Source organism: Phoca vitulina, unplaced genomic scaffold, assembly GCF_004348235.1.
Source record: "Phoca vitulina isolate PV1807 unplaced genomic scaffold, GSC_HSeal_1.0 scaffold88, whole genome shotgun sequence".
Lineage (NCBI taxonomy): Eukaryota > Metazoa > Chordata > Mammalia > Carnivora > Phocidae > Phoca > Phoca vitulina.
The window spans coordinates 136,617-280,795 of record NW_022589791.1 but is presented as its reverse complement, the minus strand read 5'-3'; the positions used below and the strand labels follow the sequence as shown (position 1 = coordinate 280,795).

At 40.0% G+C, this 144,179-nt stretch overlaps 1 protein-coding gene across 6 annotated transcripts; it reads left to right on the top strand.

Annotated features, from left to right (window-relative positions):
• The first annotated feature begins 34,583 nt into the window (after positions 1-34,583).
• On the top strand, positions 34,584-98,922 carry MKX (mohawk homeobox). 6 transcript variants are annotated; one of them, XR_004298291.1, is made up of 8 exons: positions 35,878-35,996; positions 36,967-37,233; positions 38,983-39,142; positions 46,833-46,986; positions 47,409-47,747; positions 94,164-94,197; positions 94,320-95,840; positions 98,476-98,922. XR_004298291.1 is itself a non-coding variant. In XM_032395866.1 (8 exons), exons 2-8 carry the CDS (start codon positions 37,046-37,048, stop codon positions 94,350-94,352), a joined length of 987 nt encoding a protein of 328 aa, XP_032251757.1. In that variant the 5' UTR covers positions 35,878-35,996; positions 36,967-37,045; the 3' UTR covers positions 94,353-94,446. The 6 variants fall into 6 exon arrangements, 5 of the variants coding, with proteins under 5 accessions (XP_032251754.1, XP_032251755.1, XP_032251757.1 ...); XM_032395866.1 differs by lacking the exon at positions 98,476-98,922 and adding an exon at positions 80,861-80,939 and having other exon boundaries at positions 94,320-94,446; XM_032395863.1 differs by lacking the exons at positions 35,878-35,996; positions 98,476-98,922 and adding an exon at positions 34,584-34,760 and having other exon boundaries at positions 94,320-96,047.
• Positions 98,923-144,179: the final 45,257 nt, after the last annotated feature.

Below are 144,179 nucleotides of genomic sequence, written 5' to 3'. Positions count from 1 at the left end.
GTTTTGTCTCTTAAATTCCACATATGAGTGAAATCATATGGTATTTGTCTTTCTCTGACTTATTTCACTTAGCACAATACCCTCTAGGTCCATCCATGTTGTTGCAAATGGCAAGATTCATTCTTTTTTTGTGGCTGAGTAATATTCCATTGTGTATATATACATGTGTGTATATATATATACACATACATATATACATATATATACACACACACACTATATCATCTTTATCCATTCATCTATGGATGGACATGTAGGTTGTATCCATATCTTGGCTATGATAAATAATGCTGCAATAAACATAGGGGTGCATATATCTTTTCAAATGAGTGTTTTCATTTTCTTTGGGTAATACCCAGTAGTGGAATTGCTGGATCATACAGTACTTCCCTTCCTAATTTTTTCAGAAGCCTCCATACTGTTTTCCACAGTGGCTGTGGAAGCAAGAGGGTTGCTTTGTCACCATATCCTTGCCAACACTTATTGTTTGCACTTATTGTGTGTCTTTTTGATTCTAGCCATTCTGACAGGTATAAGGTGACATCTCATTGTAGTTTTGATTTGCATTTCCCTGATGATTAGTGATTTAGAGCATCTTGTCATGTGTCTGTTGGCCATTTGTATGTCTTCCTTGGAAAAATGTCTATTCAGGTCCTTTGCCCATTTTAATGAGATTATTTGTGGGTTTTTTGGTGATAAATTATATAACTTCTTTACATATTTTGGATATTAACCCTTTATTGGATATATCATTTGCAAATATCTTCTCCTATTCAGTAGGTTGCCTTGTTTTGCTGATGGTTTCCTTCAATGTGCAAAAGCTTTTTATTTTGATGTAGTCCCAATAGTTTATTTTTGCTTTTGTTTCATCTAGAAAATTGTATCTGTGGCCAATGTCAAATAAATTACTGCCTATGTTTTATTTAGAAAGTTTTATTTTTTTTGATACAAAATAAATTTGCTAAAATAGATTCATTTTCCTGGTTTTAAAAGAATTTTAAAATAAAAAGAATCTATCTATCCAAAATTAATTGCTAAAGACTAAGGATATGTAAAGTGGTCTACATAAGACATAACTATATCTAATTTCAGATTTATGTATTAGTAATATGTCACATCTTGTCAGGTATCTAACAGTTACTATAATCAATTCACGTCTAACTTTAGGATTAGAGAGAACAAAAAGTCTAATTCAATTTAAAAAATTAGACATGTCACTTCAGGCTTTTGAGAGTATTTTGATATTTCATTTAATTAATAAATTCAAATACTTTTTAAAATTGGCAAAATCATTGTTTATATCCACCTTGCTCATATCAGTTTGTTTTGAACATCTTAACTCAATGTGGTTTTTAAAGAAAGTCTACTGCAAAAACTGCAGAATAAGATCCATACCCCCACTCCTTCCAAAATTGCAGCCATTCTCCTTTTCCACATCCACCCGCACAACACCAAGAATTGGATTAGCAACCCCCCAAAAAGGAGCTGGGGGGAATGTAGAAAAGGAAAAGATGGAAATAAAGTGGTCTCACCCATGATCATGGAAAGAGCAGTCAATCAACCAAGAATAAAGATAATCATGCAAGTCAACATTTGGCCAAAAATCTGTGAATTTTTTTGATGTGAATTTGATTTGTCTGAAGTATTATTTTCCTCACAGTGTTGCAGAACAGAGTTTGACCTTGCTAAACAGCTGCTCTCTTTGTCCCCAAGGCCATCAATGACAAAGAAGCCTGGACACAGGCACCTGCTGAGAACCTCCAAACCAGAGTGACCTTCGTAGGACCATGAGTCTGCAAGAATGACCTTTCTAAGAGGAGTCACCTCCTGAACCTGAACCCGAACCACCCTGGGTTATTTCCTGAAAGAGACCCTGCATTTATGGGGTAGCCATCCTTTTCTGATTCCAAACTGCTTCCAGAGCAACTGTGTCCCAGTGTGTCATATGAAGGAGGTGAGTTCTTCTACCCAAGAGATGGCCAGGGAATTCAGAAGTGGGCAAATATTAAGAGCTTTCAGAAATGAAGTTTTCTAAAGTGAGAAAATGGGCTACAGGTGGCTGGAGGTAGAGGATTTAACCTCCTTTCCTTATTAGTTTTCCCTTTTCTTCTTTTTACCACTTTAGTATCCCCACAACACTCCTTAAGGAAGTAATGCTCATAAACAACACATTTTTGTGATCTGCTTGCCTGTGTGAGAGCAATGCATGTAGTCCCCATAGCTCCTTCTAGACAGACAGAGAGGGCTGGAGCTGCTCCAGTGGCTGTTGCCTTTTGGTCTCTGCTCACCCAAAGGAGGCAATCACTTAAGGAAAGCAAGGGCTTTCATGGCGTAACTGACCACGGGGTTCCAAATGGCCCATCTTAGGGACAGTTTGTGCAAACCCCCGAGGAGCTTTCACGTTTCTTCTATGTATAAAAAGACTCGTTAACAATGAACCACGTAAAAACATAAATCTCTGGGGGCGGGGGTGGGGGGGGTTCACCCCTCCATCATGTGATTAATTTCTAAAGCTACTCAAATTATGGTCTAGTGGGGAAAACTTCAACAAGAAAATCTCTTTTGAACATTACAGGGTTCTACTTGTTTTGTAATCTGCATTTTTATTCCCCAAGGGCCTCTCATCCCTAGTCTAATTCTGCAGGATTCTCTTTTTTTCAGGCTGCACACTTTAATGTTAGTATCAGCCTTACTGGTGGGTGAATAAGGCTTGAAAAGGGGAAGATTGGGAGGTATGAAGGGGTCAACTGGTCCATAGACACTCTGAAACAGGAAGGTATTAGCCAGTTTCCCCACAAGGGTAGGAAACAGTCCTTTATTAGGCCCTGGCACGGCTCCCTGGGAATAATGCCCCAGTCCATTGTTCTCCATGGCCCTGCTCTGCCCCAGGCATGACCTTCCTTTTCCACCCTTCTGGGCCACATCTAAAATAGTATTGCAGAATATGAGCAGCTCTCTCACCTACTTGCTACCTGTAGAAAGTTGGGAGCCCAGAGCTCTTTAATGCATCTCAAAGTCAGTCTCTTAATCTAGCATGGCGGTGTTTTTGCAAACACGGCTCTCAAAAACCTTTGGATTTTTGATGCAGTTAATTACAGCCAATCCATGTGCCAAAATCCACACTGTAATTTTTGTGAGGCTTGTCTCTCTCTAGACTTAATTACAAGTACTCTGGGTTCATAACCACTTTTCTCAAAGTCATTTTGTCCAGGTGAAAGTATCTACTGCCAGACATGGTCTTAAGGTTTGTCTTAACGAGGTTGTGCCTGGATTTTGTCATTTCCAGGAGGCTATTTTAGTAGGTCTTTCAAATACAAGGTATTTTTCAATATTATCTTTTACTGAATGGAAATGAGAAACAATTTTATTTATCAACCCTACAACTTCTGGAATTTCTAGGCTCTCTACATTCCCTCTCAATTTTGCCTACAAACTGGCCAATTTTCCATCACTTTCTTGTTGTACCTTTTCAAATGCAGCAAATTGCAGCCTGTTCACATTATCAACATTCTGATTGAGAACCTCCCTGTCCAATGCCACAGGTTCACTAGGTACAATTTTTTTTTTTTTGGCCTTTGTGCCATTGAAAGCAACAGTTTTACCAATGTTTTGCTGCCACATAAACAAGTTGCCTTTTTTCCAGCCTCCTATTAACATTCTGCCTTCTCTAGTGAGAGGTGCTGCAAAGTCACAGGACACAAGTTAGCTATAAGAATAGAGAAAGAGTGAAAAATTGGGAAGAATAATCCAATTTACCACACTGATATAAATCAAAACACATTTGTAAAATTTGTTCAAATACTCATAAAAACAACAAAACTCAAGGAAACAGCATTAACAAATGTGATGACATTTTCCTGTTTATGCCAAATCACAGCTCAAATGTTAATACTGCTATGATGCATGTTCTTTAGAATATGACTTTACTACCATACGCCAGATGATGACTCAAATCTCTTAGCCCAATTCTGAATTTGAACTCCTGCAAAGTCATCATTCATTTCATACAGTACGAGGTCTTTTGGCCTCTACTTGGCAGACACGTGTCATTTACATATCAAGTCTGACTTTGTGCTTTCTCATTAGTCTACCTCAATTAAGGTAGCAATGAGATACTGTGTGACTCTTTGGTTATAATTATTTGATTATAAGGTAATCCTTCTGATGATCTACAACATGCCCCTGTGTTCCTGTCAGTGTCAGCCAATCGTTAGTAATGCATTGGGCCAGGAATAGCCAAAGCCAATTACCTGGACCCATATTACTTATGGCAAGCTCCCGTAGACATTTTCTCTGACCAGAGCCAATGGTTGTGGCTGTACCAGCCTTTTGTGTTCTTACGATTGGAAGACGCACCTCAGTAACAACCATAAGGGAACTCTGGGGGTCCTGGAGGATACAGAGCATATCCAAGGGCCACATAGTGAGGTCACAGGTAGAGAGGGAGGGAAGGTAGACCTGGAGCTTTGACTTTATTGGCGTCCAAGTGCGGGTCCCTAGGGTTTCTTGGGTTCACTCTTTATTGGCGAATTTGAACATAAGGGCAGGAATTGGCGTGCAGGAAGGAAAAAGCAGGGTGCCTCAAGCAGTCAGTTATCTAGATGATGCAGGACTTTCTGAAAAGGGACCTTCACAGGTGGGGGCAGCCTAACTCCTTAGCTTAGTTGTTTAGCTAATAGCTGTGTCATACAGCTGGCAGTGTGTTTATTCGAGATGGACGTCGTTGAAATGGATCCCTCAGCAATCAAAGGCTTAATGTCAGGCACTTACATTACAATCAAAAAAGCTTAATGTCAGGCACTCACACTATATCGTGTTAAACATTTTCATGTTATTTTTGGTAGGAAAACACAAGCATTTTTCAATCTCAGCACTCACGTACTACTGAGAATATGGTCTGCAGATCCCCAAGCCGAGAACACTGATCTGAAGGGTTATGGGGGGTTTTAAATGACATGACATTGTTTAAAGAGCTTAACACAATATTGAGTAAGTGCTCAGTAATTTTCAGTTTCCTTCCCTTCCCTTTTCACTTTATAGATTAGACTTTCACAGTCCACTGTGAGCATTAATTTGTTCAGCTCTGCCTTCAGGTGGAACATCTGCATAAATCCAGCTTTGTGAATATTTTTAAACTGAGAGATTTTCCATCTGTTTTGGAGTTATAGCAGTCCACATTATCCTCACTTGAGCTCTTAATGATATATGTGTGATGGAAACAAGACGTTTTAACGTGTAAGTATTCATTGCCTCCCCATTCCTGTCTGTGCAGATTCTACCCTTCTCCCACCACCTTAAGCAGGTCTTTCTTTGCCAGTCTAGTTCTTGGTATTTTTGTAATGCAAAATTTGAAGACAGGGAGAGCAATTGGGCCAGAGCTGCGTGAAGAAAAGGGAAAGGATATTTGCTTTCTGGGTCAGCCCTGAGTTCTTTCTTGTGGAGAATCCAGGTAATGAGCAAAGCAGAAATGAAACCATATAAAAAGAAGTTCCATTCTAAATTGATCTAAATAATAAAGAGCTTGAGGAGGAGGCAGGAGGAAGAAGACAGAAAAGCCATAAAAGGTGGGTGTCAGGGGAATTGGGGGATTGTAAGAAGACTCTGGAACAAATACAGAGTATGAAAGAAGCGTGGAGGAGAGATGATATTTTTTAAAGTATTGTTGTGGGTTATGGCACAGATCTCCCTAACAGTTCTTGAGAAATGCACATAAAATATTAAAATGTCTTTTAACTTGTTGGGCTGCTGGAGTATATATTTCTTCAAATGGAATGCTATGCTTAAATTGATTCCTCTGAATCCCATATACACACACATATATACACTGAACCCCATATACACACACATATACACACTTAATATTTGGATCATGTGCAGTCCTTCCTAACTAAATAGCCAGCATCTGGATTACATATTCTCTTTAAACTCAGCCCGGGTCTCTACCTGATCTTTTGCCCACCCAACCCGGGCCACCACTTCCCCCCAGACTGCGTGAGAGAGAAATACATTCCTGTTATATTTGAACCAATGATTTATGGAAGTATCTGTTATTGCAGCTTGGCCTATACCATAATCAATACATTTAGAATATGTTGCTTTCAGTTTAAGGAATTAATGATTCATGGGTAATGTAACTTTTATATACCACTCTCTGCATTATGCAAACAATCCGATGTAGTAAAAAAGTTCAATCATCAGAGGAATGCCATTCACTGGTATGCAAATTCATCTCTTCCCATACAATTATGTTGTGATTGATTAAAATAAAGTTCAGATTTACAAAACTAGAACAAACAATTGTAGGAGCCAGCTGATAGCTGTACATTCTTACAGCATTTATTCACTCAGCATTTATTTAAAATGTTGAATGGTTTCCAGTGTCCAGTCCAGCACATAAGGAACTTGGAAGTCATCTCTCCTATCCACAAAAAAAAAGCTGAATGAACTGAAATCAACAACAATTTTGGAATCCATTAGAGAACTGAGGTCACAGGGCAAACTTCTGCCTCCAAAATTATAGAGACAGGTGAATCCCACAAGGAAAAACCTCCTAGAGACTCAGCAATGGGGTAGGAAACCTAAATTGTAATTGACAAATTGCTGGAGGCTCTGTGCGGACAATTTTGAGAATTAAAAACTCCAGAGTGGGATCTGACCTTGGAAAGGTGGGTGGCACTTTTATGAGCTTTACCTCTAAGAGCCCTAACAGGTTCTCATAGCAAATATCAGAGAAAATTCCCCTCTTGTGTCTGGCAGAGAAACCTAAAAAATATTGAATGCTTACTATGTAATGTGCCAGGCAATTTATTTGTTAGAATTACAGTGGTGTTAAACAAAAGCTCTCCCTTTGTGGAGCCTTTTTTTTTACATGTATTTATTTGAGAGAGAGAGAGAGTACTCAAGCAAGGGGAGGGGCTGATGGCAAGGGAGAAGAAGAGAATCTCAAGCAAATTCTGTGCTGAGCATGGAGCCTGATGCAGGGCTCAATCTCACGACCCTGAGATCATGACCTGAGCTGAAACCAAGAGTTGGAAGCTCAGACGAGTGAGAAACCCAGGCACCCCTCCCCTCATGGAGCTTATATGCTAGTGAAGAAATAGGACAATAAACAACATAATTTCAATTAGTGATAAGTGGTATGAGGAAAATAAGGTAAAGCAAGGCCTGGAAAGTGATGGGGGAGGAAGGTATAGCTATTTCAGATAAGGTGATCAGGGAAGATCTCCCGGAAGAGGTGGCATCTGAACTGATGCCTGAATGGATTAGAAGCTCGCTTTGTAAAAGCAGAGAGATCCATATACAGTCCACTCACATTTTTCTTCCTGACCTTCCAGATATGCATGGACACCAAAGATCTCAGAGAGAAGCTGACAGAAACAGTCAGACCTCCAATAGATCAGTCTGACCTCCAAGGTCAGCTGCTTGATCTCTGATGCCTAAGATTATTAAAGGGAAATGTTTGATGAGAAAAAGAAAGTCATCAAATTCCTGGATGAGGCATGCCATAGGTCTGTTCCCCCAAAAACCTGTCAATCTTTCAGAGAAGCCCTTCTGAATTTTGTGAACAATTTGTTGAGATTGCTTTTCATGGGCTGATTAATTAGTTGCAGTGTACTATGATAATGCTCTTTATTAAATAAAATGTTCTGTGATTGGTTAATACAGCTCCCATTTATTTGAACAATATAACTTTATTTCTATTGCCAATCAAATACACTATTTCCAGCTGGTTAAATATAGTGTCTGTAGTAATTTTTATTTCAGGGCGGGGGGAAAGATGGCGGAGGAGTAAGAGACCCTATTTCAACTGGTCTCCGGAATTGAGCTGGATATCTACCAGACTACTCTGAGTACCCACTAAACCAGCCTGAGATGTAAGAAGATCTGGATCTCTACAAACAGAATATCGCAGGCGGTTGGTTTTGAGGTACGAAGCTGGGAGCCGTGATTCCACGGGCAGATATCGGAGGATAAACGGCAGCGGGAGGGTGCCTGACCGCAGGTGAGTGACAGCCTCGCGCGCTGTGGACGGGGCACAGACTCGCAGAGCAGTAGCGGTGGGGAAAGGACTTTAGGGCAGCCCCTGGGTGGAAACCCGGAGCGGCAGGGGTCGCACCTGCGAACTGCAGCCCCTGGGACGGAAACCCTGAGTGGTGGGTCGCGCGCGCACGCGAACTGGGAGTGGCTGGTGGTTTTAGAAGCACAAAGGGCAGAGACGTGCCCCGACCTGGACGCAGGACTGGGAGCCCTGCGGAGGGGCACACAACCCAGGAGGCTGCAGTTTATAGCAGCACGGACAGAAACGGAGACAGTGTGGCCTGGAGAGCTCACTGAAGAACAGACTGCAGTCTCTCTGCTCTGAGGCAGAGGGTTGGAAATGATCTCTTCTGCCCTGACTGGCGGAAGAGACGTGGAAAGCCGCCAGGGAAAGCCGCCAGAGAACAAAAGCCCCCAAAACTGATTCCCACTGAGCCCATCCCCCGCCACAGGGGCGCAGGGCAACTCCGCCGATCAGGGTTGCCTGAGTAACAGCGCGGCAGGCCCCTCCCACAGAAGACAGGCTGGGAAAACAAGAGGCCAGCAACCCTAAGGTCCCAAGATAACAGGTGCATCTTGCTGGGGTTCTGGTCAATAATTTGGACTCTATACATTCCCTCAAACACCCATCAACAGAATGACTAGGAGGAGGAGCCCCCAAAATAGAAAAGACTCAGAGATTATGACTTATGCTGCAGATTTACAAATGGATGCAGATATAACCAAGATGTCGGAGATGGAATTCAGGCTAGCAATTGTGAAGACAATGGCTAGAATGGAGAAATCAATTAATGGCAACAAAGAGTCTCTAAGGGCAGAAATAAAAGGTGAATTGGCAGAACTTAAAAATGCTATCAAGGAGATCCAATCCAATCTAGATAATCTAACAGCTAAGGTAACTGAGGCAGAAGAGAGAATAAGCGACCTGGAACACAATATAATAGATAAAAAGGGAAAAGAGGAGGCCAGGGAAAAACAACTCAGAATCCATGAAAAGAGAATCAGAGAAATAAGTGACACCATGAAGCATTCCAATGTCAGAATAATTGGAATCCCAGAGGGAGTGGAGAGAGAGAGAGGACTAGAAGATGTATTTGAGCAAATCGTAGCTGAGAACTTCCCTAATCTGGGGAATGAAACAAACATTCGAGTCCTAGAGGCAGAGAGGACCTCTCCTAAGATCAAGGAAAACAGGCCAACACCTCGGCATGTAATAGTAAAACCTGCAAATCTTAGAACCAAGGAAACCTTCTTAAGGGCAGTTAGGGGGAAGAGATTCCTTAGTACAGAGGGAGGAACATCAGAATAACGTCAGACCTATCCACAGAGACCTGGCAAGCCAGAAGGGCCTGGCAAGACATATTCAGGGTACTAAATGAGAAGAACATGCAGCCAAGAATACTTTATCCGGCAAGGCTTTCATTTAGAATGGATGGAGAGATGCAGAGCTTCCACGACCGGCAGAAACTGAAAGAATATGTGACCACTAAGCCGGCCCTGCAAGAAATATTAAGGGGGGTTCTATAAAAGGAGAAAGACCCCAAGAGTGATATACAACAGAAATTTACAGGGACAATCTATAAAAACAACGTCTTCACAGGCAACATGATGACAATTAATTCATATCTTTCAATAATCACTCTCAACGTGAATGGCCTAAATGCTCCCATAAAACGGCACAGGGTTGCAGATTGGATAAAAAGACAGGACCCATCCATATGCTGTCTACAAGAGACTCATTTTCAACCTAAAGATACATCCAGACTGAAAGTGAAGGGATGGAGATCCATCTTCCATGCCAGCGGACCTCAAAAGAAAGCTGGGGTAGCAATTCTTATATCAGACAAATTAGATTTTAAACTAAAGTCTGTAATAAGAGACACAGAAGGACACTATATCATTCTTAAAGGGTCTATCCAACAAGAATATCTAACAATTGTAAATATCTATGCCCCCAACATGGGAGCAGCCATCTACATAAGCCAACTGTTAACCAAAATAAAGAGTCATATTGATAACAATACGTTAATTGTAGGAGACCTCAATACTCCACTCTCAGCAATGGACAGATCATCTAAGCAGAAAATCAACAAGGAAACAAGAGCTTTGAATGATACATTGGACCAGATGGACCTCATAGATATTTACAGAACATTCCACCCTAAAACAACAGAATACTCATTCTTCTCGAGCGCACATGGAACTTTCTCCAGAAAAGACCACATACTGGGTCACAAATTAGGTCTCAACCGATGCCAAAAGACTGAGATTATTCCCTGCAAAATCTCAGACCACAATGCTCTAAAACTGGAACTGAATCACAAGAAAAAATTTGGCAGAAATTCAAACACTTGGATGCTAAAGACCACTCTGCTCAAGAATGTTTGGGTTAACCAGGAAATCAAAGAAGAACTTAAACAATTCATGGAAATCAATGAAAACAAAAACACATAGGTCCAAAACCTATGGGATACTGCAAAGGTGGTCCTAAGGGGGAAATACATAGCCATCCAAGCCTCACTCAAAAAAATAGAAAAATCCCGAATTCACCAACTAACTCTACACCTTAAAGAACTAGAGAAAAAGCAACAAACGACGCCTAAGCCACGCATTAGAAGAGAAATAATTAAAATTAGAGCAGAAATCAATGAATTAGAAACCAGAAACACAGTAGATCAGATCAACGAAACTAGAAGTTGGTTCTTTGAAAGAATTAATAAGATCGATAAACCACTGGCCAGACTTATCCAAAAGAAAAGAGAAAGGACCCAAATTAATAAAATTATGAATGAAAGGGGAGAGATCACGACTAACACCAAGGAAATAGAAACAATTATTAGAAATTATTATCAACAACTATATGCCAATAAACTGAGCAATCTGGATGAAATGGAGGCCTTCCTGGAAACCTATAAGCTGCCAAGACTGAAACAGGAAGAAATTGACAACCTGAATAGGCCAATAACCAGTAACAAGATTGAAGCAGTGATCAAAAACCTCCCAAGAAACAAAGAGTCCAGGGCCTGGTGGATTCCATGGGGAATTCTACCAAATATTCAAAGAAGAAATAATACCTATTCTACTGAAGCTGTTTCAAAAAATAGAAACAGAAGGAACACTTCCAAACTCATTCTATGAGGCCAGCATTACCTTAATCCCCAAACCAGGCAAAGACCCCATCAAAAAGGAGAATTTCAGACCGATATCCCTGATGAATATGGATTCCAAAATCCTCAACAAAATCCTAGCTAATAGGATCCAACAATACATTAAAAGGATCATCCACCACGACCAAGTGGGATTTATCCCCGGGATGCAAGGGTGGTTCAACATTTGCAAATCAATCAATGTGATAGAACACATTAATAAGAGGAGGGAGAAAAACCATATGGTCCTCTCAATTGATGCAGAAAAAGCATTTGACAAAATACAACATCCTTTCCTGATTAAAACTCTCCAGAGTATAGGGATAGAGGGAACATTCCTCAAGTTCATAAAATCCATCTATGAAAAACCCACAGCAAATATCATCCTCAATGGGGAAAAGCTGAGAGCCTTTCCCTTAAGATCAGGAACACGTCAAGGATGCCCACTCTCGCCACTGTTGTTCAACATAGTACTCGAAGTCCTAGCAACAGCAATCAGACAACAAATAGAAATAAAAGGTATTCAAATTGGCAAAGAAGAAGTCAAACTCTCTCTTTTCGCAGACGACATGATACTTTCTGTGGAAAACCCAAAAGACTCCACCCCCAAATTACTAGAACTCATCCAGCAATTCAGTAATGTGGCAGGATACAAAATCAATGCATAGAAATCAGTTGCTTTCTTATACACTAACAATGCAACTGTAGAAAGAGAAATTAGAGAAACGATTCCATTTACAATAGCACCAAAAACCATAAGATACCTCGGAATAAACCTAACCAAAGGGGTAAAGGATCTATACTCTAGGAACTACAAAACACTCATGAAAGAAATTGAAGAAGACACAAAAAGATGGAAAAATATTCCATGCTCATGGATCGGAAGAATAAACATTGTTAAAATGTCTATGCTACTCAGAGCAATCTATACCTTCAATGCCATCCCGATCAAAATTCCAATGACATTTTTCAAAGTGCTGGAACAAACAATCCTAAAATTTGTATGGAATCAGAAAAGACCCCGAATCGCCAAGGAAATATTGAAAAAGAAAAACAAAGTTGGGGGATCACGTTGCCCAATTTCAAGCTCTATTACAAAGCTGTGATCACCAAGACAGCATGGTACTGGCACAAAAACAGACATATAGACCAATGGAACAGAATAGAGAACCCAGATATGGACCCTCAACTCTATGGTCAAATGATCTTTGACAAAGCAGGAAAAAACATGCAATGGAAGAAAGACAGTCTCTTCAATAAATGGTCCTGAGAAAATTGGACAGCCACATGCAGAAGAATGAAACTCAACCCTTCTCTAACACCATACACAAAGATAAACTCAAAGTGGATGAAAGACCTCAATGTGAGACAGGAATCCATCAAAATCTTAGAGGAGAACATAGGCAGTAACCTCTTTGACATCGCCCACAGCAACTTCTTTCGAGATACATCTCCAAAAGCTAGTGAAACAAAAGCAAAAATGAACTTTTGGGACTTCATCAAGATAAAAACCTTCTGCACAGCAAAGGAAACAGTCAACAAAACAAAGAGGCAACCCACAGAATGGGAGAAGATATTTGCAAATGACACTACAGATAAAGGGCTGGTATCTAAGATCTATAAAGAACTTCTCAAACTCAACACCCAAAAAACAAATAATCAAGTCAAAAAGTGGGCAGAAGAGATGAAAAGACACTTCTCTGAAGAAGACATGCAAATGGCTAACAGACACATGAAAAAGTGCTCATCATCATTAGCCATCAGGGAAATCCAAATCAAAACCACATTGAGATACCACCTTACACCAGTCAGAATGGCAAAAATGGACAGGGAAAGAAACAACAAATGTTGGAGAGGTTGTGGAGAAAGGGGAACCCTCTTACACTGTTGGTGGGAATGCAAGTTGGTATAGCCACTTTGGAAAACAGTGTGGAGGTTCCTCAAAAATTTAAAAATAGAGCTACCCTATAACCCAGCAATTGCACTCCTGGATATTTACCCCAAAGACACAGATGTAGTGAAAAGAAGGGCCATATGCACCCCAAAGTTCATGGCAGCAATATCCACAATAGCCACACTGTGGAAAGAGCAGAGATGCCATTCAACAGATGAATGGATAAAGATGTGGTCCATATATACAATGGAATATTACTCTGCCATCAGAAAAGATGAATACCCAACTTTTACATCAACATGGATGGGCCTGGAGGAGATTATGCTAAGTGAAATAAGTCAAGCAGAGAAAGTCAATTATCATATGGTTTCACTTATTTGTGGAACATAAGGAATAACATGGAGGACATTAGGAGAAAGAAGGGAAAATGGGGGGGTGGGAATTGGAGGGAGAGAAGAACCATGAAAGACTACGGACTCTGAGAAACAAACAGGGTTTTAGAGGGGAGGGGGGAGTGGGGATTGGTTAGCCCAGTGATGGGTATTAAGGAGGGCACGTACTGCATGGAGCACTGGGTGTTATACAAAAACAATGGATCGTGGATCACCACATCAGAAACCAATGATGTATTGTATGGGGACTAACATAACATAATAAAATTAAAAAAAAAAAAAGAAATTGGAATTTCAATCAGGACCCTTTGTGCTTATTTTAACTACGTTTCTACTGAAAAGTCAGATTGAAATGACATCATTTCAAAAATGATATCAAGTATCACTTGGACAAACAATGCTGTTTCCAGAAAAGCTGGATTCCATATATAATAATTTCTAAACCTGAAAACAATGGTCTCCACACTCTTTCTGAGCAGTGCAAGTTCTATGTGTAAAACATAAATTCAGGGCTGTTCTCAATGAAGCTCAATGAGAGATCAGCACCTTCCTTCCCATTTATCTGTAAAGTAATACTAATTTTTTGTACAGTTGTTTATATTCCAAAACCAGAGGAGAGGGTACTTGGAAAGCCCAGAGTAATGGTTTCCAAACTGTGTCCCCAGAAGTAGCTATGTGGAGTTGCCCTGGGAGGTGGGAAGAAAGCAGAGAAAAAAGGGGAGGTATAGAGGTTGGCACTGGAGGAATGAGAGGTGGTGACTATAGGACATCAGGCCCATATTTGTCAAGAGAGACAGGCTAGGTTGTGACGGCCTGTGATCTCAATGGCATCATACCACAAATGTTTATTTCTCTCCCCACAAACACCAGTGTAGGGTGAAAGGCCTTCTCTTCCATCTGGGAAGCCCAGGGTCCGGCCGTTATCATGGTGTGATGCTACTATATCAATACATGGACTCCACTGTTGCTGTAATAGGAAGAAAGAAAAGGAGGGCCCACAGGGGCTTTAGGGCCAGCGAAGTGACACGTTTCATCGGCAGGAATGACGTCACATGGTCTCAACCTAACTTCAAGGGAATCTGGAAGACATAAGCAAGCACCTGGAATATACAGGGAGCACAAAATATTTCTGCCACAGGCCCTACCGCTGCTTTGATGAGAGCAGCTATTTATTTATTTACTTATGTATAATGTTTCCAAGGGATATTTTACCTGAAGAATGCATTTTCTGGCTAAAAAAAAAAAATACATGAAGGCACTGATCCAAAAATAAAAATGATTATTTCAAATCTAAGATGGTCTCATTCTAGTATGCTTCTGAGAATATAAAACTTTTATGGTTTGACCAAGTTCAGGAAGACTGTTGATAGACTGATGTGCTGACTTGTCAGAAGCAACAAAAAAAGGACATCATCCCCTATAGATGTTGAGCTTCCACTCTAGAACAATAGTTCTAGAACAGGGCATCAACTATTGGTGGCCACCCTTCATTCCATCCTTTTTCTAGTTGGCCTTCTTGGGCTACCGAGACTAGAAACTTAAGGCCTACGTTTTCCAGATTACCTTGCAGCTTGGATTCTGAACGCGATCTAGATTTGACAAATCAGACGTGTTTTGCATGAGATCTGGCATTTGGAAGTAAGGTAGAAGCCTCGCCTCTGCAGTTTTGCCATTTCTTCTGGTAGGCCTCCTCCCAGAGACATTCGAAGTTTCTCATGCTACCCTCAGCAGATGTTCCAAGTGTCCACACATAAGTTCCATGGGTCCACTGTGTCCAGAGGCACAGCGGAGGACACTGATGCTGTTTGAATGAATCATAGCTCTGGAGCCAGCAACAGTGGTGGCTTCTTAATTACTGCAATTGCTGACTATGACACAGGGCTGGTGGTGTTCTGGCGCTAGTAGCTCCCTGATCAGGGACGAAATGGAAGCTCTTTTGGTGGTCCTGCTCTGTAGTGAACTTGGAGAGTCATTTCTTAAAAATCTACCCAGAATTTACTTATTGAGCACCTCTCCTGCCCACTCTTAAGCTCTTAATGATTTTCTATGTCATTTAATTCCTTCCTGATGAAACTAGCTAGAGTAGATTCTGTTTACATCAACTAAGTCCTGCCTGATACAAGACCCAAATGTGGAACAACTGTAAACCTTATCTTGATGAAATAAAGAAAAAGATAGCCTTGTGGGAACATTTTAGTTACTTACTCAAGTGGTCTCCCTAACGTCCTGTACCAGGATAAGTGCAATTCTCACTCAAACCCTATTTTCTTAGCATTTTGTATGCACTACTGGTTTTTATAAATGAGCTAAAAATTGGGGTGCCTGGGTGGTTCAGATGGTTAAGCGTCTGCCTTCGGCTCAGGTCATGATCTTCAGGTCCTGCGATCCAGCCCCATATAGGGCTCCCAGCTCAGTGGGGAGTCTGCCTCTCCCCCTCTGCCTCTCTCCTTCTGCTTGTGCTCTCTTTCTCTCTCTCTCTTAAATAAAATCTTAACAAAATAAATAAATAAATGAGCTAAAAATTGGCTAAGGATGAGAGTAGAGGGGAAAATAGCCTAAAAAAAGTAACAGAAGCTGCAGGTTATCCTTCCTTTTCTTTCATAGCAGGGATCAGCAAACATTTTCTGTAAAGGGCCAGACAGAAAATATCTTAGGTTTTGTGGCCCATATGCTCTCTTTCACAAGTACTCAGCTCTGCCATTGTAGTGTGAAAGCAACAGAAATTATGTAAATGAATGGGCGTGGTTATGGCCTAATAAATCTTTATTTACAAAAGTAGGCAGCGGCCAGATTTGGCTTGCAGGTCATAGTTTGCCAATCCTTCTTCCATAGTAATAGTATCCTAAATTTTATAGATGGGCACCATGGCCACTTGGAATAAAGACTGCATTTCTCAGCCTTGCTTGCAGCTAAGTGTGGTCATGCAATTAAATGTGATGTGTGGGATACAAAAAGTAGTGTGGGGGTGGAAGAAGCATGCATTTCTGTCTCCTGTTCTCCCTTTCTGCTGACTGGAATGTGGTCACAATGGCTGAAAACTCCAGCAGCCATCTTGGACCAGATAATCATCTCAGGACAGAAAGGCATGCCTTAGAGAAATAACAAGACAGAAGGTGACTAGATGCTTGACATCTTGGAATGTCAGGTAGACTCTTGAATATATAAGAAAGAGGTAAACTATTATCTAGTTTAAACCACTTTGATTTGTTTTTTTTTTTTCTGTTAATCACAAACAATCCTAACAGATCAAGCAAGAATTCAAAAAGCACAGTAAATAAATAAGGAGCTGCTCAGTAAATAATTTTTACTGAATTAAATGACCATGAATTCAAGTTGGCACTACATGAAATGAGGCTGTCAGGGTTGGCTCAAATGATCTAAATGTCCTGGGGCGCCTGGGTGGCTCAGTCATTAAGCATCTGCCTTCAGCTCAGGTCATGATCCCAGGGTCCTGGGATCGAGCCCCGCATCGGGCTTCCTGCTCAGCGGGAAGCCTGCTTCTCCCTCTCCCACTCCCCCTGCTTGTGTTCCCTCTCTTGCTGTCTCTCTCTCTGTGTCAAATAAATAAATAAAATCTTAAAAAAAAAAAAATCTAAATGTCAACCTTTTTTTTTTTTGAGCAAGAGAGAGTGAGCACAGGCACAAGGGGTGGGAGTGGTGGGGGGGGGAGGGGCACTGGGCAGAGGGAGAGAATCTAAGCAGACTCCATGCTCAGGGTGGAGCCCAACACGGGGCTCAATCACAACCCCAAGATCATGACCTGAGCCAAAATCAAGAGTCAGGCGCTCATCCAACTGAGCTACCCAGGCGCCCCGATCTAAATGTTAACTTTAACTACAAAATGTAAAAATGTACTTGGTTTACGGTATTTGCAATACCACATTCCTGTATATGAACTTTCTTTGTAGAAAGTAATTTCATATATTCATGATATGAAATAGAGAAAAATTAATTTCATCAAAAGGGAGTAAAACAAGTCTAAATCTAGTTATAAAGTGTGAATTAAAAATTTATAACTAAAACACTCACTAATTACAGGATAAGCCGCCATTATATATAGTAGTCGTATTTATATCACAGTTTAGTCACTGTGCTACAGAAATAGCTTTCTTAATTAGTTTTTACAAATATTTCTCTATACCAATAATACCATTAAAATAATTTTTCCATCTCTATCCATCTCCCCACCACTCCCTATAAAGAGAGTATCTCATTGGGTACTATTTGTCTTTCTAGGTTAAAAAAAATTCTGAAGTAAGCTCTAACTAAACTCTTACAACCTTGTTATTCAATGTGTGGTCCTTAAAAAACAAAACAAAAGCAAACAAACAAAAAAGCAAAAATAGACCCATAAATACGGAAAACAAATTGGTGGTTGCCAGAGGGGAAGGCAGTGGGGGATGGGCAAAATGGGTAAAGGGGAGCAGGAGGTATAGGCTTTCAGTTGCAGAATGAATAAATTACAGGGATGAAAGTTACGGCATAGGGAATATAGTCAGTGGTATTGTCATAGTGTTATATGGTGACAGAGGGTAGTTACTCTTGTGGTGAGCAGGCATAACATATAGAGTTGCCGAATCACTATGTTGTACACCTGACACTAATGTAACATTGTGTGTCAACTATACTTCAATTAAGCAAGCAAGCAAGCAAGAGTATGGTCCTTGGACCATTAGCACCACCTAGGAGCTAGTTAGGAATGCAGAATCTTGGGCCACACTGTATCATAAGCTGATTTTTAATAAGATCCCCCCAGGTGACTTTGTATGCATGTTCAATTTTAAAAGACTGCTTTTTAATTCTTTTGCACTGACATCCAGTAGCAAATATCCTTTAACTCCTGTTAGCTCTTTCAATCTCAAAAAAACCCAACAACCTAAGTAAAATACTTCTGTATTCCTAAACTACCTACCAAACACAATAACCCAGGTCAAATATCAGGAAACCAGAAAAAGAACTAAAATTAAAATATATGTCTCATAGGATCACATTCTTTCCCTTTTGTGATCTTAAAGCACTTCTTTTTACTAGGAAAGCACCTAGGATTAGGCTTATCTCAGGTCTTGAGGATGAAGAATGAGATTATAGTCATAAATCCTTAACAATAAGATGCCATATCTGTAAAGCTATCTGTAAAGCTATTTGGAGATCCTACAGAGTCTATTAAACTTTGATAAATAAAACCAGTGGCTTTATTTCTTGAAACATCAATTCATTAAGGTCCTGATACATAGGCTATTACATAATACTCTTTTCACTACAAATATGTCACTTTCATGAGTGCTATAAATGAAAGAATATAAAAACTTGTATCTTTTTTATGCTGGTTAACATACCCAAATGTATGCTTTAGGGATTTGGAGGAGAGCACAGATGTAACCAAAGGTTTAAAAGTACAAACTTGGAAGAAAAGTTAAAAGCTTCTAGAATTAGAATACTTAAAGGAAATTGAAAAATAATCTTCTAACCTTTGTCAAAGAATGGCTTCTGGCTGTTCACAATCTCTAACATCAACCAGAAAAAAAATTAGTTCCATATAAAGGATGAGAGTTTCAGGTAAGGCATAAAATTAATAATGGAATATCTCTTTCTTTGAGGGTATTTAAAAATATATTGGGTAGAATCCCATCATTATCTAATTGTGGCCTCGACTAGATGTGGAAAGATAGATTGTATAACTCCTCAACGTCTTTTTCAACTTAACATTTATTGAATAGTCTCTGTATAAATAAAATTCCATAGTGAAAATCAACTCAAGCACCTTATACCTTCCACCATTCTGTTTTCTAAGCTTTGGCTGAAATATTCAGAAATACTGGCAGCTATATTACCTCTTCTGAAGAAGAAATAAGTAGTAAGATTCTTGATCCCTTTCATACTGGCAGTTTTAAAGACTTTTAGTGTATTCCTGATACTTCTTTGAATTCATATTCTTATGTACGTAATTCTTTTCCTGCCAGTTTGATATATCAACTCATGTCTGAATTAAAGGCCTTATTAAATGTCTGAGTCAAGAACAGCAAGATTCATTAGAGATCTGTTGTTGAATGCCATGCGTTTTCTATATGGCAACTTTAGGGTGACCAACTATCCCATTTTGCCCGGGACTGAAGTATTTACTGTGACAAGAGACTTTCAGTGCTGAAGTCAAGAGAGTTGGTAACTCTATAATTTAATAATACATCTTTGTGTATGTGTGTGTGTGTGTGCGTGTGCGCACATGGGTGCATCCTCATATGTACCTGCTCATACACATTTATAATTTTCATGTTCTTCTGGATTTAACTTCACTTTAGAAGACAAAATAACAAGCAAATAAATATATGCCTCTTTTCAATGTATGGGCTATGGAATGAACTGTGCCACTAAGCCAGTAGTTAGCTGTTTATCAACTCGTTTTTTAAAAGGGTAAGAAAAAAATCTGAAGCTCAATATCTGTACTGCGAAAAAAAAAAAAGAAAAGAAAAATTTCCCAAATAGAGACATCTTATCTTGACTATGGTACAATGAACAGTTCCTGAAATGGTGCTTTCCTTTCAGCGTTGGTAAATCCATTTTTCCAAGAGTAAATTCATTTTCGTCTTGCGAAGCTGACAGACAGAACTTCACACACTGCAACGGGTGGAGGGCATACTCTGAGCCAGGTGGCTTGTCATGTGTAATGAAAGGGATTTTCACCATCTTGTCAATCTTATTTTTTCAAAATATTCATAAAATGGTAGAACTGGCTGTATCTGTTTCTTTTAAATAGCACTGCAGTGTAAAACAACTGATGCTGAATTACTCAACTTAAAACTTTTAGTTCCAAAAACTGTTTTGAGGATATAGGAACATTGATTGAATCAAAGCAAATCCATGAATCGAGAATGATACTTAAAAAAAAAAAAGCCTTCTCCCCCCTCCCCCAGATGTCATCATTTGAGGGAGTTATTAAGTAAGCTTTTTCCTTTGAACACATGTATCTAATACGGAATATTAAACATTTATTCTGCAGTTCCAGTTAGACTATATTACAGAGTAACCAAAACAAAACAACCCCACTTGATGAGGAAAAACTTTATCTCATAGAAGAATGTCACCGACTAAGAGAAAAGGAAGGATTGAATTAGATTTTAATCACTGTTGATCCCTAATGAAATTATTGACCCAGGCAAGGATTGTCAAGTAGTGTTAAAAGCATTAAGTGCATAATTTATGGGGAATCTGACTTTCACCGAGAGCCAAAGTAATACCACAAAGATTTCTTTCTAGTCACAGGAGAAAAACATAAGTGTACACTTGTAGGGGGATCAGATTTTCATCACCCGAACCCGGTGCGCAAATTTAGCCCCATGAATGGTGGAGCCATTAAATATTATGTCTCCTGATGTGGCACAATAAACTACAAACCGTCACCTATGGCATATCCTAGCCAAAATGTTTAACACGAACCCAGCAAAAAGCTTAGACCTAACTTTCAGCATAAGAAAATATAGGGTAGATGGGGGAAGTTCAATGAGCACCAGAAGGCACCCAGACAAAATTAAGATGAGTCATTCTGTTAGGATCCTTGGTCTGGTCTATTCAACAAGTCAGTGTACAATGGGAAAAAAGTTAAGGATGATGCTAGAGTAAAAGAAAACTGAGAGCCATAAAAACTAGATTCAATATGTAGGACTAACTAGCTCTAAAGGGTATTATGAGGATAATTGAGAAAATCTGATTAGAGATAGACTGTTAGATAAGATTAAAATTTTGACTCATAAAGGGAAAGATCATTAGAAAACCAGGGTACAGGGGCACCTGGGTGGCTCAGTCGGTTAAGCGGCTGCCTTCGGCTCGGGTCATGATCCCAGGGTCCTGGGATCGAGCCCCACATCGGGCTCCCTGCTCGGTGGAGAGTCTGCTTCTCCCTCTCCCTCTGCCTGCCTCTCTGCCTACTTGTGCTCTCTCTCTATCTCTCTGTCAAATAAATAAATAAAATCTTTAAAAAAAAAAAAAAGAAAACCAGGGTACAGAAGAACTTGCAAAGTATTATCTCATTTAAATAAAAATACATCCATAAATATAAAGTATCTGAAAGCAAATCAAAATGATATTAAAGATAATCCCCAGTAGCAGGAATATAGTGCTTTTCTTAATTTTTGCTTATCTAATTTTCTAGCTTTCTCAAGGTACTTATACAGTGTTTGTAACAATAAAACGTTTCTTTATTAAAAAACTGTAAGAATTATGCACTGAGGGTGGGAGTGCCATGATTCAATGCCCTTAGAGTTTTAGACCGTTCTGGTACCTAGCACTGATTACTGCAATAATTTTCGATGACTTTAAACAGAGAACTTCTAATCCTAGGTAAGGACTATTGGTAAAGATTTGCTCATCCTCCTTTTGTTTATTGCCAATAATATGTCTTCTGAACGTAAGAAAGTGATTGTTTTAAAGGAAGGAAGGAATTAAAAAAAAAAAAACAAGCAATGAAAGGAAGTTTGTGAAGAGGGGAACGGCGAAGGACAGAGGTGAGACATGAAAGAGGAAGCACATGGTATCTATTTTCAAGTACTATGATACACATATGAATGGAACCTCCTCTGCCGCCCCTACCATTCCACCTAGCTAACTTCCTATCATTCCTTTGGGAAGCCTTCTGTCTCCCCAAGTCTGTGCACAGCCGTTTTAGCCATATAAACAATCTCAACACGCTATATTAACTACCTACCCACTCACCTCTTTCTCTCTAGACTGAGAGTAAGGGACTGATTTTTGAAACCACTGAATCTCAAGAATCTAGCACAATGCCTGGAATAGAATGGATGCTTATATATAGACTCATTCAGAAGAAGCGCTCCAAGAAAACACAAACTAATATTTATAATATTAGAAAGTGCCCTAGCCACTAATACAAAATCTCTATATGTCACAGAAATTAAAGAAACACATTCTGAAGTTAATGATATCCAAAACAACCAGACAGAGAATTCCTGCCAAGAAGGCTGTAGACTTCCGGAAATCAATGCTCCACAAGATCAGCTGATGATTTCAGATACTCTAGCCTCTACTCTGTTTGCAGATTTAAGATTGCAGAGGGCACCTTCCGCGGGAGGGAGGTCTGCTTCCCGAGTATGTAGCATGCAGCCCCCAAGCACCCTCCAGTACCTCTTCCATCTTACTGGGAAGCCAGAGTTGTCACAATCATAGGTCCAGGGCCAGACCTGCATTTCAACTCCTCAGGTACACAAATGAAGTCCCCAAACTTGCCAGATTCCTGGCTCCATTATTTAGTAACTATATGACCTCGAATGCAGATTCCTCATCCATAAAAGCCTGATACTAGAACTGTGCCCAGGACATTGTGTGAATAAGAAATGAAGTGATTCACATAAAGCCCTGGACAGTGCCTTTCCTAATTGTCAGCTCTTGTTACTGTTGCTATTCTCTCTCACAGTGAAGGATTCCACTACACACCCAGTTACTCAGGGCTGAGAGTCATCCCAGAGGCCTCCCTGCCCCTCCCACAGTGAATCAGCGATGTCCACAATTAGCATTTATGACTGCTCCATTTTTAAATGAAAATGAAAGCAGTGGGCATAAAATACAGTCCTCCCAATATCTAGCCTTTGCCCATTTCTTGGCAGGCTCATGATTTTCACCATTTCCTTTACACGTCGGAAACCTTAGCTTTAAGTCACGGTCATTTGTTTATCGTCTTAAAGATGTGACTTTCAATGGGAATCTACCTTACTGTTATTTAAAAACAAAAAACATAGAACACTGTTCATCTGCCCCCTTCAGGTAAAGATGACATTTAACAATAATTGAGAAAGTAACTGCTTTCCAAAAGACACTCATGATTTAGAAATGTACCCATCATTGTGTGATTTTGTTCCTGAAAATGGCTTGTATTGCTTATTGAAACTCCTATCATACTTTAAAAACTTGAAAACAGAATTTTAAAATCTCTCAAAGAGTTTCAGTGAATTATTAAAGTCAGTTTTTTAAAATAAAAGTGTAACATGTTGTGATTAATTTACAAAAACTGGTTAATATCAAGGAAGACTTGTAAGCATAATTTTAAGCAAACTCTTTCTATAATTTGTGGATGGGCTGAAAACAAATGGTAAATACAGTCAGAAATCGACCTGTTCTGTGTGAACCTGTCTTGTCTTGAAGTACCTTTTTTAGAGATGACACGAAAAACAAGTCTCTGATTAACCTGAACTTGAGTCCCAACCTTTAAATTATTAAGCCAAGATTTTTTTAAAGTCTGAGGCAATTCATATTATATTGCTTTCACTAAAAATAGCCTGTTAATCATATTAATAAATATTTCTTTATTAACAATTATATTTTGCTGGAGCAAAAAGTATTTTTGTATCATTGAAAGATAAAACAGTTATTTTAAAATATTGTTTACCTTTGCCTTTTAGACAAATTTATGGTTTTTTGTATTTTACAATTTACATGATATAATAGCATAATAATGCACATACACTATTTACAAATAAATGATTACATATTAGAGATACCTGCCCAAAATATTTTTACTCATCAGGGTGTATAGTTAAAAGAGATTAAGCACCATTGCCCTAGATCAATTTTTTTCTCAAGCATGGTTTGAGAAACACCTGTGTCACCTTGTCAGCATCACCATGGCCTAAGCCCATGTATAGTTGGAATCTGGAATGTGCATTTTTAACCAGTACCCCTGCTTAAGGCAGTTCATAGGCCACATGTTGAAAAACATGGTGTTGAAGGAAATTTAAAAGCATTTTGTGGAGCTCATGATTGCCTGTGAATAAGGCAAGTAAGTGGTAGCCAGATGCAGTGCCCATAATCAGCTGTCTCCTCGTACATTTTAAGGGAAATACTTGGCAAAGCTGACTTCGCTCAAGTGTATAATCCTCCGACCCTCAGGGATGACATTATTTCCCAAAGGATGGCTCTGTAATAATTGCCCCTGCTAAAAAATGTCGGTTAAGTGTCTGCCTTTGGCTTGGGTCATGATCCCTGGGTCCTGGGATCGAGGACCTGGGACCGAGGCCTGCTTCTCCCTCTCCCTTTGCCTGCCGCTCTGCCTGCTTGGCTCTTTCTCTATCTTTCTGTCAAATAAATAGATAAAATCTGTTTAAAAAAATGTATGTTTCCCTGGCACGGCTTTAAAAATGACCGTGCTTTCTGTCACTTTAGGTGTTGTCCTGCGTGTTAATCATTGTAGGATCATCAGAGGATACACTGATGGAAAAGCTTCGGTAAGTGTGATTTCATTTTGATTCATCAGAGGGCCCAAGTTTAATAAAGTAAAAAAAGAGAAGTAAGTATGTAAATAAATAAATATGTAAAAACTGAAAAGCACTCAAAACAACCAATATCACCCTTAGACCCAGGCAAAAGGCCACTGCCCCGAACCTTTCTTTTAAAGGACCTCCATCACACACACGCATGCAGGTAACTGTATTAAAGAACACAGGGTGCTTCTGTTGTGTAGGATTTAGCACTCACTGGAACACAGTGCAACTTAAAACCCAAAAATCTGCTGTCGTGACTACACTATTCAGGGCCCATAGAAATGCTTCTATACATCGTTTGCTGTACATCCTCAAAGTAAAAGGTGATCACATCCAAAAACTGTGAAGGTTTGGGTTATCCTGCTAAGAGCATTGGAGGTGACCATTGCTTCCAAGAGCAGGGAGAAAAGACAAATTAATCACCTCAGCAAATTCCACGAATGCTATCTAGCCTTACCTCATGCAGTATTTGTTTTCCAGGAGTGCCTGCCATCATTTTCTTGCTTCTCCAATACATGGTTCTGCAGGTATTCAATGTTTAGCAAATCTCTGCAATGGTGGCACCTGGCAGCAAAAGAACATTTTGCAATATTAAACAATTCATGTCACTCAAAGATTGGTAAGTGTGCAGATACAGACAAATCATTCACAAAACTGGTTACCAATGTTTTACATTGACAACCAGCTGTGCCTTGAACACTAGCATTAACAAATAATTTTATTTATATAAAATATTCTAAATTAATTTTTCAAAATATTAAATAAAATTTCAGCTTTAAAATATAGTATTCATTAATTATTAATTTTTCTTTTCTATTTGAATATTATATATAATGAATTTTAGAATAAAAATAGCACTTTGTAATAATATATATTAAAACAAATTTAAAGTTTTCTGTATTTGTTTTAATGTATATTCTTGATGAAAATATATTCATATGTTTCAGATATTCAATATATTTTGGACACTTTTAGTAGAATTACATTTTATTTGAATTCTTTCAGAACACAAATTGTGAGAGAATATTGATTATAATAATATAGTGATTTTTACTGAAATGAAGACCAGAAAAATAAATTTCATTAAATAAATACATAATAAATTATGAATTTAATTAAACCAACAATTAAACCAACTAGTCTTTGATATTTTCCCAACAAAAATCATAACTTTACATAGTTTTCGATTTTTCCTTATGATAGTAAGTTGTCAAGGTAGAGGGATGTGACATATTTTATTAAACAGTGGTTTAGCTTGATTTGTAACTTTTAAATATTTAGACATATGGTGTGTAGGCGTTCATTTGTACTCTTGCCTTGGACTACACAAATGTTAGAGGCAGGCCTACAAACTATCACAAATGAAAACAAGACAAAACAAAACAAAATAGAGACAAAACAGCAAGAAGAAGCTCATGACGTTGTATGAACCTCTATCATCTCTGTAGGCTTCTCAGTCAAAGCTACTGGTTTTCACCCCACTTGAGATACGCCACTTACAATCATGCTGTGTCTACTCCTCTTATAAAGCAACATTTCCAAATTGCTGGGGCTATTCCAAAGCATGTTTGTTTGTTTTTTTTCCATTGCTGAATCACTTCACTGCCTGGTAGGAAGGATGTTCTCCAGATTTAGAGAAGCCACAGAAGAGTCAGCACTTATTGGCTTTTGAGTGTGAACCCACACACGAAGATGAACAGGAAATAGAGCTTTTTACCATGATGTCGGAGCTGTGGGAAGTCGTCACATTCTAGGTGACACTGAGATCCCACTGGCTCCCCACCTAGGAAAAAGGTCACATACAGAAAGAAAAGCAAACACATTGGCATTGAATTTCCTGCTGTTATGTGAGGAGCCAAAAGTGTGCAACCACATATTTAGCTGTGCCTACAATTACACAGTCAAGTATTTAAAGTTCTTTCTCTCTACCCTTCCTAGGTACCTTCAAAGAGGCAGTGAGTTATAGTCAGGCACTCGCCTGACTGCATTCAAATCCTGGCTCCACCAGGGATCAACCCGTGACTTAGGGCAATTCTATGCCTACGTGTCCTCTTCTACAAAATGGGCGCTAATGGGTGCTTACCGCAAAGGGTGGCTGTGAGATTTACATGAGTTAAGTACCTAGAATAGTACATGGGCGTGTAGTAAGTGCTGTGTGCATATCATGTAAATTTTTACAAAATCCGTAATTATGTCCCGATTTATAAGAGTCCAGAAGAGCCGTATTAGGACATCTTGAGCTGACTGCTACTGCAGGTCCAAGGAAAAAATTGTGACATCTGGGTATTGTAAAGCTTCTCTTATCCTAGACTCTGGGCTATTTAGATTGCACAATTCACTGGCATACACACCTTTTTTCCTTTTCCCTTTCTTGTATAGCCCACTCTCCCTTCTAAACAGGATTTGTGGTAGCCGACAGCATCAAATTAGCAAAGATAATGAATATCAAAACAAACGGATGGCTAATCAATTACTTAGGATCACTGCACAGTTCTAGGTGCAGACCTGACTCTGCCCCCACAAACATGCCTGTGGGAACTGGGGGGGTCTGGGGCCCAGGCACTTGGGCAAGAGTTAGTCTCCTCAAGCTGAGGAGCGGTGGGGGCTTCTCTCTCCAAGCCTTAAGAATTACCTCACTGGGGGCACCTGGGTGGCTCAGTCGTTAAGCGTCTGCCTTCGGCTCCGGTCATGGTCCCAGGGTCCTGGGATCGAGCCCCACATCGGGCTCCCTGCTCGGCGGGAAGCCTGCTTCTCCCTCTCCCACTCCCCTTGCTTGTGTTCCCTCTCTCACTCTGTCTCTCTCTGTCAAATAAATAAAATCTTAAAAAAAAAAAAAAAAGAATTATCTCACAGCCACATATGACAAGTTTATTCACAAAACTCCTCTCCTCCAATCCCCCTCTCCCTTCAACAGTTTTCCAAAGGCGTTTAAGGTGGAAGGACAGAGGCAGGTTGCAGGAAGGCCTGGACAAGGGAAGGAAGAAGGAAAGATCATGAGCTAACCCGTGTGTTTACTCTTTCCGCATTTTTTTTTTCCAATGGAAGCCCTAAAAATCTCTCTTGAAACCCAGAGGTTTGGGGCATAAAACTTGAAAAGTCTGATGTAAGAGGTGAAAATGCTGTTTTTCAATCAGGCTCAAATTTCTGAAATAATGATCTTTTTGCATGTTTTCGGGAAGGATGTTGGTAATATGGTTACAAAATTTTTAGCAGACACATAAAATGGCCCTTCTATCGTCTTCAAGCTCCCTCATGCATTTCTACAGATGATTTACAGATTTACTGGATTCAAGCAATCTTTATATCAGACACCTTAGAACATTTTAGATGAGGTATGTTTGTTTTCCCAGGCTTTCTTAAGTTTATAAGCTGGGCAAAGATCATGTCTTCTAAATCAAATTCTATGCAGTTCTTGGCACAGGATTTTGCATGCAGGTGTCCCATAAATATTTACTGTTGATGATTTAAAAAGAAAACAATGAAAAAAATAGTTTGAATTTTGTGGGGTTTTGGGGAGAGGCAGGAGGAGGTGAGCCAGAAAACAGTAATCCTTATAAATTAATCACCTTTTTCCATGACTTAAAAAAAATAAGCATCAAAACCCAAACACCAATACTGTGTTTAAAGGTATGTCAATACCTTTTTTAAAAGGGGTAAAAATATAAAAAGAACAGCATCAAAAATATTGTAAAAATAATTAGGCTAATTCTCTAAACACATGTAACACATTCTCAGGAGGAGTGGGGAGAAAGCATGCTTTCTTTACATCCCCTTTCCAGTTCTCTTTGTTTGTGAAAGCCTCTAGTCATCTAAAAAGCCCTTTGCTTAAGCCCACTGGTGGTAACTTTGTACAGGTGTGCATTCTGGAGGGTACAGGCTAAGTTCCCTTGGCCAGGAAACCCCAAAATACAGTGACTTCAAGAAGGGGAGGTCTTTTTGTCTCTCATAAGAGTCCAGAGCTGAGTAGCCCAGGTCCAGGGGACCAGCAAACACAACCTCCAGTCAAATCTAGCCTGCTGTCTGTTTCTGTCTCTGAGGCAAGAATAGTTTGTACATATTTAAATGGCTGGAAAAAAAGTCAGATCAAGTATATTGTGTGGCACATGAAAATTACATAAAATTCAATCTTCAGTGTCCATTAAATAATTTGACTGAAACACAGCAACACTCATTCATTGACTCATTCATAGTCAAGCATTATCTATGCCTGCTTTCATACTGCAATGGCAGAGTTGAACAGAGACCTTATGACCCACAAAAGCTAAAACATTTACTGTCCGGCCCTTTCCAGAAAGAGTTAGCTGAGCCCAGGCCCGGAAGCTCTCACCCATGTGGTCCATTCGAGGCCCCAGGTTCCTTTCATCTTGTGGCTCTGCTGTTCTTTGAGTTGTTATCTGATCAATAGATGTGGGTCACTGCCACATCCGTGTTCCAGTCTTTGGTAACAGGGAAGAGTTAAAGAGGAGGACAAGCATTTTCTTTTTAAGCAGGTTAAGCAAAAGTTGAACACATCACTTTTGCTCACATGCATTCCTTTGATGAACTTATTCGAATATCCTACACATAGATGAAAACGGGATAAAAATGAAAGTGGGGAGGATGGATGGGGTGGGGGGTCAGCCGAAAGCTTGATACAGCATGAAGTACATATAGTAATTAAATTGAGTACCTGACGTCCATTAGGCTCCAAACATCAAGTCATACTAGCTTGTGATCAAAAGTCTTCACTATATTTATTTAAATGGCCACGTTTTGATGTGCAAACAAATTGATTTTCAAGATAGAATAGTCTCCTGGGAGAAATTCTTGCATTTCAATGCACGTTTTGAGGACAAAATGTTCTCCAGATTCCCCTCAGGACCTCAGCATATAGTATATTTTCATGTGTGTAATGGAGTAGAGACTCCGTGACTATTGGTTGTGGGTACTGGAGATATTTTGGAATTAAGCGAAGAGATGAGGTACCAGTGTCCCAAGGTTACTTCAGATCCTGTCTCAAGCTCTATGAAGTAGAAAAAAAAAAAAAAAACATTAACCCACCTGGATCTCAGCTCTACTGACTGTCTGTACTTTTATGTAGCTGACATTTTGAGGAAATGGTGGCAACAAAATATTTGCATTTTTGTCCAGAGTGAAATTGGCTAATATGCAATCAGATTGAAGGTTCTCATCTTGACTGGTTGCTTTGTGAAAAAAAGTCATTCACATTCCATAAAGAATTGAGCAAGAAAAAAGAGATGCATTTTACTTTTTCAAATAATGGATAGCAGGGACTCATCACTTTGACAAATAACTTTATATTGCTCGTGATCAGTTACCACTTGGTTATGTGATGCGTTTGCAAAGCTCTGTGCAGCCCGTACTCCACTCTGGAGAATATGGCTGCCTGAAACTGCTCTCCTGCTTCGAGCAGGACGGCGACAAAATGAACGGCAACTTCGTCCTAGAACAGTATTGAATTAGCCTTCTAAATTAGAACCATAACCAGGCCATGCATATTACTATTTCGATACTTGACATGCTCTGAAATTAGAAACAGAATAATATTGGAAGTCTTTGGAGCGCAAGATGGTTTTAAATTTTTGAAGATTAAATTTATTACAGTCTATTGGGTGTTTTGCAACAACTCTTAAAGCCTTCTTAGACCAACCTACACATGGAAAGGAATTTGCCATGTACACCAGGAAAGTAATTTCAAATCAATGGGAGAAAACTCTTTATTAGACATCATAGGAATAACTGGCTATTCAATTGAAGAAGAAAAAAAAAATCAAATTAGATTTCTACCTCACAACATATACAGATTAATTCCAGGAGGATTAAAGAGCCAAGTGAAAACAATTTTTTAAAAGCATTAGAAGAAAATACAAAAAAAAAAAAAAAAAAAAGCCTTTGTAAGGAAGACACAAAACCCAGAATTCATAAAGGAGAATGCAGACCTATTGACCTATATTCATGTTTAAACCTTCTGTAAGACAAAAACAAAATAGGCAAAAGGCAGACGTCAGACCAGATAACATATATGCAATATATAAAGCATATATATCATGGAAAAAATGATTAATAAAGGACCTTTATAAAATTAACAAGGCATCTGATAAAGATATAAGCAAGTTTCTTCAATTAAGAAATACAAATGGCTCATAAACAAATGAAAAGGTTCTCAAACAATAAGACATTATTTTACTTATCAGACTGGCAAACATTATGAAATCCAAACATAAGAAATGCGGTGTAGCATGTCAGCAAATGGGGCCTTTGTGGGGAGTACATTTTGGAGAGAAATTAGAAATATCTATCAAAATTTTTAAATCATGTCTCCAACCCAGCAATTCTATGTCGGTGTAGCTATTCCTGGAAAAATGTTTACACATGTGCAGAAATAATACTAAACAAGGGTGTTTAGTGTTTATAATAGTGAAAGCTGAAAAGGCAACAATGAGGATGGGGAATGGCTAAATGGATTATGGAGCATTATGTAACAGTTAAAAATATGGAATTACACGTATATGTCCTAATATGAAAGTTCTCTATGAAGTTGAATGAAAAGGCATGTTTTAGTTTAATTCTGGGTGTCTGTGAGTGTGTACATTTATATAAGGGTATAAGTATGGTCTCATCTCTTTCAAAAGGTCATAAAACAAAACTATAATGTTTTGTTTGCATTCACGTATGTGAACGCAGCGAAAAAAGACCCAAAGTCTACACATCAAACCAGCAGTGGCCACCTCTTGGTGGTTGCCTCCCAGGAACGTGATTGGGTGGAGCTGGCTGAAGAGGAACTTTCACTTGTACTCTATCCCTTGGTTGTGAGTGAACTTATGGAGAAGACCCTCTCCCAGAGAATTTAGCCTGCATTATTTATGCAATTAAAGTTAAATTACAAACAAAGCACAAATGCCTTGTGAGAAATTGGGAGAGCCCCCCCCCCCCATTCTCCTGGTTTGCCCACAATGTTTCTGCAACTGTGATTTTCACTACTCCTTCCGTTGTTCCACTTAGGCACTTCAACATGTATCTCTGCAAGTCACAATGGCCAAGTGTGAGGTGAACCTGCTATTTGTTCATAAATTTACTATTTTATAACATTTGGACAGGAAGTGACAGTCATTCCCTGGCTTTGTCATTTATTTCATTGCCTATAAGTAATAACTAGGAAAGAAAGTTTAAAAGCAATCCTTATTTTCAAAAACTTTAACCAATATTTGTTCTGAAATGTCAGGCTCCTTCATAAAATATCAAAATGCTTAAAATAAAGTCTTCTTTTTTTTATTTGAAAGTAAAAATTACTTATATTTATAACTACACTCTAGGTCTAATAGAATGAATTAAGATTTCTGCCAAATGTTCTTACTTAACATTTTTCTAGCTTTAGCAATGGCAACACGTTACTTTCACGTTTTAAAAAAAAATCTTAATAATAGCATATGGCAAATTTGTGGAAAACTTAGTATCTTCATTTTATAGTTTAGTAAATTCAGGCTAAACCAAGATCAAATTAACCAGAATTAAGATTAGGACTCAAATTTTCTGACTTCTGGCCTAAGCTGTTTTTTCTTTTCCCTGCATATGGCTATCTCCCACAAATTACATACTCTCTTAAATCTTCTGATATGTTTTCTAAAACTTCAGGGTTTACTTCTGAGGATTATAATACAGCATTTCATATACTGAGATTAGAATATAGCATTAGAAGCTCAGTAAAATTCATCTTCAGAAAAGGTGAAGTTTAAGATAACGATAACTGTATCTCTACTGTGGGTTAAAATAAAGAAGAAACTTTACCCTTGCAGAGAGGATGAAACTTGCAAAAATAAAATTTTGGTCTATCACAAAATACATGCCAATTTGTATATTACAGAGGGATTCTCCATACTATTTCATTTTAAAATCAACCCTTCACTGTTTTTTTTTTTTCATTTTAAAATGGACTCTAATTACTAAACTATAATCTAAAGTAATTCTGCATTACTTTTTCAGTGACTTAAAAACTAAGGTGTATGCTATTCCTATACCAAATAAAAAATGTTTTGCAGAAAGATTTTTCACTGTATATTTTATATCAGATTTTAAGAAAACAAATCTTACATGTAACTATATCTCAAGTCAAAGTCCTCTAAATGCATTTTAAAATTGTGTAAATGCAGTAAAGACTAAAACAGCATTTGTCCTATGCTAGCCTCCATTACAGCATATTGCTCCATGAGTCAGTATTGTACTATGAAATTGCAAGCAACTACATACATGCCTGTTGCTTTACCCAGCACAGCTGACCAAAATATATGTCAGAGGGGCGTCTTACAGCTGATTTCATTATAATGTCTGGTGACCACCATCAGTCATAGAGACCATAGGACAGAATCCGTCTCTTTCTTCCTCTGAATTATCAATTGTTGTGAAACTTAGTGGCTGCAAGTCTGTGGCTGAAATTTTATGATGTATCCCTGACTTTAAATCCCACAGCGAGGACTGTAGACCGATGCGTATATTGAATTCACACTACAGCAAGTCAAGTGCAGCGCCAACGACAAAATGCGAACGCTCCAGCCGCAAATTATACAATAAAGGAAAACAAGGACATTGGGAAATGTGATCAAATGATAATATTTGCCTAATGCGCAAAAACTTAAACCTTCATCCTTTTCTGCTTTAGATTGTGCCACTGCCCGGTTTGCCGTCGCGTATTTTGGGAGATAATAAAATGGAAAATTCAAAGGTGTGATTAGTCTTGGAAATAATAGCTTCAATATATATAAATATTTAACCACTTCCAGGCCACATAAAAGGAAGATGCTTAGGTGGACCCCTGCCGCAGAGTTGGCCAGCCACCTTGAAGGAGAAAAGAACAACTGATGCCCTAACTTTCAGGTTTGGGAAAATCTACTTTCGCTCTTATAAAAAGATGAAGGTGTCGCTGCGGCGGCAAGGCCCACGGCGAGAACGCGGGCGGCTTCGTGCTCGGCGCCTTGAGGATCTTCAAGGCTGCCAGAAGCCCTGAGCTTGCAGTTGCACCTAAATCACAGCTTTCGCTACTCTCATATTTGGGGTGATGGTGGAAAGGGGACTATCATCAATAAGAGAATCTGAGAGGCATTCTCTCTCCTTGCACTGTGTCCCAGCTCTTCTTCCAAGTTCCATCCCCCTTCCTCCATGCAGCTCCCTGGCCCAGGGCTCGCCTTCTCTTCCCTACCTGGGGCACAGTGGGTTGGGCACCTAGGCTCGCCTCCCTCCACCCCTACGTCCCGCGGCGAGCGCAGCCTCTCCAGCGCTGGCCTCGGACGGTGACCGTGTGCCTGGATTTGACACACCCCGGACCTCAGAAGCCCAGTGACACCAGAAAAGAAGCTCCCGGGGCGCCAGCACCTCCTGTAATATGCTCGCGCGTTATAGGCACAAACCCGAGCTCTAACTTCACTCCCGCTAATCTCGAAGAAAATAAAGGGCGCGACGCAATGCTCTCTGGTGCCTAGCCACGCGTGGTTAAATTTCCGGCTCTCCCGCCAGCTAAAGCGCGGGATTTGCACCGCAGCCTCTCAGCTCCCAGAGCCCGAGCCGGGCGCTACTTGCGGCTTCTCCAATTTCTCCCCTAAATGCGAAGGAAATAGCCCCTTTTGCTCTGCGCCTGCGAGGCCGGCGGATCTGAGAGCCGGGCCCCGCTGGGGAAGACTGGGCGGGCCGGGGGGCTCCTCGGCGGCGCCTGCAACGGCGGCTCATCTGCGAGGGTTAACAGCAGTCCCCGCGGCCGGGTGGGTGCCGAGGCTTCCTCTCGCCGGCCCGGGAACGTGGATACCGCGCCCGCAGGATGTTCGCCGGCTGCGCCGGGCAGTCAAGAAACATGAGAAGGCCTCGGTATTCCTGTTCCCGGGCCGCGCGCGCCCGTCTGGGTAAATAAAGCCGAGACGACGGCGGTGGCTGCGGTGAGCCGCGCTGGAGCCCGCGCCGAGAACATGCGGCGGGGATGGGAGTGCGCCTAGCCTCGACGCGGGAGAGCCAGCCGCCCTGCCGCCGGCCGCCGGCCCCACCGCCACAGGTACAGCCCTCGGGTCTCGGCGTCCCTGCTCCGGGCCGCGGGACGCGAGGCTCGCTCTGGCTCCCGAGCTGCTGGTTCCCCCCTGCCCCCCGGCGCCCCCGTTCTCCCCGCCCTTCCCCCACCCCCCTCCGAGGTCCAGTGGGCACGCGCCCTGGTGGTGGCCGAGGCTGGCCCGAGGGTCTGCGAGGAGCCTGGGAGCCCACCTGGCCGCTCCTCCTTGCCTTTAAAATTCTTCGCGGGCGTTGGGCGGGGTAGTTCCACAGGGAGGGGATCTCCCCAAGCGACAGTTTGGAGTGAGTCTGGGTTAGGGTAAGTGGGGGAGTACAGGAGCAGAGAAGAGGCGCTGGGGACTGCGCTTGGCCGGCGGGGGGGGGCCGGAAACGCCCCTCCCCCGCCCCCCCCCCCGAACCCCTCCGGTCAGGACCCAGCTCTCGGACCTTTGCAGCCCCCTCCCACCTCGCCTGCTGCCTGCAGACCCAGACCGCGACGGGTGTCTGTGGTTGCGATCTCTGTGTGGGCTTGGGACAGCCGGGAAGGGTCCGGTATAGCAAACCTTTCGGCGGAGTCGCTAAGAAAAACTCGCCGTTGAATATGGGAGGACAGGACTGGGGTGGGGAAACACTGTGGGACTGGAAAAGGGTATGTTTTACAAATAACGCAGCATGAACGCAAAGCACTAAGCGCACTGATTTAAAAAGAAAAAAGAAAAAAACAAAACAAAACAAAACCAAGGCTAGTCCTGACCTTAGAACAGGGGCTTCGAGCACGGAAATTTGCTTTGACACTTTTCGGCGAGGCTGTGTGCACACTCCAGACACGTACCTGTCTGCGTGGGAGGACTCAGCCTTACGGTACACCGGGCAGCCAGCGGAAGTCTGACTTCACCTCCCCACGAATACTGACGGTAGCTGTCGCTTAATCGCTATGGTCACGGCCCTAAATGTCGCCCGTGGCCGCTGCTGCGGTGGCTGGAGGGCGGGGCAGGGGGCGTTGGTAAGTGTGGGCGCTCTGCGCGGCAGGAGATCTGTACGTGTTGGTGTGGCAGCCCACGCCTGGGCGGGGCGGGGTGAGGGGGCGCTGGCAGCAGTGCGGAGGCGGCTGGGAAGAAACAGGAGCTACCCCGAGGCGCGAGGCGGGGTGATGGGGGCGGTAACTCGACTGCTCGGCGGCGGCGCGGACTTGAACCTGAGGCCCGCGCTCTACAGCCAGAGGCTCCCGGCCGCCGCGACCCGGGAGGTGAGCTGAAAGCTTTCTTTAACCCTGGTAGCCGCAAGCTCGGTGGTGCGCGGACCGCGATGCCTCCTTCCGCTCCTAACACCTATGCAACCTCAGATGGTTCCCCGAGACCCGAGAAAGGGGCGGGTGAGGAAGGGCTCCGAGCTCGAGGCTCACACCCGCGCTGCGGAAGAGGACAGCACTGACAGCGGGCTCTGGGAGGCCTGGGACTCCGGCGCCTTTGACCTGCCGGGACCCTGCGCATCCTGGAGCGGGCTGGGGGATGGGAGGAAGACTCCGGGCCAGGGAGACAATGTGGTGCATTTGTCCCTGACGCCACTTAACTTTCTAGCTCCGGAGTCAGCTAACTTTCCCTGCCCTCACCCCGACCCCGAGGGACCTTAACCGGAATTAGAACACGGGTTTCAGCCAAACCATCCAGGATCTAGAAAACATGAAAATCCCCGGAATCCCGGTGTGGCCTGGGACTCATTAACCGGGACCTGGAGATGCAGTTGTTCATATTACCCCAAATTTTCCCTTCCTTCCAACCCCTCCTTAAAACCCGAGTGGGAGCTCCGAGGTGCTTTAGACTTCCGTTGTGACTGAAGAGCACCCCCCCCCCCGCGCGCGCGCATATTCCGCTCCGCTAACCCGAGTGCAGTTCTTCCAGATTAAAACCAAGAAAAGAACCCGTTTAGGAATTACTTTCCTTTGCCTACGCAGGTAAATTATTCCTGGTTGAGGTTCCTTGGGAACTCGATCGCCAGGGCAAGGAGGAGGGTAGGGACCTGTCCCGGGAGCGTGCGGGGAGTTGGGGGGAGGGGGGAAGCGGTGTAGCCAGGTGGGGAGAGGCAAGGGGTCCCTTGTCCAGGTGCGGCGGCGCCGCTCCTCCCCTCGGCTCCCCGGCCCAGAGCCTCGGCCAAGCCCGGGGCTCAGGACGAATAGGGATGTGAGCACTGAGCGAGTAACGTGATGCATCTTCTTCTAGAACCCGAGCCCTGCGGAGCTCCCAGCGGCCAGGCCTCGAGGCGCTGCGGCCGCGCGGCGAGCCCCAGCCAGCCGGCACCATGAACACCATCGTCTTCAACAAGCTCAGCGGCGCCGTGCTTTTTGAGGACCGCGGTGCTGCGGAACGGGAACGGGGCAGCCGGCCCTATGGTGGCGTCCTGGACAGTACCCACGCCCGCCCTGAGGTGGGCATTCCGGACGGCCCGCCCCTCAAGGACAACCTCGGCCTGAGACACCGGAGAACTGGGTACGCTCACGCACCCGGGACCCCTGCCCGCCTGCAGCCCGGAGGGGTGGGAGCGGTGAGCGGCGCGGGCGTGCGAGTGGCAGCCGGGGCCAGTGGGTTAGGGGCCCAGAGTTCCCGGGAGGGCAGGTCTCGTGCATTGTCTTTTTAAGGCATTGTTTCTCAAAATATTGGGGAATCGGTTCATCAGGATAGCTCAAAAGAGGCTTGTTGGAAACTGAGGACACGTGGAACGGCTCCTCAGTCCCCTGACACCTGACACCTGGTAGGGGGCCACCTGCCCCTCTCCGGACCATGGGTGCAGACGCTCGGCTGAGAGCGAGGCGGAGAGGACTGAGCGGGATGCCTAGGAACAGGGCAGGGCCAAGCAGTCGGGGCTTCCCCTCTTATGTCACGACAGGGCCTCGCCACGGCCTCGAAGCTCGCCCCGCCTCGGCCAAGGTGTTGGCAAGGTCGGCTCTCCGCAGGGCGCCCCGGACGCGCGCGCGCGCGCGGCTCGGCGGGGCCCGCTGCGAGCCCGGAGGGGGAGGCCGCGGACCTGCCGGGCCGGGTTTCGGTCTAGCCGGGTGAGGGGCTGCTGGGGAGCGAGAACTCGCGGGTGGGCCAGCAGCTCCGGCTGCAGAGGCGTGGCGGCGGCTCCCTGAGCGCCCCGCGGGGGGAGGGGCAGCCGTCCTGGCAGTCTCCACCTGAAAGATTGCATCAGCTGCTTGTTCTGCGGCGTTGTTGGTTAGGAAAATAGAGATTAGGTTTCCTCAAAATGTTACTACCAGTCCTTTCGGATGGAGTTGCATTTCAAAGTGTTTAAAGAGGCAAAAGTCCTGGAGGCTGCGGCGCAGGCGCGCGAGCCTCCCCGAGTGGTGGGGCGCGCCGGCGGCCGCGCGGCGACACCTCCCGGAGCCGCGGGGGAGCGCAGCGCCTAGCATCGGACTCCAGGCTGCTTCGGCCCCTTCCCCCTTTGAATGTGCTTTTCCTCACGGACGGAGTTTTCCATACTTTTAAAACTCTCCCTTCAGTCGGGAAAAGGCCCCTAGAGTGGTGTTTTTTGTTTTTGTTTTTTTTTAAGGTTCTGCGTCCTTCCTCCACAAACACTTGCTTGGAAAGTTTCCCCTTTTTCCAGAGGATCAAAGGAAAGAACCAGGGCGGCGGGACGGCCATCATCCCTTGCCTTATTCCCGCCGTCCAGTGGGCGACTTTTCCTTTGACCACGGGCGACGGGAAGCCCCGAGCTGCTGGCATGAGTTCCCTAGAGCTGGCAGCAGCCTGACCCGGCCCACGAAACCAGAGCCACTCCAGGGCGCCGGCGCAGGCGGGCGAGGAGAGGGCGACAGCCCTGCTGCGCAGATCTATAGCCTGAATAACAAATTCCCTCAGATCATTTCACCATCGTCACCTAAACCTCTAACTCCTGGCTACTCGCTCCAAGCTAGCCCCCCTTTCAAGATAAACTTAGTGTCGGTCACCGCCACATGACCCCCTGCGACAACCAGGCCATTTCAAAGAGAGACGCCCAGGGAAGGGTATTCGCGCCCAGAAGTCGTGTTGCCCCCTTCCCTGCCTCACCTCAGCCTGGGGGCGCGGGATGGGCGCGTCGGTCGGAGCCGGACGCCCTGCAGAACCGGACGCGGGCGCGGCGGCCGTTCTCCGGGGGCGCGCGGCTGCGGGCGCAAAGGTGTCCAGCCGTGGGGGCATCCTGGGGGCAGCGGCCAGGCGGCGCCGCTCACCCGAGCCTCCTCCTCCTCTCCCGGTGTCCAGGGCCAGGCAGAATGGCGGGAAGGTGAGGCACAAGCGGCAGGCTCTGCAAGACATGGCGCGGCCCCTCAAGCAGTGGCTTTACAAGCACCGTGACAACCCGTACCCCACCAAGACCGAGAAGATCCTCTTGGCGCTCGGCTCGCAGATGACGCTGGTGCAGGTAACCGCGGCGGAGGAGCCGGCCCACGTCGTGTGTGCCCGGATCTCCACCTGGCGCCTCCCGCTGGGGAAGGATGGGGCTGGTCGAGGCCGGTCCTGGTGCTCTGGCTCCTGCCTCAGAGGATGCTGAGGGCTTGTAGGAAGTTTCTGGGTTTCCTCTCAATCTTATCTATCAATTCAGTGCTCGTGCTAGGTTCAGGAGGGACTGCACGGTGTTTTGTTACGGAGGGCAGTGAAAAGTCAACTGCGAGTTACGAAAAGGTGTCTGGGAATCTGGACTCGTGTGCCCTATATTGATGGGTACAGATGGGACTCTCTGCAGTGATTTTCAAATTTGAGTGTGCATCACAATAGCCTGGAGGACTTGTTCAAAGTCACATTGCTGGGCCCCACACCGGAGTTTCTGATTCAGTCGTAGGTTTGGGGTGGGGTCAATATTTTGCATTTCTAACAAGTTCTCAGGATGATACTAAAGCTGCTGGCCCTGGATGAAACTTTGAGAACCATGCAGAAAGGCACTTCAATATTAGGTACCCGTATTAAAGATCAAGTACAGGATAACCTAAAAATTACCTTTACTGACAAAGCTAGGACGTAGGGTGGAAGGGCAAGAAGTGGGTTTTGATTTTTTTTTATTTTTATTTTTTAATAAGAGGCATCCTGAGCATTAGCTAGAATCCACAGAATTTTGCTGCTGGTATTTTTCTACTGGGTCTAAGAAGAGGCCAATTTCAAGTGGTTAGTTTATTTTGTCAAGTGCAGAGAAAGGGTGCAAGTTTGTTTCTTCTCTAGTGAACAAACTCCTTTATATTTGACTAGCTTTTTCCCTACATAGTCTTACTTGGTATTCACAAAAATGGGGTGAGGTAGAGCAATAATAAGCATTTTACAGATGATGTGACCAAGGCACTGTGGCAGTTAAGTATTAGTATGGGGTAGAGGTAGGCCTGGAAATAATGTAATCCCAGATCAAATGCTGTTTCCAACACACCACAGACTTCTTTAATAAATTTGATGACATGAACTTTTATACATGCAAACAACAAATTTATTCAGAAAGAGGAGGAGGAGCTAAATAAGCTGAGAAGTTTCATGTATTATAGTAACACTACATTACTGCATTTGTGAAGTTTTGGTCATTCCATTAAATTTATAATGAGAGAGGCCCCAAATGAAAGATAATATTTAACTACTAGATAAAATAAAAGCTGCTTTCCAGAGTATATAAGGTTGACATTTTAGGAATTGCTGGAAAGTTTGACAAAGCATGAAAGTTGACTTGTATTCAAGCTTATTAAAACTATAATATACATTGTCTGCTTATATTCAGAATACAATTGTAGAGAAAAACATCTGTTTTGCTTCATGTTAACAGGCAATAGTATTAATAGTGATTTGCTGCAGCACTGGAGGGGAAAATTTATTTAGTGTTCTTGGCTTAATATCTGTTTAACATAAAACTATGAATTTTCAGTGATTCCAGTCAGAAAAACTTGACTTGTGAAAATAAATGCATACGTTCAAATTTCAGTTTAAACAGGTATGCTATTTATTTTGAAAATACACTAGTTTATAGAGCTATTTGAATGTTTCGTAGTGATGTCAGCAATAAAACATTAGACTAATTCTGGTATATCATACAGTTTCATACTTAATGCTTCTCATTCTTTCATATAGAAAACAAAAAATATGACATATTTAGAACATTTTTTAATTATGAAAAGTAACATTGTCATTAGTAGAGACATTTAAATTTTTGTATACAGTAGTTTTGTTGGGATGCAATACAAGTAGTTGTAATTTTAATACAGAACCAAATTATTTCCTACCTGTAATGATAGTTCAAATACAAATAACCATTCTTTTTGCATTAAGATCTTGGTAATGCTATTACGATTTTCTAACTATATCTTATATTCTCATTATGTTTTCTTTTTCTTACACTAGTCCTCAGAAAATAAAAATGCCACAGAATTATTTAATTTTTAAATGGAGTAATAATTATTTATAATAATAAGTTACCTGCTTAATGATTTCCAAATTTTTATAATAAATGAAGTTGGTTTTTGGAACGTTGTAGTGATAAATGGAAAAAATCAAATGTATAGAATAGCCAAGGGACCTTTAAACATAGTAATCCAATTTGGCTCTGCTTATTTTCAATTAGGCATAATAGGGTATCTATGTAAGAATATACATATATATGTGTATATATGTGTATGTGTATATATGTATGCATGCATATCTATTTACAGCTAACCCTTGAACAACACAGGGTTAGAGGTGCTAACTCTCCCTGCAAGTCAAAAATCCACATATAACTTTTACTTTCCAAAAACATAACTACTAATAGCCTATTGTTGACTAGAAGCCTCACCAGTAACATGAACAAGCAACACATGTTTTGTATGTTATACGTATTATATATTGTACTCTTACAATAAAGCAATCTAGAGAAATGAAAATGTTATTAAGAAAATTATAAGGAAGAGAAAATACATTTACAGTATTGTACTGTATTTGGTGAAAAAAGTCCGAGTATAAATGGTCCCGTGAGGTTTAAACCTCTGTTGTTCAAGAGTCAGCTGCACTTATGTTGACATATATGTGAGAGTTTGTGAAAGTCAGACATACATTAAACATCCAAGCAAATTCTGACTGTATGGGAACCAAATAAATTATGTAAATACTTTACACTTCTGAAGGAAAAAATATAAAGCTATGAGCTGAATAAAACTTTTGATCCCTGCAAATTAGACCCCTATTGAATGAGTCAAGTTCTCCCAGTGAATAAATTCTCTTGTGGAGTCAGCTTCTTGAGAAGAGCAATCATGTCTTTGTCATCTTCATACCCTCATATCATTCCAGCCCCGTACATGTTTACAGAGTGACTAAGTTCTAATTGGGGAATACCATTATAATCACCATGCCGCTTTCCAAAACACCATTCTGAAAACTAGAGAATGTCTTGAAATCTAAGATATTCTAGTTTTAAAATCCATTCCATTGAATACACAGAGGGCAGCTCATTATCCTTAATGCTGTATGATGGTTCTATAGAACAGCATGAATATAACTCATTATCTTCAATATAGCTGGAAATATGTCATATTTTTATGTCTGTGGACAAATACGGAGTGTTCCCCTTATTTCTGGTTCTAAAGTCCTATTTCCTGTTTATTTCAGTACCTCCTATCTCTGTTTCTCATGACTGATGTTAGTAAGTGGTTAACATAACTTTTATTCCCTAAGTGTGAGAGTATCTTGTATTTTGAGAATTTCTTTTACACTTAACATTCTCCTTTTGACTGTGTGTCAAGCTGTTAAACTTTTCATAAAATGTACTTTTGCCTTGTTTTGTTACTCTTAAAATGATAAAGAAGGGCATAAAACCTGGTCAGCAATCTCCACTAAATCTAGAAGGAAGGAACTGAAACTTTAGTGGAGGAAATATTTTTAGGACCACAAAAGGTACTTTTTCTGATAAATAGAAGCTCTAAGGATATTAATCCGCACCTACATTGTATTTGTCCCTGAAAAATGAGGCAGAAAGAGTTATTTATTGTTAATCTGGCATCTTACTTCCTAATGAGATATAAATATTTTCATAAAACTAACAGGTAATGATGTGTGTGTGTGTGTGTGTGTGTCTGTGTGTGTGTACTTTAGCCAACCAAAATATTCCATTGTGCTTAATTTCTATGGCTGACCATTGCTTAAATATTATAAAAAATATACTCTGCATTATCAAAATGTGAACAGCTTTATTGTGGAATAACATAAAGTGGTATGCAATTGGGATTTTGTATTATTGTAGGATATAGAGCTTACTGCAGAATAATTGCCTTGGACGAAGTTTTTCAGAGAAGGGCAGATGGGTGCTGTATCTGGTTTCAATGATCCCCATTGTTCATGTGTATATATTTTTAATATATTTATATTTTTTCTGGATTATAAAGAGTGAAATGTCTCCTTGGGATGATTTCTTTCATGGTCACAATGCAGAGTGCAATGCACGTGGAGTTTGAGATTACATTTAATGATTGGATGTTGATGCTTCCTTTACTTATAGAAGTTTCACATTCCTATGATAATGTCCATGTACAATTGGTTAAAACTGCTGTGTTCTAAGATTTTGCCCCCTCTGTTGACATAGCTCTGTTTTTGCTGGGTGAGTGCTTCTGCTGAGATATGTATGTAGTTATCAACTGCAAGGATTATAGCACCTGTTAAATATTCAACAAAATCTCAGATTGGTCTTTATTCCAGGTGTTATACTACATGGTGTAGAAATGAGGTTCTCAATATTTCAGTTGAGTAACTCAGAGTAAGTTTGTTAATTCTGTATGTTCAAAGGTGGACAGATGCTAGCTTATCCCTTTGGGTTTACTATAATGATTGCTCTGTCAGTATGATGAATGTAAACACCTCAGTTAGAGTAGGGATGAAAATTACTTAGTTTTCTCTTCCAAATTCTAGGATATTTGCTTCTCCAACTTTTCACTGTAAAATACAGTGTTTCTTAAGCTCTGAGTTTGACATCAAAATGCTGTTGCAGAACCTATCCTTGGTAAGGAGGCCTGTTTCATGTAAAATAGAATTTAATGAGATTTGCATGACAACCTGAAAGAATCCATAGTAAGTTAAAGGTAGAAAATCTAAACTGGTATTTTTACCTTCTGTGAAACAGATGGGAGTTTGCATTATTTCATCAGGACAAAAAAATTTGCAGAACAGTACTTATGCAAATTTGTTAACCAACTGTTTGCTGTTTACATGACTGAACGCAAGCAGATTATTAAACACCTTGGACTATATCCAGCCCTTAAATTGTATGGTAAATTTCTGGTGATAAAATACTGGCAGAGTAAATATATTAGCAGATTACTTGCCAGTCATACTTAGGAAATCAGGTTAGAGACAGTCCATGTTAGATACCAGCAAACCTTTCTGGAAAATTTTCTAATTTGTAATTAATATATTATGGTAAGAACTGAGTATATAAAACACAAAAAAGGATATGACCCCTGCGTATGAAAACCTGTAATCTCACCATGACATTTAAAGGTCCCCATTTTTTGTATGTTAGAATTATAGTGTGTTAATGTTTTTGGAAATCAGAAGGCTATTGCATTTAAAAAAAAAATGAAGAGTTGCTTAAGAATTGGATTTTACACTGTATTATGTGATGGTTGTGCTAAAGTTTAAGCTTAGTTATGATTTAAGGATACTCTGAATTATATGATATTTAGTAAAGAAAGTAGTAAAAACGTTTTGAAGTATTCTAATAAATATAAGTGATGTAGGCATAGGAGAAGTTGCAGTTTGTCCTCTGCATGTCAGGGGACATAAACACACATGTCTGATTGCTCGAAAGGGTGGTGGTCAAGAGCAGAAGGTAGGTTAGCACCAGCTATAAAGGGAATAAATTAACACTTTTGTAGGAGAGCATAGACTATATTCACAGATCTTAGTTTTTAGAATTGGTAAGTGTTAGGTACCATCTAATGCATTTTACAGATGAAAGGCTTAAAGTTCAGAAAAGTTGAGTGACTTCTCTAAATTCACACATGTTTTTGGCAAATTGAGAACAGAAAACCAGGTTTCTTTCCATTATACCACAGTTATAGGACAATAGGACATTAATGAGGATTTGAAGAAGTTAAGCAATTAAATCATCATGGTGCATCAACACTTGAATTTGAAGGTGGTGGTTAAGATTCATTCAAGTGCATAGAATGGAAGATAGGGAAGTTCAGAAAAAGAATGTTCTAAAATTCCCAGTTACTACTATCCAAGGCATGGATGAATATTTCGGCCATGACTTGGAGAATAGAGGGAGGTTTGAGGACTGGACCAGGCATTTCGTGCTTCCATAGTGAATGTTCACCCATGTATCACAGTTAATACATAGTTCTATGCCAATCGTTCCCTGTGTGCAGGGACAAAGTTTATCCTAACACTTAAAAATTTCTATCACTGACCACCATGGCTAGAGCACAAGAGCTACTCAATGTGTATTTATTGAATGAATAGTCCCAGAAGTTGTCTGTCTATAGAGGTTGGAGGAGACTTATAATTTGAAGCCAGATTAAATTGTAGTTATTATAGCGGAACTTGATAGGAAGAAGGTTAGTAGACTAAGACTTCTGGAATGCCATGGTGAGTTATTACATCAATGCACATAAATTTTAAAGGACAGTTATTACCTAAGACACAAAGGAGGTAATAATACTGAATATATATATTATATATGATATATTTTCTGTATACGTATATGTGTGTGTATGTGTATGTGTGTTTATAAATTGGGGAAAACTACCATGTTTTAAAAACCCATGGAGGCAAAGAGGAAAAGAATTGTGGTTTTGTTTTCTTAAAAAGTAGGATTCACCCTAGGTCCATTCAATAATTAGGTCTTGAGAAATGTGTAAAAATTGTATATTTATATTATAAATCTAAAAAAAGAAAAAAGAAATTTCCAGTGCAAGCTTTGCCACATAAACCATTACAGTAATATGGAGTCATGTTCTAGAATAAATTGGCAGAAAGATGTAATTCTCTTTCCACATTTCATTCTTTTAAAAGCAAATATTGGCCCCTCGGGTTATTTACATATTTTTTTTTCTGATGATAGCCTGATATTTTAAAGGAAATCTCAAGCACCATTTTAACTTCTGGAAATCCAATAGCATCTTTTAAAAACAATGGAAGTAACTTCCCTTTGTTCTGCAGTGTTTGTTTGTTTGCCTTCACCTATTTGCTTTTGGAAGCACTTGACTTGCAACTTAAAGCTGGGTGTTATTGGCATTTTTCTCCCTCTGCTTGTCTGATTGCTCTATGTCTGATTGTTCTGCTAGCTCCTCTTTTATAGTCTTGCCTCTTTGATGTCTGGAGGTTTCCAGCATTTGGTCTTCAATCATCTTTCTTTCTACCTACTCAAAACTGCTGCTGTCACCTCTGTGTGTTTGACCCACATCTGCTCTTCCTCTCCCTGAGTCTCGGATATCAGTTTTATTTTCTTGCTGCACATCTCACCTGTATGCTTTTCTAGTTCCTCAAACTAATCATTCCCCAAACCAAGTACATCCCTTAAACAGTTCTACTTTCTTTCTCAAAATGGCACTATCCTCTTGGTTACACAGGGATGACTCAAGGTCATCTTTAACTTTTCCCTCTTCCTCACTCAGCACGGTGTCTCTGGAATTTGACTCATATTTGTTCCCATGTCCTCTTTACTGGGAACACACTTCCCTACCCATTATACCTGACACATTCCTTCAACGCTTCACTTAATTCCTCATGAAGTCTTGAAAGTAACCCCTTCTTCCTTTGGACTCCTGCATCATTTTATTTTAATGCCTCCTAAGCCATTCCTCACATTGTTTCCTATGTTAAAGTTATTTGTACACTCTCCTACCTCTCTTACTAGCCTGAGCATTTAATGGCAAGGGATGTTCTTTTTTTTTTTTCATTCCCAGAATACAGTATGTGCTCAGTCTCTGTAGTAAGTGCTCAGCATGTTTGTTGAATGAATGAGTGAATGAATGGAATGAATGTCTAGTACTATTACATTCTGAGAATATTTAATGATCAGAGATACTGAGAGAGGCGTAGGTCCCTTGTGGGAAAGTAATTATGTGATGGGTAATATTTTATGTTTTGTTAATTGAAAAATAAAACTTTTATAGGTGTCAAATTGGTTTGCTAATGCAAGACGTCGGCTTAAGAATACTGTTCGACAGCCAGATTTAAGCTGGGCTTTAAGAATAAAATTGTACAACAAGTATGTTCAAGGAAATGCTGAGCGGCTTAGTGTAAGCAGCGATGATTCATGTTCTGAAGGTTGGTTAATATTTTTTTTTTGCTTTACCTCTGTTAATAATAAGTTCACCCCAATTGCTATTTTTAAGGTTGACCCCACAAAACATGATGGTGCCATAATGGTTCTTTTTTACTGCATGAGGTAACTTCACTTTTACAATACTGTAAATGACCAACAGAATTATGGCTGTTTCCTCTTGTTTATAGATTTATCATGTGTCAGAATAACATTTCCTGTGAAATTCATTAAAATTAAAGTACCATAGGGAGAGATTACTTAGATTCCTGCTTCCCTTGCCTAAAAATTAATCTTGAGTATCAAAGATAATTTTATACACTCTAAATACTCTGTCTTTATGTATATATTTAATGATTAACTGTAACAGTTTGGTGGCTGGGGAAAAGTATATTAAGTACTACCTACTGATATTTTTCTCCCTTAGATGGAGAAAATCCTCCAAGAAACCACATAAATGAAGGGGGCTATAATAATCCAGTTCACCATCCTGTGATTAAAAGTGAAAGCTCAGTCATAAAAGCTGGAGTGATCAGGCCTGAGTCACGGGCCAGTGAGGACTACGTATCACCCCCAAAATACAAGAGCAGCTTATTGAATCGTTACCTTAACGACTCTTTGAGACATGTCATGGCCACAAACGCTGCCATGATGGGAAAGACAAGGCAAAGAAACCATTCAGGATCTTTTAGTTCCAATGAATTTGAGGAAGAATTGGTGTCTCCCTCATCATCAGAAACCGAAGGCAACTTTGTCTATCGCACAGGTAAGTCTGTGCTTTTCATGATACCTTGTCTAAAACAGAACTAGAACTGCAGCAAGGGGTCTATTTCAACAGGTATAAAGGCATAATTTTTATTGCTTTTGTATGAGATTATTCACATATAGCCCATAATTTAATTTGAAAGCTTTTGTTTTTGATAACCAGATATGCTTGTTAGTAGGTGATGGTCTACTGGGGATTTTCACCCTTAATAATAAAGATGAGAATTTTCATCCTTAATACTCATTTTTAATCTCAATGATACATATTCTTGGAGGAGGAATGCCCTGAATTATAGGCAGCCGTGCAAACACTTTGTATTTCATCTTTTCTTTTAAATTCTTTGGTTGCTAATAGTGGTGGAAAATGAACACAAATTAGCATGGGTGCCAAGACTCTTGTGAAGGGAAAGTGTAGGTCTGGCTTAAATTGCTTTGGAAATTTTACTTTTATTCCTGGAAAGCACAAATAGGGCTGATAAATAGCTTTGAAATTTTTACTTTTATTCCAAAAATAATAAATCGATTTCTGCATGTCCAAAACTTTCTGATGGAGTAGTGAGTTTGGTAAAAATTTCTCTCTTCACTTCAGTTTCCAGAGAGTTTTGCTCGTAAAGAGTGTTTGAGCAAGTTACTTCAGAACAAAGGATATGTGTGACCTACATCTGGTGTAGATAGAGTCCAGGTTCTGAAAATGCCAACAAATGAGATTTAGAAATGTTAGAGTTGGAAATAACTTCAGAAAGCATCTAGTCCAGCCATGTTATATCATAGGTAAGAAAACCCAGACCAAGAACACATAGCTAGTTACTCTTCCTGGATCAGTAGTGCAGCTTAGCCTGCATAAGGGGTAGGAGGAATGTAACTACTAGCAGACTATGATGATTCTTAATTATTACGTATACCGCCACCACTCATTTATTCAGTAGTTATGATATGCTAGGCCCTCTACTAAATACTACACAAACAATACTGCATGTAGTCCTTGTAAGGAGCTTAATATGTGAATAGTAGGGCTTTATAAAAGAATTTAAATTTGGTCTGTTTAATATACTTTTCAGATTATTTAACTAGAAATCTTCTTTTCAAGTGTCTACAAATGTGTACAAGATATATTATCTGTGAGGATTCAGAGAAAATCTCAATACAGTTTTAAAGACTTAACCTCGTTTTCTGTTTGCATCTCCAACTTCAAGAATGAAAACAACTCCAAATGCTCTGAGATACAAAATTAGTCTTGTAAATAATAATTGGGTCTAGGAAGAAGTAAAAGATGAAATAAAAGACTATTTAGCTAATAACAAAAAATTTAAAAGTACATACTAACATCTAGCTAATGTGACCAGAGCAGAACTTGGAGATAATTCAGAGCTTCATGAATTTTATTTACAGTGATAAGAAAGGATAGGAAATCAAGTCATTCACGTACAGATAATTGAAAAAAGAATAAAAATAAAACAAAAAAGTTAAAATGGAAAGCTGCAAAATAAAGAGTTGACTCTGAAAGCAATACTAAAAAAATAAGCAAAAATTGGCACAGATTAAAGTTGGAAGTGAGAAAGGAGATATAGCAATCAATACATAGTCATTAAAAATAGTTTTTAAAATTATGGTGTACTGTGCACAGTTGTTTGACAATATACTATATGCAAATGTGTAGATGGAATGAATCAGTATTATCCACACAAATTAAATTATAAAATTATAATGAGAAAAGTTGTAAATACCACTAATTCAGGAAAAGTCAAGGTTTTTAGTAAACCCCATTCCCAAAACACATGATTTGATAGAGTCATTGGATTTTTTTCCAAACTTTGAAGAAATAATTAATTCTCATGCTTTATACATTTTTCTGGAACACGTAAAAATATGGGAAGTATGTCAGTTTTTTGTTGTTTTGTTTTGTTTTGTTTTTAAAGCTTTTATTTATTTATTTGAGAGAGAGAGAATGAGAGAGAGCACATGAGAGGGGGGAGGGTCAGAGGGAGAAGCAGACTCCCTGCAGAGCAGGGAGCCCCAGTGCAGGACTCGATCCAGGGACTCCAGGATCATGACCTGAGCTGAAGGCAGTTGCTTAACCAACTGAGCCACCCAGGCGCCCAGTATGTCAGTTTTTAAAAATGTAAATGTTATCCTAATCCAAAACCAGATTAGAATAGCATAAAAATCAACATTTTTATTTATGATACTGATACGGACTTTGAAGCAACATGAGAAATATTGATAACATAAGGTTAAGTGAAAAACAATTTAAAATTGTGGAAACATTGAATGCAGTTATGACAGTACAAGTATGTGTAGACAAAAACAAGGAAGATTTTTGGAAACAATGAAAATTAATTTTGAATAGGTGGGATAATTCAAGGTCTATTATTTTTTAAAATTTCCTATAAATTTCTTTATGCTGCCCAGTAAAAACTAATTTGAAATTTACCTAGTGTGATGAGTCTTCTGAAAATGCATGCTCTTTTCAAAGGTGATAAAATAGAAAACCAAAGAGGGAATAGCATGCCTATATAGTTGATGCTTCTCGAAGTTAAGTATCTCGGCCATTTATTTTTATTAAAATATCCAATGGCCTATTCTTTTGCCAAGTTCTATTTTTAAATAAAAACCTATTTTTTAGTTATGCAAGCAATGAGAAAGCAGCCTAGACACGTAAACTTCTGGTTTTGCAATGCATGTGTATAAACTTTAAAAAGAACAGAATACATTTTTTTTGGTTTTGTGGATAGAGAATTGAGAAAGACTGGTGGTCTAAGACTGGTTTGCTAAATCTTAGCCTGAAATAATAAATGGCTGTCTTCTGGGGGAACCAAGCAACAACGTTGCTGCAGTTTACCACTCATGCATAAATAGTAGAACAGGGGATTTCAATAAATACTTTCTGAGCAACTGCTATGGTTTTCTCTGGCATGCAGGCTTCTGCTGAATTCCTTCAATTCCTTCTGGTTATATCTTTCTTTCTTCACCTAAATAGAAATCCTCTAAATCTGCTATTAAACACCACTCCCCTCCCCCACCCCAGTTTTATAGTAGTGCAAAGATTTCATCTTTTAAATTATTTGTCAAGAGTAGATTGCCTTTAAACACAGTTTATTAGTTCATCTATGCTAAAAACAACTGTATCCATTTTTCCACCCATTTTTGCTATCTTATGATGCATTTCATTAGTGATACGGAATCAAAAAGCCAAATGAAAGAGTTGGCGTGTGGAAAGCTAATGTATCACTGAATTTTATTTCACTTGTTCTTGTTAAATTCTAGGAGGGCGAAGCCTGCTGGATTATGATGTAGTAATCCTAATTGAACCATATAGGCAATAGAACTCTTTTCTATGTTAGTGTGAATTAATCAGATTAGCTTCCTCTCCACTTGACTAACAATATCAAAGTAGATACAAACATGTTTTTATTGATTTTATGTAGACATTAAATACTTCTCTGTAATCTGCAGTCTCCCCATCGTGCAAAAAGAAAAAAAAAGCTCTCTCTTCAGGGGGCATGCTAGGCTTTCAATAAATATTGGCTAAAGCATTTCTGATAGCAGAAATTATAATATTAGAATTGATTAGAATTTTTTTTTAAGATTTTACTTATTTATTTGACAGAAAGACACAGCGAGAGAGGGAACACAACCAGGGGGAGTGGGAGAGGGAGAAGCAGTCTTCCCGAGGAGCAGGGAGCCCGATGCAGGGCTCGATCCCAGGACCCTGGGATCATGACCTGAGCTGAAGGCAGACAACGACTGAGCCACCCAGGCGCCCCTAGAATTGATTAGAATTTTTAAGGTTATTGCTTCTAAATACAATGAAATAATACTCGAGAAAAGTTAGTCACTCAGTGTTGTCTGTTGAATTAAGCTGTCTGATTTAAAATTACAATACTTTTCATTATGTTAGGTTAATGGATGACAATTTTCAGATGTTGATGGAGCGAATTACCATTACAAACTGACCTCAAGTCCTCTAGTCCTTAGGTGGGTCTGCTCTCTGAGGTATCAGGATGAGGACTCTGGCTTTAATATCCACCTCCATTTCTATTGAATCAGTACTGATATTCTCCAGATGGGACCATCCGTGAAGGAGCCATCTGCCATCTGGGCCACCTTACAGAGTGTGTCCTCACTGGAGCCTTTCCTAACTTGCATTCAAGTTTGATTTACCCTCAAAAGCCTATCAAATTTCTTTCTTTACCAAAGGAGAGAGAGGAGGTTTCTAAGAGGTGTACTGACAAGGGGAAAATCAGGCTAGTCTTGAAATAAAACGTGTGGACTTCCCCTCCTTCTTTTGCTTGGCTTGAGGACAAGTCCCTGTTATGTTCTTTCTTTTTGCAGCTCACAAATGATCAACTTACAAATGGCTAGTACATTCGAATGGTTATTCTCTGAGCCCCACTGCTCTGGTAGTATATAATTCATAAATTTAACCGGCTCCCACAGGCTGAATGTTTAAACTTCATCTTGTTAAACTGTCTAAAATCCCTCTTAATTAGACACATCTGGTGTGGCAAAAACATTTAGGCGGATAGAACTCTTTCCTATGTTAGTGTGAATTAATTAGATTAGCTTCCCCTCCACTTGACTGAGGTGAATATCCCTGAAGAAATGGAGATTTTGATTGAGAGAAGAAAGAAGTCACTTACTTAGTGCATGGAATTCTTTGGAAAGTAGAGTCCATTTGGATGGCCCTGCCACAGTTGGGGCAAGATGACAGAACTAGGGATTTTGGTTGCTAAGGAAGGAGGAACTAGGAAGTAGAAAGTAAGTTTGGGAGGATGCCAGAGGCTAAATGCCATTTCCAAACATTTTTTCTCGGCGAACGATGCCCCCCAACAGGATAGAGATGTTCTCTTTTCTCTCTCTTCCTGCATACGCATGTACTTTAGAATCCAGGCTGGCATTATCAGTGGTAAAACCCAGGTGTGCACATGAGTTCAATAAAGCATTGGATTAGCCTGGGATTTAACCTTAATTTATAGCATGACTTCTTTGAAGAAGTGCACTCTCAGTTCTAAAAGCTGACTTCACAGGTACATTTCTGAGATACAGTCCACTCATATATGAGGTGCTCTTTCACGCATTTATTCCACATACAGAAATGTTTATTAAGAGCTACTCTACACAGGCCCTGTTCTAGGCTCACTGGAGCCCTGTGTTTTGTGTTAGGCTGCTCATCAAAGAAACCATAGTTAAATGAAGCAGAAGAAAGATTTAAAGGGCTGTCTTGGCAGATCTTTTTGAACAGTGAATAATCATTACTAATTTATATGTTTCATCAATTTTAGGTTTTGCGTTTGTGGGTAGCTTAAAGAACGCTTCATGGTAGTCAAGAGAAGGCTTTGTCAGGAGCCAAATGTTAAAATAGTATGTGTTTCAGTGTACATGCTCGTTCTCTATGGGATTTTGTTGACCAGTAATTCTGCTTTGGATACTTTTATCTTCTTTTATTTCCCTTTTTGTGCCTGTCACTTCCTTGTTTTTAGTGAAAGAACTAAGCTTTGCCCTTTTGGATTATTCCAGACATTCTTTTCCTGGCATGCAAATGACTGCTGATGTACTCCAACAGAGCATAATAAAACCCTCTATCACCAGCCCAGTTAGTGACATTTAAAGGGTACTTGAAAGGTTATCCAATGTCTTGTCTTGTATCCTTACTACAATAATACCTCACCTATCAAACACCATCTGGGAATGAGGTATTCCACATAAGTGAAATTTCCAGATAGAAAGTTAAGTACTGATTTTAAAAATATAGAATTTTCTGCTCTCCTAAGCTTATAATATTAATCACAGCATGTGGGGTGTGCTTCAATATCCTCTCTTCTCTAAACTACCTCCTCCTATTGCTTTTTATATGATATTCCACCCTTTCAAATCAGTAATTTTAGGATTAACCACAATCCCAAGCTTGCCCCTAACACCTTTGAATAAAGAATGATGTCTTTCTGATAGCCTGTTGAAAGGGGTTTCTTTCCTAATTACTGATTCCAAAGCATAATCTTATAAATGAGATCTACAGAAGTTCTGACTTTTGGGTAGGCATGGGGTTACTCTAGAATTATTAAAAATGATACTCTAAACACCATAGATTTTTAAATATTAGTGATGCTGAAGACCAAACACATTCATATAAACTATTGAAAAGTCACTTGATTTTTAAAATTAAATTTCCCTTATGGATTCACTTGAAAAATTTAAATGATATTGCCTAAATGTTCCATCTACTGTTAAAAACTGAGAGACTAATGGCAAACGAAAATAGAAAAAAAGAACAACTGTTGGCATGAGCAGCTGGCTGGCTCCTTCAGGGGTAGATTTTTCCTTCACTTTTCTATTTATTTGGTATCATATGAGAGTCTGAAAAACCTGAATGTAAATACTGAGACCTACAGCCCCTACAAACAGCATGGCTTACAAATAAATCGAAAGGATATGGCAGCTTAGTTTAGAAAATGTACCCATTTTTTAGGACTGTGTTTGGTCCTAATGTTTTCTGCCCTTTGACATTGTGTTTCTTCCATGCGGTACCTAAGAATGATAGCAACGCTAATATCCCATGTTTGTGAAGGTTAGACACACTATTTTTCTGAAATACAGCTGCATTCTGTCTCTCTTTTGTGATGCTACTCACTGCCTTATGTGTATTAAAAGTTCTTTGAGGCCCCAAAGTGGCGTTTTATTCACTTTATAACCCCCTTAGCACTTAGTACAGTGTCTTCCTCATATTTGCCCCATAACTGTTTCTTAAATGAGTTAGTGTTTTAATGATTGGGTCTGTTTGCCTTCCAAACCATAAAAGACATCTTAGTGTACACAGATATATGTTGATCTGTGTCCGTGGACATGACAAGAGAGAGAAAAATGACCTCGAATCAGCTTAAACGGCTTTAAAGAAAGGCAATTGCGAAAAAGTTAAAGCCAGAGGAAAATATTAAACAAAATGTAGCTGAAAACTATGAGATGTTTAAGAGATTCAAAATAATAACTTAGGAAGTATAAAATGAAACTAACCCGATTTTCAAGTAAAAGAAGCGACTTTCAGGAAAATGCAAGGATGATACAAGGAAAAGATTAGCTAGTTTTTAAAAATCCGCCAAAGAATAAAAAGTGTAGCAGATAGACAAAAACAAATATTTGTAGTCTCTCTCTATCTAGCACATAGCCTTGTAAGTAAGATCTGAGAAACAAAGCACAGATTTAGATCCACTGATTTCAACTCTCCTGCCACATCTCTCAGGATTGATATGACGGCTTTGACTTTTTAAGAATGACTATTTTTAATCCTGTAACAGAATTGGAGGAAGTCTAGGCAGAAATTTTACATCTTACGTTTTTCTTTTTCTTCCATATTTTGGAGTAAAGATCCCATACATTTTACATATGTTCCTGTTAAAAACAAGCTTATCAACCCGAAATTTTGATTCTCTAACTTGCCATTACTTTTTTCCTGGCATGCGGTCAGTTGTGATTGATTGTCTGAAACTGTCTGCATTTCAAACTTGCTGGAGTGGTCAGTCACATCCTGGTGCTGTTTCATAGACGTGCTTGTTCATGTCACTATATTTAAGCCTGTGTCAGTATTTCCATTAAGAGACTTTTTTTTTTCATTCCCTAGGGCTTCTAAATAAGTCATAAAAATTCAAGCCCAATTCAAAGCTGGCATAAAAGGGCCTTTTTTTCTTCTCTTATGTATAAGGAACATAAGTGCCTAACTCCCACTAATTCTAAATTTGGTTAGGTTTGTAAACTCTTTACACACTGAAGAGACCAAATAAGATCCATTGACACCTCTCCGGTCTGGGACGAAAAAGGATGTCAAAAAGTTTTTACTGTCTGTGAAAATAACAAGACATTCTATTTAATGAATATGGAAGTGGTTTCTTTTCTTTCTTTCTTTTTTGGTTAGCTGCAGTGAGTTTTTCCCTTCTGCCTCCCTACTTTGTTTCTAAAATTAAACAGGTATTTTTCTATGTCAAAATGTGTCTTGTTGATGTAACAGAATTTTTACTCAGAATAAATATGTGTTTTCTTCCAGACCAGAATTTTGGTACTTTTAAATTTTGGAAGTGTCTGCTCTTGTTTTCTGTTAGAAATTATATCATTTATAATTGTGAGTTTTGAGAAAGCAGAAAAGTTAACAGTTTTGTTCACTCACAAAAGAAATAGTTCTTTTACAAAATATGAATTTTCTCTTAGTTTTCAGTTTAGGTGAAGGATGGCACGTTTGAGGTATAGCAGCAGAATGTCCCTTTTCTCCTTTAACAACGTTGTTACCCAATTTCTCTCATTTTCATTGTACTAAAGAAGGAAATAGTCAAGGATTTTTATAAATCCAGCAGTGAACTTTAAAGGATCCTCTAGTTCAATTCTTTAATTTGCAGGTTAGAAAATTGCTTTAGGCTCTATCCTAGGCATTGAAGTTGTTAGTTTTTTGGATATGAGTTGCTTGTTTGCTTGGAGATACGATCCAGATCCTTGGCACAATAAGTCTAATTGCTTTGGGCAATTTCAGGTACTTAATTGACTTCTATAAATAAAAGTAAATACTTAAGTCATTAGAGTTGAACTTTTGAGAACTTAGTCTAGGTATGTGTCCATTTAAAAAATTTTCTCTATTTTAATGGCTGCAGTAGAAAGATCCTTACATAGGTTTATGGACTGCAGGTTGTAATAGACATCATTACCTAGGGGTCACCCTTTAGTTACTAAGGGAAACATGAATAGTTTCCAGAAAATGCCTAAAAGTTAATACCGCTGGTTTGTGTGTGTCTCTGCATGTGTGTGTAGTCATAGTGGTAATAGAAATTGAGTGTAGTTAGGAAAACAAAGTGGCTTTTGAAACTGACCAGTGGTATCTTCCTTCTGCCTTGTGTGAACACTGGAAACATTGAGTCCTTACCTGATAGTGGTCAGAAAAAAACCTGAGTGATAATAACAACCCAAATGGAAAATGGTTTGGGGAAGATAGTTTAAGCAACAGCATTGCTCATCCACTTCCAACTATTTGAGGTCTTCCCAGTCTGAAAAAAGAGCCATGAACTCTTATTCTCAGGCAAGTAGGACACCGTGGTGCAAGATACGCCGAGTTAATGCAGAGTTGAATTCACCTTCAGCATTTCCTCGGGCCAGGCACATGGCTAGATGTACCTAGAAAAAACAAAACTAAAGTTCAGACTTCTCTGTCTCACAGATTTGGGCAGCCCCGTAGTGAGGGCACTGTGGCCAGGATGCTCTCAAGCACATGCGGTGTCTCCCACTATCCCTGAACTGCAGATAAGGTTAAAAACAGTCTCTTGCCCACCTGCTTCTGTACTTTAGAGCATCTTTGATACAGTGACCAAGGGGAACATCTTTGACAAAAAGAATGTGTTCCCTTTTTGGTGCCATTATATACACTGCACACACACACACCACATAGTACACAAAAACAATTTTGCCTTTTCTCAAGTGTCATTAAATAAAGAGAACAAAAAAGCTTTCAATGGTGATTTTGAGAAATGTTTTGTTAGTATAAAATTAAAACAGAAAACAACACAAATGAACATGAAATCTTTTCAAGTGCTGAAAGGTGGTCAGAGACAATCATTCATGAAGTGGGATTTCCAAGAAACAGTTTGCTCTTTAAATTTTCACATAGTTGCTTGTGTATTTAAAATTTAGAACTGATAGTCCCTTCAGCGGAGCCAGACTCAGGTTATGGTGGACAAAGCTCTCAGTATGGCAGAGACATTTCAAGTAAGAATGCCCTGTTCTGCCAAGACTGTCATTATGACACTAAAATGTACCCTTTTGCTAAGGGCCAGAATTCAGTCTCTCCTTCCAGTTTCTACACTGATTTAGACAACAGATGTATAAAAGGCAACGTGGTATTCAGGATCATTTGTCACATGGCTTCAGGGCAAGAGGATGGCTATCTGGCAAGAGGAAGAATTCCTTAAATGTTACTGGGTCTTACATTTCTAAATGTAAAATCCCTGGCCAGAAGTTATTTGGTGCCAAGTGCCTTTGGTGTGATGTCTTCGTGGAGCACAAAGCTAGATGGTTGCAATATTGTGGCTGCTTGAGAATCCACATAGCTTTTACTAGTTTGCAACTGAGGTTGAGTGCCATTGTTGTTTTGCATTTTCTTTTATCGTTGCCCTCACCGCATTTTTTCTCTCTCTGTGTTTTTTTGTTTTTTGTTTTTTGCCCCCCCACCCCCGCACTCTTTCTCTCTCTCTCTCTCTTTTAATTCTTTCTGAGCTGCTAAATCTATCCAGCTGGATCAAGGAGTTTTTTCACAACCTTGTCAGTCGTGCAATTGGTCTTGTCTTAGTTTTTATTGTGTCTCCTGGGTTCCTTTACTTTAGACCTTTTCAGAAATATGGCACCCATTCAGATTTTCTCATAACCCGTGGGGCCTCCGGTTTATCTAACCTGTGTACTTTTTTCCTTCAGAAGACTTTTTTATTTATATTTTTTTCTTAAAATGTACTTTAAAAAGTATAAACATAAATCATCTGGAATAGTAATTTTCAACTATCTTGAAAGGTGTTTGAGGACTATTTCACAGTTACTATGATTGAAGCAGTAAAATTTAGTTTATAGTTACAATAACTTTCCTCTCATTAGGAAAATATAAAAAAGCTCAACTTTATGATTTCATGAATATTACCAACCCCCTAAAACCATTCCTAATCCCCACCCCCTGACGTACACACTCAGTGAAATGCTCATAGGAAGCTCAGAACAGAAAGATAAAGGCAAATGATCTATCGATGTTCTATTTGACATCATCCTGTCTCTCAGGTGCTTTAACTAAAATGATAGTGTCAAGGTCTGAGTAGGAACTTTGTGGGAAGCAATATAAGTTTAATCTGTATTTTGACTATAGCTAAATTCCTACTGTTTCATATGTGGTTTGAAAAATTACTTTGCTGGGTTCAAATTTTCTCTGTAGTGAGTCTCTTTCCCTGACCTGAAATTACCCACGTGTACATTAGGCCACAGGAAGTTATAATATGGAAAGAGCAGAAAGCATTGCCTTTGAAACCAGGAGCACCATATTCATCTGGAACTGCTAGCAGTTAGGTATGTGTTCCAAGGCAAGTCCCTTTATTAATCAGGGCCTTGGTTCCTTCACCTGTAAAATGGGGGTGCATAAGTACCTTCTACCTTTGATAATCTGAGATTCTGTAAAAAAAAGTATAGGGAGGGGCGCCTGGGTGGCTCAGTTGGTTAAGCGGCTGCCTTCGGCTCAGGTCATGATCCCAGGGTCTCCGGGATCGAGCCCCGCATTGGACTCCCTGCTCGGCAGGGAGCCTGCCTCTCCCTCTCCCTCTGCCTGTCTCTCTGCCTACCTGTTCTCTCTCTCTATCTCTCTGTCAAATAAATAAATAAAATCTTTAAAAAAAAAAAAAGTATAGGGAGAAAAGGAAGCCTGCAGTTGACAGAAAGTCATAGTGAAGTGCCTACCGTTTTATCACTCCCAACTTGGGCTCTGAGCTCAGGAACATTTCAAAGGAGCTTCAGGGCAACAGAAAGCCGCCATATGGTGGCAGGTATAGGACTTTGTCCAGAGAGGGTGTTGGGCCCTGAGGGTAGGTTAGGAGGCCAAGAGGGGAGAGGGCTTATGATTAAATATGTCAATATGTTCTTTATGTATTGTGTCATTTTTAGGAAGACCTATCCCAAGATGGGAAAAGTTCGCTTTTACATTTTCTTCTACTACTTTTCTTATTTTAATTGTACATTTATACACTTATAATCGCCCTAAAATTTTTTGTAAATTATATATTCTATATTATGTTCTGTTTTTTCCCAACACAATTATTTATTGAGTACTTCCACATTTCCTTACTGATTTGAAATGCTTCCTTTATTATACTCTACCTTTCTCTCTATGTGTCTATTTCTAGACCCTAATGTGTTCCACCAAAAATACTCCTACATCAGTAGCGCACTGTTTTCATGACTATAGCCTTATTGTGCATTTTGACATATGGCAGGCTATGTCTACTCTCAATTTTTTCAAAATATTCTCATCAAGGCTCTTGAATTTGCTTTTCCAGTTGAATTTTGGATAAGATTGACAAGTTCCATTTTAAAAATTTCATTGGAAATTCATCTGGGATTGCACTGAATTTATATATTAATTTGGGGAATATTTTTATCCTTCTTATATCAAGTCTTTCCACTCAGGAACATAGTATATTTTTCCATTTATTCTGATTATTTTTCAGGACATTCTATAAATTTTTATAGTTTTCTTTACATAAGGTTTGCATACTTCTCATTAAATTATTAGATGTTTTATTTTGTCATTCTTATTGTTTCCTTTGTGAATGAGTTTCTATCTATTACATATTATAATAGTTACCACTGATAAATAGGGAATCTGTTCGGTTTTGTGTAGTTTTCCTATATTGTCTTATATTTTCTTTTATTGGATTGTCAGTGTACACACAAACATACAACCTTCAAATAGTAACAGTTTTATGTACTTATTCTCCTCTTTTCTTTCTCTTCCTCCCTCCCTCCAGTTATTACATTCCATTGACCAAATTTTCCAAAACAATGTTGAATAATAGTAGTGATGGCAAGCATTAAAGGGAATTTTTCTTATATTTTACTATTAAGTATAATGTTTGCAGAAAATTTCTGATATTGGGGCACCTAGGGTGGCTCAGTTGTTGGGCGTCTGCCTTCGGCTCAAGCCCTGATCCCAGGGTCCTGGGATGGAGCCCCGCATCGGGCTCCCTGCTCCGCGGGAGGCCTGCTTCTCCCTCTCCCACTCCCCCTGCTTGTGTTCCCTCTCTCACTGTGTCTCTCTCTGTCAGGTAAATAAATAAAATCTTAAAAAAAAAGAAAAAAGAAAATTTCTGATATAATCACTTTATCAAGGTAAGGGATTCTCTTTCCATTCCTAGATTATTTAATAAGAGATTCTCCCCACTCCCAAAATGCACACATAACTAAATAGGTTATTATAATTATCAGATGCTAATTCCACAATTTGTAAGACCATTTGACTCTCCTCTTTTAACCTACTTGTATAAAGTAAATTTCCTAGTGTTTCACTTTCCTTGAATTCTTGGGGAAAATTCTATTCCATCACAATATATCATTATTTTAATATATTTCTGGATTTAATTTATTAACATTTTATTTAATCATTTTATATAAACATTCTCAAGTGAGATTTGTCTATAATTTTCTTTTTTTCTAATGCTCTCCTTGCACAATTTTGATACAGTCTTGTGGAATGAGCTAGAAAGTACTTCATCTTTTTCTACTCTGGAAAAGTTTAAACAATGTAAGGATTAGCTTTTCTGCATATCTTGAGGACTGGAAAGAGTTCACCTGTGAAATCATCTTGGCCTGGGATCCCTTGGTTCTCTACTTTCCCTCTCACGCTGTTCATCTTTCCCTTCCATGTCATGAACAGTTATCTCGATTTTCCTTTTCAGATCACTCATTTGGTCTTCAGCTTTGCCCTATCCATTCTATTGATCAACCTTTCTACTGTAGTCTTTCTTTTAATTTTGGTATCTTGTTTTTATTCTCCAAGAACATCATTTTTTTTTTTTTCTTATAGCTCCTTTTTCATAGCAGTCATGAACCTACAGAAATCAGAAGTTACCTGAATCTCTACTCTGCATCTCTTCACGGCCTTAATCTAGGAGTTGTCTTTGTACAGGTCCCCTAACTTGTTTAAAGAACATTTGTAGAAACTGTGTCCTGGGTTCAGGTGACCTACAGGTGTTCTGTAGGCTCAGGAAGGAAAAGCATGGCCTAGCTCTTCTGATGTCTGTTCTTTAACTGGTAACCTTCATGATTCTTCCCATGGCCTGCTTTAGTCTCTGTGAACTGCTGACTTGCGGTGTCTTCCTTGGTGGGAAACGCAGCTCACACTCTGCCACTGTCTTGGCCTCCACCTGTTTTGAGTTGTGGTTCTCTGTTTAGATTTCCTTGTCAATTTAATGCCATATGCATTTCATCTTTCATTAATTTCTCGACTTTTTTGATTTGACCATGGTGCCCTTTATTGTTTTCGAGCATTGCTAGGCACTGATTTGTTTTTAAATTTACATTCTGTAATTTTGATGAGCTTTTGAGAGAGAAGTAAATAAAGCTTATTCAGTGTAGCATCTTAAAGGGAACTCTGTAATATAGACTGTTGTCAGTAAATGATTTTATCATAAAAGATGTTTGTTGCTGATAGTTTTTAGTGGGAATTTGCACACATTCAAAATTATGCACAGATTCTGGATATCAAAGGAATAATAAATAAAGAGTAATTATATACAGAATGGAACATGGGAACTCCTGGAAAATTTTGCTAGGTTTCATGTACATAAACATGACACATTATGATGGTAAGACTTTCCAAACTACAGTGCTTGAAATAAAGAGCTAAATATAATTTAAATTTAAAAATGCCTGTAATTATAATATGATATAGTAGTACTTGGCAGCCATGGACCTAATAAATACTACACTTTTGAAATGTGATTAGAATCTTAACGGATACTATTTTACCCTGTAGTTAAGCATGTGGCAGGGCATGCTAGAACTGACTTTTCTTTTCACCCTTCCAGTGGAAAACTTAAGTTCTTTGTTTGAGTGGGTACTATTGGGAATTTTTAAGTAAAATCAAGGAGCTAAGAATTCCATTACTTAAAAAAAAAAAAGAATTCCATTCCTTTTTTCCAATCTTTTCTTCAAGCAAAATTATCAATTAATGGAGCATTAAATAATCATATGCTTCAGATTGTTAGTGTTTGTTTTTTTTATCCTTTTGTACTTGGATTACTTTAATAATTTTTAGCTAGTGCTATAAATGTAGCTGATTAAAGTTATACATCAAAATAAAGAGATACCATGGGAGGGAAAAGGTTATCATATTTCAAAAATATCATATTAATGGATTGCACATTAAAATTTGCATATTTGATTTATTTTGAAAATGTCAGAATATCTCAACTTTCTCTAATATCTTGCTTCTCCTTCCTTCCTTCCTCCCTCCCTTCTTCCTTCCTTCCTTCCTTTTCCTTCCCTTCCCCTCCTTCATCCCTCCCTCTCTCCTTTCTCTCTCTCTTTTTTTTTTTAAACAGTAAAGTGCATGGTCTTTGTTCAGGGCTCTGCTATCCAGATTCTTCCTCGGTTTGTTCGACTGTGGCTGAGCTGAGTATTTCGCCACATTCCCATGTCTCTGGGCAGTAGTGGACTGACCACAGAATACTTTTCTATGAATTTTCTTTCTTCCCTCAGGGATATGCTTGATAGTCCAGCTGTCAACATGTGGAAACTGTGCTATTTATACAGTAATTAATTTAAAATAGGTCACTGTTCCTAATATCTTTCCTAGAGTATCACCCTCTTTTATTGGGAGCGCCTAACGTTTCCAGAGTCTCTTGCCTGTGGTGACTTTATTGTCATGGTGTTAGGCAGTAACTGTTATACTGAGTGGGTCCTTCCCTGGATTATATAGCAAATGCTTTGGTATATCCTTTGAAGCACTAGAATCATTCCTATGAGGCCAAGGGCTTTACATTTTACCACTGGTTGATATGGTGTTGGGCAAAAAGAATAAACAGTAAATATCAGAACTAATTCTTAGCCAGACATCGCAGCAGATCCCTTCACAAGGGTTTTCCTGGAATATAGGGATTTGAAGGGCTTTCTTTTCCAATGAGCCTGCATACCCTCTGTTGGAGATGCTGATGGGCAGCAGTATATCCAAGCACTTATTCTAAGAAACTATTAAGTGAAGGCCTTGAAACTAAGAAGGAGAAGAGAAATGCCAGAAAGCCACCTTGAGATCATGGCACATATGTTACTAGGGACAGACAGCTTGTATGCCAGAGTCAGAAAAGGAGTATATTTTAATTACTTAACCATGACAGATTTGAAAGGGACAGCTGTGGTTATAAAGCGAAGAACAGTTCTTAGGCCTATGTATTGGTTTTATATTTGTGCATAACAAATTACGACAAACAGCAGCTTAACGCCATTTATAATCTCTGAGTTTTGTAAGCCAGAAGTCTGGCACTCATGACTGGATTCTCTGCTCAGAGTCTCACTAGGCTGACATCAAGGTGTCAGTTACACTGGGCTTTTATCTGGGGGCACTGGGGAAGAACCCACTCGCAAGCTTATTTAAGATACTGGCATAATTCATTTCCTCGTGATTATAGGACGGAGGTCCCCACTTCCTTGCCTCTCAGCTTCTAGAGGCTGCCCCGTTCCTTCCCTGCATTTTCAAACCAGCAACAGCACATTGATTCCCTCTAACACTTGAATCTCTCTGTCCTACAACCCCACAGGAGAAAGCTCTGAGTTTAAAGGCACATATGATTAAATTGTGCCCACTCAGATAATGCAGGATAATCACCATATTTTAAGGTCAGCTGATTGGTAATCTTAATTACCTCTGCAATGCCACTTTAAACATGTAACATAACATTCACAGATGTGACACTAGGAAAAAAGTCAGGAGGGCAAAATTCTGCCTATCCCAGCAGAGATCACTTAGGGGGATTTAGATGAGGTTTTGCCCATTCAACCTCAAAAGTTTAGAAAATAATCATTATCATTTGTGTGATCTTTTGATTATAAAGTATAAAAAATATACTGCTTTCATATGGATAGCCTTTAAACTGGGAAATCAAATCTTGTCTAAATAAATTAGTTGACATTTACATAATTAGTTACATACGAGCACAGAAATCACACATTATGTATTCTCTTTATACATTTGGTTAGTCTTGCTTTCCTTAACAATATACATTCTATAACATGAGGCCGGCATTTTTTTTAAAGATTTTATTTACTTATTTTGAGAGAGAGAATGCAAGCAGGGGGAGGGCAGAGGGAGAGAGAGAGAATCCCAAGCATACTCCCTGAGATCATGACCTGAGCCGAAACCACAAGTTGGACATTCAACCAACTGAGCCATCCGGGTGCCCTGAAGCTGGCATTTTAACATGCGGGCAATCAGAGAATTGACAAGTATATTTCTAAGGTAGATTCCTAGATGGTTCCCCGTGGGATGATGGGTGTTTACTACACATAGTAACAATAGCTGCCATTTACTGAGTGCTTACTCTGTGCCTGGCACTGTGTTTTACCCTCATGTGCTATTTTATTTAACCCCCACAATAATTTTATGATGTATGTCTTACTGCCCTTCTTTTGAGGATGAGAGAACAGAGTTATATAGAATTTGCCCACATAAGCTGTGATGTTGCAGAGCCAGGATTCAAACTCAGATCTATTTGACTCTAAAACCTTGCTCTGGACCACTATCTTTTACTTTTTCCCAAACCTGGGAAAAGTTACAAAGATGGCAGTTTATCTTTGAGAGATCCTCCCACCTCCTTTTCTAAGCTTTCTTCTACCTCCTGGCTTGTAAGGAGCCTATGTCCTTGCACTGTGCTCAGTGACCCACCTATCATAATAAGTATTCTGTCTACCCCTTCAGTCCTCCAGAGTTAATGCAGGCCTTTATCTCAGGACAACTGATATATCTGAGGTGATAAAAACAGCATGGTCAAAATAGTTTAGGGCATAATAATGACAATAATAGTAGCTGGTAGTTATTGAGCACTTATTGAGTGCCAGGCACTGTGCCAAGTACTTGACATGCATTTTCTTACTTAATCCTCATAACAACCTTGTGAGGTAGGTACCATTATCATCCCCATTTCCCACATGGTGTTTTGAAAGCAGAACTTGCAAGTCTCTAAGTGATTGAATGTGTGAGAGTATCAAAGGAGCCCCCTTGGCTACTCTGGGCCATCCTAATCATTTCCCCATTGCAGAAGATTATTATCAGCCTTGTGGCTCCTTCATCTTTGATTACAACCTTCAGTCCAGAATTTATTTCACCACTTCCTTTGCCGTAATGCAGGCTCTTTCTTTCAGAGTCCCAGTATGGGCATTTAAGGGTGGAGATGATGCCATCAGGACAGAACCCTCTCTCCATAGAGAGGAGAAGGAATCCAGGGACACAACAGTGGCCAGAGGGGAGCAGGCATCTGCCTGAAGCAATCTTCCTGAGGGCTATGGAGTCCAAACATGTGGAGAAAGTAGATAAAGCAATCACACAGAACAAGGATGATGGGGCCCTTTGTTAGGGGGAGCTGTTCCCTTGGAAGGGGCAGCAAATCTGCTGAGAAAAAAAGCAGGACTACAGTCAGATTCCTTCCTGTAGCATCCTGAGCGGCCCCAGAGCACTGGGGGCAGGCAAGGAACCAGCACTTGCCTGGAGGCTGGGGTCTAAGGCTTTACTGACAGCCGCTGCTAGTGTATTTGACTTCAGGCTTCTACTTCAAGCCACTCTCTAGAAATCCACAGGTAATACGGTTGTGCCTTGAACTGCAGAATAGATACATTCCACAAACAGATTTAAATTGAATCAAGTTTTAAGGACAGTGTAGACACGTGGTGTCTTCAGATACTCCTACATTGACTCCTTTCGTTATATGAATAATATAACTCAACTTCTGTGTTTCATAAGTTTATAATCTAAGATAGTGGGTTTTTCTTACATTTAAGGTTAAACAACAATATTAACTGCCTTTTATTAGGCCTGTCATTGTGTCAGCAGTAATACCTATTAAAGTATTGCATCCTGGTCATAAAATGTAACTGAAATTACTGGAAAATATCATACCGAGTAGATGAACTGTGACTATCATAGTTTTAAAACCACAAAAATGTTGTCTTTATGTTTGAGTGTATGCTCTCTGTTTTTTGATCTTCCTATATTAATGAAGATTGTTACTTTAGGGGAAGAAATAATTTTATTTTTTATTTTAAATACTTTCTCCAAAAGTTGGACTCAATAGCATTCCTAAAAAAAAAACAAAAAAACAAAAAAAAAACTCACTTTTAATCTATAATTAAAGCCAAAGTTTTCTTTTAATTTTAAAAGCTTGTCCTTGAACTAAAATAACATGGAACATTTTAAAACATGGCTCCAAGCTGCTGTAGATACATTTTATTTAAACCACAGAGACTGCAGTTGGATTTCTCAGTGCCAGACAGACTACAAATTATAACTGTAGCAGAAACGACTGTGAATTTCTGGATGTTGTAGTACCAGCAAGGCTGGTTGTTTTTTTGGAGCTGTTCCTCGCTTTGGGCTCTACTCATGAATGACTTAATCCCTGGGTTAAGATCAAATGTCATGCCCATAGCCCTGCGTAGCTGAAGCAAGCAAAGGCCTTCCCCTCTCCACACACCCCCGCCCCCCAACCCCCACCCCCCCATCCCCCCCATACAGGTTTGATGTGCTCACCTGCAGAGGAGCAAGGCAATAGGTAGGAAGAGTCACAAAATAGAAGCTGTAAAGTGAGGCTAGAACACAGTGAGACTCCAAAAGTTGGATGACCGATAAAAATATCCTTTAAAGCAGAATGCCATTGTTTATTATGGCAAGAAAAGGGGATAATATCCATGATTGAATTGTAAAAATATTTTTACTAAGGTCATTTTTGTACTTACTATTCTGGTATTAGGTTAGCAAATCTAATGCCAGATTAGATCTAATAATATATTGTTGCTCTATGGACTTTAGAAAGTACATGAACATCTGTTATTTTATTTGATCGTCATTACAACTCTATGAGGTAAAAATAAGGATAATTATTCCTGCTTTCTTGCAGGGTGGGAGGGAGTGACCCACTGATGCACAGCTACTTAATGGCAGAGCCAGAAAGAGAAGTTGAGTCTCTCAGCTCCTCGTTCAGGCTTTTTCCACTCGATTTTACGGTGTTTTCCATCAAGTATACTCAAAATAAAAAAAATCATTTATGGAGTAGAACTCTCCAAAACAGTGACTCTTAACTTATTTGGAGCTGTTCCTCCTTTTATACATGGGCTGCCTTGAAAACTGGACAAAAAGCTTTGGATTCTTGTCCAGAGGAACACGCATCCATTCTCCCCATCCCACACTGTAGTGTAACCCAGATGGCAGAAGAGGTCTCTTTGATTCTTTAGAACTAAAAAGGATTCTCTTGGACACTTTATTCATGCTGTGGAAGGTCGGGCCCTTCTGAGGATTCCTGACTATGCCCGAGGGTTCTGTCTTCCAAGAATATGTCATTGCGTACTTTCCAAACTGCGTTCAGCTTATGGGTCGCATTGCCATCTCACATATTTGGTCCCTGTTCTGCAACACATTGATTCAGATATGAAATGTGCTCCCTTCCTCAAATGTCAGTGCATCCTTCCACTCAGAAGATGCGGGCATGTAGTAGACTATGGACAATTTGGAGGGAACGGAGGAGGGCCATATATCATAGCAGTTCACATAGCTTCTTATGGAGCACTATTTTTCCCTATTCTTATGTGTCCTTTAGACATCCCACATAGGATTCTTCCTGCTATGCCTGACGTGGTCCCCAGCCTCACAGCATCTCACTAGTTCCTTGTTTCCACCTTCCACCCTTTCTTACTCACCCTCTAATTCCCAAGTTGTCTCAAAATCTCCCAAGTTCTTTCACTCAGTGTAGTAGAATCCAGCTCTCTCCTGCGTCAACTCCCAAACTCTGCTCCAGGCCTACCTTTGCATGCTCAAACCCACCCACCAAAATGCTTCATTACTTTCACTTTCCTTATAAAGTATTTATGGTTTTAAATGGCATTTTATTTTGGTCAATTATACGTGTTTATAATTTTAGGGGTTTCAAGGATTCCCTTAAACCCAACCATCATTCCCCCTAGGTTTCGAGATAGTTCTGGGGTGTCTAGTCTTCTTGGGACTGTGAGTTTAGAAATTTATTGGGCTTCTTCTTTGGAACAAAGTTAGTGGTTAGTCACAGAGTGTTTTCATAACCTCTGCAGGGTTGAATCCAGGTCAGGACAGCTGGTGTGCAGGTCACTTCTGGGCTCAGGAGCCCATACTAATGGATTTGCCCATTCCATCTTCCTGGCCAATCTGGAAACTGAGGGTGGCATCAAAGCTTCTGGGAAAAAAGAAAATCAATGAATCCAGCAGAAAACACTTTCGTTCATGTTTATGTTCTATTAAGAAAATGATACATGTATTATCAGGAAAGGTGAAGAACATGATATAGGATTAGAAATTGGTATAAAAAAGTGGATAGTGATTTTAGGAAAAGAGTCGATTAGGTAATTTCTTCCATTTGATTTAAATTTGCAACTGTGTTATTCTAAGAGATACATTCTTTTCTCCAGTGATGGAGTTTCCCTTCTTGGTGATGGTCTGTGATTTCAAAGCACTGTTGCTTTCATTCTATTTCCATTTCCAGGGTATTCTAGCATGTATAGTTTTGTCCTTACCTGTGATTGAGCAGGACAAAAAGATTTTCATCTTACTTGAAAGCAGTGATACAATTGGGCTATAGTTTATCATATTTCTGAGGGAAGCTTCCCATTCGGTCCCATGATATGACTTAGAAATATCACTGGTAAACAGTGTTAAAAACTGGCAGAGGTATGGAGTTAGGGATAGACCAGAAATGTCATTATAACCTCTAGAGTTCTGAAGTTGTGTTGAAGGGGTAGAACTCCTCAAAGTGGAAATTAGGCCCTGTCCATGCTTCCCTCCAGCGCTGGAGTTCCTTCTGTGGTCCCTGGTCCTTAGCTTACTCTCATTTATCAACCAGAGGAAGGCTGGGAGGATGTTAAATCAAAGGGGCAACTTTAGATGCATTTTGCCTTCTTTAACCAAGTCATCACAATTAGACTGTTCTCTTCAAGTCCTTTCTGCCATCATAAAAAGACTCAGCCAGGGTCAAAAGTCACTTCATTCACCTCTGTTTTAATCACCGATCATTTAAACCTCGGTACTTGAGGTAAATTATATATAAATTTCTTACCTGGGAAGGAAGGACTGTTTTAATGTTTGACTATGGATCAGATAACTCTATCTTGATAAAGAGCTAGAGAATCTGATTTTGAGAGAGAATCATCTAGAAAGATAGTATAAATATGATTACATGCCAGGTATAAGAAATAATGATATCAGAATTAGAAAGACAGAAGAAATGTGTAATAGGAAAGAAAAACTAGAGGAGAAACATCAAAAAAAAAAAAAAAAAAACCCACTTCATATTGATGTGGGAAAAAGAACATTTGAAAAGTTATTTGGATTGAGAAAGGAGACAGCTAGAGGAAAAAAGGAAAATCAGAATAGAACAGAGGAATGACTCTTTTTTCCAGATTTTTCACATCAGGGTTTGCATGCTAAAGGATCGGAGAATTTTTAAAAAGCAGGAATTATTGACAAGTTAGGCCTGAATGGGCTCTTGAAGGAATTTGTGGATTCCATGTTGAGTAGTGTGGGGTGAGTCTTTAAACTGGTAATCTTTATTTATTGAGTACTGTGGGACTTATGTGTAAGCTTTTTATAAGCCTCGTTCAGTCTTCTCCCAGTGTCCCATAAATAAGATAAAAAGGTACTGTTAAGGGGGAAAAACTGTGTTAAAGTGTGCATGGAGTCAGCAACATCAAGGATTCTTTCCTTCTCATGCTAATACGGAAACTGAAGATGAGCTGGTAAAAGGGGGAAATGGTCATCATGACCAATTAGTAGTGAATCTGGAATAAGAGGTTTCTATAAACCAGGGATTAAGAATGGAAAGCAAAATACATGGCCACAGTCAAGCCCTATCTTATCTTCAACTTTTTTGTTGTAGGACAATTCTAGAAACGTCTGCTTTCACAGGAATGCTGTAGGAAACTATGGACATTTTCAGTACTTTCAAAGATTCTTCAGAATTCACTATATCACTATGAGAGTTAAGGAATGGCTCATAGAGTGGTTCATGTGTGCATTTTATGTAGAGTCACTTAGAACTGTGCCATCCAATATGGTAGCCTCTAGTCACATGAGGCCACTGAACACTTAAAATGTGACTAGTCCCAATTGAGATGTGTTTAAATGTATGGGGGGAGAAAAAGCATGGAAAATATATCATTAATTTTTCTATTAATTAGATGTTGACGTGATAATATTTTTGGCTATATTGAGATAAATAAAATATTTTATTAAAATAATTTCATCTTTGGGGTGCCTGGGTGGCTCAGTCAGTTAAGCGTCCAACTCTTGATTTCAGCTCAGGTCATGATCTCAGGGTTGTGAGATGGAGCCCCATGTCACACCCCGCGTTGGGTGTGGAGCCTTGCTTGGGATTCTCGCTCTCCCTTTCCCTCTGTTCCTCCCCCTACCCCACCCCACTTTACTTGCATGCACGTGCTCTCTCTCTCTAAAAAATAATATATATATTAAAAAATTTTATCTTTTACTTTTTGCTTTTTTAAGTGTGTCTACTAGAAAATTTAAAATTGCTTATGTGGTTTGCATGTGTGGCTCACATTGTGATTCTTTTGGACAAGAGTGGTGGTGGTAAGAGGCAAGTTAGGGAAAGAGCTTCTCATCACAATTTTGTCAAAGTTGAGGAAGAGACATCAAGGAGAAGGAAGTCAAAGTTCTCTTCGGCTGAAAACTGGCTGATATTCCCTCAGTCCCACTCCAGAGGAGAAATAAATCCTACTCTTAAGGAAACCCTGCTGTCTTCAAGGTCCTTCGTGCTTCTGGCATAGAGCCACATCTGTATCCGCTCACCTTTGTTTTGTTATCGCCACCAGAGCTGCCAGAAATCAGTGTGAAGGAAAGAAATAGTTTTTTGCCCTCATTAGATTATGACTTCCCTAAAATACAGATTCTGAAGGTGCAACCATTCATCCCCACACCCAACAAGCTGGTCTGTAGTTGATTTTCTCTGTGTGTTAAGGTATAAAGAAAATGTGTAGATGAATGAATGACTAAATAAATGAATGGTGCGCAAGAAAAATGTAAGTCCAGGTAAAGGATCAAAGACCTTGCGATGGTCAGTGGACCAAATCAGAGAAAAAGCATGTGAAGTTGGAAGCAAAGTTTTTTCTACAACAAAGTGTTAAACACTCGACAGTGTGCACCAGTGGTCCCTATCTTTATAGCCAACTTGTCTTCTAAGTGGTTGGTGTACCAGCTGTTAAATACTTTAATACTCTCTGGTTGGAAGAATTAGGTTAAAGAAATTCTTTAAATCAGTGAAGAGAGTTGTTTCCCTCTTCATGGATAGATTGTAGGAGAAAATTATTTGGAAAATTTGCAAAAGCTAGCATTATCCACTTTTCCATTTTTTTAAGGGTACAAAGTTGACCTTGGTTTATTGCCGCTTATTTCTGATAGAATAACGCACAGGCCAGTTTTAACTTAATCTGCACGTGTACGACATGAGTCACTGTGCTTTCAAATAGAATTTTTTTTATAGACTCTAAGCTTCCATTTAGAAAAGCAGAGTTGGTTTTCTCTTAATAAATTCCTCTTGAAATTTCAAGTGAATTAACCAGAGGAACATTTTAGAGTAGGGTGGGAAGAAAGTTCTATTTTATTTTTCATTGTCTTTGAAATTCAAAACTTAGTTTTGCACATCCACTGCTTTTTCCTTGGTTACCTCTCTGAGGGCCAACTTCCCTCTGTTACACAATTCCTAGGACCCATGGAAATACTTCCATCTTAATTTCTTTTAAAATCAAAAGAAAAGTGAACATAATCGCAATGAATACATAGCAAACATGGATTATATACATTTATATGTTGATGTAGTCATAAAATATAATTTTAACATTTTTTAATGTAGGAAAGAGTGTGCAAAGACAAAAGTATCTAGAGCACACAAAAATCATAATGCAGCCCTGAGCCTACTGCATAATTCCCTCGGATCCTTCTTTCTGCTTTCCAGCATGACTATTTTATAATCTGGCAGTCTAGCATCCCAATAAGGTAATATGTACTAACATGATAAATTACTCTCTCTTCATCAGTTAGTGAGTCTGATAACAAATAATCATTGAGAATCTTTTCTGCTATGTACTGGTTTGCTTTTTTTTTTTTTTGCCTATTATTTTTATTTTATTTTATTTTTTTATTATGTTATGTTAGTCACCGTACAGTACCTCATTAGTTTTTGATGTAGTGTTCCATGATTCATTGTTTGTGTATAACACCCAGTGCTCCATGTAATATGTGCCCTCCTTAATACCTAAAACAATGAACATGACAGACAGCATATGGTGGGAGACAAGCATTGAACAAAGAAGTATGCCAAATACTACAAAGAAATACAGGATACTATAAATATGTAATGGGGGAATGTCATCTAAGTATATTTTTTAAATATTTAACTTTTAATGTACCCTTACAGAGATTCCTTAATATTTAAAAGCAAATGCGAATGTAAATTATTATTTTCCCTATTTTATATAAAAGTTAGACTATTCAACTCAACAGCAAAAAACAACTCAATTAAAAAATGGGGAAAGGAGTTAAATAGACATTTCCTCATAGAAGATACACAAATGGCCAATAAACACATGAAAAGATGCTCAACATTACTAATTAGAGAAATGCAAATCAAAACCAGAATGAGATACTGCTTCACACCCATTCGGATGGCTACTATTAAAAAAAAAAAAAAAAAACAGAAATTAACAAGTGTTGGCAAGGATGTGAAAAAATTGGAACCCTTGTACACTACTGATAGGAATATAAAATAGTGCAACCACTATAGAAAAGAGTATGCTAGTTCCTCAGAAAAGCAAAAATAGAATTACCATATGATCCAGGAATTTCACTCCTGGGTATATACACAAAAGAGCTGAAAACAGGGACTCGAACAGCTGTTTGTAACACCCACATTCATAGCAGCATTGTTCACAATAGCCAAAAGGTGGAAGCAACCCAGTGTCTGCTGACAGATGAATGGATAAAGAAAACGTGGTGTATACATACAATGGAATAGTATTCAGCCTTAAGAAGGAAGGAAATTCTGACACGCACCCTACAAAATGGATGAAGCTTAAAGACATGATTTTAAGTGAAATAAGACAGTCACAAAATTTCATTCTCTCCCTGTGTGTATATACATTCATATTCTTTTTGCTATGGGACTCTCTTGTGGATAATGTTTTATTAATTTGAAGAACACATTATGGAGTAGGGAGACACTTGTAACAAATATTTTGTCCCGATCAACTATATATGTTGTGATTTTCCTTTTGATTTTTCCCCAGGTAGCCTTTAAAAAACTGCAATTATGTTTAATAATCTTTCTCTGTATGGCTTCTAGATTTGAAGTGATAGAGAGAACCCCCTTACTTCACAACTTTAAAGGGGGTGTCAAAAGTTTTCTTCTGATATTTCTATGGGTCCCAATTTTCACCTTAAATCTTTTATCTATTTGGACTGCATCTGAGTTTGACATATGGTATCATATGATGTGAAAAAAATATTCAACTTTTTTTCCCCACATAGCTACTCAGTTATGCTAATACCATTTAGTGATCTATCTGTCTTTCTCCTTCTTCCCTGGTGGAAATAAACCACATTTTAAACTGAGCCTATCTTATCTTTCTATTCTCCTCTACCGACTTCTGTTTTTACTCATGTTCCAGTCCCACACTGTTTTAATTATTGAGCCTTTAGAATATGTTTAATATCTGGCTGTGTTTATTCTCATTCTTCTTTTTTCATAGTTTTTCTAGCTATTGTTGTTTGATTATTTTTCCACATTAATTTTAGAATCAACTGGTCTACTAAAAAAAACTGTTTTGTTAGCTTTATTGGAATTGTGTTATATTGACAAATTAATTACAGAAAAATGGTATTTTAAGGATGTAGAATCATCTTATCCAAAAACTTGGTATGTCTGTCCACGTCTTCTTTTGCGGCCATTAGTAGAGTTCTAATATGTTCTAAATAGGTCTTGCATATTTCTTGTTAAATTTATTCATAGGTATTTTATCTTTTTGTTGTTTTGTTGTTGTAAGTAGAGTCCTTTCTTCCATCACATTTTTCTAACTGGTTGTTGTTTTTTATATGAGAATGCCATTGATTTCTATATGTTAATATTATACTCTGCTACCACCATAAATTTGCTTATTGTTTTTGGCAGTTTTTTGGTTGACTTCCTTGTGTTTTCTAGTAATACAATTACATGACATGCCAACAGTGATGGTTTTACCTCCTGCTGAAATTTTTGCCATGATTCTTTCCCTGCCTTGTTGCATTGACTTGTACCTCCACGTACAGTGTTAAATAATAGTGATGATGGTGCACATTCTTATCCTGCTTCTGACATTCAGGGCAACACTTCTAGTTTTTTCCCATTATGCATGATGCTGGCTTTTAGTTTTCAATCCATGCCTTCCAATTATGGCTTTTGACATTGAAGATCTGGGTTCAGATATTCTTTTCTCTACCACTAACTAACTGAAAAACATTAGGTAAGTCATCTAACATCTCTGATTTATTTCCACATCTGTAAAATGAGGGAGCTGTTGATAATGGTCATGAAAGCACTTGACAAGCTATGCAATATGAACGTCCCTTGTTATTCCTGTTTCCTCCTGTACAGAATCCTTCCTTACATACCTCTTTTTGGAATTGTAAAACTGGGTTTCCCTTTGTGGCTCCAAGCCTTTTTTGTAATTCCATTCACAACACGGTTTCTACGTATATTCCAAGGCTGGAAAGAAAAAGTGCTTTTTGAACGATGAGCAAATTCCTTTGCTGACATTTAACCAAAATGTATTTCAAACCTGAAGCTTTTTGGAAGGCTAAGAAAATGTTGGTCACCTTCTTGTAAAAAAGTGAAATAAAAAATGTTTATGTACCACAGCACTTCCTGACTGAGCTGGAAATGAGTGCACTGAGGTGGTGTTATTTTGTGGTGTTTCAGTTCTGGGAAAAATGAAACCAAAATATATAGGAAATTTTTCAAGATTTTTGGTTGTGAAAGCTTTTCCTTTTTTTTTTCTTCTTCCAACTTTGGTTAACATTGAGAGAGCCATCCAAATTTGATTCAGCTACACAACTTCGGCAAACTCATTCCTGTCAAGTGATCCGCTAACTAACATTTTCTTCTGTGTTAAATTCTGTGTTTTAGAGCGTGGACTGCGTGGTCGGACATACTGATGGCTACCATTCCTTTCTTAGACATAACACGGCTGCCTGACAGCCCTGACTGAACGTCAGATAATTTGCGCATATAGGATTTTTTTATTCCTTTTTAAAAATGAGCTTCTGTACTAGTTTTTGTGCAGGGTTATGCCTCGGTCCAATCTAATAAGATGGGCAAATTTACTTTTCCTTTGTAAGAAATCCCCCAGCAAGTGGCTCCGTAACTTAAAGGGTTTTCATTACTTTAATATATACTTTAATATATCAACTGGCCCCACAGCCCCCATGCTCGGAAAGTAAACTGTGCAGTCATCTGTCTGTCCCCCATGTTTTCTAACACCACTTACCTTCCTCTTTGAGGCAGCTCTCATAGGACCTCGGATTCAAGCTGTGAAAGTAATTTCTTTCGAGCAGTAACAGCCTTCCTCACTGGGCTTGCTGTTTCATCAGTGGCTTGGTCATGTGGCTGGGCTTCAGAAGAGAATTTCATACTCCCTCATTTTCCTGGATTCAATTCTCTGACTACATGTCGAATCTGAGGAATCTGCCCTTTCTAGAATGGCTTGCGGACGCAGTTTTGCATTAAAAGCTAATGAGACCTACATGTATGCTCTTGCAGAGACTGGTATGAGTAGGACACTAGTCTCCAGCACATGTTATAGATTTGTTTGCTGTCCTTAAAGGCACGCACACTGGAAAACATATTCCTTCTTTTATATATATATATTTGTGAATCTCAAAGTCAGTAAGAGAAAACAATGGGGGAATGTGGCATAAGGTACATGGATCCATTCAGTTTTTTAGAGGGAAAGGCTTTTGGAAATCTTCGCTTATTAAATGTAAGTGGCAGTTGCTAGAACAGTAGCATTGCCATCCTGTATGTTAGTCCACTTTATGGAGCGCTTCTCAAAGCAAATTTAGAAAATTAGAATAAAGGCCACACTAGAAAGCATTAAATGAATCAGTCAAAAACTAAACCTTTCACAGACATGGCCTGCACTGCTAAAGAGAGCTGGCAAAGCAGAATATTCATGGCTCCCTTCACAGACCACCAGCACTCCCAACGAAGGGCTCCATCCCTAAGTTAATTCAATAATAAAACAAGACTCAGGGTTGAAAATATACTCATTTCCGTGGAGGAAAACTCTTCATAATTCTGCAAATTAAGCTGAGTAACCCAGAAAGTGACAGCATGCGTTCCATTTGTCATTTTTCTCATTAGCTACATTTCAGAAGACAGAACCATCTCCCTGTTGTTCACTACTGTGTTACCAGCTGTTAGCAAAATGCAGTAAAGATCTGTTGATTGATTGGTTTATTGATTGATAGCCGGGGAATATAATAAGTACTTCCACCTTTGAAACAATCTCAGTTTGTTGAGGAAAGTATGTATATCTTTTATTATGTAAATACAACAGCAAGCAAAGTAAATATGATGGGCCAGAATCAATTCTTAGGTAATCAGGAACAGACTGTATGCTGTGGAAATGGTTTACATTACCCCAAAAGCAAAATTTTGCATTTAGTGTAAGATATGGTGGTAAAACATTGAGCTTTTGCTTTCTACTGATAGTGTAAACATTACTCCAAGATGCAGTCTCTGGAAATAATTTAGTTAACTCTTATTTTTATATGCATGTTCTGTTCTGGAGACTTGTTGCAAAAATTGATGGAAAGTTATCCTCTTTAAGTGACGGTTTGTTTACAGGAATTCCTTGAAATCTTGATCGCTATTGAAAAGACTGAAATAAATGTTGCCTCAGACTGCCTGATGCAGAGCTACCCCACAGCTTCCAAACCAGTGCCATACTTTGTTAGTAAATCACCTAAACTCCATAAAGGTCATGGAGACTGCTCCCTTTGTAAAATGAAATATTTATGTTTCATTCCCAAAAACATATTGTGGATCATTTTGGTGTTTTAAGTTGAAGGTACATAGTAAATTATTCCAGAATTATGGAGGCCAAATGTCATTCTCTCCAAAAGTTTGTGTAATATCTATTTATCTGTGGGCAGATGACTACATAGCATAATCAGAGGCAGACTTTGTCATGTTAAGTCTAAGTAAACACAGCTGAACATAAGCAAGTTGGACTACAAGGTTTTTTTGAGCTTTGCCAACAGCATATGACCTTGGAGAATGCTGCTTTTTTTTTTTACTACAATCTTCTGCTTTCAATGGAAAAAAAAAAAGAATTCTTTTTGTTTGGAATTAACAAGTGATGATTAGAAGCTTGTTATGTTCTAATTTTTAGATGCAAGACGAATAAACATCATGCACGCACCCAACAAAAAGCCACCTTCCTGAGGGAGTTATATTCCCCGTCAGGGAGCTGAATATAAACTGCGAGGGTGGAAGCCAATTAAATGGGGCTTCTTTCTAAAAGAAAACTTTTTCGTGTTTATTTGTATTTTGTTCTTTGTCCTTCTGCCATTTCAACAGATTAAAATTGTGGTTCCAGATGCCACTAGAAAATGAACTTTATTGATTTACCCATTCTTTAGAAGCGTCTGTCCTCAATAGCAAAGAAACTGTGTTGTCATTAACTTTCAGTTTTCAGTAGAAACTCTCATTAACTGCTTTAGGCTTTCCACAAGTCCTTTTTTTCCTTTTTTTTTTTTAATGCAAGTTTCTTTTCAGTCACCTAATACCTTCTTCTTTTAGCCTAGTATGGGGTCCAATATTATATTTTTTTAAGGGCACTTTGTGGCTAAAATAAGTTCCTATTAAATACTTCATGTCAAAAAGTGGACTTTAAGTGAGAACTTTGGTAAAAGATGGATTAGTGGAGATTTGTCTTGAAACGTCTAGCTTTTCAATATTCTCAGACTGGTGAGCGGCCAGATAGATCCTCTTCTCTTCCAGTTCTTTCACTTAAGGAAACTATTTTTTCCCCTTCACCCTTCGGGTATACATTTCCTTCTCAGAGCAAATGCAGGATGTATTAAGGATATCTTCTCCTTTCAGGACCCCCACTCCCTGCCCTTGCCTTTGCTCCCTCCCACAGCACTGCCCTCAAGGAGCTGTTGTCATTTCTCTCTCAAAGTGTGAGTTGCTTAGGGATGAGATCCATTAGTGATTTGTATTTCTAGGGCCTACCACAGTGCCTGGCATATAAGATGCGTTCAGTAAATGTTTGCTGTGTGACCCATGGACTCATGAACAAGTAAAGACAACTTGGAGAAGAGCAAATTCTGTTACACTTAAAATTAAAAGATCTGGCTTCTAGTACTGGCCCTATTGTTTACTAACAATTTGGCCTTGGACCTATCAGTCATTTTTTCTCAGTCTCAATTTCCATATTCTAAAATGGGGGAAATGATAGGTATACACAAAAAGGAAATGAGATAAATTGCACATTTATGACTTACAAGTGTTCAATAAATATTATCATCAACTGAATTATGTTAACTTGACCTAGCCCTTAATTATGCCCCAAAATGGCAGGGAGGATTCGGGGGGATAAAATGATACGTATAAAGTATAATTTTCCACTTGACACAAAAAGATAATTTGGTTTTCACTTGGATAAGTTCACACTCACTGTAATGTAGTTGTACATTCTCTATCAAAGTGCCAGCCATCCAAAGATGGCAAAAAATTTTTTTCAAGAGAAATCAAGTATTTCTCACATTCTGCCACGCAGTGGGAAGAACTTTTTAATAATTATCAGTCTCTTTGTAAAATATCAGGAGTATTTAGAATAATCTATACATTCTTGCTCCAGTCAATCAAGAATTTAAAGATATCAAGTACAGCTGTTTAAGATGAAGCCGTGGTACAATTAAGGTCTTTTAAATATGATTTAAGTCGTTATTTTATTCCTTGTGAAAAGGACAGGTATACCAGTTAGTTAGATCTTCATAGAAAATTCTTAATGACAAATATTAGAGAAGTAGCTTATAAGAATTGGGAATTCCCAAAGCTGTTTCCCCAAATTCAAGTGCTATATTCTATTGTGAGTAAGGGCCTTCACATGTAAAACTTTCTCCAAGAATTTAAGAGTAAACACTACAACATACCTGTATGATTGCATGGGTAACACATGTAAGCCACTGGTCCAATAGCTATTACATGTGTCAGCCCCAAAATGAGCAGCAAAAGATCAGTTGCTGACATAATCCTGGAATTTGCCTTGGTATGCTCATTCTCACTCTCACCAAAGATTCCATCCTCATGTTTTGCATATTATGGCTACCAAGCAACTGAAGTGATATTCTCCAAGCCATTGCAAAACCGAAGCCTTCATAATATGCAGTCTTGCTCCTGTGATAATTCTCCACACTCGAGCATCATAGACATAACATGGCTGCCCTTGACCTAGCTTAGATAATTCAAATACAAAAGCTATTTTGAATTGTTCTGTTGTTATCGGCTCCACTTCAAGGTAAATCTTCCACATTCGTCAAAAGTTGCTGCCACTAGAGTATTTCCAATTGTGGAATAATTGTAGCTGTTATGTAGTGAGTATTACTGGGTGCCTTGTGTCTTACAGTGATTATTTCTAATTTCTACAAGAGTCCTCATTGTTCAATATTTTTTGTATCTATTATATAGATGAAAAAAAATGAGGCTCAGAGAGATTAGGTAACTTGCCCCATACCACATGCTAATATGCAGCAGAACTGCAATTCAGACCCCAAGCTCTTTGCTTCCAAAAATCTACTCTCCTTCCAGTGTACCTTACTGTTGGGGGAATCAAGTGTGGTTAAGTGAAGGTACCCTCCACAGTTTGCACTGATGAGCAGAGAACAGGTGTACTCAATTCATGATAAACCAAAACAAAGACACGAATCCCATTAAAAGCAGCTGGAGGAATTAAGTAACTAATGGTTTATTTCTCTGCCTCAAAGACTGCTAAAATTAGCTTGGAATTCCATTTGAAAAATTCTTCAATTAATCATAAATTCTGACTCCCGTTTCTAAAGCAAAATTTTGATAGATGTTTCCAGCACTTGCCCCACGCAACTCCCCTTACTTCCTCTTTTCTTCAGTGTAAAAATAATCTCTTTTCTATTTCTGGACCCACTTTCTGCTTTTCCTAGCCCTGCCAGTTTTTATTATTACAAGGATTAGTTGTGTGAATAATTAATTAAATGCATTTTCACCAAGGGCTTTTTATCACTGCTCATCTTTCATTTCTTTATTCTTCTCCTAGGAGCTCCTGTAAGTCAACTCAAATACAGATTTCTTGCTTCTTTCACTTTGAGACTATTATTGGCCATCTTCTTGTCCAAGTAAGAATCAATATATTATGTTGTCTAATAAACTATTTTATAGAATGGCTTTTATAAGCCTCCTAACGTAGGCTGCAAATCAACTGGGTAATGTATCCAGCTACTTCAAGTTTGGAAAATAAGAGAAATACTTTTTCTAAAAAGCTTTGCTGGCCAACTCCACCTTCTTCCCTCCTATTCTCATCTTATGCTGAGGGCTGTATAATTAACTGCTGCCCTAAAGCCTGAAACAATGGCTCACTTCTTCATGTGTGTTTTGTAATGTCCTGTGTTCAGCTCCCTTTGTGGGTGGCCTGGGAAGGATGGTTACTCCTCCTATGCTTCAGCTCCTTTGGCTTTGGACCCATGTGTGAACTGTATGCATAACAGAGAGTGGTGCACTCATGCTGGGCATTAACTGGGTGTGCTTCTAAGTAGATAGACATCTGAAATAATAGATGTCACGAACAGTGGTGCTGTGGCACTTTTCTAAGGCCAGGGGCCTTCACAGCTCTTGGTTTCTTGTGAAAAACTAGTCTGCCCTTGAATACCAACCCCTCTTGCTTCCACCTCCTGAGTGTGGAAAAGTGACTAGAACTACCACATCTATTAGGAAGGGAAGAGAGCCGCTTACCTACAAGAGCTTGGAAATCTTATAAAGGAATGTATGGTTTTCCTGGCTGTTACTAGCCTTCCCTACCCCCACCCCCCCAAAAGGGTAATTTTTTTGTGCTTTCATGATGAAAATATATAGTTTGTTTACTCTTATGTATGAGAGCCAGGTTCCTTTATATAATACTTTGATTCAAGGCAATAATTACTATCTTTTTCTCATTGCTGATTCACCATATATTTCTGGACGTCTGGAGAGAATTTAGAATTAGAGAATTTAATTTTTAAATTATTTTTGAGAATGTATAGTGTATTCCATCACCAGAAACAAAAATGTGGATATGTGGATCTAGTTTGTTCTGGAAATGTAACTTTTGCTTTCTTTTCCTTTTTGCACAGCCTTCTGCCTTTTCCCTCCCTTTCTCTCTTTTGTTTAAAATTGGTTTATATTACTGATTGTTAAAACAGTACATTTCTTGGGGCACCTGGGTGGCTCAGCGGTTAAGCGTCTGCCTTCGGCTCAGGTCATGATCCCAGGGTCCTGGGATCGAGCCCCGCATCGGGCCCCCTGCTCAGCCAGGAGCCTGCTTCTCCCTCTCCTGCTCCCCCTGCTTGTATTCCCTCTCTAGCTGTCTCTCTCTCTGTGTCAAATAAATAAAATCTTTTAAAAAAAAAAAAAACAGTACATTTCTCTCTAAAGTCTCAAAAAGTATGGGAAAAGGTAGAAAATATAAGGAATAGGAGAGGATTACTTTTAGCCTAGAGAAAGTATTAGGTTCATTGTTCCTTTCTCTAAATCAATAATTTTTTTTTTAAGATTTTATTTATTTATTTGACAGAGACACAGCGAGAGAGGGAACACAAGCAGGGGGAGTGGGAGAGGGAGAAGCAGGCTTCCGGCGGAGCAGAGAGCCCGATGCAGCACTTGATCCCAGGACCCTGGGATCATGACCTGAGCCGAAGGCAGACACTTAAAAACTGAGCCACCCAGGCGCCCCTAAATCAATAATTTTTAATGACTAAAGTAAATGTTTTCTTTTTTATTTTTCAGGTGCCTTATTTACTTATAACAGCATATGACATTTATAAGACAATATGTATGGCAGCTGCTTGCATTTAAATATATTTAAATCATGAAAACATGCCATTCTGTTGTATTTACATTTTCATGAAATGGCTTTGCAAGAATTTTATACTTGTTCTGTCCTTTCCTGGTAGTCATTGAGCTCTGGTGTTTTGTTTTGTTTTGTTTGATGTATGATCATAAGGGTGCTTGCTTTCTCTTTATCATTTCTTTGTTTCCATGCTTAAGTACTATATTTTTAATACCTTGTGATGCTCACAGAAGTACCCTTCTTGCATATTACATTCCTTAAGCGTGGGTGTGAAACCTTATTATTTTAGACTTGCTACGTCTGATTTTGGTAGGCCGTTGGCAGTGGTGGTCTCAGCATAGGATGGGTCTGTGTGCTCTGGGGAAAGAACATTCTCGGCTCACCCTCCTGCAGACACCCAGCCAAGAGTTGTTCTCAGTTTTCAGCCTGCCCATACACCACCATTAGTACTTTGGTTTTCTTCAGTCCTTTGGTCCAAGGTGCTCTGACATTCTGCCATTCTTTAAGAGCAAAGCCATCGGCAGGCCTGGACAGGATCCTCTCAATCCTTCTTCACAGCTGTATTCAACATCATGACCACGGCATTCAATTTTAGTGATTTTGGCCTTGGTGGTGGCCTACTTTTTGCATAGTGGTTCTGTACCCCTTATCCTTGTTCCTCTTTAGAGATCATATAGCTCCAGCTACGTCTCAGGGTTGCTGTAAAAATAACATTAAAAATAGCCAAAAACTGTTTGTAAAACCTCATCACTATGTTGATGTATAATAAAACAGTGCTCTGTTCTTTTTGAGGCAGGCTTGAATAAAACATTCTACTAAGGGCAGCAGAAACTAAGTTTACTTTAGTTTAAAAAAGCTTATTATCCTACCCTAGAAAGAAAAAATTCTATGTTAGGTTGAATAATTAGTTTTTGATGACCCCATGTGGATTACTATCTGTCACCCTGTTTTCCCAAAGGAAAGATAAAAAAAAATACGAGAGTTTCAAAAATAAAAGGCCCCACCATCACAGCAATATAGAGCTGGGCCAACATGTTTATTTTCAAAACAGAAAACACAGATCTTATAACAGTATATTGTTACCATCGCTGTTCCAATTAGAAGAAGGAGGATGATTTGATTATTCTGAAGTATTCTGTAATATATTACAGTGAAAATCTTGGGTTTCTTCATTCTCCAGTTTGTATTTGTAATGACTGTCCCTGAATTATATGTCATAGTATATTAAAAATTATAATAACCGGGGGAAAAGCAATGCAAGAAAGTAAAATGTTTTACCGCCCCCCGGCCCCCACAAAAAGGCATTCTTAGTGGTATTATATTCACGTTTCAGCAAAAATCGAAACAATGAAAATTATCTCTGAAACCCATTTCTGAACAATATTTTCCAACAATAATGTTATATCTCCTATTCACATGAAGGTAGACTCAAGAACTTGGTTTGTTAAATACAGCCTTGTTATTTGACCCTTGTTGGAATACTAAGAACCCATAATGATTTTTGAAAAATACCGACTAAATTCTGCCTTATGCTGCTACCCTGGAGTGAACCCCCAAGAGTTCCAGCACTAAACACAGTCTAATGCCCCACAGCAGTTTTTCTCCAGGGGCAGCCCTTTCCTCATCTACATTAGAGCATCCCGGGAGCTCATTCAAAGGCACATTCCTTAGTATCTCTGTGACCTACAGAATCGCAGTCCGAGATGGGATCCAGGAGCCTGCCCTTTTGAGAAGTTCCCTTGTGTATGTTATTCTCCTCTCTACAGCATTTCAAGAAGATGGGTTAGAGGCTAGGGTGTGATAGCGGACACCACACGTGAGGCTAGCACCCCTGTGGCACTTGGAGCAGCCCCTGTGACTGGTTAAAGATGACGGACAGTGTTGCTTCTTTACTTCAGGAATCGTGACGCCATAGCCTTTACTATGGGCCAGGAACTGTTCCAAGAGTTCAACACTCACGACCTCGTTTAACCCTCACAGCAGCCTGGGGAAGTAAGTGTTACTATTGTCCCCATTCTGTAGGGGAAGACACTTAGACACAGGTGTGCACAACTAACTTGCCCAAGGTCACGTACCTAGTGAGTTGGCTATTTTCCTGTGGTCCCAGGACACATCCTGTGCTTCTACAAATTGTGGTACAAAAAGATGGTTTTTGATCTATCCATGTTTTTGTTTTCCCTCCAAACAGAGCAACTTGTTACTGTTCAGCCATTTGTCCCCCATTTTTTTTTTTTCCTGGAAATCTCTTGTATTCTAAATTTAGGTGATAATAGTGGATTAGGATCTGTATGCTATTAGAATTTAATAAATGCTTTGGGGTGTAGATTCCTGGGCAAAATTTAGAGTAGATACTTCTGGCAAGATTTAAATGGGGCAGGGGAGGGATTTGGTATTTCCTTGATCAAAACAGATCATCAGAAGACCTTTAGACTAGGAGTACTCTGGAACCTCCAGCAGAAACCAAGGCCCTGGAAGGCATTTAATCTCCCCTTTACACCTAGTTCCTTTTTTAAATTCGCATGCCCTTCAATACCGTCAGCAAAAATCTTCCCAATCTTCATTTCAAAGCCCCTCCTCACCCTACTTTAGACTTTTTTTTTTTTTTAAAGATTTTATTTGAGAACGTGAGCGAGAGAGAGCAAGCACAAGCAGGGGGAGGGGCAGAGGGAGAGGGAGAAGCAGACTCCTCTGAGCAGGGAGCCTGATGTGGGGCTCGATCCCAGGACCCTGGGATCATGACCCGAGCCAAAGGCAGGTGCCCAACCGACTGAGCCACCCAGGCGCCCCTACTTTAGACTTTAAATGACTGTTTCTGAAATGAAAAGCAGAAAATCACAGAACCTAAATGTGTGAACATAGAACACTGACATGCCAAGCACAGTTTTAACATTTTAAGTGTATTAAGAACATTGAAATGTATTTGAAAAGTAGAAGGACTGGTAATCCTGTTCATCTTATGTCTAAAATATGTTTCTTTTCTATTAATAAATACAGCAGATGAACTGTGGGTAGAGAAGCGGTCATTTGCTACTCCTCAGAAAGATCCAAGAAGTTTGTGAGCGTCATCTCTTTTATTGTGTCATTTCTGGTGTTAATGCAGTCAGACAGGTTTAAAAGCAAGGTCTCCTCATCTCAAGTGCCATTTCTGGAGATGGTAATTTGAGGAATTTGAAAAACATGGCAAAAATGTGAGCCAATTCAAAGATACACTACGGTTCATATATCCAAGGAAAAGTACTTTTTGATGGTTTTTCAGAGATACTGAAGAGCTTGAAAATACATAGATGGAGCCAGACTCTCCAGCCAGTTTCTAGATTATTACAAATGCATATTTTTCCATTTCCTGTTGCTGAAGAAAGACATATTAATACTTCATAACCTAACACTATACAGATATATATTCATTAAACAAGTCAGCCTTCTAGAACTGCAATGTAGCAGCTATAAAATTGATCTCGGGAGAAAGAGTTCTTGTGCTATTGAAGAACTTAGGGGATGAATATCAATATCAACTTTGGGCCAAAATTAAGGTAAGCTAAGAATTGGTAAGTCCATCCAGTTTTCAAAACTAGTAGCCCAACTGGCATGCAAAAGGAGTGCTTTTATAAACAATTAATGCTCTTTGCAACACACAGACACACACAGAAGTTATTCATGCATAGTTAGGAAGTCATTTTCTGAGACTTTGGCTGGAAACCTAGCTTTCATGGATGAAGCATTTTGGGTAACATCTCCAGTATTCCCCTTGAGAAAAATGAAGTAATGAAATACATTAGACACTTAAAGTTTGCAGCTCTTCTTTCATGTGGCTCCAGTATTCTTTGTCTTGGCATGTTGTGATAGTTTGGCACAAAATAGCATCAGAAAAGCCATTTTGTCCTTGAAGATGATAGATTCTGCACACTTAATCCATTAATCTGAGCTGATGGGCTTTGCCCAGAGTTAAAATATTTTGTTCTTACATAATGGTTTTTTTATTAAATCTCTGAACAATACTAATCTTTCTGGTGACTACATTCAACCCCATATTCTAGATGTAAAAAGTAAAGTGAGAGAGGAGGTTAATTTTTTTATTTTATTTTACGAGGGTTCATATAGTGTTTGGTATACGTGCTCAAGCTCTCATCTGTTTTAAAAAATATTCAATCATGTTGTCCTCAGAAGAAGCGTATCATTATAGTACTATTAGCCCCCTTATATAGGTGAGAAAGTTGAAGTCAAGCAGGTGGTCAGCAGTCAAACAGATAGTAAGTGGTAGAGCAGGGGTCCATCTCCTGCTGTCTGGTTCCAGGGTCTGGGCTCCAACCACTGCCCTAGGCTGCCTCTGTGCCTCATACCAGACCACCCTCATAGTTAATAACGATGAGCTAAGAACAGAAATGAGAATATTTAACATTTCCAGACCCCCTTTCTGGTCACTCACCAACAATTTCCTCCCCCACAGACTGCATTCTAATTTTCAAAGTGAAGTTTCAGACTGAAAGTTTTAGACTTTGGGAAGGTGGAGCCTTTGAGATCACAGAGGAGCAATCTTGGTAGATGGGATCATGCAGAACAACTTAGCATCAAGAATATTTAATGTATTTAGTGAAAAAGATTGAAAGTGAAGTTGAGACATTGTAACTGGGTGGTACTCTGCTTATTTGAAAAGTTACTTTCAAATTATAAATCCCATTTCCTACACCTTTAGTCCTCCAGCCTAGATTGATGAGGTCAGAATACCTGTGCATTTTACAGCAACAAAGGTACCACTTGGAATTAACAAGGAGCCATTAGTCTCAAGGTCTTATGCTCTGCCTAATAAGGAAAGCCATCAAGGCCACTACTCCGTAACCGATAAGGAGCCAAGCCACACTTTCACAGGTTTGCACACAGACATGGGTTACTACTGGAACAATAAAGAGTGTTGTTGTTAATGGAAATATAACCTATCCTGAAAGCTTTGAGATGTCAGCTTACCCCTACCCTCACCGAGGAGTTCTTCGCTATTGGTCCAGAAGAGAGGGGTGTGGTTTCTAATTTTTATTTCCTGGCAGGAGTTAGAGGAGATGATGCATTGACAGAGAGGCAGCAGAAGGTAGGGATCCTGTGGATCCAGGACATCTGGGCATCATTAACCATAGTGAGGGGCCAGCCCACATGAGAGGTAGCAGGAAGGAAAAGAATCTTTGGCCAGATGGTCGAAGTCATGGCTGGAGGAAACACTGGCTTAATTTTTGGAAAAGATTTTTCTTCAAACTCTGAAATGATTTTGGAAGTCATTCATTCTTTAAGGCCTCAGGATAAATAATTGAGCTAGTATATTGCAAAAAGGAAAAAAAAAATACTAACTCTGTCCATGAAGATGAGGTGGGTTTCATTTATAATTCTCACTATTCAGAAAGCTTGCAAAACTCTCCCCCCACCTCCCATCTCAAGGCTGTCAAAACTCAGGCTCCAGTAACTCTTCTGCGAGCAGTGTCCTTGATACTCACCAGGTTCAACTGCAATCTCTTCCTGCCATGCTCAAGTTTTAAAGTAGAACTCACTTTTGGTTGTAGTAGAACTGGAAGAAGCAGTTCCGTCATCAAAGATACATGTTGCAGGTTGTTGGGTATTTCTTTTCCTTCCTGCTGGGGCAAACATCACTTAGAATGATTTATTGTTACTCATTCAGAAGCTCTGCCTACCCCAAAGAGAGGCTAACCACAAAAATTTCCTCTAAAAGTGATGCAGCCACAGCTGTTTAGGAGTAACTCAGCAGTAACTCACTCTGGGCAATAGAAGAGTGATTATAAGGATATCACGTCTATTAAAATGTCAATCCAATTAAAGCATGGGAGAGAGCTCAAGAGAGCTTAGAGTCCCTATTCTGTGATTTGGACAGATTTTTTTTTATATTATAGATTAAATCATAAGCAGAAAAAAAGTCTCTTTTTGCATCTCTGTGATCTAAAATACTAACAAAAAGAACAGAAAAGGTGCTTAATAGATTTTTAATAGGTTGTCATTCGACGGGCTTTCTATGTAAACAGTGCATTAAGCCTTGTCACGGTCTTCGAAGGTGGCTTTGTCAACAGAGACCACTCGAATAATTGAATGCAGTAGGTAAAAACATGACCTTCAGAGTCGGCTGATGTGATACTCACCACCCCCATTGCCAAACTGTGTCCTTTGCGAGTTTCTGGACCCCTCTAAGCTACAGTGTCATTTGGAAATAAGGCCCATGGTGCATTTCACAGGGTTATTGTAAGCATTTAACCAGATAACATTTTAGAGTTCCTGGCATAGTGCCTGGCATAAGAATAAGCATCCAATCAATGTTAGTAATTGTTATTTTTAAAGATAACCCCTTCTTGTAACACTTGAGTCTCTCAATATCCAAGTTTAAACTGGATGAAGCTGGATTTGAATTCTTCCAGTCTGTTTGTATTTCACAGGCAAAAACCACTGCCACATCAGGGAAGGCCACATGGTAGATTACTATCTTATTTATTAATAAGGCGAAAGTCGAAGTTCAGCGAAAAAAACAAACATGTACAGAATGACCCTATTTTTAAAAACATATATAAACTTGCTTGAAAAGCCATATATTCAAATATTATATTAGTTATCCCTAAATTGCCTTTATTTTCTCTTTTACACTTTTCCCCAGATTTTCTGCAGTGAACCTGTATGACCTTCTTATTAGAGAAACACAGCATATGCTATTTTTAAAAGGAAAGTGTAGAGTCAGAGTGGAACCAATCTGTATGTGTGTGTGTGACCCCTGCCTGGATCCAGTATGTGGGGAGATAAAGATAGAGACTGTGGAGGTGGGAGCAGGGAACCCCAGGGATCGCTTTGTCCATTTGGGGTAAGGTCCTGTAGATTTAAAGCCGTCAGCATTTCGTAAGCTTCAGAGAGGTTTTCCATCTGCCTGGTTCGCCAGAGTCTTGTTCTTTATCTCAACTGTTACAAGTATGTAAATAACTCCAGAAATTGATCTGGTGTCCTGGGGGCTCTTGGGACCTCTGAGATCAGAAACACACCAAACCCTGGCTGTCCACATCAGCTGTCCCTAGTGATGACCCCAAAACGGACACAGTGTGAGGGGGCGCAGTTGTCAAGCGTCTGGAGCTCTGACTCACTCCATTTCAATTTAGGGAAATATGTAGTATGTGATTTTTAGATTATTTAATTTTTTAAAATCCTCATATGCTTTATTTACATTTCAGTGATGTGAGTTATTGTTCCACATTTGTGGAATATTTTTTAAACATTCCTAACTTTAGGGCTTATTGATTAAATTTGAAAAAAAAATTTCAGAGAAACATATTTGGCCATATTTTTGTCTCTTTCTATGACCGTAACTCTTACTTCAGGAATATAGATCAGAACTAATACATTTCTAAATTGCATTTATCAAATTCGAGTGGACACTTTGCCCACAGAGCTTGGTGCTTACATGTCTCGAATTGCAATAGAAGTGGTTTTCCGTATAATTGTTTCTCAACGTAACTTTATAAGGAAACACATGTCCAAACTGAGGATAGCCCCACTTTAAGTTTCAACATGGTTTGGGTTTTACGGCATCCAAGATTTTCCTAACTACGCACCTCTTTTTTTTCTTTCCTTTTCTTTTTTGGTCTTAAAACACGCTCTTTTGGCTGGTCCAATAAGTTGTTCCTGCCAACCAGTTGCTTTTATGGTAATTGACAGCGTAGCTGATTTTTGGAACCTTAGAATCTAAAAAGGCATTTTAGCCCAGACTTCGGAGAGGCCCAGCCAAGCTACTTGCAGAGTAAGAGATACAGCTGAGCTGAATGTAGGGCAGTCAGGCCCTAAGTTGTCTGTGCATGTTAATTAACAGCAGTGAAACGTCTGCTCTTACTCAGACTTAAGATTTCTGTCTTTTCAGCAGCATTCTGAATCCTTCCCTCTCCTGTCAGATTGTGACTGGATGCCGCTCCTGGACAGGAGCCAGTGAGACCACCTGTCTGCAGTGGACAGAAGTGGTGGGAGCCCCCTGAGCACTGGTGGTGGGTCAGTAGACCCACCACACCTATCTATTGGCTGAAAAGACACGAAATACTTGGATCAGATAAGAGCCAGCAAGTTTACACTTCAAAAAGAAAAAAAGCATAACAAAAAAACGTCTTCACATTTAATAGAGTTATTTAATATAAGGAGTTAGATTGTACATTTTCTGAGTTCCCCTCAGATGATATCAGTTCTCTAAAATAGGTGGGGTATTTCCCCAGATTTCATCCCAGCATAAGGACTAGAAAAACAATCTTCCCAAACCACCAGATCTTTATTGTCCTTTGCTTTCCTACAAAAGCACAAATGTTTCAGAGTAAAAGGGCCCCTGTTTGCTATCTTCCTTCTGCTAGTTCTTTTGGGAACTAGAACACACTACTCTGCAGGAGGTGGCTCTTGGACGCCTAATATCCTAGTGACACCGGGCAACCCACCAATAACAGCAACAGCAAAAGCATGCCCTTCTAACACCAGTTTATGTTTTGAACCAAAAGCACCCTGGACACAGAGACTCTCCCCACCCCCCTCCGCCCCAAATAGTAGTAGTCACCTCTTTCTTGTTGGTTTGAAATGTTTGACATTGAGCTTTGTTACACACTGTTTTCGCATTGCTATTGATAGAGAAGCAAAATGTCTCTTCTATTCATTGCTTTTTACGAAGACCTTTCTTCCATTGCTGGGAAAAGAACCTGAATCCGTACCTAATGACATTGAACGTACCCATCAGCTTTAGAAATAAAACGCAGGATGCAATCTTTTGAACGCTGCTGGGGACATTGTTGAAATTCATGAAACTAATTAAGAACACCCGAACAGGGATTGGACTCTATGTTTTACACTTCAAAGGTATTTTCATAGGCACCACACTGTAAAACACATACACCCAAGGAGTAAGCAGAATTTTATAATTTCACAGTTGGCTGTAGTCAACTTGTTTCTCCATGGAACAAGTTCAGGGAAGCAGCCGCCTTTGATGGGGCTGCAGGACATGCAAGTTCACGCATCCTCTTAAATAGAAGCTCTCCGTGGACCTTAACAGTGAATTCCATGTTCTCCTTTCGCAGGCAGGCTCCACTCATTTATGGCATTTCTGGGTTCTGTAACCCATTACATATTTGATAGCCACAGGCTTCCTTCTTGTCGTCTGTGCGGTAATCACTCTCGGGTTGACCATTCAGGTAGGGAATCCAACTCTGGTCCCCTTTGAATATGTGAGACTGCTTTGTTTGTAAGCCAGAGCATCAGTTACATGGTCTTTTCTAAATTATGTTTTGTTATTTCCCTAATGTTATTTAAGCTTCATGGAACTTATTCTGCTTTTGCCAAGTCTTTCCATTGAATAAATATCTCCATAACCTATTGCTTCACTTTGGCAACAGAATTGTTGCAATTTGTGGGCAAAACTGAGCAAAGGCTTAACTCTTTTTTTTTTTCCTCTGTAAAATAGCCAGTGTTGCTGGCTTTCCTCCTCCTAAACAAAGGCCTGGACTCTGTCATTCCTGAGTAAAGATTTACAGATAATAGTACGAAACAAAGAATGACTTAACAGACACAACAGAGACATGCTATCCACATACAGAGTCACTAATACAAAATAAGCTAAGACACAAAGTGCTTAGACTACTGCCTGGCACATAGGAAGTGATCTGTAAACTAGGATTATTAGAGTTCTGTGAATTAAAAACTGTCATTCTCTTCCTTCAATTACATAAGTAATTGTATGATTCCAAAAATATCAAGAGCAGCAGAAATATAGCTAACCATCCAGGCCAACCTAGTAGGGACCAGAAGATCCAGAGGGTGACCAACTGCTCACAGATTGAGCTGTTTCCCTCAAAGGACCCCTAAATGAAAGGAGATCAAAGAAAGGGACAATGTTTGTTGTTCTGTTTTGGGCCAGACACATAGCAACTCATTTATTCCTCATAACAACCTTGTCAATTATGCACTGTTTTTGTTTTGTTTGCCTGCCTTCTTTTTTTCTTTTTTTTTTAAGCTCCCTGGGTCCCTGGGAAAGGTTGTACGAAGAGCCCATAGTGACCCATTATTTTACCCAGGTCCACACCAGGATGCCTGACTCAGTATGCACTAACAGGCTTTCCTAATTCTTTTCCTTTCTAGAGGACACAGGAGTTTAGCTGCCTCATCTCCATGGACATATAATCATTTCCTCTTGACCATATCTTCCTTGGAAAATTTTACCCTGGTTACACTGTATTATGATCATGTTGATGTTCTTATTCTCAAGTCCCATGGCTATCTTAGAGCCCAGAACTGGAAAATTATGCTGCCTGGCCTTACTAGCCTTGGGTATTGTAGAGGGGGGAAAAAATGCCTTCAAAAATATTGGGTTGGGGGAGGTAAAACAAAGGGAGAGGATGGAGGGCAGGAAAAGACAGCTTTCCAAAAGCCATAGAACCAGTAGAAGGCCTTGAGTAAATATTGTGTTTTTCATGTTTCCTGTGTAGGGCAAAGTGCCTCATTCTGTAACTACTTGGTAATATTTATTGTTGTTTTTGATGATGATGGTGGTGGTGGTGGTGGTGGTGGTGGTGGTGGTCGTCATGACTTAATCTAGTTTTGGAGTCTCGTAGGTTGATGGGGAGTCCCAACCCTGCTCCTTTGTCCCCACTTCCCATGCCATGTTAGCAGATCCTCTTTACCCTCTCTATATCTTTCCCTCCAGCATGTCTATTTTTGTGTTCCCAATACCATATTCTTTTAGCCTAAAAGCTACCTAGGGAAAGTTAATCAAGATCAATAGCCCGTTTCATCTTTCTTGATATTGATGTTTGCATTGGTAGACATTAGTGCCTGAGAGAGGGAGGAAATCTACACCAAAAGAGAGAATGCATAAGCAAAGCTCACACGGTAATGCTCATTTCCTGCAGTATGAGGGGTTTCTTTGCCACTAGAAGGCTGGTGCCCTATTATTCTAATAGGACCAGAAGTCCTGTGCTGCTACACTGAATCTGTCACTCATTTGCTAGCTAGCCAGAGGGAACTATTTGTCAGTCCTTTTTCTGAGAGAAAGGTTTGATTCCCATGAAGTCATTCATAGAATATTGAACCAGAGGCACCGTGAAGTTCTAGGAACTCCCTTATTTTATAGTCGAGGAAACTGCATCCCAGACTTTGTGGGAGTATCATAGCCTGTCCAAAGGTACACAGCAGGTGAGTGGGAGAGTGAGACCAGTGACCATAGGAAGAGTTAGCATTCTTGTCCCTATACTGTCTGCCTCCTCATGAAAAAGCCCAATTTCTCAGAATAAATCAACGTCAGACTTTCGTGTATCTATGGAAGCTATTTTGTATTTTATATTACCTGTTCTCATTTGCAGAGAGATTTCTTTTGTATCTTAATTTAAACTACTTTATCTTTGTAGAAAAAAAAATTAACTGATTTTCAACCATATTTCCTGATGAGCTTCTATTCCCGCTCATTAATGATGCAACTCCAGAGATTAAAACAGAAAGAGAAAAAGAAAAATAATTGAATTTTTGCTTGTCTTTACAGACACTCTGGAAAATGGATCCAACAAGGGCGACAGGTGAGAAATATGTTTTTATCTGCCATTTGTGCTTTTCACTGATGGCATTTTCCATGTACACTGCAGTGAGTTTGATCATTTTCTTTCTTTCTTTCTTTTTTTTTTTTTTTGCTTAAATCCAGTGCAGCCAACAGGAAGGGACCAAGCAAGGATGACACTTACTGGAAGGAGATTAATGCAGCTATGGCCTTAACCAATCTTGCACAGGGCAAAGACACCCTGCAGGGAACTACGAGCTGCATCATCCAGAAGTCGTCACATATAGCAGAAGTAAAGACCGTCAAAGTGCCACTGGCTCAGCAGTTTTAAGGGTTTGTCGCTTTTCAGACCAATGGCTGTTCTTCACGTCAGTGTTTTCCCCTAAATCCTCCTCCTTAAGAGCCGAAGCAGAAGTGGAAATGACTCCCTCTCAAACCTCTTCTTATTTTTAATTATCCTAACTAGATCATTTAGTTGCTTCTATAAAAGACATATAAATTATAAAAACCTCACTTTAATCAAAAATAGTAACTTATTTTATGTTACTCAAACTATGCATCAAGTGTCTGCATTGCCATTACAGTAAGTGCCTTGCTTCCCAAAAATCAGCAACAACGTGGGCATAGCGGAGTAGCTATGCCTCAAATGACAGCACCACCATGCTTGTTAGTCTGCGTGTGTCACTCCAGACGGGCCTGTAACCATTCCAGGACTGAAACCACACTCGCTGAAAGCCCTCATGATGTATTCAGTAATTCACATGTTAAAACTTGGAAGTCTGTTCAGCCCAAATGAAACATTCCTCTAAAAAAAACAAAACAAAAAAAAACATTCTGCATTTAAAATTGTTCAGCATGCTTTTCAGAGTGACAGTGAGAAATTCATGCATGTCTCTTGCCTGCCTATCTGACACACAACAAAGGTCCAAAAGAAAAGGAGCGGCGATCACATAATATGTACACGTAAGAAGAATCCCAGTGATACATTGTGATCTGAAAAACTTTTTCCAAGCATTGCTGGAAAAATACCACAATGCCCTTTTAGAATTAATTTGGATTTTCTTTTTCTTAAGTTTCGCTGAAGTTTTTAAAAATTTTATTATATAAATGACTCAAAATGTTCCTGTGTAGAACTAAACCTATAGTTTAGTTTTAACACATGATCCTGTTTGCATTAGAGTTCAGTGCTTTTTGTGATGGAAGCTGTTTCATACGGAATGGTTGAAAAACCGTTTAGTTGGTTCGTTTCAAATTATAATTGCTAATGGACAATTTGTATTGCAACGAGAACAAGACAATGAAAGAAATGTATCTCTGTGAATATACGTATACACACACACAATTGGTTTTTAAATTTAAAACATATGGAAAACAAAACATTGACAGTCTTTGAATTTTGCCAAGTAGGACATTAAATAAGTAAAAATTAAGTGAAATCATGCATTAAAAGAAAGAACATTTTGTTTCTAAATTAAACTATCGTTGAGTGAGAATAATCAATATCAAGAAAGAAGAATATAGTTTTCAATCAAACGATAATATTCTAATCAGCTTGGGGAGACTTGAAACTTGAATAAACAGTGGAGATGCCAAATATAATACAGAGTATATGTGCTACAGAGAAGTAAAAAGGATTTGACTCTTATGGTGGGATGTTTTTTCTGGGTATGTAATCTATTTTGTAATTTTTTTTTTTAAAACTGGAAAGCTTTTTTGTGAGTGTGAATGAGAGCCAATAGTGCAGCCATGTGGTGATATTTTTCTTTATTTTGCAAAACGCTTTTAAAACCAAAGGCTGCTCTAGTTGATATATGGACAATATCAATCTTGATATAAATTGTAGGACACTTTTTCATGTAACATAGCATTTGGGGATTGGGTTTATTTAGTGTAATGAAAATAATTTGATATAAAAATATTTTGTATATATATATTTTTACTTTGTTTTCTAAATTGCTGTTTGCAGTAACAGTAAATGCAAAGCAAGATATGTTAAGTTATGACTGTATGATCAGATGAAGTATGAGTTCTTTTGGTTTACATCCTTAAATAGTTACAGATCCATGATAAAAACTTTGGAATCTTTATAAATGAATTTTGTCAAAACGTGATCATGTCAAAGAAAACTAAGGACAAGTACTTCACTCTTTTTCATACTATTATAAGTTATTCTGGTATTAAATATTTTAATAAAATTGATTTTGTTTTGACATATTTCAGTTAGATGAATGGATGCTGGTTGTTTTTTATTTGAATTAGTCATAATTCATTTTTGCCATCTTTTTGAAAAGAATCAGCAAATTTGTTCTATGTTATAAACTATGGATGACAAGGCAATATAGGAGAGCTTTCACATGATTTTTTTTTTAAATACCAAAGCTTGGAATCTGGCCTATAAATACATCAAGAAGATTTTATAATTAGCACATCCTTGGCAATATCTCCAATTGCAATTACTTTTAATTTATTTTTTCTTTTGCTGCTTTAACGTTTTCTGGAAATTAAAGTCCCCCCAATCCTTTAAAAGAATCTTGAACAATGCTGAGCCAGCAGCTAAGAATCTAACTCATAATTTATGTTGTAGAGAAATAGAATTACCTCTATTCTTTGTTTTGCCATATGTAATCATTTTAATAAAATTAATAACTGCCAGGAGTTCTTGACAGATTGAAAATAAAAGTTAATTTCTAGACCTCAAGATCATATGAATTTTGTTTTCCTTTGAGAGTTGACCAGGTGGAGAAAGAAGTAGAACAGAAGGGTCCATTATATGCTGTAAGTCTCTTTAGGTTGGTAAGGGATATGATATGGGAGCACTGCATTTGTATTAGGTTTGATTTTCATCACCTTAGACCACCAACCTACCTTTTAAGAGCCGAGGAAAAGAGAGTATGATGCTAACTGTTAAAATACATAGCTTTAAAATGAACATTTTCACTAAACACCTTCTTTGAGAAGCTAATACAATAAGCATTATTACTGGCTTTGAAGTTAGACAGATCTATGTTTGAATCTCAGCTCTGCCACTCACTGCATAAGATCCAGACTCAGTCACTCTGGGCTTGGCTTTCTTCATCTGCAAAGTGAGAGGAATGAGTCATACCTTGTAGATTTGCTACAAGGTTTAGAGATCACATACAATACATGAAGTGCCTACCACAATGCCTGGCATTTAATAGGTGCTTAATAAGTGGAAGGTATTATCACATAATTATAATTCCTCTATATAGGGTTTGTGTGCAAGAAAGTAGAAATACACATAGCATATGAAATATGGAGAGTTTAATGAAGAGCCTTGGGAAAGGAAAGATATCTGACATGAAAGACTGCTGTGGAGTAATAATAGTTGGGATCAGAGTTGGAGAGACCTTCAAGAAAGATCATTTTATTATTATTACCTTGAACTTCCTAGAGAAAAGGATAAAGTATAACAAAGGTAGGAAAGAACAGACATGCCAATAGAAGACATAGCATGTGGGAGAGCTTCCTTCATCCATATCAACCAGAATTGCATTTCCCTCTATTCATCCTGCTTGATCCTGTTCAAGATGACTAAGAACTCAAGCTGCTGTCTGTATCCCTGCCTGCTCCAAGTAGCAATGTTTAACAAACAGTGGCAACAGCCATGGTCTGCTTTTAAACTCAGCCAGCTCAACAGCATAACATCATGCAAATAAACACAGAGAGTAAGCAAGCCACCCAGACTCTTCTGTCTGGGGCAGCTTAGGTCGGCCATGCCTTGGAAAGCAGTGTGGGGTGGTGGTAAGGACTTGGACTGTCATAACCTGGCTTTGCCTCTTCACTGCTTGGTGACTTTGGGGAATAAGCATAAATCTTGTGTACCCAGTGTTTGCATCTATAAAATTTGATCTATGAAATTTACCTACTCCAAAGATCTATTGTGAGGATTAAATAAGGCAGTGAATATAAAAGTACTTTGCAAACTGCATGTACTGTACAAATGTTAATGATTATTAATGTGTTCCAGATGACTCTGTAAGACCGAATATCCCATATTTTTGGCAATATAAACTGTGGTTTCCATGAAGCATATAAGACCCCCAGATTCTGTCAAGTTCATATTGTGATCTACCATCTTTGGGCCTTCTTGAGCAGAGTCTTCTGGTCCTTTACTTCTTTTTAACAGTTATGGTCAGAATTAGGTGACTGATAGTTACACTGCAGGGACAGAATCCTAACTTCATCACTTCCTAGGTTGGAGACACATCTTAGAGGTGGACTAAAAATTTGGTTTGAGAAGTGTATGTATTGCCCATAATAAACTCTTTTTTTTTTTAAGGTGAGAAAAACCAATTTCTAAGTTTGGAAAAACAAGCTGGTGTGCTTTTTACATCTTTACACGGATGACGCCATGGAAATTCATGTAAAGTCTGTCTCAGTAAGTCTTCTGAAATAAATTTCAGCCCAAAGCCAGTTTCTGGAAATTTGATCTGCAGTGAGTCTAATCTGACTTGTATTCATGACTTTTAAACAAAATTTAAAATTTTAATTCATGTTTTGAAAAAGTATAAACATAACTTATGCTAGCAGTAGAAACATTTAAGCAGTGTAGGAAGGCATAAGATTAAAAAAAAAAACCCATACCCTATCTCTCCATGATCCCAATCCCACATCCCAAAGATAACCATGGTTAACAATGTCTTGTGTCTATTTCCAGAAACTCTATGCATATACGAACTTGTACTTTTTCATCTTGCATTTCTTACCATATTAATACTATTCTGCAATATTTTTTCTATTCCATCATGTGTATGTATATATATGTATCATATCTATATATATGTAGATTTCATTATTTAAATGAATGCATAGGATTTTATTTTGGATCTTTTCTAATTAGCAAATACCTACTTGGTGGACTTTTGGATTATTTCCAATTTTTAGTTATTATAAACTAGTGCTATTCAAAGTGCTGTTTTATGGGGTGCCTGGGTGGCTCGGTCGTTAAGCGTCTGCCTTCAGCTCAAGTCATGATCCTGGGGTCCTGGGATCGAGCCCTGCATCAGGCTCGCTGCTCAGCGGGAGGCCTGCTTCTTCCTCTCCCACTCCCCCTGCTTGTGTTCCCTCTCTCGCTGTGTCTCTCTCTGTCAAATAAATAAATAAAATCTTTAAAAAAAATTTTTTTTCTAAAGTGCTGTTTTACATTGAGATAAGGAACTTACACCAGAATGTAAATTAGCATACCACAAGAAAAACTTCTATGAATAAAAATTGTCACCTGAACTCATAGTGCTCTTAGTTGATTTATATTCTGACCCCTTATCTCCTCACAGACTAATAACAAACAATTGGTGAATTGTCATCATCATACAGACCATATATCAACATCACTGATATAAATACTGATGCAGTGAACATTCTTGTATATATGTGTCTTCAGCCACTTATACGTCTATGGAATAAATATCTAGAAGTGGAATTAATGGGTCAAATGATAGGTAAATTAAATTTTTTGATGGATGCTGCCAAATTACCAAGTAAAAGGTCTACCAATTTACACTTTCAACAGTAGGATGTGAGTGTCCGTTTTTCTTCACTTTGTTCAAAACATTGAGTATTATTAAACTTTTCAATACTAGACAATGTGGTAGGCAAAAGTGGTATTTTGTCATTGTTTTAACTGGTACTTTTTCAAGATGAGTGACACACGTAAGCTTATTGGTCATTGGTATTTGTTTTCAATGAACTGCTTGTTCATGTCTTTCTTTTTTTTTTTGTTTTTTTATTTCTTTCTTTTTCCTTCTTTCCTTCCTTTCATCCATTTTTTAGTGATTTGTACATTATTTGTATATTTTAAAATTCTATTCTATTCCATCTATAATATATGCTGTAAATATTTTCCAAGACTGTTTTTATATATTTTTTTACTTCACTTACAATATTTTTAAATTCAGAAGCTTAAATGTAATCTGTACATATGCATAGAATTGTCTAGGAGGGTACTGCATATATTTGTAGTATAGTAGTTCAGAACATGAACTCTGGAGCTAGACTTCTGAGATTCAAATCTTATCTCTCCTGCTTACTATTTCTACAATATTGAACAAGACATTTAACCTATCTAGCCTGTTTCCTCATCTGTAAAATATGGATTATAATAATTACTTGGTAGTGTTGTGAGGATTAAATTAGTTATTTTTTATAAAGCACTTATAATCATAGTACCTTGTACTTACACAGTGCCAAGTTTGTAAAAAAAAAAATCCATTCATTTTTTCTGCTGTTAGTATTATGATTTACTTTTGTATGTTTAAACCTTATATCCATTGGCAAATTTATTTTGGGCATAAAAAAATGAGCTAGGCACCCCCCAAAAATGAAATCTTTATGTATAAATCTAACAGAATGTGTACAAGAACCATAGGGGAAAATGACAAAACTCTGATTAATGAAATTAAAAACTAAGTAAATGGAGAGATAGTCCATGTTCATGGATGGAAAGACTCAATACTTCTCAGATGTCAGTTCTTCCCAACTTGATCTATCTATAGATTCAATGCAATCCCACTCAAAATCCCAGCAAGTTATTTTGTGGATATCAACAATCTGATTCTAAAGTTTATATGGAGAGACAAAAGACCCAAAATAGCCAATATAACATTGAAGAAAAACAACAAAGTTGGAGGACTGACATTACCCAATTTCAAGACCTACTATAAGGCTACAGTAATCAAGGCAGCATAGTATTGGTGAAAGATTATACAAATTCAACGATGAAGCAGAATACAGAACCCACACACATAGACAACTGATATTTAACAAAGTAGCAAAGACAATACAATGGAGAAAAAATAAAATGGTAAAATTCAAAAAGAATTTTTGAAAGAAAAGATAAAATTCAAAAAATAGAATTACTGGAACAACTGGACATCCACATGCAAAAAAAAAAAAAATGAATCTAGACACGGACTTTACATCTTTCACAAAAATTAATTCAAAATGGATCACAGACCTAAATGTGAAATACAAAACTATAATGTGAAATGTGAAATACAAAACTATAAAATTCCTAGAAGATAACATAGGAGAAAATCTAGATGACCCTGGGGATGACAATGGCATTTTAAATACAACACCAAAGGCACAATACATGAAACAAAAGGTAAACTGTACTTCATTAAAATTAAAAACTTTTGAAAGACATTGCCAAGAGAATGAGAAGACAAACCACAGACTGGAAGAAAATATTTGCAAAAGACACATCCGAAAAATGACTGTTATCCAAAATATACAATGAACTCTTAAAACTTAACAATAAGAAAACTTGATCTGTTTTTAAATGGGCCAAAGACCTTTATAGAAAACTCCTCAAAGTAGATATCCATATGGAAAATAAACATGGGAAAAGATGGGCCCCATCATATGTCATCAGGAAGTTCAGATTAAAACAGCGATAGATACCACTATACACCTATTAGAATGGCTGAAGTCCAGAATGCTGACCACACCAAATGCTGGCAAGACTGTGGAGCAACAGGAAGTCTCATTCATTGCTCGTGGAAATGCAAAATGATAACAGCCACTTTGGAAGACAGTTTGACAGTTTCTTATAAAACTAAGCATACCATGTGAACCAGTAATCATGTTCCTTGTTATTTACCTAAAGGAGTTGAAAACTTATGTCCACAAAATCTTACACATAAAGGTGAAGCTTTATTCATAATTGTCTAAACTTAGAAGCAACCAAAATATTCTGCAGTAGGTGAATGGATAAATGTGGAATGATTCAGTGCTAAAAAGAAATGAGCTATCGAGACATGAAAAGACATGGAGGAAACTTAAATGTATATTACTAAGTGAAAGAAACCAATCTGAAAAGGCTACATAACTGTATGATTCCAGCAATATGATATTCTAGGATAGGTGAAATTACAGAGACAGCAAAAAGATCAATGGTTTCAGGAGTTGGGGTTGAAGAAGAATGAATAGACAGTGCACAGAAGAGTTTTAGAGCAGTTAATATACTCTGTGTGATACCATGATGATGGACAGGTGTCATTGCACATTTGTCCAACCCCCAGAATGCTACCACCAAGAGTGGTGTAAACTATGGACTTTGGGTGTAGTGATGTGTTCAATGCCAGTTCATCAGTTGTAACAAAGATACCACTCTGGTGGAGGTTGTTGAACATGAAGGAGGATATGCATGTGTAGGGACATGGGGCATGTGGGAAATCTCTGTACCTTCCTCTCAGTTTTGCTGTGAACTTAAAACTGGTCTAAAAAGATAAAGTTTATGGGGCACCTAGGTGGCTCAGTCGTTTAAACGTCTGCCTTCAGTTCAGGTCATGATCCCAGGGTCTTGGGATCGAGCCCCACAAGGAACCTGCTTCTCCCTCTGCCTCTGCCTGCCACTCCCCCTGCTTGTGCTCTCTCTCTCTCTCTCTCTCTCTCTAATAAATAAATAAATAAAATCTTAAAAAAGATAAAGTCTAAATAAAAAATTTTTTATTTTAAAAAGTGAACTAGTTCTCTGGCTCTTCACTGAACACCCCCGCCTCCATCCTGCAGAAGGAAACATAGCTGGTGTCTCAAAATTATTTGCTAGATAATCCACTGATCTAAATAGTTACTTTTGAAGTCTTTATTCAGTTTCTTATTACGGCAGTGAGTATAGAGTCCTTCATTTCTATTATTCCTTCTCATGATTTTCCTGCCTCTTTCCTCATCTTAACTTTTAAAGATATACATGATAAACTATTTTACCAGATCCCCACTCCCCTCAAAATTGTGTGAGCATTTGTGGATTGTGTGAATATATAGGTCAATTGACATGTTGCAATATTGAGTTTTTATTGTCCAATTTTCTTCTTTCATTTCATCCTCAACAGTTTTATTTTCCTTCATGTATCTTAATTTTTATTCATTGGTATTTATTTTTCTATTATATTGTGAATGGGATTTTTCCATTTTTTATAATCTTAATTATCATTTTTATAGGCAAACTATTGATATTTAAATGTTTTTCTTAGCCACAGTCACCTCAATTAGGATTCTATTCTTCAAATTAATTTTCCAGATGTATCATTTGGATTTCCTGGCATACAATCATATTATTTCTAAATAATAAAATTTACTGACCCCTTTCCAATATTTGTACTCTATTTCTCTTCCCTTGTGGCATTGACTAACATTTCCAGAATAATTTTTTAAGGATAGAGGCGATAGTGAGCTTTCTTGTATTTTTTCTCCCATTAATGGTCTCACCTCTAGTGTTTAAATATTATATGTAATAAAAGATGTTGATTTGAGGTGTTACTCTTTTTTATATTTTAAAACAATATACTTTCATTCTTGATTTACTAGAGGATTTTATTATAAACAGATGTTAATTTTTTCTAAACATTTTAATTAAATTGTAGAATGGAAAACTTCACAAATCACAGATGTATAATTCAACAAACTTTTATGAAGGGAATATAATTGTATAACCAACACAGAGATAAAGATAAAAAGCATTAGAAGTATTCCAGAAATCCCCCTTAAAGGTAAACATTTTTCTGACTTCTGCCTACTTTTGAAATTCAAATAAATGGAGTCATAGTTATAATCTTGTTTGCCTTCTTTTGCTCAATATTGGGTTGGTGAAGGGGGTGGGGGGATGGGCTAGCCCAGTGATGGGTATTAAGGAGGGCACGTATTTCATGGAGCACTGGGTGTTATATGCAAGCAATGAGTCATGGATCACTACATCAAAAACTAACGATGTAATGTATGGTGACTAACATAACATAATAAAATAAAATTAATAAAAAAATAAATAAATAAAAATATTGGATTGGTGAGATTCACCCATCTCATTGCATACAGCAGCAATTCATTTTTTTATTGCTATATACTACTACATCATTATAAGAATATACCACAAATTATTAATACACCCTATTCTTGATGGACATTTGGATTGTTTTCCATTTGGGGAGCTATGACAAATAATGCTACTATAAACACATTCTTGTACATTTGATAAATTTATGAATGTATTTCTGCTAGGTAGAAGTGGACTTGTTGAGTTATATTTTAGTTTTAGTGAATATTATCAAACAATTTTCCATAATAGTGATACCAGTTTACATCTCCACAAGTAGGATATGAGATACCTACTTGCTCCACAAACTTGCCAGGTTTTTTTAAATTATTTTTTATATATTTATTATTATATTTATTTTATTTAAATTCAGTTATTAACATATAGTATATTATTAGTTTCAGAGGTAGAGTTTAGTGATTCATCAGTTGTATATAACACCCAGTGCTCAAGTGCCCTCCTTAATGCCCATCACCTAGTTACCTCATCTCCCCACCCACCTTCCCTCCAGCAACCCTCAGTTTGTACCCTTTGGTTAAGAGTTTTTTATGGTTTGTTTCCCTCTCTAATTTTGTCTTATTTTATTTTTCCCTCTTTCCCTATGATCATCTGCTTTGTTTCTTAAATTCCACATATGAGTGAAATCAGATAATTGTCTTTCTCTGATTGACTCATTTCACTTAGCATAATACCCTCTAGTTCCATCCACGTCATGTTGCAAATGGCACGATTTCATTCTTTTTGATGGCTGAGTAATATTCCATTATATATACCACATCTTCTTTATCCATTCATCTGTCGATGGACATCTGGGTTCTTTCCATAGTTTGGCTATTGTGGACATTGGAGTGCAGGTGCCCCTTCAAATCACTGTGCAAACTTGGCAGTTTTTAAAGTTTTAGCCATTATGGTAGATTTGCAGAGGCATCTCACTGTGGTTTTAATTTGTGTTTTTAACATTAAAACAAGATAGTATTAAATATATTTGTATTATTTAATATTAATACTATGTAATATTAAATTTAATTAATATGTAATTTGTGGTTTTGATATATATGGCCTATTTGGATATTGTGGAGTGCCTGTTCAACTTTTTTGCCCATTGTTGTATTGGGTCGTCTGTTCTTTTCTTCCTTTCAAAGTATTTCTTAATACTTTATCAGATGTATACATGTTTGTGCTCATGTGTATGTGTGTGTGTATATAGCAAGTATCTTCCAGAAAATATTTTGTAAAATACTATGCTTGAATCTCTTTAAATGCATTTGTTTGTCTGTTTATTATCCAGTTGTGATAGTTCTCCTCCATCCATCATTTCAGTAGAAACTGCCTGCTCTGTTTATTGTGTTTGTTATTCTTTCTCCGACTGTTCAATCACCATTTTCATTGTGTGCTCAAGATTTTCTTTAACATGAAGCCTAAGTTCATCATAGGCAGTGGAAAGCTTATGAGTAGGGAGGGGGGTGGGGCAGATGCTTTCAGCCCTTGTGATCAGGAGCTAGACCAGCTGGCAAGCTGTAATCCCCTGTTAAGGCACCCAGAGTCATCCCGTCTGCTCTCCAGACCTGCAGAACTGCAAAAAGTAGGAAGACCTTGGCTAATTGCTTAACAGTCCCACAGCGCTTTGAGAGTCAGGACAGCACCCTGGCTAAGCTGCCTTCTTCTCAGAGATCTATTTTCACAAGTTACACTTTCTCTAAGAACTTAGAGCTCCATGCTCACTTTGGGGCTCTTCTCTACAGCTCTCCACTTCTAGTCTGGACAAAAGGAAACAAATAATCTTCTTCCAATCTTCCTTCTCTACTCCCCTTCCTATTCTTTCTTGGTTCTCTTCTCCTTGCACTCCCCTCTCTCTCTCTCTGTCCTCTTAACTCCATAGGTTCTGCCTAATGACTTAAGAGCATCTTCTTGAGGCATTGAATAGGAACTGGCAGGGAGGGACAGGGCAGCTGAGATGCACACATGGACTGCCATTTTCCCATCTCTATTTCTCGAGCTACACACTCTAAGTACTACCTGCTGAATCCTCAATATGAAAGATGAAGTCCCTAAAGTTCTTATACTTCCTTTCATTCTCACATGCCATTTAAACAATTTTCTTATTAATTTTGCCTTGTCGATATTTGTGCTACTTAAATTATTCTCTGAAATCTTAACCTCCACTGTTACAGAAATGGGGTTAGTATGAGTCCTTTCATACGCTACTTCCCCTTCCTGAGTTCTCTATTCTGGTTTACTTTTTGATTGGATAGACGTTGTTACTGTTTTTTTAAGATGAGCTCATGAATGTTGTATTCCCTGAGGTTGAAGCTGTCCTTCATACATTTATAATACCTAGAAAAGCATGCAAGTCTGAGTCTTACTTTCACGCTTGGAACTCTTGTTACTGCTCCACCACTAACAGACCAATTAGATGTTGTTGTGGGAAACTGTGCAGCCTTATATTTCCCCCAATACGTTGCGTGTTTTGATTTTGGTTTTGGTTTTGCCAAATGTCCATACAATTCTTTGTTTATACTTAATGTTCAGAATGTATTTGATGTATTGTGGAGCATTCCATGTTTTCTGGATCTACAGACTGAAATCTAATTTATTTCAGGAAAAAAGTTCTTATATCTAAATTACTTTTTAAGTTCCCTTTTCTGTTTGCTTCTTCAAAATTGCCATTTACCTTATTCGTTTATTCAACTATACACCTGTACTACACCAGACACTCTGCTAGGTGTTGGGTATCAGTAACGTGTACTAGCAGAAGAGTAGAATTCCAGATAAATCTCGTGTGTCAGTCTTTCATACCTAAGTTTAGTGGCATCGAGTTTTCCTTTTGTTGTTTTCACATCTCTGTGTTTTGTTTTGTTTTTTAAATTATCTTGTATTTCTTTCTTGTCCTTAGGAGGCTCACTTTTCATGTCTTTATTACTCTCTGTTGTAATAGTTAAATCATTTATGTCCTCTTAGAGATTGCTTTTCAAAATCTATTTCTTTTTAGCATCTAGATAGAGTACATAGAGTAATATTTGTCATAAGTACTCTTTTCCTGGAAAACTTCTTTTCATATAGGTTCTTCATTTGCTTTTTGCTTGTTATGTTTGATTTTGTCCTTTTTGAAAATAACATTCAGGTCCCGCCTTTATATTTACTGCTACTCTTTGGTCAAAAATGGTTGTGGGACTGGGGAGGGCACAGTGTCCCTGGCAGCTTCAGTGTAGGTATGTGCTTCAAAACAACACCATGCTCATATTTCTCAACAAATCTGCTCTTTGTCCGTGTTGAGGGCAGAACTCCTCTCTCTGGGATGAGCATGTCTCCCAGGCAGGACTTGGAAAGGCTCAAAGTGAAATACGGCAGCTCTCAGCGATCACTTCTTTGTTCCACTGACTCAGGTCAGCAATTGCAAACCAGGTCTTGCTTTCTGTCTTTTTTTCAGGCCTGTCTCACTTCTAATCCATTTCTGGATAGGGGAAAATAAGTCTTGCAGCACCCTCTCCCTCTTTAAGAAAATAAATGCCCATCAGGATTTACCCCTTTTCCTGTGGTCTGTTCATGACCCAAGTCCTTGTCTTTCTAAGTAAGGGATTGTCGGTTGGCTATTTTAGGATTTTGTTTCACTTACTTTTAGAGCAATCTATACCCTGCCTGAGATGCAGAACTCATTTGGCCAAAATGTCACTGCCTACAGTAGATATTCATCATATTCGGTGGTTGAGCCCAAGCCAAGTTTCATCAAATATGGAACTTTGCCCTCTGCTTTTCTTCTTGTTGGTACTTGGGGGAGGCTCTGGCAAAGGGAGTGGAGGAAGTATAACTTTGCACCTCCATCTTCTGTCAGAAGTCTCAGAGGAAATTACATTCTTGTTATTTTTCTTTATTGTGGTCTTTAAAATTCCTTTTGTGATATTCCTTTTCTTTTTGATTTTTTTTTTTTTTTTGGTACCTTTACTAGATTTGCACCACTCACTCTCTCTCTCCCTCCGTCCCTCCGTCCCTCCCTATCTCTCTCTGCCTGACAATATCATATTACCTAGAAATGATTTCCTCCTCTAAATAACCTCCGTCTTGCCTTTCCCAGTGTGCTGCAAGACCCCCTGAGGTCCATAATGAACGGAGTGGCTATGAAGAAGTGATAACCTCGATTTCCTGTTCACCTTCTCACAGGCGGTTAAGCTTAAATGTGTGCTATAAAATCTCTTCAACCAACAAGCCCAACCATTTATCACTATAGTCTTAACTACCTCTGCTTTTTGGATATCTTAACTCCCCAAAGGACTGTCAATTTAACCATAACTACCTAACAACTGCCAAGCCTCACTTTATGAGCTGCTGTTGAGAGTTTAGCTATTTAAGGCTGATTTTTAAAAATTTTTATTGGCACTTCATGGCATTTGCTTGATTTACAGTGCTGTAAATAACCACAAATTAGGAACATTTCTTTTCCTTTAAGGTGTAGGCAAAAATTAAAATGGATTCTGAATCATCTTTCCCCATATATTTAACTCCTTGCCGGGTCATTCTTCCAAGTTTGTCCAACTCAAAAAGGTTAAATGTGGTCAATTCTTGATGGGGAGGAGACATCCGTGGAAAGAAAAAGTGGATTCATTAAGACGGCAACTCTTTTCTTTCCCAGCCTAAGCTGCCAGAGGCCACTTCTCCATCAGCCCTGGTGTCTTTTTTAAGACAAAGCCTTTGATGAGACGCATGGCTTCGTGTATGCCATGGAACACTCTGTGTTTTTGCAAAGTGGGAGAAATCCAGTGGTTAAAAAAGAGACATCGAATATTATTCAGCCGTAAAGCAGAACGAAATTTTGACACATGCTTAGACGAACCTTGAAGACGTTATGCTAAGTGACATAAGCCAAACGCTAAAGGATAAAAATTGTATGATTCCACCTAACTGAGGTACCTAGAATAGATGAATTCACAGAGACAGTAGATTAAAGGTTGGCAGGGGCTGGGGAAGGGGCTTAATGGGTACAGAGTTTCTTTTTGGGAGTAATGAAATGCTGGAGATAGAGGGTGGTGATGGTTGTAGAACATTGTGAATGTACTTAATGCCACTTAATTGTACCCTTAGAAATGGTATTTACATGGCTTTTAAAAAAAGATATATATTACTTTTTAAAAAAGAAGTCAGAAAGTAACTTCAGGACTTCTACTTCCTCCACATTTACCTCGTCTGAGCGAACCTGAGTAAATGCATGACGTTGGGGTCCTGCCCAGGAATCCTTTCTCCTCACACAGAATGGGAGGCCCTTCGACTATGTCCAGGTGGATGCCTCTCCACGCGGCTCCTCGTTTCTCCAGTCTTGGGCCCCCCTCCTGGAGGGGCCGCCTTGCCTTCCCTCTCCCTCCCTCCCTCTCTCTGGGAAGAGTCTGACTCCAGGTCCCTCTGCCGGACTTGCAGGCCGTGATACCCCCTTCAGCAGACCTCCCCTCGGTGGAAGGTGGGTGTGACAATTCCCACCAATACCAGCTGAGATTTAACAAAAGCATGCTCCCGGTTCTGCGTGGGCAGTGGGCATCATTCTGCAGCCCCTGCCGAAATGGCTCTCGGAGCGGCCATGACCGGGAAGGGCAGCAGCCTAGGCAGGTGGCGGGCTAGGAAGCATGCAACCAGTGTTCCAAATCACGTAGTGAGCTGTGGAGGGTGTCACCCCTGCCCTGCCCTAATCCCTCATGCCAGGTGACCAGTTCACTGCCAGAGGCAGGGGACAGGTACAGGTACCTGCATGGCAGAATCAGCAAAAATGGAGAAGGCCCCAAACAGCGTTTAAGGAAAGATCGCTCCTCTTTCTAAAACACTATAGAGGCAGGGACAGATCCTGCTGAAAACGCAAAAACCAGGCCAGGAGCAAAATCCGTTGGTGTAGAAGACAGTAAGCGTCTTGTGTAGTTACCTGAAAGGCACCCATTCGTATACAAAATGGCAGGGACAAGGACAGAGGTGGGCAGGGTCAGAGACCTGTGGAAAAGCCAAAGCAAAACCGAACTTGGGGAGAAATCCTCACCAATTGAGGAAATTGGTCACTAAGTGAATTGATGTTTAGTGAATCTGCTTTCAGGTCATGGGAGTCTCCACCCAATGACTCCCAGTTAGAACCGATGCTGGTTTATATAAAGTTTATTTTCAGGTTTCTCAGAAAATAGTACTCATCACATAGACACAAGCAAGAGAGAAAGATAACACGCCAATATATATATATATATATATATATATATACCAAATATTTAAGTTATTTTACCTAGTCACAACAGACAATTCCAGGTTCCAGGGAACACGAGAAGCAGAGCTTAACTGCATTTATCTGCTTACATGTGTTAAGAATCATCAGAGGAACTTGCACATGAGCAGGTGACAGAGGCAAAAACCAGAGTGACAGAACTTCTGAGCAGTGCAGGCTGGTGCAGCCACAAGTGTGCTGGCGCATAGAGGGGGACTGCCTTATTAGCCTAAGAAATACAGCATTAGGAAGGAAATCTGCTACTGAAAACTCTACCATCGTATATCATGCACCCCCAAAGCCAAATACATTGGAAGGTTTTTGTTTATCCACTGTCTGGAATTTTCCATACTTTTGCTATTGACCAATGGAGAAACAGCCTCAGCTTGGAGCTGGCTCATTAAGACCTTTCAGAAAGGAGCCAGTGGATTTAGCATCTCATCCCAGAGGGAAGGGTCCTGATCACGTTAAACCAGAACGGAGCTGACTGCTTCCTGCAGTGCACTCTTAGCTCAAAGTGTAGCTGGAATTACATTTCACTCTTCTGACATTGTTGTCCTCAGAAATATCCTAGACAAGCACACGATTTCTCCAACCGGACCCCACACTTTTGTTTTACTTTCTAACCCCTCTTTAATTCATTCTCTCTCTTTTTTTTTAAGATTTTATTTATTTATTTGACAGAGAGAGAGATAGCGAGAGCAGGAACACAAGCAGGGGGAGTGGGAGAGGGAGAAGCAGGCTTCCTGCTGAGCAGGGAGCCCAATGCGGGGCTCGATCCCAGGACTCTGGGATCATGACCTGAGCCGAAGGCAGATGCTTAACGACTGAGGCACCCAGGCGTCCCTCTTTAATTCATTCTTTTCCCTTTCTTTCTCTCTCCTTTTTTAACTTCATGTAGCTACTTGGTAATTTGTCTCTGAGTTGAAGTCAGCTTTCTGATACTACAAACAAACAACACACACACACACACACACCCCAACAGCCCCGATGTGAAAACTTCTTTCTGAAAACGGCTCTTTACGGTATTTGGGTATCTTGTAGAATGAAAATGACATGGCGTGTCGTGTTTTAACATGGTTTTACTGTTGAATCTACAAGGGCTGGACTACACCCTCGTTGGTAGGTGGAGTCTCACTGGAAAGATGGAGCGATTCCTGGGCCAGCTTTTTTAGGAAAGAAGCTTCGGCTTCAAAAAGGAAATTGGAACTGAGAACATGGACCTATGTAGGTGTGAAATAGGGTTCAGCTTTTCTTGGTCTTGACATCACAGGGTCTAACGTCTGCGGGGGAGGAAGACCCCACTCCTGAATGGTGGCTGTTAAATATGGCATTTTCGAACTGACACCTAGAAAAGAAAGTCTCAAAACAAGGCTGGATTTGGTAGTCAGATATCCCACCAGCGGCTGTGACTTTTGGGCCGCACGCTCTACCTGTCAGTGATTAAAGGATTATTCTCAGGGAGTCAAGAAAACACCTCTTTGACGTTGTTTAGGTCCGAGTGTCTTAAGGATTCAATGAGTCCCCAGGGTCAGCATGCTCCTACAGAGGAGGGTCTGTGGTAGAGACAGGCTTAGGACTTCCCTCAAAAAAGAGAGTCCCATCCTAACACCAACTGAAGAGTATTTGGGCCTCAATTCATTATGGCAGTTGGTACTTCTTTTGCCTTTTCATGCCCAATTCATTTAATAACCTCCTTCTTCCTTCCCACATTTGCAGCCAGTTACTAATTTTTGCTCAATTGAATTAATTCAGTTAAAAGAAATCAGGTCTGGTGCACCTGGCTGGCTGAGAGGAAAGAGCGTGGGACTCTTGGTCTCCGGGTCATGGGTTCCAGCCCCATTTTGGGTGCAGAGGTTACTAAAAATAAATAAATAAATAAACTTTAAAAAGAAGAAGAGGAATACTATAAAGATCAGGTCCTATTCTAGCCAGGAACCACCCCCACCATGCCAGACACACAGAATTTGCAATTAGGGTATACTGCCGCCAGGTGGTGCAGTAATTTAACTTTTTGTTCAAACCAGTAGTTTTACAACCCTGGGCAGGACAGGCTGTGTCAGAATGAACTGAGATAATCTTTTAAATTGCAGATTCTCAGGCTCTGTCCCAGACCTATTCAATAAAGGTCTGAGGACAGGGTTCATAAATTTTTGTTCGTTCAACAGTTCTCAGGTGAATCTGATTCACAACGGGTTTTTAGAATTCCTGATACCAACAATGACACACATTTATATTTTGTTCAAAATCCAACTTCAAAAAAATTTAACTAAATGTCCCTTGGCTTTATAATAAGTGATCCATCTTGTATTTACCAAAATATAAAACCCCTTACTAAGTTTACAGAGATGGCTTCTAAAACTATTTTCGCCTCTCAGAATATTTTCCCCCTTTTCTCTTGAGTTTGTGAAGGTGTTTTGTAAAGCCTGTCTTCCATATTACTAAGTTGGTATTCCAAGATAGCAATTCAGAGCTTTTATTTCATTTTGTATTTCATAGCATTCCTTCCTCATCCCATTTAGCTTTTCAAGAAAATCTTGGGGCACCTGAATGGCTCAGTCCGTTAAGCATTTGCCTTCAGGTCAGATCATGATCCCAGGGTCCTGGGGTCGAGCCCCACATCGCGCTCCTTGCTCAGCAGGACGCCTGCTTTTCCCTCTGCCTGCCCCTCCTTCCCGCTGGTGCTCACTCACTCTTTCTTTCAAATAAATAAATAAAATCTTTAAAAAGAAAATCTTAGCTGGATGACTGATTTCAGTCCCATTTCATAAAGTCCATATTTTCTTAAATTTGATTGGGTCCATAGCAGATGCTGCCTACATACGACTTCCTTTTTCTGCAGTAAATCTTTTACAAAATTATGTTCCCTCTGCCTTTTGAGTACTAAGTTTTCCTTCTTGTGTTGGAGAATTTCTCCGGAGGCCTGTATGAGTCAGGGTTCAATCAGGAAAGCATAAACACCCTGGATATTTTAAACAGGGAAGTTATATCCAGGGAACCGGCTGCAGGGGTGAGGGACGAGATGAGAGCCCAGGCTCCTTGGCAGTGGCCGCATCGGGGGCTGGGACCACAGAGGGACAGGACGACCTGTCCGGTGGGAGCTGGAGCCCCAGGGGCCACTGCCGAGGCGCCTTCTGAAGCCTCGAGGGAACGTCCTGGCTTCTCCCTTCCTCCCGCCTTCCGGGCTCTGGCCGGAGCCTCCGGAGAGCAAGAACGCCTTAGATACGGAGCAGTCGCCTGGGGCCAGGATCTGAGAGCAAGCAGGAAAAAACGACCTGCACAGTGTTGGCTGCTTTTGTTTCCTTTCCATTGTTTCTCGAACAAGGAGGGTTCTTTCTATACAGGCTTAGTATTTGCGCCCAAAGGATTCCTCTCGGAAGGCGTCTTACATCCTAAGCTTGGTGCGCTTCGCTACCCGGGGTGGGGTGGGGGGGCTGTGGACAGGATTTGGGGTGCTCCTGGCCGTGGATCGCCCGTCTGCTTCCGGCGAAGCTGCTCCGCCGGGCTCTGGCTCGGTGCTCCCCAGCTGCCCGGTGTCTGAGCTTCCTCCCGAGGCCACCTCTTCGGCGGCCGCCGCTGGCCCCTGCGGGCCCTGGAGCGTCCGTGGCCTCCCAGCCCAGCCAGGCTCTTTGCTTGGCCTTCTGCCTGTTGCTGCAGCCTGAGAAACCTTCTAATGCCCACCGCAGACCATGGCCTGGCGGTGCTCCCAGAACCACACACTTCGCCTTGCCCCAGCTCCGAAGCAGAAGACCCTTACCGCTTCTGCAGGGGCCTCCTCCCCGATGCTGCTGTCCGGGTCCTCCGGCCCTTACTATGACTGCCTTTGTCCGGGGCCGGGGGACCAAGCCGTCTTTAGGCTGGCCAAAATACTGTGACAAGCTACCCCTTCTCTGGCCACCTCTCCTCGCCCTTGGATGCAGAGGATATTCACGCAGTCTGAGATCCTTTCTTATTTACCTTCTGCAAGGCCACCACACCCAGGGACTCCATGAAGTGCCAAGGACACAAAATGGACAGAGCAAAGTCCCTGCCCCACCAGGAAGCAGGGAAACAAAGAGGAAAAAGAAGAGCTAAACAGAGGATGCAGGTAGGAGAGGCACCTTGCCTGGCTTGGGGTAGCCTTCATCAGGGAAGGTTCCCGTGTGGGGACTGTGGAGGGGAGACCTGAGGGAAATCGCAGAAGCAGGTTGGGCTACTGCTGGACAAGGGAGGCACAGGGGAAGGAGGGGCCTCTAAGGTAGAGGGCAGAGCATCAACAGAGGCCTGAAAGTGGCAGAAAGGCCAGAGTGAGGGCGGGTCTGTGGGGTGGGAGAGGGGCAGAGAGTTGAGCAGGTAGGGAGCCTCTGATGGATGGTTCCAGAGCAATGACAGCACTCAGTGTTTATTGGATGTGGGATGTCAGAGAGTAGTCACTGGAACAGCCCTGTGGCCCTGCTGACTTGGGTGACCGGAAGAATAAAAGACAGAGATAGCAAACATTGAATGGAAACCAGGTCAGCAGGACTGGGAGGGAAGATTTGATTTTTCCTTCTCCTTCTCCTTCTCCCCCTCCTCCTCTTCCTCCTCCTCCTTCTTCTAACTTAATGAGTCTGAAACACTGTGGAAAATCTGCTTAAGCTAGAATGGCTCTGGAGTGCAGTTGTTACCTACAAATTCTAAGAATGCTTGTTCATCTAGGTAATGACGTTCCAACTAATAAGATTGTGTTACCCTATAAATTCTATGTATGTATGATACAAATGGCAAAGAATACTGAAAATGCTCTATTTGGATATGATTCCAGATGTTTCCACCACGATCATGACAGGGACACAGGTCAGTTTTAAAGATGGCAATTTTTATTAGAGTGTGTCCTGTAGTGACAGCTATTCAAACTTTCACAGGTCAGCAGATCCATCTTGAGGCAGAAGACAGATTTAAAACACATTGAGAGAGGGGCGCCTGGGTGGCTCAGTCGTTAAGCGTCTGTCTTCAGCTCAGGTCATGATCCCAGGGTCCTGGGATCGAGCCCCGCATCGGGCTCCCTGTTCATCAGGGAACCTGCTTCTCCCTCCCCCTCTCTCCCTGCTCGTGTTCCCTCTCTTGCTGTGTCTCTCTGTCAAATAAATAAATAAAATCTTTAAACACACACACACACACCATTGAGAGGAGGCAGAAGCATCAGCCATGTGCACAGTAGTCCTTCGTGAAACTGGCTGGTTTCTCAGGAAGCTCTGCCTCACAATTACTGAGCAGGACAAATAAGACTGTCTCCCTGAGCAAACATGGCCAAGTCAGGAACTGTGAAATTTGGTCTCTATCAAAAAAGTCCCCAGGGAGGCTGAAACTCATTTAGAGCTGTTTCATAGAGAACCCGTTCGCGGAACATGACTGGCTTCGTACAGCACCTTTAAAATAACAACTTTCCATTAAGCTGTGAACACTCAGGAAAACATTTCTCACAAATATTTTTTAACCAACTTCCAACAGAGCGTTGCCTTATACAGCTGGCCTGGCTGAAACACTGCTTTCGTTCTATGAGAAGCTATAGGACCTCCTGCAGAGATGAGCATGCTCTCAAGGGCATGGCTCTTTGCAGCTTTCCTAGGAACAAAATGGAGTGGGAATTCTCCACATCATTTGTAATGTGAAATATTCTTTGGCTCCGTTACATAAAAATACATGCCAGAATAAAAGTGATGGTAAGGTGAATACGAATCTACTATTGAATTTCATTCTTTCTTTAAAAAAGAAAAAAAGAATTATAAGCACTTACTAGATGCCAGGCACCTTTATAGGTGCTAGAGATAAGAAGCTAAATGATAAGGTGTCTCTGTTCTCAAGCTCACATTCTAATGTGGAGAGAAAGAGAGTAAACAAGAAAACATATAAATGAACAAAATAATTTCAGCTTGTGCTGAGCAGTATGAAGAACTATGAATGGAGGGTTTATGGAAGAATGTGAGGAGCTGGGGCACGGTGTTCAGTTAGAAGAGTAGTCAGGAATGTTTAATTCATACATTTCATGGAAGACAGTGATATTTCATGGCATGTGAAAATTACAAAAAATTTCAAATTTTAGCACCCATAAATGAAGCTGTATTGGAACGTAGCCATGTTTATGTATTGTCTATCATTAATTTGTGCTATGTTGTCAAAGTTGAGTCATTGCCACAGAGAGAGTATGGCTTGCAAAGCAGAAATATTTACTATGTAGTTCTTTACAGAAATAGTTTTCTGATCTGGTCTAAATTTAGGAAAATGAGAAGAAAATATTAAAAATGCAGATTCTTAAACATTAAAATTAAGAGTGTTGTGTCTCTTAGTGTTACATTATGAATAGCACAAAAAATGAGGAAATAGTTTCACAGTATTTGGAAACTATTACCCAATTCAATGAAGAAATCTTTCACATTGTTACCAAACAAGTGAAGTTCTGCCATACTTCTGTTGCTTCACTTTCTTCTTAAGCAAAATAAACAAAAATATCAACCAACATTAATGATGTGAGTGATTTCTTTGCTAAATCATACAGTAATCAAGCATTATTTCTAGCCTGATTTTGTGATGATATTGCTGGAAATGGTACAAAACCTGACAGTGGAGGACTGATGTCAGGGAAGAGAGTAGAGTAGGAATCTCCAGAAATCCATCTCTAGTAAATAAAGGGGCTCCTGGGTGGCTCATTTGATTAAGCATCCGACTCTTGGTTTCGGCCCAAGTCATGATCTCAGGGTCATGGGCTCAAGCCCCACATTGGGCTCCACACTTAGCACAGAGTCTGCTTGAGACTCTCTCCCTTTCCCTTTGCCCCTCCCTTCCCCATGCACTCTCTCTCTCTCTAAAATAAACAAATGAATCTTTAAAAACAAACAAACAAACAAAACCCATAAAAGAAAACATTGATAAAGTGGACCTTATCAAAATTCTACTAAAAGGATGAAGAAACAACTTACAGAAGGGGGCAATACTTGCATACTACATATTCAGTCGTTTTAGAGATTGAATCTAAAGAGAATAAAGAACTCTCAAAACTTAACATTAAAAAAAGTGATCTGTTGGGGTGCCTGGGTGGCTCAGTCATTAAGCATCTGCCTTGGGCTCAGGTCATGATCTCAGGGTCCTGGGATCAAGCCCCACATCGGGCTCCCTGCTCTGTGGGAAACCTGCTTCTCCCTCACCCACTCCCCCTGCTTGTGTTCCCTCTCTTGCTGTGTCTCTCTCTGTTAAATAAATAAATAAAATCTTAAAAAAAAAAAAAGTGATCTGATTAGAACATAATGAATAAAAGACAAAGAGACATTTCACTGGAGAACATATACGGATGGCAATAAGCTCATGAAAAGATGTTCAACAGCACTAGCCATTAGGGAAATGCTAAGAGCATGACGAGATAATACCACACATCTTGTAGAACAGCTAAAAAACAAAAACAAAAATGAAAAACAAAAGGCAATACCAAATGCTGGTGAGGATGAGGAGAAACTCAGTTTCCCGTAAGTCTCTGGTGGAAACTAAATGGTACAGGCAGTCTGAAAAAGTTAGATAGTTTCTTTAAAAACTACACAATTATTATATGTGATGTTCCAATCAGAAGACATAGAGTATCAGAATGGATTAAAAAAATACAAGACCCATCTATATGCTGCCTACAAGAGACTCATTTTAGGACCTAAAGACATCTGCAGATTGAAGTAAGGGGATAGAGAACACCTATCATGCCAATGAACATCAAAAGAAAGCTGGAGTAGCCATACTTTCATCAGACAAACTAGATTTTAAATGAAAGACTGTAACAAGAGATGAAGAAGGACATTATAGCATAATTAAGAGCTCTATACATCAAGAAGATCTAACAATTATAAATATTTATGCCCCCAACTTGGGAGCACCCAAATATACAAATCAATTAATAACAAGCTTAAAAAACTCATTGATAATAATACAATAATAGTAGGGGACTTTAACACCCCACTAACAGCAATGGACAGATCATCTAAGCACAAAATCAACAAGAAAACAATGGCTTTGAATGACACACTTGACCAGATGGACTTAACAGGTATATTCAGAACATTTCATCCTAAAGCAGTGGAATACACATTTTTAAGTGCACATGGAACATTCTCCAGAATAGATCACATACTGGGTCACAAGTCAGCCCTCAACAAGTACAAAATATTGAGATCATACCATGAATATTTTCAGACCACAACACAATGAAACTTGAAGTCAACCACAAGAAAAAATTTGGAAAGGTCACAAATACGTGGAAGTTAAAGAACATCCTACTAAAGAATGAATGGGTTAACCAGGAAATTAAAGAAGAAATAGCAAAATACATGGAAGCAAATGAAAATAAAAACATGACAGTCCAAAACCTTTGGGATGCAGCAAAGGCAGTTCTAAGAGGGAAGTATATTATAATACAGGCCAACCTCAAGAAACAAAAAATGTCTCAGATGTACAACCTAACCTTACACCTAAAAGAGCTAGAAAAAGGAACAGCAAACTAAGCCTAGAGCCAGCAGAAGAAGGGGAATAATAAAGATTAGAGCAGAAATAAACAATATAGAAACAAAAAAACCAAACAAACAAAAAAACCAGTAGAACAGATCAACGGAACTTAGTGCTGGTTCTTTGAAATAATTAATAAAATTGATAAACCCTTAGCCAGATTTATCAAAAAGAAAAGATAAAGGACCCAAATAAATAAAATCATGAATGAAAGAGGAGAGATCACAACCAACACCACAGAAATACAATTATAAGAGAATATTATGAAAAATTATGTGCCAACAAACTGGGCAATCTGGAAGAAATAGACAAATTCCTAGAAACATGCAAACTACCAAAACTGAAACAGAAAGAAATAGAAAACCTGAACAGACCCATACCAGCAAAGAAATTGAATCAATAATCAAAATCTTCCAACTAACAAAAGTCCAGGGCCAGATGGCTTCCCAGGGGAATTTTACCAGATATTTATTTATTTATTTATTTATTTATTTATTTATTTATTTTTAAGATTTTATTTATTTGACAGAGAGAGACACAGCGAGAGAGGGAACACAAGTAGGGGGAGTGGGAGAGGGAGAAGCAGACCTCCTGCAGAGCAGGTAGCCCGATGTGGGGCTTGATCCCAGGACCCTGGCATCATGATCTGAGCTGAAGGCAGCCACTTAACGACTGAGCCACCCAGGCACCCCCAAGCATAGAGGGTTTCTAAGAGTGACTTCTGTTTGGATAACTCAAGATTGACCGTGACTTAGTTCCTGCAGAGGTTGTCAAATTTAGCCTGAGTCAGAGTCACCCGGAGGATCTGTAAATATTGGATTGTTGTGCCTATCCCCACATTACCATGTCAATAGTTCTGGGGTACAGCCCCCCAACTTACCTTTCTTACCCAATCTCAGGTGCCTGTCTAGGGAAGAGATGTTGAGAACCAATGTCTGAGGACATATTTATAGTTGTGTTCTTCATAAAGGCCTTATCAAAATGTAGTCAGATACACAGGTATATAGTCTTGGTTCTCCAGGTGTGAAAGTGGACTCATTGCTGGGCCTTTCCTGTGTGTTTAGAGTAGTCAACCAGAAAGCCACTCAGGCTATATGTGTGTAGTGTGGCCTGGAATTTTCAGTTTGAAGTCTCAGTTCATGGAAGCTGTTCTGTGTGAAGACATCTGGGTGAATCATTGAGTTTTAAAGAGGAAAGAGAATCCAAACACAGGTCACCTTCTGGAAGGGCATTTGAGCTGGCTGCCCCATGTTGACTTTTAGGGTATCCATATTTAAACACTGACTCTACCAATATTGAGAGGCTCACTAAACCTTCTTTTATCTAAATCCTTTCTATCCATAAAAGGACAATAGTAATAACACTAACACATAGAATCAAGAGCATTAAATACATTACAGTGGATAAAGCATTAATAATTGTGGAACATACATTGTACATTTTATGCAAAGGAACATGGCAGACACTAGTGAGTATGTTGGATTTTATTTTTCACAAAAAGATAGTCCACAATCATGCTGAGTCCTCTCTACGTGAATGTGAATATTGAACCTTGGAAAATTTGATAACTGGAATGATCTGTCTGGTCCATTTTTCATCAGACTTCCGTAGAATTTCTCACTCTTGTATCTGTACCTCTTCCTTTACTGGGTGTGTGGCTACTGTCTCCTTTCTCTTCACATCCCAGGGTTCTTTTCTTTTCCAAAGAAGTTGACCAGATTCAGATTAGAGACAGCAAGCCCTAGATGAAAGGCTACTGTCTCCTTTCTCATCACATCCCAGAGCACCTTCTTTTGTTCCAAAAAGGAGACCAGACATTTAAAAAAGAGTTAATACCTATTCTTCTCAAACTGTTCCAAAAAATAGAAATGGAAGGAAAACTTCCAAACTCCTTATATGAGGTCACCATTACCTTGATTCCAAAACCAGACAAAGACCCCACTAAAAAGGAGAAGCGAATTACAGGCTAATATCCCTGATGAACATGGATGCAAAAATTCTCCACAAGACACTAGCAAATCAAATTGAAGAGTACATTAAAAGAATTATTCACCACAATCAAGTGGAACTTATTCCTGTGCTGCAGGAGTGGTTCAATATTTGCATGTCAATCAACGTGATACACCATTTTAATAAAAGAAAGGGTAAGAACCATATGATCTTCCCAATAGATGCAGAAAAGCACTTGACAAAATGCAGCATCCATTCTTGATTAAAAAAAAAAATACCCTCAACAAAGTAGGTATAGATGGAACATACCTCGACATCATAAAAGCCATATATGAAAGACCCACAGCTAATATCATCCTCAATGGGGAAAAACTGGGAGCTTTTCCTCTACAGTCAGGAACAAGACAGGAATGTCCACTCTCACTGTTACTATTTAATATAGTTCTAGAAGTCTTAGCCTCAGCAATCAGACAACAAAAAGAAATAAAAAAGCATCCAAATCAGAAAGGAAAAAGTCAATCTTTCACCATTTACAGATGACATGATACTCTATGTAGAAAACCTGAAAGACTCCACCAAAAAATTGCTAGAACTAATACATGAATTTGGCAAAATCGCAGGATATAAAATCAATGTATGGAAATCTGTTGCATTTCTATACATAAATAATGAAGCAGCAGAAAAAGAAATCAAGGAATCAATCTTATTTGCAATTACACAAAAACAGTAAGATACCTTGGAATAAACCTAACCAAAGAGTAAACAAGACCTGTACTCTGAAAACTATAGAACATTTATTAAAGAAATTGAAGAGGAAACAAAGAAATGGGAAAACATTCCATGCTCATGGATTGGAAGAACAAACATTGTCTATACTACCCAATGTCTATACTACCCAAAACAATCTACACATTTAATGTAAACCTTCCAAAATACCACCAGCATTTTTCACATACCTAGAAAAACAATCCTAAAATTTGTACGAAACCACAGAAGACCCCAAATAGCCAAAGGAAACTTGAAAAAGAAAAGCAAAGCTGGAGGCATCACAATTCTGGACTTCAAGCTATATTACAAAGCTGTAGTCATCAAGACAGTATAGTACTGGCACAAAAATAGGTACATAGATCAAAGGAACAGAATAGAAAACCCAGAAATGGACCCACAACTCTATGGTCAACTAATCTTCAACAAAGCAGGAAAGAATATCCAATGGGAAAAAGATAGTCTGTTCAACACATGGTGTTGGAAAACTGAATGACAACATGCAGAAGAATGAAACTGGACCATTTCCTTACACCATACACAAAAATAAATTCAAAATGGATGAAAGACCTAAATGTGAGACAGAAAACCATCAAATCCTAGAGGAGAACACAGGCTGTAACCTCTTTGACCTAGGCCAGAGCAACTTCTTACTAGAAACGTCACCAGAGGCAAGGAAAACAAAATAAAAAATGAACTATTGGGACTTCATAAGATAAAAAGCTGCACAGAGAATAAAACAATCAACAAAATGAAAAGGCAGCCTATGGGATGGGAGAAGATATTTGCAAATGACATATCTGATAAAGGATTAGTATCCAAAATCTATAAAGAACTTATCAAACTCACACCCAAAAACCAAATAATCCAGTTAAGAAATGGGCAGAAGACATGAACAGACATTTTTCCAAAGAAGACATCATTCTAACAGACACATGAAAAGATGCTCAATATCACTCATCATCAGGGAAATACAAATCAAAACCACAATGAGATACCACCTCACATCTGTCAGAATGGCTAAAGTTAACAACACCAGAAACAGATGTTGGTGAGGATGTGGAGAAAGGGGAGCCCTCTTACACTGTTGAGAATGCAAACTGGTGCAGCCACTCTGGAAAATAGTACGGAGTTTCCTCAAGAAGTTAAAAATAGAACTACCCTATGCCCTAGCAATTGTACTACTTGGTACTAACCCAAAGGATAAAAAAAAAAAAAAAACCAGATCCAAAGGGGTACATGCACCCCAATGTTTATAGCAGGATTATCAACAATAGCCAAACTACGGAAAGAGCCCAAATGTCTATCAACTGATGAATGGATAAAGAAGATGTGGTATACATCTACAATGGAAAAGTACTCAGCCATCAAAAAGAATGAAATCTTGTCATTTGCAACAATGTGGACAGAGCTAGAGTGTATTACGCTAAGTGAAATAAGTCGGAGAAAGACAATACCATATGATTTCACTCATATGTAGAATTTAGGAAACAAAACAGATGAACATATGGGAAGAGGGAAAAAAAGAGAGAAAAGAAACCCTAAGAAACTCTTTTTTTTTTTTTTTTAAGATTTTATTTATTTTTGACAGAGAGAGAGAGAGTGTACAAGCAGGGGAAGCAGCAGGGGCAGAGGGAGAGGGAGAAACAGGCTCCCCGCGGAGCAGGGAGCCCAATGCAGGACTCGATCCCAGGACCCTGGGATCACAAGCTGAGCCGAAGGCAGACACTTAACTGTCTGAGCCACCCAGGCGCCCCAACCCTAAGAGACTCTTAACAATAGAAAACAAACTGAGGGTTGATGGAGGCAAGTGGGTGGGATGGGGTAAATGGGTGATGGGAATTAAGGAGGGCACTCGTTATGATGAGCACTGGGTGTTATATGTAAGTGATCACTAAATTATACTCCTGAAACCAATATTCCACTAATGTTAACTAACTAGAATTTAAATTTTTTTCTTTCTTTGGAAAGAAAAAAAAATCCTTTGTACCATATAAAGGGGGGGGGGAATAAGAGAGAGACTAGAAAAACAATAGAGAAAATCAACAAAACCAAGTTGTTTCTTTGAAAAGATCAATAAAATTGACAAAACTTTAACTAGACAACTAAGCAACGAGAGGTAAGGCAGAAATTCTAAAATCCGAAATGAAAGCAAGGACATTACTGCTGATTCTATGGAAATAAAAAGGATTGTAAGAGAGGACTATGAGCAGTTGTATATCAACAAATTGGATAACCTAGATGAAATGACAAATTCTTAGAAACATAAAACCTACCAAGACTAACTGATGAGAAATAGAAAATCCGAATAGACCTATCATTACCATGGAAATAAAATCAGTAATAAAAATTTCCCCGCACCAGATGTCTTCACTAGTGAAGTAAAACAAGCATATAAAGAGAACTAATACCAATTTTTCTCAAATGCTTCTAAAAAACTGAGGAGGGAAAAACACTTCCTAATTCATTCTATGAGGCTAGCATTATTGTGATACCAAAGCCAGACAAAGACACCACTACAAGGGAAACAAACAAACCATGGACCTATATCCCTGATAAATACTGATGCAAAAATCCTCAAAAATATACTAGCAACCAAAGCCAGCAATATATTAAAAGGATTATACAGCATGACCAAGTGAGATTTTTTTCTGGGATATAAGGATGTTAAACATACAAAAATCAATCAGTGTAAAACACCACATTAAGAGAATGAAAGACAAAATCCACATGATCATCTCCATTGATGCAGAAAAAAAATTTGAAAAACTTCAACTCTTTAATGATAAAAACGCTCAACAAACTAGAAATGGAAGGAAACTACTTCAACATAATAAAGGCCATATATGAAAAAGTCACAGCTAACATCATGCTAAATGGTGAAAGACTGAAGTCTTTTCCTCTAAGACAAGGACAAGGATGCTTGCTTTTGGCACTTCTGTCCAGCTTAGTATTGGAACCTCTGGCTAGAGCAATTAGACAAAAAAGGAGGGGGGAAGGCATTCAAATTGGAAAGGAAGAAATAAAATTATCTCTGCAGAAAATGTAATCATGTATGTAAAACCCTAAAGATTCCATAAGAAACTGCTAGAATTAATAAACAAATTCAGCATGATACAAAATCAACACACAAAATCAGTTGCATTTCTAAACACTAACAATCAACAATTCCAAAAGGAAATTAAGAAAACAATTCTATTAACTATGGCATCAAAAAGAACAAAATACTTATGAATTAGTTTAACCAAGGAGGTGAAAGATTTATAAACTGAAAACTATAAAACATTGCTGACAGATATTAAATAGGACATCAATACATGGAAAGACGTCCCATGTTCATGGATAGAAGATTTAATATTGTCGAGATATCGATATGGCTCAAAGTAATCTACAAATTCAGTACAATCCCTGCCAAAATTCTAATGTCATTTTTTGCAGAAATAGAAAAATCCATCTTAAAATTCTCAAAGGACCCTCAATAGCCAAAACAATCTGAAAAAGAACAAATTGGAGGACTCATACTTCCTGCCTTCAAAACTTAGTACAAAGCTACGGTAATCAAAAGAGTGTGATACTGGCATAAAGACAGTCATTCAGACCAATAGAACAGAATGGGAAACCCAGAAATCACCCTTGCATACATTGTCAAATGATTTTCAACAAGGATGCCAAGACCAGTTAATGGCAAAATTTTCAACAAGTGTGCTGGAAAAAAACTGGATAGCCAAATGCAAAAGAATGAAGTAGGTTCCTTACCTAACACCATATATGAAAACTAACTAAAAATGAATCAAAGACCTAAATATGAGAGCTAAACTATAAAATTCTAAGAAGAAAATATAAGGAGAGCTTCAGAACATTGGATTTGGCAATTATTTATTGGGTATAACACCAAAAGCACAGGCAAGAAATGAAAATATAGACAAACAGAGCTTCATCAGTATTTAAAGCTTTTGTGAATCAAAAGACATGTCTGCAGAGAAAAAAAGCAACCCACAGAGTGGGAGAAAATATTTGCAAATCATGTGTCTGAAAAGGATTAATAAACAGAATATATCAAGAACTCCTGCAACAAAACAAAACAAAACAAAATAAGACCAAAATGTAATTTAAAACTGGGCAAAGGAATTGAATAGACATTCCCCCCCAAGAACATATACAGATGGCCTATAAACACATGAAAAGATGTAAACATCACTAATGGTTAGGGAACCACAAATCAAATCCATGAGATACCACTTCATACCCACTAGGTTGTCTATTGCCAAAAATAAATAAATAAATAAATAAATAAAACAAGTGTTGGCAAGCATGTAGAAAAACTGGAACCTTTGTGCACTGCTGGTTGGGTTGTAAAATGGTACAGTTGCTGTGGTGAAGGGAATGTTGGTTCCTCAAATAATTAAACACAGAATTACTATATGATCCAGCAATTCCATTTCTGTATGTATACCCAAAAGAATCAGATGCAGGGACTCAAGCAGATGTTTGTACACCCATGTTCATAGCAGCGTTACTCACAATAGCCAAAAGATGAGACAACTGAAATGTCCATTGAGGGGTGACTAAACAAAATGCGATATATACATACAATGGAATATTGTTCACCCTTACAAAAGGAATAGAATTCTGACACCTGCTACAAAACAGATGAAACTTGAACACATTATGCTAAGTAAAATAAGCCAGACACAAAAAGATTAATATTGTATGATTGCACTAATATTAGGACCTATAAGAGTCAAATTCATTGACACTGAAAGTAGGACAATGGTCCCAGGGGCTAAAGGGAGGAGAGAATAGGGAGTTATTATTCAATGGGTATAGAGTTCAGTATCAGATGATTAAAAAATTCTGGAGATGGATTGTGGTGATGGTTGCACCATGTAAATGTACTTAATGGCACTGAACTGCATACTTAAAAATCATTAAAATGGGGGCAACTGGGTGGCACAGTCAGTTGGGCGTCCAACTCTTGGTTTCAGCTCAGGTTGTGATCTCAGGGTTGTGGGATTGAGCCCTGAGTTGAGCTCTGCACTCAATACAGAGTCTGCTTGAGATTCTGTCTCTCCCTCTCCCTCTGCCCAACCCCCCGCTCACTCTCTCTCTCTCTCAAATGAATAAATAAATCTTTAGAAAAATGATTAAAATGGTAAATTTTATGTTATGTATATTTTACCACAATAAAAAATAACTGATAGTAGATTTTGCAGGATAAAAAGGTCACACTGAAGTGACAGGTGAATGTAATTTAGAATAAAGAATATTTTTATATTATTATATATTTATATTTTATTATGCTGTATGAATTGTATGCTACTACATATCCTTTATGTGAGTAAAATCTATAATAAATGTACGTATGTATATACATCCTTGCATACTTTTCTTTAGAGAGCTAGTTAGAGATCTCCAGCACTCCACTACCCACAACTCTGTGAGCTCCTGGAAACCTGGACCCCACATCTTGCTCCTACTAGCACTCACAGCTGCCTTGGCACCAGCAGGATTCATCTTCCTATACCCCTTATCCTTGTTTATGTCAGTCACCACAAGACCCCCAGGTATTCCCTCTTCCTTCGGACATGAATCCCCAGGTTGCTCTGCAAACCGCCCCTTCTGAGCCCATCTCCCATCTCCCACATCTCTACATCCCTATCTTCTAGAACTCAAGGTCAATCATCAGCAAAGCTCCTTCAGCCCTATGCCTCCTCTATGGACATTTTCTTCACCTTCTTCCTCTTTCTGAAAGTTGGCTCTCCCCTGAGGACCCTGGGCGGGGAGGGGGGTGTTCCAGGGGGGTGGCTGCTATCTTTCCCACAGCCCTTCTTCCTACCCCTCATTGTTGCAGCCATCCTCTCCTCCTGTTCCCTAACCCTCAATCCTTACCAGGATCATTCCAAAAGCCCTGTAATCCAGTTCCTTCAGTGCCTCGTCTCCAGTGGTCTTGTCACCGCCCAATCTCAGTCACTCATTCCTTTGGTCACGTGCTTTACCCTGGCATTAACAGAAATTTCAAATCCTCTTTCTCAAGTTCAAAGCTCTTGCCCTCTATCCAACAACTCCCCTCCTTCCACTTCCTCCTCCCAGCTGCCCCAAAACCAGCAAGTTCTTAGACAGTAGAACTTTCCATCCATGAATTCCACCATCTTTTCCACTGTTCTCCTTCATGTTCTCACTTTGCTCTTCAGTCAACTAAAATTTCACTCACACCCTCATATATGCCCACAATGCCTTGGCTCTTCTCTTACTTCAGGGTACTCCCGTGGCAAAATCCCAACTGTGGTTAAATCCAACTCTAGCTATTTGGAACAGCTTTCCGGGGGTAGATTTTTTAAAAAGCACCACCATGTTCACTGGTCTTGTTTTAATTCATGAGCACTAACATGTTGTCTGTTGGTTAAACAAATTTTTTTTTCAGTCTGTTCACTCTCCCACTATCCCAGCAAACCTAGAAAACCACCTCATGCTTTCTCCATCTTCCCTCCCAGCTTATGATCTTACTTCTTATTTCACCAAAAAAAAAAAAAAAAAAAAAAAAAAAAAAGCAATCAAAAAGATCTTCCCCTAGTTCCAACCACCACAAACTTACTTTTGTTCCCATATTCTCTACTTTCTCTCCTGTGAGGATCATACACCTAACTGAAGCCAACCCTTTTACTGGTCCACTTGATATTGCCTTCCCTTGAGTATGAAAGGACATTGCTCCAACAATTCTTCCCTCTTTCTATAATTTTCCTGTCTCTGTGCAGCACTTCAATAAGATGTTCACCCATATCATGCCACTGAATTTGCTTTTGTCCGTGCCACTGACAGTCTCCACTTTGCTAAATCCAATGGTCAAAATTCTCATCCTCAAGTTTTCTTGAGTCACCAGTGGCATTTGACATCTGATCATGCAGTCCTTCCCGAAGCGCTTTCTTTACTGGGCTTCCAAGACAACCTCTTCACGGCCATACTTTTTAAGTTTCCTTTTCTGGCTCTTCCTCATCTCCCTGACTTCTAAACACTGATGTGCTCCAGTTCCCCATGCTTGGGTATCTTCTCTTGTCTATCTGCAGACACTCCCCTGTTGATCATAAACTGTCCTATGGCTTTAAATAGCAACTATGTAATGGCGACGCCCTGATCTATACCCACAGCCCACACCATTGCCCTGACCTCATCTGAACAGTTACCTACCTGATACCTCCATGTGATGTCTTCTAAATAACTTAAAACTTAACATGTCCAAAACCAAGTTCTTGACATTCCCACCCAGGTCTGCTCCAGACAGAGCTTTCCCCCTTCTCGGTGAAGGGCGACTCTAACCCACCAAAAATCTAGAATCACTCTTGAATTCAGATGGTCAGCAGGTCTCATCAGCTTTTCCTTAAAAGTGCATCAGGATCTAGTTTCTCCCCATTTCCACGACTAGTGCCCTGGTGGAAGCCTCCAGCCTGCCTCATCTAAATCACTGCCGTAGCTCCATAGCTGGTCTCCTCGCTTCCCCCTCGCCTCGTTTTCACTCTGTGTTCAAAACAGACGCCAAAACGATCCTGTTACAATTTACCACATCATGTCCCTTCTCTTCTCAAATTCCTCCAGTGGGTTCCCATCTCACATAAATGAAAAGCCCAAGTCCTCGCTATGACCTGCAAGGTCCTGGGTGATCTTCCCCAACCCCCACAACCTCTCAGAAATCATCTTGTGCTGTTCCCCCAGTCACTCTGGCAGGCACCTTCTTCCCTCACAGCCTTCCCCCAAGCTCCTCCCACTGAGATGCTCTCCTTCTTGTGTCCCTCAGGTCTTTATTCAAATATCACCTCCTTGGTGAGAACGCGCCTGGCCATCCCATTGAACATTTCAACTACAGCCATCCATCCTGATAGCTTCTAGCCCTGCTTCAGTCATCAGTCTCAGCACTCACGACGATCTGTCTCCTATATAGCCACCAGACTGTAAACACAGGAAAGCAGGATCCCTTCGGCCTGTTTCGTTACGTCTTTTTGTATGGCTGTATCCTCACACCAGGAGAGTGGCTGGCACCCAGACTTCCAATGACTATTTGTGGAACTGATGCGTGCATATAGCACGTCGGACTTGACAACTGCCTTTCAGTGAGTGCTTGTGTGTTTGGAAGCAGAGGGAAGATATGTGAGGAAGCAAGGACCCGGCATCGCGCATTTCCACAGGAGACTTGGGTTTTGCAATGCAAAAATAATATCGTTATGTCGGTAGATAGCCAGTTGGTGGGGAGCATCCTGCAGTCATTTTGAAACAACTAATCATTTCCAAACAGAAATTTTCTTCAGAGACTGCAAATGAGGACAAAGATGAGGTGACATTGGTAGTATTTGAGATTGATTTTTTTTTTAATGTATTTTTACCTGTACTGGGATTAAAGGAATCGGGGAAGGGCAGCTGGAGCAGAGAGAAGGCCCACGAGCAAGGAACAGGAGAACCCTCATATGAGGCAAAAAGATGGGGCAAGGCCAAGAGAAAAGTGAGTGACAGGGGCCAAGAGTGATCCAACCTTTGGCTTTTGTGGCGTAACCCAAATATAACTGGAACCTACTTGGCCCTGCTTCGGCACATACGTTTTGATTCAAAGAACCACACTCTGCTGAAAATATAAATGAAGTCAGTTCCAACTTTCACTTACAGAAAAATTGCCAAGAAACGTGGAGAGAGCTTACTCTCTCAGTGCGGCCGGTCATGCGGAGCCCTGGAGCCCCGTCTTGGTGGCTGCCCACGCTCAGTGCTCACCCTCCCCCCACCATGGCAGCTGACCCCCACCAGGGCTCCCTCCCTCTCAGCTCCTCTCCATGGCCCAGTCGGCTGCTACTCATCTTCCACGTCCACCCCTCCTCCCTTTCATCTCTGCTGTCTTTCTCAGGAATAATCTTGTCCTTTCCAGCATCAACAGGAGGTTGTGTGTCTGTCTCCGCCTCCATTCTGCATCATAAACCCAGGCTCTGAGCTGACAAAGCTAGAATTCTCTTGAGAGAGGCCCAGGAGGTCCGGGAAAGGCTGTGACCACAAAACATTAACAATTTTCTTCCCCATTACAGTAGAATAAAGTCTCTTTTCCCTCCCTGGATTTCAAGTGTCTTAAAATATCTGATTTCAAAAGAAGGAGGAGGAAGAACCCCTTGGAAAGAAAGAAATACTAGTGAAAAGAGAAATCCCTCTCTTCCACGAGGGATTTCAGCCAAGGGAACTAAAAGGCCAGGATTCTTTTTAGCCGTCCACGCCACAAGATGTAAACGAATCTATTTACTCAGCAAAATATTTCCTTATTACATTTTGAGTAATTTCCCATTGAAAACAAACAGTGCATGTCAGAAAGCTCCAGGAGTCCCTCGGGCCCCCGAGGCCAGAGTGGGCCATCTCAGACATCTTTCCTCTTCTTTCAAGAGAGAGCCAGACAAGTTTATTTTTACTTTTGTCTTTCTATTTTCATTTACCAAATGCCACCACTCAACTGAGCTTTAAAAAAAGACAAACAAATGCAGAACCATCTTAGTTTAGATTTGAGCTGAGAGGGATCTTAGCAAGCAACCATGTCAATCCCGGGTTCTTTGCGGATAGGCAAACTGGGAGCTGTCGCGGTTACCATCTTTGACTGGGGATGGCCAGTGTTCTCATAAGCTCTTCATTAATTAACCACTGAAAAAGACATAAAATCATTACTCTTTCCTTTTTCTAGTGGTCATCAACACAATTCATTGGACAATCAATTCTTTCCCTACTGATGTAAAATGCCACTTCCTGTAAATTTATGATTAATTTTAATATCTTATATAATAAGTCTACTTTCCTTGCCCTTTAAAAATCATTGTCCTTTATATATATTACTCTCGGTGAAATTTAGAACCATTGGACTGCTTTTGTTAAACACCTATATTAGGGCTTATTTATTAAATTAGGGTGCACTTAATGTCATTGCAATTTTATTTATTTTTCTAAATATTCCTTTTTTTTTTTTTACTGTTTTCTTCATATAGGTATAATCCAGATGTCAGCTGCACTCTGCTCATTTTTTTACCTTTCAAATTGAATTGTCTTGACTCCTCCCCCAAATGCAGTGGGAACCCCAGATTAGGTGAGCCCTCGAAGACAGGTTGGGATATTGGTTATGAGGCCCCCAGGTGATGTGCAGAATGTTGAGAACCAATTGCCTAGACTCCAGCTGACCAACTCACTGGGGTCCCGCTGAAAGCCAGTTGTTTGGGCTTTAAGAACACAGAGCTCTTGCAAGAAAGGATTAGAGTAGCCTTTTCATTTGAGCTAAGAGGTTTTCTCAGGAAGGAGTCAATTTTCTGTTAGAGAGTTGAGGCTGGCTGTTAGTTTTCTGAGACCCAAATGAAGAAAGAGGACCAGAGGTTTCACAAACACTGTCAACTTTCCTTTGACCTTCTATTTTCAATATGGCACCTCACTCTCACTTTCTTGCTGTGCCAAATCCAGAATCTGTCAGATTCGCCCTCTCCCAGGAGAAAACCTCCAATCTTCTGCTGAAAATAGGGAGAAGTAGAGACACAACCTGTGAGGTCAGGGAAGGGACCTGCCTAGTCCATGCCTTGTGCATATATCCAATTTTGGAGGACACAAGAACTCATTTTTCTTAGTATGTATCCCAGGAGTGGAATCACTGGGTCATGGGATATACACATATTTAGCTTTAATAGATATCGCTAAGAAGTTTTCTTAGTGTGTACTTGTAATTTGATTTCCTTTCCGCTGTATCTTTCCTTCCCGTCACTGATTTCTGCGTTAGCTTTATTTTTCCTTCCATATTCTGAGGGTTTAATTTGCTCTTTATTTCCTAAAAAGGAGGCTTAAATCATTGATTTTTCCTTCTAATATATTCATTTCAACTATACATTTCTCTTTGGTCAGAAATGGCATTCCACAAGTTTTGATATGCCACATTCTTATTTTTGAGTTCAAAATATCTCATAACTACTACCATGATTTCTTCTTCAATACATGTGTTATTCAAAGTTAGAGATTTTCTTCTTAACTTTCCGTTATTCGTCTCAAGTTTAATTCTGCTGTGGTCAAAAAACATTTTCTGTATATCCTTAGTCCCTTGAAATTTTTTGAGACTTACTCTATGATCCAGCATATGGTCTATTTTGGTGAATGTTTCATGTAACCTTGAAAAGAATGCTTGTTCTGCAGTTGGTGGGTGTGATGTTCTATATGTGTCAGTTAGGTTCAGATCTTCCATGTTTTCGTTAATTTTTTTCTCTACATATTACTACCAATTATAATCAGTTATCGAGAATGATGTATTAAAATCTCCAACTAAAATAGTGGATTATCAATTACTACTTTTAGTTCTATCAACATTTGTTTTATATGTTTTATAACTATTAGGTATATACAGAGTTAAAGTTATTATGTCTCCTTGATGAATTGGCTCTTGTGTCATTATGGGAATCCCTCTGTCTCTATTACCATTTCTTTCCTTTTTTTTTTTTTAAAGATTTTATTTATTTATTTATTTATATGACAGAGAGAGACACAGCGAGAGCAGGAACACAAGCAGGGGAGTGGGAGAGGGAGAAGCAGGCTTCCCGCGGAGCAGGGAGCCCGATGCGGGGCTTGATCCCAGGACCCTGGGATCATGACCTGAGCCGAAGGCAGACGCTTAACGACTGAGCCACCCAGGCGCCCCATCTATTACCATTTCTTGTCTTACATCCTATTGTTTGCTGTCAATGCAGCTACCTCAGCTAGGTTTTGGTTAGTGTTTGGATGGCATATCTTTTTTCTTCCTGTTTTTCCATCTTCTTGTGTCCTTATAAATAAAGTCTCTTCCAAACGGTATTTTGTTTAAAGTGTGTCTCTTATAAACGGCACACAGTTTCTTATTTTTAACCAAATTGGCAAATAATTGCAGCAAAGAGAATAGCTAGTAATTGCCAGATCACCTCAGACCTGGAATTCCAACCTAACTAGTTCTGTCTGTCTCCACAACTCTGCTATGTCTTTAAACATATAATTTTGGAGGGGCATCTGGGGGGCTCAGTCGGTTAAATGTCTGACTCTTGATTTCGCCTCAGGTCATGATCTCATGGGTGGTGAGATTGAGCCCCGCATTGGGCTCTGCGCTCAGTGGGGAGTCTGCTTGAGGTTCTCTCTCTCCCTCTGCCCCTCCCCCTGCTCTCTGTCTCTAAATAAAAATAAATAAATCTTTTTTAAAAGAAAACATAAAATCTTGGAAATTTTCTGGATCTTTCTAGTTCTTGGCAGGGAGAACATTGGGCTTCTGTGACCTACTACATCCTGCTGTGATGCCAAGTCTCTGAGTCTTTGTCATTTAATAGTAAGTTAATGTGAAAACTGCTTTATTTGATCCAACCTTGTGTATCTTATTTAATGCACTGTGGCTGTTTCTCATTTTATTTTTTCATAGATGTAACTTTTTAACTCTAATAATATAGACACTATGTACCCCAGCTGTCACATGGCTCCTTTATATCTAAAAACAAAACCATGGACCCTCTCTACCACATTCAATGAGAAGTCTAACATCCTCTCCCAGATTTTGGCAAATTTCTAGGAACTTAAATTCTCATGGTGAATTTTGCTCAGATTGTCTGTCTTCCACCCTCAATACCTTTTGCAACACTTCCTGGAGCCGAGCCCATCCCTTTGCCTTTAATCCCCTCAACGTCCTTGTCGCTCCAGACCTTACATAAGCTTTTAATTACTTCTAAACCTTCTGCAAAGGTTACTGAACACTGGAGGTGATGAAGGGATAGTGAATTACAGCAGCCTAAGAAACATAATATCAGATGGGGCAAACCTCTTCTTAAAAGTTCTTTGATCATGACCCGAGCCCAAGGCAACCGCTTAACCTACTGAGCCAGGGTCCTGGGATTGAGTCCCACATCGGGCTCCTTGCTCAGCGGGGAGCCTGCTTCTGCCTCTGCCGGCCACTCCCCCTGCTTGTGCTCTCTCTCTCTGACAAATAAATAAAATCTTAAAAAAAAAAAGTTCTTTGATCATCGTGACAGTCGACACTTCTTACGAGCCACCTGTCTCCACAGGTGACTATTTCCCAACATGTAAAGTTGACTTCTTTCTCTCACTGGACCTGGGTAACATGTTAGCTTCTCACCCCTATTCAAGTCAGCCTGCCTTGTAACTCCCCAAAGCTCATTAACATAGCATGCTAGAAAAGGGGCATATGTTTTCTGGATCCTATGTTTACCAGCATCAAAGTATTTGCATATGATTTTAAGTTTCTGTCTTTCCCCCAAATTGTCTCTCTATATTATTATATATATACATATATAATATATTCATATATATATACATATATATACATATATAATGTACATATATAATATATTCATATTATATTATATGTATATTCATAATATATTATGAAGACTTCTCTTTTCCTTTTGGCATGACTTATGCTATAATGTTTTTTCTCTCTCTATATTCCTGTTTATTTTATAGGACATTGCCTTTTAATATTTGAACCTAAATTCTTGGTCACAAACAGGCAAGAAGTCTTTGCTGTCCTTCATGTAAAACAAGACTCAGAACAGCCTATTACTTCATATCCCCCAGCTCCACGTTATTTTTGACATAATGCAAACTTTTAGACCCAAATTACTAATTTTTTTTTTAAGATTTTATTTATTTATTTGAGAGAGAGAGCACGAGCAGGGTGGGGGGAGTGGCAGAGGCAGAGGGAGAAGCAGACTCCCCGCTGAGCAGGGAGCCCAATGCGGGACTCTATCCCAGGACCCTGGGATCATGACCTGAACCAAAGGCAGATGCTTCACTGACTGAATCACCCAGGTGCCCCCAAATTACTAATATTTAGGTTTTTTTACATTATGTATATGACCTTTCAAGTCACTTCTATCTATCTTCCTAGGAATAGCAACCTAAAATATTAGGATCCACCACCCCTCCCATCACTGCTCTTTTCTGTCATTCCTACTTTTGTAGAAACCAGGTAAACACTGATGCAGATTTCTTGGTTGTGTATTTATTTGCTTATTTCAATAGGAATCTGGAGGGGGAGGGGAAATCACCTGCATGCTTAAATGCAGGGAAGCTTATCTGCATCTTGAACTAGAAATCCACTTGTTTACAATTACTGAAGCAAGGTCTCCTATTAAAACTCATTCCTTATATGATTTCTTGTCTACTTTTAAAGTATAAATCCATCTTCCCTCTCCTAATCCTACCTAATTTACTCCCTCAACCTTCTCCACTCCCCCTCCGCCTTGACCCTCCCATCATGCTCTTAAGCCACATCCTGATACTTGCCTAGTAAGAGTTTATTCAAAGAATGCAAATTTATTTTAATATTCACCCCAGTCTGTTTTTATTTTTAAATGCCTACTGCATTTTCACCGCATAACACAGACTGTATTCCTAAAGTTCTGTTTAAAATTGATTTTTTTTGGTAAATTAAATGCACCAGCAGAGTTGTTATTTAAAGGAAGCATTCAGTGAATCATTTTGCAAAGTAAAGAATTTTTATGCAATGTGAACAAACTCCTATCCCAGCCCATTTCCACCTCCTCTTCCCGCTAACAACAATAACAAAAAAAAAATCTGTTTTATAAATTTGGATTTCTGAATAGTAAATGGGGCTTACCATATTTCATTTAAAAACCGAATATAAACATTTACAGACTCTGCACTAAGGCTCTCCTATCCGTAGACATAATTATGCATTCTCTCTATTTGAGAACTTACTCTTTCTTTTTCCCTGCTTTCACTTGCCTCTCTTTCTTCTTTCTCTTTCTTTCTAGCCTCAGACCTGGCAGATGCTTAAAGGGAGCTGAAATGAAGGACAAGAGAGATTAAAGAGAAACAATGTTTTTCTTTGTAAATGTTATAAGCCTCTTAATTCTTCTGCCTGGGCTCAGAGCTCCTTTAACTTTGTTCTGTGGTTATTACTGGCTTCTCAGAGATAAAACAAACGTGCTAACTAGCATGGACACATGGCAGAGTTTTGTTTGCTGCTCTCGGGCAATGAAGCCAGCCGCCTAGAAAAATCAATTCATTTGCTGGAGTTTAACTTTCTGGCAAAACCACCACTTCAACATGAATGTCCATTCCCATTTCAGGAATTTCTTTGCACAGTACTTTTCCCAGAACTACACTCTTGATGTAGTTAGTAATGATGACTGTTATGGGGACGGAGGTTCCAAAAATGAGAAAACCTTGCAGTGAAAGATAAGCTTTTGCATTTGTCCAAGAAACACAATAAAGTGGTGTTATTGAGCCACGGTGCTCGCTAATAGGACCTGCTTCTGATGATTAAGGGAGAGCGCTCGGTAGGCTTCATGCTGAAGTAATTAGCGGAATTTTTGATTATATTCTGACAAGTTCAATACAGAGTTGTTTGGTTACTTCCTACAGTCGCAACACACATGGAAAACACATGTGGCACTGACTGGAGTTTGTTCTATGCTAGAGGTGTTGATAAAATATTTTTTAAAATGTAATTCACAAGCCTGTAACATTCCTCAACCCTACAGGATGTGAACCCGCCTCCCAGTTAAAGGGTGAAGTCTTTGCAGAGAACCCCATTGCTACCAAGCTGTCTGTACCACCCTGAACCAGCACCGCCCTGCCCCGGCCCTGACCTTGGCTTCACCCCAGGCCACTGCTGGGACCCGGCTCAGCAAAAGAAAGCTCTGCGTTCCAGAGAGGGAAAACACCACGCTGGGCTGGTCATGCTCTTCTTCCAGCTTTTCCAAAGGGTTCTGTGTTCCTGGAACCCAAGCGCCAAGCTGCCAACAGAATCCAGTTTTAAATCTCCAAAGGCAGCATATAAATGACTAATGAACATAGAGTAAATAAAACTACCAAGCCCTTGTGATTCCTCTCTCTCTGTACTTCTTATATATCATGGATTCATCTACCATCACCATCAATCTCTTAACCCTGGCCACCATCATCTCTACCTTGGATTAAAGCAGTAATCTAAAATATCTCTTGCTTCCGGTATTCTTTTCCTCAAAACATTCTTTAATGCCACCAAAGTAGTATTTCTAAACTGCAGATGGGATCATGTTTCTGCCCTCCTCAAAGGCCTTTGCTGGCTCCTTGGGTTCTTCAGGATGGAATTTGGATTCTTTGATGTGGCTTGAATGGGTGACCATATCACTTTTGTGTCCAAGCCAATCACCACTGCGAGTGAAGGAGGGGCGGGGGTGGTCTTTATGCTGGGGCAACACATGTAGGTGGAGATTACGCCAGGGCAAACTGGGACATAAGGTCACCAATCACAGCTCATCTCTCCCACCTTGCTTCTCGCCTTTCTCCCATTTTTGCACATGCTGTTCTCACTGCTTTGAGCTCCATTCTCCTTACCACCTGCTCCTTCATGTGGATGGCTCCGAGCTGGTCCTCCAGGTCCCTGCTTAGGCTCCCCTTCTTCTAGGAAGCCTTCCTTGACCTCTTAAGACCAAGCTAAATACTCCCTTTTGGGTCCTCTTCCTCCCCCTGTGCTGACTATGGCCTTAGCAGTGACCACACCCTATTGGTTACTTGTCTTTCTTCCCCCCACACAGGTTCATAAGCTCTTTAAGAGCAGAGATCCTGGTACTGGTTGGCTCTTGATGCGTTTGGATGGGACTGAACGTTTGCATCCTCCCCTAATTCATATGTTAAAATCCTAACCCCCCAAGGTGATGGTATTAGGAGGTGGGGCTTTTGGGAAGTGATCAGGTCATGAGAGTGGGACCCTCGTGAATGGGATTAGTGCCCTTGTAACAGAAACCTCTTTCATTCCTTCCTCCACTTGAGGAAACAGGGAGAAGACAACCATCTATGAACCAGAAGTCAGGGCCTCACCTGACACCAGATCTGCCGGCACCTTGATCCCGGACTTCCCAGCTTCCAGAACTGTGGGAAATCAATTTCTGTTGTTTACAAGCCACCCAGTCTATGGCACCCATACCGAGGCCCCAGAGGACTTAGACAGTATCTAAGCTGAGTGAGTTGACAAACTCCCAGAGCCACTGGAATCGAGGAGGTAGAAATCGGCCACCATCATCTCTACCTTGGATTGATGCCTGAGGAGGGCTCTGGGATACATGGCCTGCCTCTGGCCTAGGCGTGCTCGGCCCTGAAGTTCGGGCACAAGATAAATCATCATCATCTTAGGGGCTGACAGGAAATGTGTAATTTAAACTATAATGACTAAGAGGGAGACGGCAGGGCCTGGAAGGGAGCTGAGGGGGACCTTGGGGGGCTTTCCTGCAAGCTGGGTGCTGGTTGCACAGATGTGTTCAGTTTGAGAAAATTCACTGAGCTGGGAGACATGCTTCTCTGTACGTGATTCATAAGAAGTTTACAAATACGATGAATACTTTCTCTCTAAATCCCTTTTCCAAACTGAACAACTTGGGAATCACAAGGTGTTAAATATAAAAAGCCCAGCCTCCATCCTGCCCTCCAGCCACCGTGTGAATCCGGACAGACTTCCACAGGCCTCAGCGTATCTGAAAACCTCCTAGACTTCCACCCCTGCCACAGCATTAGGGGTTGGTGATGTGAGCCCCACAACGGAGCAAATCAAAATGAACCAGCTTGCTAATTGCCTAGGTGCAAGTTCACGTTTTCTAAGATAGGCTTTCGTTTTTGTTAATTGTGCATGTGTTTCCAATGAAAATTCCAAATGTGTATTTGAGCTCCCCGCCCTTTCTGGGGGATGCTCACAAACATGCTCCAGTGTGCCCTGGGTACGAACGTTAACATTCAATTTGCTCTCCACACCGCCCAGACATGCATATTTATGGCTGTGCCCCCTCTCCAGGCTACCCGGGCCCCCCTCCCTCTCCCCAGCCCCATGCACCCTATTTCCATTTTGCTTTCCTGGCAGCCAACACTTGACACTCGTCTAGGGCCGCCTGGGACTTTGACGGGCCCATCCCCGTGGTCCTAACGTGACACCGGCTGCTGACATCCAGTGGTTGCTTGGCTTCAGGACAGATGTATGTTCCGCCTCGTTATGTGGGCCCCTGTCCCTTTTGGAAGGAGCCCGGCCCAGCGCTGCAGAAATGATCCCACCACAGACAGAAGAGTAACAGAATAGCGCCTTCTTTGTCCCGAGTGGAGGTTCTGCCATGCCTCGATTATTCCATGCTGTCAGACTCAGAGGAACACGTCGGGGGCCTGCCGACCCCGCTGGGCCCAGGCCAGCCTGACTTGGGGCCGAGGCCAGAGCAGACCCCTTAAATTCCGCCTTCCCCGCCACCACCCCCCTTCCTCCACCTAAAAGGCCTAATGGCTAATCATTTCCTGACAGAAAACTCAACTTGAATTGTGAAACAGAAGCCATTTTAAAAGAAACCGGCTCCGCATTTTATTATTTTTCCAGGGAAAACAGGTTTGGCCCCCGGTAGGATATGAGTTGTGACAGCCCTGAAACCCATTCAGAACGATGGTGAACGTGACCGCCGGCCTCGGCGCCCTAATTTAAACCGGGTATCCCGGGCAGGCGGTGTTGACCACGGCCCCGTGAGCACCAGCGGCTTTCTTTCCGAGGAAATCATTCCTTTTGAATCCGGGGCTGAGAGAGAGAGCCTATAAGAAGGAAAAAAGTTTGGTTTCAATATGTGAAATTGGGTCCCCCCCGGGGGGGAAGATTTAATTCTTGTCAAATGTTTAGGGAGAATGCAACGGGGAAATTTTCCACGTTTGCAGATGCGGTCCGTGGCACTCCAGCCCCGAGTTGCTGTGCAAAGCCTCTGACTCCCGTTCCAGGGGCTTCTGGATGGAAGGAGCCCTGGCATGGCCTGGGACGGGGGGATGAAGGGACACCGGGCAGGAAGACAAAGGGGCTGTGCGGCCACAGCCAGCAAGATGCACCTTCTGCAGGGGGAGGAAGGGACAGAGGCAGGGGCAGGACAGGGCAGAGGCTAGTCCTCAGGAGTGCAGTCACCCCTGCCCAAGACAGACAAGTCTGGGAAAACGCTGCTCGTAATACTGCTTTTCACCTTCCTTTCTTCTTGGCTGTACAGGTTCTGCAGGTCCCAGAGGTCTATGCGCCAGGAGGCCAGCCACACCAGGACTCCTCGCCGCCCCCAGAAAACAGGACTGGAAGGCGGTCCTTCCAGGGATCATGCTGGGCCATGGAAACGGAGCCTTGCTTACGGTGGTCAAAAACACATTTTCTGGCCCTAGTTTCTCAAATCCAAAGCCCTCGGGGTAGAACGACCAGGAATTCTAACAGGCAACTTTGGGGCACTTGTAGGTATAGCTGGTGTTTTGAAGAGGAAGGGGAGACTTGGGGGTGGGAAGAGGGGAAATTGGAAATTCCAGCAATGAGAAAGATGCTTTCCAGGCAGTTCTCCTACAAAGATAAATCACCCCACAGGTAGGAAAATATCCTGTACAGCCCCAGGGTTTAAGTTGAGATGAGCTATGGAGTGAGATCCAATTAGATCCCTTTCCCAAAATGGAGGTAGGACCCTCAACTTTGGGGAAATTTGGAGGTGTTTTCAGGGACGTAACTCTGGACCTGGTTCCCATGGACAGCCGTCTTGTCTTGGGCTTTGAGGTGCATTCACTCAGGTCATCACTGCCCTGTTATGACCCACATCATTGCCCTGACCTCTAGACAGAGAGGTGGCCCTAGCCCTCCCATAACCCCATCTCACACAGTTGCTTCCTAGTTGGACTGGTGACTCCCCGCGGGCAGGGTTCGTTGTGCATGGCTCCCCTCTGAATCCCCAGTGCCTACCTCAGACTGGCACATAGTAGGTGCTTAATGACTCTTTGATTGAATGAATGAATAAACGAGCCCTCCGCTTGCTGCTAATGAAAAAGAGTGTTGGAAAAAGAGATAAGGAAAAAAAAGAGGGGGAGATTTTTAAAACCCCAACTGGCCTAGCTTGGCTTAGCATGGTTTAGAAAAGAACTGAGAAGAGAAAAAAAAAAAAAAAATCCCTTGAGGCCATTTTCAGTACTGGCTAAAAGAAGCCTGTCTTGAGCCTCATCAAAGATTCCCATTACGTGACCCGCGTGCCTGTTGGCCATGTTGGGGCGCGAGGTCTGGTTGCACGGGGAGAATTGCCAGAGGCACAAAGAGATTGCAAAGAGAAGGCCAGCTTTACAGAGTCAGCAGAGTCCAGATGTGAGCACACCAGCCACGGGTGTCGCCACAAATTTTCCTTTTGCTCTCTTGGGTTGAGGCACAGAGGGCTGCCCTTGAAACGCAGATGTTATCCTGGAAGGCAACCTCCCGTGGATTTAGGAGATGGGTTGGATGAATTCTTTGATGGTCCACAGAAGGCATCTTGGTGCTCTGAATGCAGAAGAAAGGGGTCCCCAAAGGGAATTCAAGGAGGATGGCAGCAGCAAAGGTAGCCAACCAAACAGGTTCACCAGAAGGGTATTTAGAAGGGAAAGCTTCTACGGCATTGATGGGATAGGTTCCTGTACTAGATTTAGTTCCATTTTTGACAGTGTCTCCGGGTTGATAGAGGAGGAAACTGCAGTGGACATGCTATGCAGTTTCAGCAAAACATTTGGCAAAACACCCACCAAGATTTGTATAGAAAATATGGTGAAGGGGCGCATGGGTGGCGCAGTCGGTTAATCGTCTGACTCTTGGTTTCGGCTCAGGTCAGGATCTCAGGGTCGTGAGATCGAGCCCCAAGACAGGCTCCCCCCTCAGCACGGAATCTGCTTGAGTTTCTTCCTCTCCCTCTCCCTTTCCGCCCTCCAGCTTGTGCTCTCTCTCTCAAAAAATTAATAAAATCTTAAAAAAAAAAGAAAAGAAAATGAAATGCAGGCTGGATGAGAACAAGGCCGGCTGGACCTGAGATTGGTGAACAATTGAATCTGAAGAGTAAGTAATGGCCTGATAATATCTAGAGAGTTGTTTCCGAGCTTTAACTTTTTCATCAGTGACTTTTAAGAAGAAAGACAATTTCAGTGTTGCAAGTGAAAACAAATCAAGAGAGACAGCCAGTACTGTAGACAACAGATTCAGGATTCAACACACCATCAACCACCTTGAATGTTGGCTGAAATTGGTGGCATGAACCTTAACACAGGGGAGAAAAAGGTAAAGTCTTAGATTTAGTCTCCAAAAGTAAATCACAGAAGAACAGAATGAAGGAGACTCAAGTTGGCGTGATTTCATACGGAAAAAAGATCAGAGAATTAAGAATAACTAGAAGGTAAGCAGAGGTGGAAGACTAAATGAGCAGAGTTCTGAAGAACATGAGAAAAGGCTGCAAAAATAGGATGTGTTGCTTGGAAAAGAAAGCTGGAGAAATGTGAGTGCTCTCTTCAAATACTGAAAGGACCATTTGTCAAAAAGAAGGAGGACGTGTTGCAGAAGGAAGTCCAAGTGACAGGGAGACAGACTTGTTCAACAAGAGAACGAAGTGCTTCCTAGCAATTACAGCCCTTGAACAATGACTGTCTTGTGGGGTACTGAGCTCCCTGTGGGGGCAAGACCTGGTCAAAGTCATCTGAGGACAGATACTTTGCAGAAAGAAATCCTGCAGTGTGTGGTAAATGGAGCTGCATGATTCCTCAGGTGTCTTCCATTCCGTCTAAGCCCTCCGATTCTAGGAGCGCGAGGACCCTTTATTTCTAGCCCTTAATTATATAGAGCACCAAGAGCTGCAACAGACCATCTTGATGAGAACACACACTGCTAGGAAATAGTGAGCAAATCACGCAAACAAGGCCCAAGTGGACAGGAGGTCTTGTGCGTGGGATTCGGGGGCAGGTGTGTCACCCCGTGGACAGAGGATCCCTATGGAACGGGTGTGAAATAACAGGCAGCCAATGAGGCGACTCCAGAGCCCACGATGGGAAGTTCTCAGTGGAAAGGTGGCCTCGCATCCTCAATGACTTCCAAAGTACCTCTCAGCCTTTTGATTCTGAGCCACTTTTTCTTTTAAATTTTTTTTTAATCCCCTTTCCTGTCTGGGTCTTGGCAAGGACACACATCATTAGGTCGCTGAGTTTTCTTTGTGAATCACTCATAGAACAAGCAGCTGCTCTGCCCTGTCATAAAATATTTTTCCACTTAAGGACACAAAAGAATTTGTTGTGAACACAGAGAACCCTGACATGCTGTCCTCTTGCCAACAGTTCCAGAAATTGTCTGAAAGAGAGAGTCAGAGGACGGAGGAGAGAGGAGAGAAAGTGGTGTTTCCATGGTCTTCACGCACAGGGCTCCTCTGGGCTGGTCTTATTCGATCCGTCTGGCCAGTCTCATGAAACATTCTATTTTGTATCTTCTGGGGCCGTTGAAGAGGCAGAGTGGAGATTTATAACAACAGTTGTTCATTCCAGCCCAACTGGTTTGGCACAGGGAGGAGCTGTGTTTTTCAGAACAGCTTTTCGACATTCCTACATGAGTTGAAATGCATAAAAATTTCAGTTTGGAAACAACCAGATGTTTTTGTCAGGGAAGAAATAGATGACCTAAAGGAGACTGGGAGGGTGAGCTCAGGGCTGGGAGGAAAATGGTACTGCAGGGAGCTCCTGTCTTTCTCACAGCTCCTACCAGCCACTCACCGTGATTAGCCTACTTGTACCAAGGCCAGATCCCACTCAGCATTTTCCTTCCTCGGGATCCCACTCAAGCAGCAATGCTGCTCAAAGTCTGGGAGTCGAGGAAGAAGTTCACTGTCTCCCCATCGCAGACAGAAATGGGAGAGGATGGATGGCCGGGAGTGGAACCCCTCCAGTCAGAACTGGCCCCCGTAAAGCAGATACACAACGGGCTGCAGAA

Coding starts and splice junctions, on each gene's coding strand:
- MKX (XM_032395863.1), top strand. CDS start 37,046: ATGAACACCATCGTCTTCAACAAGCTCAGCGGCGCCGTGCTTTTTGAG. Junction 37,234..38,982: donor CTGAGACACCGGAGAACTGG/GTACGCTCACGC, acceptor CCCGGTGTCCAG/GGCCAGGCAGAATGGCGGGA. Junction 47,748..94,163: donor CAACTTTGTCTATCGCACAG/GTAAGTCTGTGC, acceptor TTGTCTTTACAG/ACACTCTGGAAAATGGATCC.